General features: G+C 38.4%; 2 protein-coding genes and 1 pseudogene across 2 annotated transcripts; 1 reads left to right on the forward strand and 2 right to left on the reverse strand.

Moving 5' to 3' along the window:
* Nucleotides 1–8811: 8811 nt before the first annotated feature.
* Vegfc (vascular endothelial growth factor C) lies at nt 8812–112068 on the forward strand. Its single transcript, XM_036166422.1, has 7 exons — nt 8812–9463; nt 80171–80372; nt 82454–82644; nt 93701–93852; nt 106239–106345; nt 106622–106955; nt 111342–112068. Exons 1-7 carry the CDS (start codon nt 9317–9319, stop codon nt 111454–111456), a joined length of 1248 nt encoding a protein of 415 aa, XP_036022315.1. The 5' UTR covers nt 8812–9316; the 3' UTR covers nt 111457–112068.
* On the reverse strand, nt 46412–46525 carry LOC118569225 (annotated as a pseudogene).
* A 24366-nt stretch (nt 112069–136434) lies between the features above and the next one.
* On the reverse strand, nt 136435–136845 carry LOC118568947 (histone H3.1-like). Its single transcript, XM_036166526.1, has one exon. The coding sequence runs from the start codon at nt 136843–136845 to the stop codon at nt 136435–136437; it is 411 nt and encodes a 136-aa protein (XP_036022419.1).
* Between the last annotated feature and the right edge of the window lie 7334 nt (nt 136846–144179).

Here is a 144179-nt window from a genome sequence, read left to right on the forward strand (position 1 = left end):
GAATTCAAATTTACCACCAATGTTGGTTAAAGTAGGGAGATTATTTTGTTCTCCTTTGGTGGATTGTGTTGTCTAAAATGTTTTTGCAAGGTTAAAGCTGAGGGGCTCTCCTAGTAGGTAGAAAACAGCCCTTCTGTGAGCACCACAGATCATTTTTGTTGTTGTTACAGTTACTCTTCATCCTGAGAAACTTGAAGAGTGACACACACACACACACACACACACACACACACACACACACACACACTACTCCCTACTGGGCATCTGAAGAGGGCCGTCCCGGATCAAGGTGACAGCAGGTGGACTGCCGTGAGAAGTGTCCTTCTCTGGGAGGAGTGACAGGGGCGAGGATGTGGGCCAAGTTTACAGCGCCGGTATTGACAAAAATTTATCAGGCAATCTTTCAATATTCCAAGAGTCTCTATGGGAGTTCAAGGGGAAAGGGGGAATTGTTTCAACTCACCTGAAGCAGAGACACTGATCTCACTTAGCTGTTTTTGCACTAGTTCATTCACCAAGACTTTTCAGAGGTCTGCCATTAGGGCTGTTTCAGTTGGAGTTTTCAGGTGATTATTTCTCAGTTGATTAATTTTGTTCTTTAACAACATGTGTGTATTCATATTTTCTCTTTCTTCTCCTTCACTCTCCCTTGTCTCTTTCTTTTCCCTATCGTTCTCACCCTGCATCCCTACCAGTGGATTCTAGTTTTCCTTTGTATTTTAAATCTGCTGTTGCTCTGAATTATAGGCTATTGAGATAACACGAGGGGAGAGTCGAGTGATTTTTCCAAGTCAACAGCTGGATGCTTCTAGACATGCAAGAGAGCCTCTCCGGGTCTCCCCTGTCCTTTTGTTTGCTTTGGTTCACAAATTCCAAAATTTTTACCTTAAATTTCATACAATTTTTAATTCTTCTAGTTCTGCTATGAATGTTGGATGTCTTTTGTTGTTACCTTTAAAAAATTATCAACACACTTGAGACTAAAAAGAATTGCCAGTTTCATACCATTTTGTTGCAATTATTGGTAAAAAAAATTTTTTTGAGAACCTTATGCCCTGGGTTCTCCAACAAATGGCTACAGAATCCAAGGGCATATCCAGTGAACCCATAGCTCTAAGAAGCGGGAAAAGCCTGGTGAGAAACAGTGAAAAATCAGCATCTCATAGGCAAGACAATACTTCTAAAGGTCTTGTCAACTTTTGATAAAGTCTTTGACAAAGTCTGACCAATAAATGTCAGTCTGAGACAATGTCTGCACATCCGATCCCCAGGGCTGGTTCGGGGAATTGATTTAACAAGGTTGACACTTAATCTCTTTCTCATGAACTTCCTGTTATTCACTCCCAAAGGAAAACAACAAAGAGAGCAGCGTCAGAGACAATGTCGTGAAAAATGCAGCAGATTTCTACAAGGGCTAAGTGTGATAAGTACAAACAAATACTCAAAGCATCCTTGAAAGGGACTCTTAGGAGACAAACATCATTATGCACTTGGTAGCCTGGTAAAAAGTAATTGCTATTGAAATCTAGAGAGAGCTAGAAAAGTCTCCAAGCAAGAACATTCAAGGCCATCAGGGGGTTGATTTATTTCTGAATTAAGGGATTTGGGTTTGAGCAATGAAGGAGATATCATGAACTCAGTAGGCCCTTCTGGCTATTGAGTTCCCCAAATAATTGCAGGCGCTCTCGCAGTAAACAAAAATTGCATTTCTGTAGGATTTATTGTCATGATGGAGAACAGTTTTAAGGAAGGGCCTCAGAGTCAGAACTCAAGTTTTGAGATAGATCCTTATTGGCTGGCACGGGAAAAGCTTTAGGCGTATCAACTGTTATTGATAACCAGGCTGCCTGTCAGAGTGAGAATATTATTTCCTTTAATACATTAATTTGTTGGCAATGGTAAATTTGAAGCCAATGGCAAACTTAAATTGTTTGCTTGCAATCCTGCCTTTATTAGATCAGAGTTTTCTAGAAGAAATTAGTAAATCATGTTGACATGGTTACAATTTATTATTTCATGTTTATACCTGGTGTTAATTTCTCAGAGCCTATGACTTTAATGAGCAAAAATGGTATTTCAAACTGGAAATTATATAACAGTAAAAAATAATAAAATCTACAGTATGATATAGAAAAAAAAGACCAGTGTAATTGAAGAGTTCTAAAATTTGCCCCATATATGATTTTAATATTACTGAAGAAACTCAAAATTCATGTCTAACAAATACAGCACACATACAATTAGTTGCAATAATCAATCCTTGCCGGGCGGTGGTGGCACACGCCTTTAATCCCAGCACTTGGGAGGCAGAGTCAGGTGGATCTTCGTGAGTTCGAGGCCAGCCTGGTCTACAAAGCCAGATCCAGGAAAGGCGCAAAGCTACACAGAGAAACCCTGTCTCAAAAAACAAACAAACAAACAAACAAACAAAAACAATCCTTTAAGTACAAAGAAAATACTACTGTACTTCTAAAATATACATTTTTATAGTGTAACTACCAAGAGCAGAATTATAAAATACTAAAAATTCAACTTGCAAACTATAAAAACTATAAACAAATCAGTTTTTAGTTAAAGACAAATATCAAAAATAATTTAAGCTACTGTGATGGCTAATTTTGATTGTCAACTTGACTATATCTAGAGTCAACTAAAACAGAAACTGTTGGGCATTCCTGTGAGGGATTTTCTTGATCAGAGTGTAAAGCAAGAAGGTCCACCCTAAGTGTGGGCAGTACCTTCCTGTGGTGGCCAGATAAAAAAGACATGGAGGGGGAAAACTTCGCTCTTTTAATAATTAACCCTCACTTTCCCTGGCAAGTTCACCTCGTTTGCTGCTAGGAGTCCTGAGACACTCCTTCACAGATATTAGAACCAACTTCTTCATGATTCCAGCATAGACTGAAGACCAGCAACTCCCCAGGGCTCTTCCAGGCCTTCAGCATCAGTTTGAGCTAATGAGACATTGGGTTTTGTGAAGTGAGCAGCTTGTGGCCTCTCCAGTGTGGGACAGCTATTGTTGGACTCTTCAGACCACATCGTGTAAGCCAATCTAATAAATCCCAACAATACATACATGTGCATGTTAGTTCTGATCCTTTACAGAACCCTTACTAATACAGATTTGGAAACAAGAGTGAGGGTAACTACTGTGCTGGATTCGATCATGTTGTTCTTTTCTGGAACACTGTGAAATGATTTTGAAGCTTGGGCCTAGAGGAGGGCTATGAATGTGCAGAGCTTAATGAACTGTTATAGGATTTTGGAAGATGGGGACAGTAAGAAACATGTCAACGATGGAGGGCTGGCTTGCAAAGTTTTAGAGGGGTGGAAATTCTCTCTTAGGGCCGTTTGTCTGATATTTTGGATTTAGGATCTGTGGCTGCAAAACCTTTGCTTTACTGGACAACGGATGCTGGTTAGCTGGGGCTGAAGAATCCGCTGTGATGACTGAGCCCAGCATTATCGAGGTGAAATCTTTGGGGGAGTATTTCCTCAGGGTCAGCACACAGAAGCTGCGATCCAGAGGGAGCCAGGGCTTCATCTCAAGCTGGTAGCTGAAGCTGGTAGTGTTGTCCACATGGTGCTGGCATTAGGAGCATGAAGGATGTGTGAGGGAATGGGTCATGAATTCTTCCTCCTCCTTGGTTCTAGAGAGCCACTGAGGCCAGGCAGCACGGGACAGTGAGAGACTCCAGGTATGAAGGAGACCCTGAGAGGTCATTATGCAAAATAATGAAAATGAATCCTGGGTTTCGGACCCAAAGATGTTACAAATATCAGATCCTTGAGACATCTGCATACTGGAGTGGAACCAGACCAAGAGAGATGCTTGTTGCATGTAGTAAAGCTGGAGGGGTGGAGCCACTTAACCCTTGCTGACACTGGACACGGCATGGCAAGATTAGGAGTCTGCCCTGCTAGGGTTTAGTTTTTCTCTGATCCAGGTTTCTACCACTATTACTTTATTACTCCCTCGTGGAATGGCATTGGATACTCTATGCCTTTGTATGATGGAAGTATGTAATTTACAGGGTGGTACAGGAAAGAAACTGCACTGAGTCTCAGTAGGCACATAGAACTTTTAAATGGTGTCATAACTGTTTAGACTATGGGACTTCTGAGGTAAGATCAATGTAATTTGAATTATAAAGTGACCCTGAGCCTTTGTGGGTAGGCGGGGGTTGGGGGGGGGGGGGAGGGGGGGCTGAGGTGTTTTGAATGACATTGTTTTCCATAGACTCAGGTATGAAAGTTTGTTTCCCTGTTGGTGGTGCTGTTTGGGGACTTTCGGGTGGAGCAGCCTTTCTAGAAGAAATGTGTCACCATGGTGAGGGGGAGGCTTTGGGAGTTCAGTGCCTTTTTCTACTTCCAGCTTGCTCTCACTGCTTCAGGCTTTTGTGAAGGTGTGATCTCGCAGCTTCTGGCTGGTGCAGCCATGATAAGCTCTTATTCCTCTCAAGTCATAAACCAAAATCAGTTCTTCCTTCTGTGAGCGGCCTTGGCCATGACGTTTGACATCACAGCAACAGAAGGGTGTAACTACCACAACAGTACTTAAGCGAACTCAGAGATTCCCCCTGCCTCTGCTTTCCGAGTGCTGGGGTTAAAGGCGTGTGCCACCACCACCCAGGCAAAAGCTGTATTTAGAAGTTGTGTTCCTTAAAGACTAGAGCTATAAGAACCAAATGATTTGTCCATTCAATTAGAAGAGGTCGAATTACAACCACAACACAAAATGAAGGAAGCAAGAAAGTAAGTGAACTGAGATACAGGTTAAACTAAAGGAAATGGGCAGAGTCTGACATTTGTTAGCGCATGCACAGTGTATCTAAGACACATAAAGGCCGCATTTGCTGAAAGCACCGTTTGGGCCTGAAGTTGTCTCTTCTGCTTGGGTCATATTCCTGCTGAAGTACTGCACAGAAGAAGTGTTAAGTTCTTCAGATGTGCCAGTCTGAGCCGGGCAGCGGTGGTACACTCCTTTAATCTCAGCTCTCAGGAGGCAGAGCCAAGCCGATCTCTAAGAGTTCAAGGCCAGCCAGGTCTACAGAGTGAGTTCTGTGACAGGCACCAAAGCTACACAGAAGAAAATGTGCCAGTCTAAAAACTGGCAGTGATATTGATCAGTCTTAAATATAGCTAACCTCTCATTCCTTTTCAATCATCAAAATACCAATACTTTCAAGATCCCCAAACAGTGAATCCTACAGTCCAGTTTGCTCAATGCTCAGGGGTGGGAACAAACACTGACCCCACATGGGAACCATTACCCCACAGAAGAAATCAGGGGAGCCCTTAGCCTTAGGTAGGTGCAATCTGGACAGGAACCAGTGCAAACTGAAGTGACTTCTCAAGCAGTAATGATTTTCTCCTTGTCAGCAGACCCTCCAAGCAGAAATCAACCAAATAATAAGGAGCACACACCAGCTTGATTAAAATTGCTCCTTTGTACTTCTTGTCCCAGGCTTTGCTTTGCCTCCTGTGTAGGCTTGAAATTCTTGTCGGTTTCCCAGCATAGGGCCTACAGTCTTCCCAATGTAGCTACACCGACAATTCCTTTCTTTTTTGGTTTTTCGAGACAGGGTTTCTCTGTGTAGCTTTGCGCCTTTCTTGGATCTTGCTTGGTAGCCCAGGCTGGCCTCGAACTCACAGAGATCCGCCTGCCTCTGCCTCCCGAGTGCTGGGATTAAAGGCGTGCACCACCACCGCCTGGTTTACCTCTTGACTCTGATGGACTCTCAAGGTGGCAGGTGATAGAACCTGGCCCCGAGGAGGCTAGCAAACTCTGATAAGATGCAGACATAGACGTTATTTGCCATCAAACATGATCCTCAAAAAAAGATTAGAAACCCAATAGCTCCACCAAATTGGAAGTATTATCCAACTGTTAGCCAGTTCTCTCATCTCACTTTCTACTAACAGAGTAGTACTTTCTGGAAAACAAAACAAATAGTAAAATCCCCCCCTCCCCCCACTCCTCACACCTTCCTTTAGAAGCACATTTAAAATACCAGTAGCCTTGGATCTTAAAAGACCCTGGAGGAAGTCACTGATAGGAAAAAAATTCAAAACAACAAGAAAAGTAAAAAAAGATCTTTTAAACTTCAAAATATGTGAATGATTCATATAATTTTTTAAGTTGGGAAAATATCCTTAGAAACTCTTTTGTTTTACTTTCTAAAACTTGGTATTCTTTTAAAATGTATGCTGTTAAATAATGTTGCTGCTGCTACTGCTGCTTTTAATCCCTAGTCCTCACGCATGATGGGTAAGCATTCTAACACTGGGTTCTATTGCCAGCCTTACTTTATTGTTTTTAAGACCACTGATATTTCTTTTATTTAAACACTTTTTGCTAGAATTTCATTTACATCAAAGAGAAATAGCAGTAGGAAGATAGCTATATTTAAGTGGGAAAAGTATGTGCTAAGGATTTAAAAAAAAAATCTTGTCACTAATACATTTTGATACATGTTGAGTTTGTTGATGTTATGGTGTTCATACCATGCTACACCCTGAGGCTGTTGGAAATGTGTGAACTTCTCAATGTGGGTTGCCTCTAGGAGGCATTCTGACATCCAAGCCTTTTCCCAGAATTTGGTAAATTCTGGTAGTGTGCCAAGCATCTGTTTTTACAGCCACCCTTTGTGATTCCAGATGCAATAAAAATTGAGGATCACTGCTCTAGGACAAGATTACACGAACACTCTATTTCTTCTTGAGTCACAATCCAGCCTGTCCTTAGCTTTTCTTTTCCTATAATTTTAATAAGACGTGAAGATACATGCGACAGGTTCTTTAAATACACGTACACCAGGACCGCTGAAAGAGGGGAATATATGTCGACAATGTCAAGATCCCAAGTTATCTCAACACATTGTAATGGGCTGACTGTGGCAAGGTAGAACTTCCTCATGTTAAATAACAAAGCCCAAATTAGGGCACAGGAAGGCAACCCTGCCCCACATGCAGAACACTGCAGACATGACCAAATTGCAGTACACACACAGATTTCTCAAGAAATCTGGTCAACTTTAAGTGTCCATTGCATCAAGAGTTGGTTTTGGCTGCCAGAAAATAAACTTGGTCCAAGGCTATGTCAACAAATGCTTTCTCTCCGGACGAGGAAGACCCTTTTCTTGCACGCTGCACTGGAGTATGTTAAGTATGGAGCCATGTTCTGAACAGCATGCTTTCTGAACATAAACTTAGCATGAAGGATGAGGGTAACTGGAGCTGTCGGGTTTTAAAATCTTTCACTGGTAGGAAAAGTTAGTCCTGGGAGAATGTGACAGAAATTTCCAAAATATTCGAGGATCGTACATGTGGAACTTAGGTGAGATGAAGTGTGCAAAATGCCAAAGTCAAAAGCAATGGATAGATAGATGGGAGGAAATGACGACAGCGTTCAATAAAGGGGATGTGAAGAGCCATAATGTGCAGTGTTCCCTGTTTGCTATTTAAGTGTTTGTGTAAATGTTGGGTAAGGAGACCTCCATATCTTAGGATTCCAATCACAAGGACACGTCTTTCCTCAATCTATAATTTTATGAATTTTGTACATTATTAGTATACTTAATATAGTGTTTTTTTTTTTTTTAAATAAATAAGATCCTTTATGTTTTGCACACTGTTGAAACTGCTTAACTGGAACTTCCGCAATCTGCTCACCAGTCCCAAGGAGGAAAGCTGCTGATGTCTCTCAACACAACGAAGTCCTGGGTGTTTTCCCAAAGACAAAGTGCATCACAGCAGATTGCTCTTTCAGCATATAAATTGACCATCCTTACTGTCTTTCTCTTGTAAACTGGAGGTAGGTCTTGCGGAAACTTTTGGGGTGTGTCTCTTTCAGTGTCCTTGAAGACTCTGGGCTCATCCCTCCATCTGCTGGAAGTGCAGATCTTCCTGAGGAGCACTAACCTAGCATCTATCTCAACAGACTGCCCAGTATTCTGAGATGTCCTGCAGTCTTACTTCAAGGGACACAGAAAACAGTGGAGGTGGTGGCGGTGAGGAAACTTCTTATCCCATGGCTCCAAAGGTCTCTGCCATAATGATGACTTTTTCTGGGAGGATGTTTAGAACTCTCAGGCTGATTCCAAGCTTCACGGCGGGGGGGGGGGGGGGGGGGGGGGAGGGTCCGCTCTAAGGACAAAGAATGCATGGAGTTAAGACTTGACCTTAAGGGGCTGCCAGGGCCAAAAGCATGCATCTCCTCCTACCCACTGTACCTTCTTCCCCCCCCACCCCAACCCCCTTCCCCTCAAAAACAAAAACAAAAAAACTACTACCCCTGTCTTTTTATCAGTTGAGCTCAGTCATGTGGCCCCTAAAACTGGTCCTGAGGACAGAGCTGCAGTCCCCAGACTTAACTTGAGCCTCTGGTCGCTCCCCCCCCCCTCCCCCACCCCACGCCCCGCACGAGCCGAGTCCAGGGAGAAGGGGAGAGAAAGGGAAAGCAAAGGAGAGGATGGAGGTGGGGCTGGGGAGGAAAGCGTGGGGCTGGAGGGAGCGGGGAGCTTCCGAGGGAAAGAGAGGGGAGGGAGGGCAGACGGGGCTCGGCACGCTCCCTCCCTCGGCCGCTTTCTCTCACATAAGCGCAGGCAGAGGGCGCATCAGTCATGCCCTGCCCCTGCGCCCGCCGCCGCCGCCACCACCACCACCTCCACCACCACCACCACCACCGCTCGGCCCCGCGCGCGCAGGAGGCTCGAGCGCCCGGGAGCTCGCCGGCCTCGCCGCCGCCGGGCGCCCCGCCGCCCTCCTCCCGCCCCCCGGCTCCGCCGCCGCCGCCGCCACCGCCTCTCCCGCGGCTCCCGCGGCCCGGCTCCTTTCACTTCGGGCGAGGGGAGGGAGGAGGGGGACGTGGGACCCGCGGGCTCCTCGGGACGGAGTGGACCATCTCGGGGTGATTGGGCTCCACCAACCCTCCCAATCCACCAGCACCAGCACCACCAGCACCAGCACCCCTCCCTCCTCTTCTTTGCAAAACGCCAAAACAAAACCCGCGATCGGCGGAGCCGGCCCCCCGGCGCCCTCGCTTCACCTCGCGGGCCGCCACCGAGGGCAGCTCGGATGTCCGGTTTCCTGTGAGGCTCGTACCTGACACCCGGAGCCTCACCCCGGCTCGGGGCTGCCATATCCGCGGGCCAAAGTTGGGAGCTGCGGAGCCCCCGGGAATCGGCTCGCCCAAGGCGGGGGTCTCCCCGAAGGAAACCGCGGGACTGGGACGAGGACGGGAGCCCAGGCTCCGCGCGCCCTCCAGCCTGCGCCTGCCATCGGACCGGCCTCCCCCGCTCCCGGTCCTTCCACCATGCACTTGCTGGGCTTCTTGTCTCTGGCGTGTTCCCTGCTCGCCGCTGCGCTGATCCCGGGTCCCCGCGAGGCGCCCGCCACCGCCGCCGCCTTCCAGTCGGGACTGGGCTTCTCGGAAGCGGAGCCCGACGGGGGCGAGGTCAAGGTAGGTGCGCGGACCCTGGCGGGCTGGGTTGAGGATCCCCGCAGCGCCCAGCCCTGGACTGTGGGGCTTGCCTTTGCTGGGTGTACAGAGAACCTGCACTGGAGAGTGTGTGCATAATTATTTATTTAACCTTTGGATCCAAAGTTAGAGATTGGTGCACGCTTCCTTGGAGCAAAGTTTTTCTTCTTTTTTTTTTTTTTTCCACCCTAGTGGAAAGCTGTTACTAGAAAGGAAATCAACTTAGAGGAGGGAAGGGCCCAAAGGTGTCCGGCGCCGCAGATGGAGCATTCTCCTTCAGAGTGGTCTCCCAGAGCCAACAGGGGAGCTTGCACCCTGCCCTGGTGGCGTGGCTCCAGAGAGAATTTCATTGCTGTAGGGAAACGTTCTTCTCTTTCCCTGGCTGGCTCTTTGAACTCCAAAGAGCTTCTGGGGAGTGTGACTAGACAACTTAGGTTTCCGTTCTTGGAGTGGTTCGAGCAGGAGCCCCGGGCTCTGGGAACTAGTTTGGAAAAAGTGGAAGTGAATTTAGTGCCTGGGCTGGAGGGTTTTAGATTTTTAGGATTAACTTGAACTTGCTCAAATCTCAGATATAACAGAGACTGGAAGCTTTTAAATCGTAGTCACGAGAGTCTCTTTTCCAACTTTATCAACTGCGTTTCTAAACTCTGGCTATGAGATAGCAAAAACTGAAGAGTCAATGTGTTTGTTTTATTTTGTGTGTAAGTTAAAAAAACAAAACAAAACATGTTAAGGTGCTTTTGAAGACATTCGGATTCTCAAAAGAAGCCATCTATCTTGTTCTTGTGTACGTCTCACTGGAACCTTCTAAAGGATATTTATAAATCTTAAAAGTTTGGAACGCCTGAAAAAGTTTTGTAGTTAGCGCACTGAAGGCCCCCTGGCTGGAACCAGGCTGAAGTGGTTTACTGTATTTAGCCTGCTAGTGGGGGAAAAAGCAAGGGGTGTGTTCCTCTCAACTTTCAGTTGACTCCACTGGGGAACACAAACTGAATGTACAGAGATTAAATCACCTTCCCTGGGTTTCCTCTGAGATACACTTTCATACGGACAAGACTAGTTTCTAGAATACCAAACAACCACTGTGTTCACATTTGGGAAAAATAAAGACACCAGAATTTGTAGTTTGTAACTTTCGGCGTAAACATGTCACTGTAACTCTAGTGACGAGAAAAATCATTGTCCCTAAATGCCACAAAAATAAAGCTCTGAACCCAGTTATACTTTTTGTAATTGGAGCCCTTCAGGTTTGCCAGACCTGTTCCCTTTCTGACTCTTCAAATTCAAAGTGATGTAGGTATGACTTACTCAGACACCATTCCCATTGCCTATAACTGGCTCTGATTTACAGTAGGGAAGTGGGAAGCATTGGGTAAAACAAGAAACATTCTTTGATAAGCCAATAGCTTACACAATAGTCAGTTACCACAGAGTCAGTCCTGAATCATTGTACCGGAACATGAATGTGTGTGCGTGTGTGCATGCGTGCGTGTGCGTGTGCGTGTGTGTATCTGACCCCTCAGGTGTGTGTTGCAGCAAGCTAGATACTTGCAGGATAAAAAAAAAAAAAGTTTCTTCATTTTTAATTTCCAAGGCTATTGTCATTAAATTTCTCTTTTTCTGTAGAAATCTACATATTTTGTTCGGAAAAAGTCTCTTTACATAGTTAACCATCTTTTAAATTCTGTGTGTTGAACAAAAACTGATATTTGGTATGCGATACTTTTTTTTTTTATCAGTGGGAGGAAACTTTATTTGTATCTTTGAGTTTCATGGGCAGTTTACTTTGGCAGTACTCAACTGTTCTCTGGTGGGTGAAGAGGGCCGTGACAGCCTGTTTTACTGATGCCTCCAGTGAAACTGCTGTGTCCTTGCTGTGAAACTTGCTCATAGTGACCCAGACACTGGGGTGAAGACTCCATGTCTCTCCCTAGTGGCCTTTCAAAGCACCTCAGTTCACTTCAAGCAAAGGAGAAGCAGAGGGAAACTAGTTATAAGTTTCCTAAAACCTCAAGAAGGCATTTCACAAGATACAAACAAGATGTCCATTATGCATTATTAGTAACTCGTACAAAGTTTTGTTCATCAATAGACAGACACCCATGTTGCTTTTTTAAATTCACAAATATAGAAAAGCCAATAAGCTATGAGAAAGCTTGCACCCACGGTCATGCAGATAGTTGGAAGTGAATTTAGTAGGTTCCCTTTTCTGGTTTTTTTTTTTTTTTCATGGTTGTATGATTTAATGAAAAGTTCTAAAATATTTTTTGAACGGTGTTAATGCAAACAGGCCACTGTCAGAAAACTAAAGCAGCTGGATACTGTGGACATCAATAGAAACATTCCAAACTTGTTATCAAACTAATGAATATTGCTGAGCTCAGAAAAGCACCTGATTGCTGTAGCTAATAATTTGCAGTCTGACTCTGAGTAAAGCACACTCTGGTGAGTTGGAATTGAAGAACTTGGTTCTAAGAAAGACATTGGTTTATGACAAAAAGTAAATCAGAAGGAAGACTTACCTCATACAAATTACAGTTATCAAACTTTTTCCTTTTATTGAAAATATATTCTTTTCTCACCATAACATATGTGGATTACAACCCCCCTCCCCCCAATACCTGCCATTTCCATTTTCTGTCTTTCATTAAAAAACGAAAAGGCTTCTATGGGATGATAGTAAAATGAAATATAATGAGATGAAACAAAAGTGAACTCATCAGAATTGGAAAAAAAAAAAAAACCAGAAAGAGCCCAAGGAAAGGCACAAAAAAGAGATAAATTCAAAAAGAAAGAAAAAGAAAAAGAGAAAGGACATTATGAGACAAGGAGCCTCCAAAGATGCTGTTGAGTATGCTTTCTGTTAGCCATGTACTGCTGGGCATGCAGCAGCCTACCCTTAACAGTAGTTTGTTCCTTCTGGGTTAGGGATGGGGCCATGTGTCCATTTCTTCTTTCAGCTCTAGGACCCCATCTGTTGCAGGCCCAGCAGGCCCTGCCATACTGCCTCAGTCTTGGAGTTCATAAATGTTTTGATCATGTTGATTTGGAGGCCCTTCATTCATTGGTGTCCTCCATTCTCTCTGGCTCAGGCACTCTTTCTGCCTCTTCTGCAGGGTTCCCTGAACCCTGAGGGGAGGAATTTGATGGTGACTCCCATTTATGGCTGAGTGTTCCAAGACTTCTCATTCTCTGGATAAAGTCTGGCTGTAGGTCTTTGTATTTCTTCCAATCTGCTGCAGAAAGAAGGTTCTCTGATAGTAGCTGAGCAAGTCACTGATCATATTTTTAAATACATTTTAAACTCTTTAAATATAATATTTTAATTTTTTCTTTGACAATTTTATTTATGTATACAGTGTATTTTGCTCATATCCATCCTCTGCTCTGCCCTTCCAGAGCCCCCCATTCCCCAAATTTCGTGTTTTCTTAATTTTCTCTTGAAAAAAGGTATGCAAACATGTAAGTCTTCACATAGTTTGGTTTACCATAGGCCAGGTTTTCTTTATCCTTTTTTTAAATAAGTCTGTATACTTCTGTGTGTTTTAGTTTGCTATTTATGCTGTCAATTAAATGCATGGCAGTGTTCTTCAACGTGCCATATGTGTGCCTGCACCAGAAGTCCCTAGAGGTCATTGTTTTCTCTTTTAACCTGATAGCAAGCAAATCTCTGGGCTTTGGTTAGGTGTACACATTTGAAATAATATCCCAAGTCATTTCTATTCACAATAAAAGTATTAGGTGCTACATATGAATGACTAAGTTCATTAGTTTTTATCATAGTCATCGTGTAATTGTTCAGTTTGTGAAATAATATGTCAGGCAGAGATCATCTTGAAAGACATGGCAGTTTCTTTTAAGTTGTTTACAATAGAGTTGAAAAAGTCAAGATGCATTTTTATCTTTCATTATGAAATTGAAATTATAAAATTTTTATCTATTATGAAATTTATTTATTATTATGACATCAACGTTGTGTACATCCTGATATTTGGGAGAGACTCATCCATGTGACTATTTGATCTGGGAATCTTTGATTTCTGAGAGGCGCTGTGGTTGTAATTGGGATGTGCATTTTTAATAGATTAATTCATCAACACCAGAACTATACTTGCTGTCCAGGACGGCATGGGGACTTGAGAAGGCATATAGAACACTTTGGAGCTGGTGTGTTATATAGATAACAGTGAGCTGTCCTAAGTACCAGTATGTTTAGATAGATTTCCGCTGGTTGTTTCACCAGCCAGCTGTGGGCTATGGGGGAAGGATTAGTTATGATCTTAGCAAATAATAAGCAGAATATTGACATCAGTAATAATATTAGCTAAAAGTCATAAAGACTTTTACTTAGAGGTGGTCTTATTAAGACTCTTGTTTCTCACAAACACTCAGAAATCTTCTCCTATGACCCCATTCTTGGTCTGTGTTCCGATCATAAAATAGATACATATGGATTTGTATTCAAAAGGCCCAATTCACCTTTCTTTGGATTTCACTTTTTTGTATTTCTTCTCAACTATGATTTCCTGATTGATAACCATTTGTCATGTCACACCATGAAAGCTGATTTAGGAAGCAGTCACATACTGACTTGTAGTGCTTCTTCTTTGGGTCTATAGTCTTTTTCCCCGGTCCACTGATTTGAGAAGGCTTGGGATGGTAGATTTGGGGGCTATAGCTCTGGAGTGGGGCATACAGTCACCTTGTTTGCAGCCTGGGTGTGTAGTTCAGCTGTAACCAGGTACCTAAAGACATGGGGGCTGGCATGTGGGGAATGCCAGCTCCTTGCAGTGCCAGCGCTGGTCTTGTATTAGCTGTTCCAAAGCAGTTCCTTAAGCATTGTGAGTAAAAGGGAATAATAATGGTCCTTGCCACCCTGAGAAACTTGTATATCCTTTGCCTTGCTGTCCTCTCATAATCTGATGTCATTTTGATTTTCACTTCATCTCCATAGATGGCTGCCATGTTATATTAAGCATGATAAATATAAGACACAAAACACTGAACCAGCAGTAATAGCCACCTTCAGTCTTGGGGTATAGGGTGTTGTTGATGTGTACATGTGAGGGTGCTGGTGTATTTGCCTGTGTGTGCCCATACCTGTGGAGGCCAGAGGTCCACCTTAGCATCCTTTTGACTCAATCTCTACTGTTTTTTGAAACGGTGTTTCTCACTGAATTCGGAGCTGATCCGTTTGGCTCGGGTGTTTGTCTCAGTGTCCAGACTCCACTCACAACTCTGTTGTGCCTGGATTAGTATGTGGGTACTCTGGTTCAAAACCAGACCCTTATGCCTGTACCACTGGCACTTTTCCAAAGCCATCTCCTCTCTCAAGAATAGTCTTTTGTTGTTTTGTTTTTCCTTTTTCTTAAAAAAAAAAAAAAAAAAGTGAACCTTAGAAACACTGACCTAAAATCAGTGCTCACGCTCTTATCTCCTTTCAGAATCTCCAGCTCTTTTGCTCATTACATCAGTGTGCAAGAAGGCAGAGGAAAACGTTATAGCCTTTAGGGCCAACTAGCGACATTTACCTATGAATGAGCAGGAACTTTCGCTGGCCTTTACCATTGGCCACACTATTGACTAAAACTAGATCCTAGATGGCCAATATTCATCTGTCTGCCTGCCTTTCTGTCTGTCTGTCTGCTTGCCTGTCTGTCTGTCTGTCTATCTGGGTCAGGGTTTCATGTAGCCTAGGTTGTTCAGGAACTCTATGCATTCTGGGATGACAATGCACTCTCTTTTACCTCTTGAGTGATGGGATTACAGGATTTTGCTATAATGCCTGGTACAAAAATGCCCTGGTTTATGGAAATATTGAAAGAACAACTGCTTAGCCAGGGCCTTTGCAAGAGTTTCTAATAGATTTTTCTAAGTTTACAATGTGATTTTGTTGGGGAGGGGGAGGCTTTTCATGTCTAAGAAGCCTTCACGAATCAGAGGGTTCAGAAAGAACAAATGGTGCCAGACAAGAGGCACACCCCTTCTCCAACCACTGGGCATATGCTCTGTCAGCTTTCAAAGACTGCATTACTGTATTCCTGTTATTAGCTGAGCTGACCTTTTGCTACACAGCTGCAGGTTCATATTATGTAAATTGGGAGTTAAGGTGTCATTGATGCTTTTCAAGTGAGAAAAAATTGGATGTGACTTTGAATAACAAGGGATGCTAATGAGTTTGGTCTATATTTAAGTTTAGGCTTGTAATTGTTTCTTCTGCGATGTTAATGTTCAGTTCCTATGGCTCATCTAGGATTTGTTTCAGAGTTTGTAGTTTATGAAAATAAAGACTATGCTGAATTAGTTGGTTTTATTGAGCATTAATGGCAAAGTGTGTCTTAGAATATTTTTTTGTATGATGAAGTCTCACTGTTTCCTTGTACTGACACTGCCCTGGTAGCTTCGAAAGATGGGTTTGTGTCATCTACAGGTTTTAAGTAGACTTTGTATTTGGTATTTATTTTACCTTATATCTTGATTTCCAAGTGGCCTTTTTCCTTTCACATAAAGTACATGGTCTTACATGGTGAAGGCTGGATCCACACTTGCTTTTTTCTCTGCCTGCAGAACCCTTGTGCCTTGCTTTGAGCTTCTAAGAACAGTGCCTAGAAGTCATCATCATTGTTCACAGCTTGTTGCAGGCACATGACAGCCCAGAGCAGAACCGCTTGGACAGAGATTTAAGCAATGGAGAGGGATGTGGGCTCTGTGATACTTCCTGAATCCTTATCCTGTCTCTCCATGTTCACACCCGCCAGTGCCTTGTACCTCTAAAGGACAGCACAGGTTAGCTTCTTCACAAGAAAGGTGAAGCGAACAACATGATATCACACTCTATCACTGAGGCTTAAAAAGTAGATAGATAAGTAATGAATGATAGTAGGATTACACTATGACAGGCATGTTGTTAGCTTTCTATAGTGTAATGGTTTGCCTTCATGACTAAGGGGAAAAAGTCAAAGCAGAGATTATGTCGTGGGCATATGGAGTAACTCCGATTATCCAGGACATTAAAAATAAATTTATTGCATATAATGTATTATCAGTTATCCTAATTTCTAAGCGATTATGTATGTAGACTGTTAATTGTTCAGACTAAAGCCACACATGTAGTGCTCATAACATGTTTTCACCTGTGGCTGGGTGCCTAGGTTTTTGTCTGTCCTTGAAAGTGACATCCCTGGCCTTTTAGAAAAATAGTTAAACATTTTAATATACTTTATTATTTTTTTAACTACTCAATCCCCATGTATTTGTTTACTAGTTGTTTTGTCCATTCTTCTCTCCTATTTTACATCCTGACCACAGTTTCCCCTCCCCCCCCATCTCCTCCCCACCCCCTTCTCTCTCCCCCAGATCCCCTTGTCTTCCAGTTCCCTTCAGAAAAGAGCAGGCCTCCCAGGGATATCAACTAAACCTGGCATATCAAGTTACAATGAGACTAGGCACATCCCCACATATCAAGGCTGAATGAGGCAACTCAGTAGGAGGAAAAGGGTCCTCAAAAGAGACAAAAGTGTCAGAGACAGCTCCTGCTTTCACTGATAGGATTCCCACAAGAACACCGGGATACACAACCATAACGTATATGCAGTGGACGCAGGCTAGACCATGACCCTCAAGAACAAAACAAGCCTAAACAACAGTCTAACAGAATATGCTAAATTATAAATATGCTACTATGGCACTTCAATGTGTGAACCTCTAAAAGAAATCTCAACAAAATTATTGTGTATGTTGACAAATGTGTGAATCTAAAATTGTTAGTGTGTAATGCCTCAAATAGTAAAATGCATTTTCACTGAAGAAAGCATGAAGAAAACTCAATGAAAGTTGCATGCAGCAGTTGCATGCAGCAGTTGCATGCAGCAGTGAAACTTGTGTGCCTTTGCTCAGAAGAGTGAGTTCGCATTGCTCTTTTGGGATTGTCTTCGTGACTGGCAGCTGGAACAGGCTGTCCCTTGCTTGCTGTCCATTAGATGAGTCATGGAAGCTACACTTCTTAGAGGAGTCTGGTTCGCCTGGGTGCTTTAAATGTCCTTATTCTCCCAGAGCTGGTTTCCCTTGATCGTTCCATCAGGGCATCAGTCAATACTATGAACTGTATGATTCCCTTGTGTCCAATACGGTGTGTTCCTGGGCCTTGAGTGGTCAGAAGAAAAAGGAATTTAAAACAAAAGACATCAATTGGTTATCCCATGCCAAATGATTGGCCATGAAAGCATGCATACAAGTAACATACAGACTAAGCAGGTCATATTAATTTATTTAGAAATATATATGTAGATGTATACACATATGTATGTAACAGCAATTAAAGAAAAGGAGGCCAGAAAAATAAGGGGAATATACAATCCTATGCTCTAAATATCTTCTAGAACCTAGTCATTTTTTTAGGATCCCAGTATCGATGTTCATTGGAGTATTTTAGGGTTTTGAATCAGATATCAATACTTCTGAACAGAACACAGTAGTGACTTAGCATATAAATGAATACACACATAGACAATACATTGTGCATACATGCATCTACATACATACTGGTATCATCTTTTTAAAAATCTTATTTTGAATTTTGATTTAAAGATTAGAATTTCATCTAAGCACACAAATAAGCACTTATGTGGAAGTTTCACAGCATTCAGATTTAGATTTTGACATGAAATAATTTCTTGTGGTGACTTCTTTCATTTATATAGTGTTTTTCTTTCCTTAAACACAGCTGCACTTTTCTTTATTTGCTTTTATTTTGGTCTTTTGGTCAAAATCACGATTGAAATAACTACTGATTTAATATTCTGTTACATGCAGAGAACATTTTCACGCAACTGATAACATTTTTGAGTCTAGCTTGCTAAAATACTAGAAAAGGTAGAAAACAAAACAAAATAAAGGAGAGCGAAAGTGTGCATTTGTGTGTGCTGTGCAGGGACCAACAGCATATCTCCCTCCTGGGAATCAAGGCATACAGGAAGCTACTTCTTTGCTTCCTCAAACAAACAGGTGAAATGTTTACAACTTTTTCAGAAATGGTAAACATAGTTACCTTACTTTCAAAGGTGTGTTGGGGGCAGCCTGATCTGTAGCTTTTCACCAAGAAAATGGGTCCTTTTCCCATCTTTCTGTTGATGCGTCAGTCAGGTCCATCCCCACTATATGCTACCACCACCACCACCACCACCACCACCACCACCACCACCACCACCACCACCCTGTTCCCTGCCGCCTTTGGACCAAAACAAGAGTAGACACATTTGGCAAATTAAATCAGATTGGAATCTTAAATAAAATGTCTCGATTTTCTTCTGACTTGAGTGGCCACACAGCTGCCCTGTGTCCTATAATTGAATTCCTATGTAAAATGTGTTGATATTTCCGCTCACTCAAAAAGTTTCTTGCAAGTACCCTGTTACTATCAAGGACCAGATGTGGGTCTGTTTGAAACCACCATGGTTTACTTTACTACAGTATCATTGCCTAGATGGAATATTCTTAATTCTTTTTTCTTTGCTTGTGTCTGTTGTGTGTATTTAGTGACTTTATTCTTTTGGAAGCCCTCTTCCAAGTTTCTGTTTTGAAAATGGAATACTTACTTAGATTCATGTTTGCTTATGGGTCGTGACATTAATGACATCATAGGAAAACAAACTAATCCTTTTGTTTTGGAGCCAAATTTTAGTTTTCAGAGGAGAGTGTGATTCATTGTTTGTTATCCTTGAGTCTCCTGACTTTCTTTAATTTTTTTTTTTAATGTTTATCCATGCCAAATTCAAATATTGGGCTTAAATTATTTGTAAGTCATGACAATCACACTTGAGACTAGGGTGTCTGAAGCTGCTTTAGATACACACATTAAGTGAATAACCAAGTCATAGATTTTAATGTAAGATTTTTTTTCCCTCTCAACATTGCTACTAATGATACCTGATGTGGTGGAGATGAATTCTAATTTAGAAAAATACAGGTTTGTGATGTACCTTCATGAGTAGAGCAATCGTTACATCACTGATTTATGGTGAAACGTGACAGTGAACTAGTAACAAGAAATTTACTGATGTATGACTGCTCAGTTCCGAGCTCATATGACTGTTCAAGCTCTTTGTTACTCTTCTGTTGCTATGATAAGCTCCATGACCAAGGCAACTTATAAAAGAAGGCATTTAATTTGGCTTATCGTTTCAAAGATTAGAATCCATGATGACTGATAGAGTAAAGGAATGTTTGAGACCTCACATCTTGATCCACAACCACTAGGCAGAGAGAGACATGGGCAATGGCAGGAGTCTTTTGAATCCTGAAAGCCTACCCTACTAGCACACCACCTCCAACAAGGCCATACCTCATAATTCTTCCCAAAGAGTTCCACCAACTAGGGACCAAATATTCAAATATATGAGTCAATGGAGGCCATTCAAACCACCAAAACAGTCATAAAGAAGGGGTGATGTTTCTGTGGCTGCCAAATTTTATGCTGAAGTGACTCTGTTTTGATCTGTGTGCCCTTCTTTCTTCTTTCCTTCCATCGTTTCTACCTCTATACTTACAGGTTGGTTGCCAGCCTGTAGTGGATGCTGTTGGGAAGTGGTGAAACCTTCAGGATTTGGGAGGTCTAATGAAAGTGAATTAAGTTAGGTTAATAAGGCAATGTTAGCATCACCACCCCCACTCTGCCCCGTCTTCCAGCTCTCCATGAGGTTAGAACTCTATACCACCCACCATGATATTCTATTTTTACCACACACCAAAATGACATGGTCATGTGCTAAAACCTGAAAGCCATGAGTCCAAATAAATCTTTTATGTATGACGTGTTGAGTATTTTGTCATTGTGCAGAAGGCAGACTCACACAAGACATGCTTCAAAAGCTCCTCAGTTCTACTTTAGCTGACAACCTCTGAAATTCAAGTTTGGTTCTCTTGCGCCACTTTTATTATAATTGAAGCTACTCTTGATAGAGATTTTACTACAACACTGTGAAATGTTTGTACTCTGCTGAGTATATGCCTGATGTGCCTCAGGTAATAGCTATACTTCTTGTGGGGTTGGATAGCTTCCTCTTTATAGGATTGTCTCAGACCAATAAAAATTTAAATTAAGCAAATAAATAACTTAATTTCCAATGTGAGTTGAAATACCTTACCAACTAAAGTTTTTTATGCACGCAAGTTAAATTTTTGATATTGAGATGAACTATGCATTTTATTGTATCTGTTGTGTATTGTGTATAAAAAGTAGATTTTTGCTTAGTGAATGGAATAGGTGAGTTTTAATAGATAGCTCAGTAAAATGCCAAGTGCTTAGTTGTCATTAGTCTCAATTTTAATGAGTTCCACATAAACGAGTACATGGTCAAAAACATTTAATTCTTTAATAAAAGATCATCAAGATTTCTTAAGTGTGGATTTTAACATAGTGACTATGGATTTCATTCCAAATCAGTGGCTTACCTGTGACTAAATAGTCTTATCTTAGAACATTGAAGTTCTGTTTTCTGTAAAAGTTTAAGTTCAGTCTTTACAGAAGTGTTTGTCCGAGTCTGAGACACTATCACACACACACACACACACACACACACACACAAATATATATATTTGAGACCAGGTTTCTCTATGTAATAGCCTTGGTTGTTCTGGAACTCACCAGGCTAGCCTTGAACTCACAGAGATCCACCTACTTCTGCCTCTCAAAGTGCTGGGACTAAAGGCGTGTGACATCACACCCAAGATCTACTGTCATTTTAATTGATTTTTTTTTCCCATGAGGACTTTGTTACACTCTAGGTCCTGTGTTTTTCTGTTGATAGTAAGTTGTCCTTTTCTATGTGAAATAGGGAAAAAATATGTTATAATGCCAGGATAATTGTATGAAGGTTAAAATGAGTTTTGCTTTAGAGCCTATTGTTTGACCATAAAATAAAGTATTGCATTGGACAATATGCTCTTTGATATTCACCAATGATATAGTAACTGTTTTAAATTTAAATATTAGGCACACAGAAGGAAGTTTTCTTGTAGTACATTCCAACACTGCTTTTTCCATTACATTTAATTCTAGCATACTATTTTTCAGTTGAATATTTAAGTAGGTTTCAAATTACTTTAAGAAAGTCGAAAGAGGGAGGGGGATATTGCAGGTGTACACATACCACAGTTTATGTGTGGAGGTTAGGAGACAATTCTTGGGGGTCAGTTCTCGGCTCCCAACCTTGCTGAGGCAGGCTTTAGTCTTCTTTCTGCTGTTCAGTATACTACAGACTAGCAGGGTGGTGAGCTTCAAGCCAGTTCTCCCGTGTCTACTTTCCATATCACCAAACACTAGAGTTCTGGAGTTATAGATGCAAGTCACCCCATTACCCTATCAAGTGCTTTTGTTTGTTTGGTTTGTTTTTTAATGTGGCTTCTTGGGATTATACTCAGTCATGACATTTATTTACAGTGTGGTGGTTTAATGAGAATGGCCCCCACAGGCTCACATATTTGAATGCTTGGTCTTTAGTTTGGGGAACTGTTTGAGAAGGATTAGGAGGTGTGGCCTTGTTGAAGGAAATGTGTTACTATGCTTTGAGGTTTCAAAAGCCTGTGCCATTCCTAGTTAGTGTTTCTCCCTTTCTCTGCCTCTTGCTGTGGATCAGATGTAAGCCTTCTGCTCTAGCTCTACACTTGCCTGCCTGCTAACATGCTCCCTGCCATGATGGTTACAGACTCACCCTCTGAAACTGTAAGCAAACTGTGAGCTGTCTTCTATAAGTTGATTTGCTCATTACGTCTCTTTACAGCAAATGAAAAGTAACTAAAACACAGTGTAAGTGCTCTTACCTGCCAGCTGCTTTCCTGTCTTCAAATTGCCTTTTCTAATTACAGAATAACTGTGTCCATCACTGCCAGGAATTTTTTTTTATTGCTTATGCACCTTCATATTACAATACATGTGTATCTTCATAAAATACATGGAAGTATATAATGAGTTTTTTTTTTTAAATCAATTTGAGTTTGAACTTAAATTCTTTTAGAAGATGGGACTTTTTGTTGTATTTTCATCACTAATTATACACCTTCCTATTATTTTGGCTTGGAGTTGATACCTTTTTTGAGGGTGGATTTGATTTTATTGTAATGTTAGCTGGTCTCACGACTTGAAATGTTTATTACATGTATAATAACTATAAGTATAGGACTATGTCTTATAAAATATGCACAAATAGTATAAAGAAGTAGACATTTTCAACTCTGTGACACACTGTGGGGGAAGGCATCAGTCTATGATTGAATTTTGCCAATTTGGATTTCTGGCTGGTTATTGGAAAAATGGTTTATTTAAGACATATTAAGAATCACTTTGTTTCAAATAGCATTCTTTTCTAGAGGAGGGTTCTACTTCCTTATATGTTCTTTTCCTATGTATGTTTTTTTTTACATTTATTTTTATTTTATTTTAGTTTTTCTTTGTGTGTGTATCTCATATTTAATCTTGTTTCCTACTGAGGCCAAAAGAGTGTTCATATTCCCTGGGACTGGGATTTCAGACAATTGGGCCCACGTGCAATAGCAGCCAGTGCCTGAGCAAGCCCTAGAAATATGTTTTTCTTTCCCTTTGGCAAATAGCAATATAAATTCATTGAAACACAGTCGAGTCATAGAAGCTTCCAAACAATGCTACCTACAAGGATTCTGTATTTGTTACAGCTAGACCATCATCATGGCAAGTAATACTATCCTCTTGTTCTGTTTGTTACTATTTTATATTTATATTTGTTTTGATTAAGATACAACATATTTGTTACTGTAATTGTAAGTAAAATAAAGCTTTATTTAAAAGTTATCATAAGTCCTTAGATTTTAGTCCTTAAAAAAAAACCAAACAATTCAATATCAGTTCAAGTAAACAAAGGAACCAGATACTTAAGTACACAGGGCCTGTGAAGTAGATACCACCCATCTACACAAGAACAGCCTTGTATTTCTGTCAGTCACTTAATAACATTTGTCAGTGGATTCAGCATGTGGTTATTGCTCTTTCTGTTCTAGTGATTAAGAATTAAAATCTGGAGGAAGCCATGTGATAAGATCTAAGGAAGCAAATTATTTCATGTACTAAAGAGTTTTAAGAGTTGAAACTATTCCCATCTGGACATGTCAAAAAATAAGTATCAAAGTAACAAATACTAGACTAAGACTAGACTAACAAGGTTATCCATAACCTAAAACACTGATGAAGAACATACACTTATAAATATTAAGAATAGGATGATACTGTACTCTTGATACAGGTGAGTTGTTCATTCTGATAGAAACAAGACACTGAAAAAAAAAAAAACCTAGAACTTGTGTAATACATTTTCCATCTTTCCCAAATTCTTGGGCTACAACATCATCATAGAAAACTGCTCTTGAGCTTAGGTCTAGACTTGGAGTGGGGAGGGGCCAGGGAGTGATGAGTCCCAGTGGATAGGTACATCTACAAAACGTTCCCACACCTAAGATACAAGGAACATTGTGGAAGAAGGGATAGAAAGATGGCAAGAGCCAGGAGATCCTGGAATTTGTTGTGAAACTGTGTCTCTTAGTAATGCCGGAAGATATACCCATAAAGTATCACCAACATAACTACCCCCAAATGAGCTGAACAAGGACTATGCTAATAGACATGCAAAACTAGACAGGGACAAGCCAGAGGCTTCAACCCTATACAAAGAATTTCAGGCAACTAAGGAAAGCTGAGAGTAGAGAAATAATCTTCCCCAGGGAAGAGCATACCAATACCAATGGTCAGTTACCCAATACTAAGTGGTCAGTCCTGAAAACATACGTAAGTAACATTACACTGATTAAGCAGCTTATATTTAGGAATATACATGTGTACATGCAAATCATGCAATAACAATTAATGCAAAAAAAAAAAAAGCCCATGTATTTGAAAGAGAACAAGGAAGGATATATGGGAGGGTTTGGAGTGAGGAAAGCGAAGGGAGAAATGTAATTATATTATGTTTTCAAAATTAAAAATAATTGTAAAAGAAGCATTTTTAGCCTGAAGATGAACCTCTGGCTAGCTCTAATTGTTTGGAAAACTTGACAGGATAGAGGGAGAGATTCTTGAAGTTTTAAGAGAGAAAAAGTTGGATGAGAAGTCTTGAAACTGACAAGGAACAATGTTGAAGAAAATGTTTTCCGAAGTTTCCTTAGGATCAATGAATAATTAAAACACCTGGGCTATTCAGAACTCCTGATTGATTGTGGGCCTCACAAACCCTGGGTGTGTCGTCTCCGTCAACATCAGATGGGATCTTAGGAAAGAATGCTAAGTGAAATGTAAAACAGCTGGGAACAGAGTTTATGACTTACAAGCTTATCACGTCTGTCAACAACAGCATGCAGATGTCACGTGAACTGTTTTAACTACAGTTCTAAAACTCAAAGAATGTCTAGAGGTGATAAAAAAGCATGTCTGGGTGACTTGCAGAGTCCTTTTCTTTGGAACTGCTTTGTCCAACATATTTCTGAATGTTTACAAACTGTTCTACAGTGATTAAGTGTTTCAGGTTAACATTATTTTTATGTAGGAAAAAAAATCAAACAATAAGTAAAATATTATATATGTTAATATAATTTTTCTAATAGTTTACTTATACACTTGGCACATTTCTTTCAATTAAATTATTTTCTAAGTCATAAACTGGAGCTGGAGAATACAGGCTAGGCAGCAATACATCTAAAATGATTCAAGATTTGAATCTTGATAAACCCCCTTTCTCCAATTTATTCATTTCTCTTTTGGGCTAAGGATTTGTTCATTTGAACTCCTAGACATGTTTCTTTCTTTTCTTTTCTTTTTCTTTTTTCCTGAGACAGGGTTTCTCTGTGTAGTTTTGGTGCCTGTCCTGGATCTCACTCTGTAGACCAGGTTTTTCTTGAAGTCACAGAGATCTGCCTGGCTCTGCTTCTCGAGTGCTGGGATTAAAGGCATGTGCCACCACCACCCGGCCTCCTGGACATGTTTCCAAAAACACTTCTGCCAGAACATTTCCCATTGGTTGCCCGTTAGACTTCCTCTGAGTCGGCAGTGTTTGTGCAGCATATTTCCTATGTTCATGCACTTTGACTGTATCAGTTATTTAAATCAGATCAGTTATCCCATTGCTTATCCTGGTCTGAAGCAGGAGCAATTGATTTTGAGGACATTCTTACTTGGCAGTCTACAGGGTACAAATCAAGTCAGATATAGGAAGCAATGTTAATTAAAACCTATTCTGGTGTTTCCCTTTAAGACATAATCTAGATCACTGAATGACATCTCTACTGAGCTTATATAGGGAAAGCAATCTTTTTTTAAAAAAAAAAAAAATTTGAGACAGCATCTTCCTATGTATCCCTGGCTCTCCTGGAACTTGCTCTGTAGAACAGGCTAGCCTCAAATCCAGAGATCTACCTTCCTCTGCCTCTACCTCACAACTGCTGGGATTCAAGGTGTGTGCCACCATGCTTGGCAAAATCTATCATCTTATTCCGATTCTTGATTGTTTGGTAAAGTTTTAGTTTCATGTTCTTTTATTTTACATGGTGTCTACACTTTGTTTACTGTGAACATTCGACAAACTCCATTAATATGGACTAATTGCCCTAACTGTACACAGTTGCAGAAGGGCTGACAGAATGTCTTTTTCTCCTTTGGTGTCTAGGCTTCTGTAGTTATTAGCTACACCACACATTCCTTTCGATGTTACTTAAAAAAACTAATGTATAAAGTTAAATTTTAAAACTATCCTTGAGTTTCATAAGTTAAAACATCCACCAGAAACTTTGATTTTGTATTCACTCTATTGAAATCATTTGCAAGGATGTAAATTAGGTGGTCCTAGAGTGTCCATTATTTAAGAAGTACATAATATGTGTAGCATAAATCTACTTTACAATATGTATCATTGATGATTATGGTTTCTACTTTTTCTCCCCTAGACATTTGCTGAGGACACGTAAGCTTGGAATATTGAATTGCCATTTATTTTTATCTGAAATGAAGTTGTCTTTATAAGTGTATGTCTGAGTTTCTGAAAATTAGCATTTTAAATGAATATTTATTGAGCATAACCCCATCTGAATGAATCAGCTGAAATCACAATGAATCGTTGCTGCTGTTCATTGATCAAGTGCTATCCTTCTAATGTTCCTCCTTCCCTTTGTACAGTCGAACAGTTTGCTTTTAGTTTTCTTACTTAATTCTTCTTTCCCAAGCTTCCTTCTATATGCCTGTTCTTTGATACTAGAAATAACTCTTAATAGTTACAGCAAAACCATGAAATAATTTTAGTTCGGTCTCAAATGATTTAACCAAAGATTTGAGATGATCAGTTAAATTGAGATTTGGGTGTACATAACAAAAGTTGCATTTCAATCGTTAAAGAAAATGGGAGTTTGTTTCTAGATGATAACCAAACAACCTCAGTGAGTAGCACAGATGGTCTCTCTGTCATATCTCATCAATGCTCTAGAGTTCAGTCTCCTTTCCCTCGTTCATTTTAGCATGAGTGTGGTTTTCTTTACTGGGTTTCCCTTTCATGGTTGTAGGGAGTCTTATGCCTCCATAACCAGATAGCTGATTGCAAGGAAGGATTAATGGAGCTGTGAGATAGGGTGAGTGTGGGGGGCGGTACCCCAACAAAAAGACAAAAGCTTCTCAGTTGTGATCACAATTGTCTTTTTTGCCACCTTAACTTCAAGATAGGCTGAGAAGCCAAGGATGAGTGATTTTAAAGCTGTTCAAATTTTCCAGTCAGAACATTGTCCTACTTCACTTCCTTTCTAGGATTTGACTAGTTTACATTATTTGAATTTTCATCTGCAATTGGATTACGTGCCCTTAATGTTCTGAAATGTTTTTTATAGTATGGCTGTCAAAATGGCCTGATGGTGTCCACATTAGAATTTACATTTACCACTGATTCCTGTTTTAAAAAGATGTTTAAATGATTGCTATAAGAGAGGCAATGCTTGCATAGTTATCAGTTATTACTACCTTTCATGTAGTATGAAGTGAGAGGATGTTGGATGATTCTCATGAGAACTTGTGAAGTCCAGTGAGGATGGCCACTTTGTGCACATATAGGTGCTCATCACACACACATGACGGACCTCACTGTTCACCTGCCACAGTGCAGTTCCACGATTTTTATTAAACTTTAACTGTAATCGTTTAGAACCACTGAACAGTGTGTTGGTTTCTAAAATTGTTCAGTTATTCTTTTGAGAGACAGGGCCTCAGAAGTAGATAATATCAAAGTTGAAACATGTTATGTGCTATTTTTATTTCCTGTCTGAGATGTCTACCTCGGGGCTTTATTTTGCTCTGTTGTCTTGGGGTAGTGCCCTTTGTGGTCACTGGAAATACCAGGTCACATTGTAAAAGAGACTTTATAGGCAGCCAAACAAACCTGCTAAATATATTTTAAATAATCATTTTGATGACTAATATCTTAAACTGGTTCCATAACAACAGTTTTAGTAATACTAGAATTTATTGTTTTTCATCCAAAATGACTTGCCAAGTTCAAAATGAAAGTCTCTAAGTAGCCAAATATAATTGCCAGATATATTGTAAAATACTTTTTTTAATAACAAAAGGTCTTTTCTAAAATCACAGATTCCTATTTTTAAGCAATATTTACCGAGGCCACTCAGTTGCTTCAGAGAGAAGTTGACCTGGTTTTTGCTGGTGTATCTCTTCTAGGTATTTTGAAGTCATTGGAATAAAAGGTATAGGAGCCAACTAACATCCAGGAGACTGAACATTTCCTCTATTTTAATTTCCATAATTGCTGTTTTATAGTCTTATATAATTGCCTGATATCTTGAAAATTGCCTGAAGACTTATTTTAAATGAATAAGGATTTCTTCCCAAGGACTGTAAGAACATGCTTTACTGAATTTATTTACTATGGGTTAGTAGGTCAATAATATTTTTATTAAGTACAGGGACCTTGATTTGACTCCCAGATAATTCAAGTATATTATCTTTAGTCATTATATTTTGAACTATTAGTAGAGAACATAAGGTAGTTGAAATCACATGGACTTTGGAGTCAGATCTAGGTTTGAATTGAGCACCTTAGGACGTTTAGGTTTTTTCTGCCCATGAAGTCTGGGCTTCCTTGACTGTAACCTGTAGAAACAAGACATTCTTTTGTTTGTTGGAAAGCAAGACAGTGCATGCTTTTCTCATTGTTGTCACAAAGTAGCTGATGCAAACAATGTAAGGGAGGAAAGACCCACTTTTAGCTCAATATTTAATAGAGACCCCGTGTTTCTGGACCCTTGGTGAAGAAGAGCATCCCGGCAGTGGAAACATGTGGCAGATTCTATTATACTTACCTCATGGCAAAGAGGAAGCAGACACAAAGAGGACAGCAGAAAGTCTAGGCTCAAGATATTCCAATGACATTCCCTCAGTGACCAGCTCCCTCCACACAAAGTTTGCAAAACCTCCCAAAATAGTTCTACCAGCTGAGGTCCATGTGGGGACCCCACAACTATTAAAACTCAATCTATTGCTCCTTAGCACTTTACAAGGAAGTCCACTTAAAACAGTGATTTAGGTTTGTGTTCAGTTCCAATGAAGCATTGGTTCATTCTCCAGTGCCTGCCAAAATTGTTAAGTCCATAAATATGAGTTACACTCCTGTCATGGCTCACAGGGAAAAATGAAGCGCATCCCAGCACCTGTTTATTAATGCTATCTGTGCTTGTTAACTTCATACTTAGGACATATAGATAAAAATAACTCTTCTAAAGATTCCAATTGACCTTCGTGGTGTGAAGTCCAAAAAAGGCATCAGACTCTGTTTTTGTTATGTCACTGTCAGTGATATAAGGACACAGAAAAGTAACAAATCAAATGTTCTCTGCTAATAGTTCTCAGACAGTGGTTCTCAAACTATGGGTAGAAACCCCATTGGGGTAGAAAAAGCCTTTCACAAGGGTCCAATATGAGATATCCTGCATCTCAGATACTTATATTACGTACGATTCATAACAGTAGCAAAATCACAGTTATGAAGTAGCAACGAAAATAATTTTATGGTTAAGGGTCATCACCATACGAGGAACTATATTAAAGGGTTGCAGCATTAGGAAAGTTCAGAACCACTCGTCTAAGAGACAGGATGGAGTGTATTCTATCCATACATGGTATCAGGATGTCTTACTCTGTCCAAGCCCCTGTAACAAAATACCTTAGGACTGAGACCTGGGTACAGCAGAAAGTTATTATTTACAGTTCTAGTGGTCCAGGTTGGTCTAAGAAAGCAGTGTGAACAAGTCAGGAAGAGCAAACCAGTAAGCAGTACTCTTCCATGGGCCCTTGTGGCTGGTGCCACCCCAGGCAGGTGGTTCAGGGGGTCTAAGAAAGGAGATTGAGCAAGACATGAGAGCAGAGCCATTGTCTCCAGTAAGAAGCATTTTAATCAGTTCCTGCCTGGTTCATGCCCTGACTTCTCCTCATAATGGACTGTAATCTCAAAGCTGGGGGAAAAACAAACAAACAAACAAACAAATCAAAGCCACAACCAAAACAAAACAAAAAACAACCTTCCTTCCCAAGATACTTTTGGTCATGAAGTTTTATGACAACCATAGAAACCTTGATCAAGACATGTATTATCTCATTCATGAGACTTCACCTTCAAGATCTAGTTAACTTCCAAAGTTCCTGAACACCACTACACTGAGGATTAGATTTCAATGTGAGTTTTATTTAAAAAACAAAAACAACAACAACAAAACCAACTAGTTTTGTTAATTCCTAGACTGGAGAAAATGCTAAGTTTTATTCAGGTGGCTGAGATCAGGAGGGGAGAGGGTAGTACACAGTCTTTATTGGCATTTCTATGGAAGAGGCAAGAGTAGGAGATTTAAATTGTTCAGGATTGACTAGTTTGAATAGTTTCAGTATACCCTAGAGTTTAAGGTTGACCATTGTTGATTGGCAGCCTTCAAAAGGAAGGTAGAGAAATACTGCTTCCTAGACAATCAGAGCAGGATAGAGGAGGTATGACTCCAGGGAGAGAGGAATTAAGACTCTGTAACAACCCTCCCACTTTGTTTAACAACATCTGCAGATAGTTGATTCTTCTTGTGTAGCTTTTGTTTCTAGTGATACTGTTTTATCTCACTAATTACCTTTGCCCATTTACCCTCCTGGCTCTCCCTGCATACACTCAAGCATTTTTTAGTTTTATTTTGTCGTTTGTTTTATTTGCTGGTTTTCTTTCTTTTAGCATGTATCAGTGGTGAGTGTGTGTGTGTGTGTGTGTGTGTGTGTGTGTGTGTGTGTGTGTGTGTGTGTGACTACACACTATTGTGAATGCCAGAGATTAGTGTCCATGCCTTCTTCAATCATTTTCACCTGTCTTTAGAGACAATGTCTTTCACTGAACTTGAAGTTGGACAGTTTTCTGAGATAGATGACTAGCAAGTCCTAGGTATCCTTTTGTGTCCTCCTTCCTGGCACTGTTAGGTACATATACTACCATGCCACATCTATATCTGGGTACTGGGGATTGAACTCATGTCTTCACACTCGTGGGTCAAGTACCTCACTGGCTAGGTCATCTACCCACCCCCTTCACCTTATTAATATGGAAATATCTGTGTTATATATCCATTTTGATTATTAATTTGATTAGTTTATTTAAATCTCTATTTGTTGCCAGTGATTTCTCTTGTTCTCACTTTATACATTTTCCCAAATTCTCCATCTTTGTCTGAATCTACCTTCTTAACTTTATAATATAATGAATTCTTTATTATATATTATCACTCTAACATGTTTAACACCTTCAGAACCAAGTTAATGGATTCCTCACTTCTTGGTCACATTTGCTCTACACATAGCTTTCTCTAGCTCATTCAACTGCAGCAAATTAAATTTTAAGTAGAACTTTATGTAGTTTTTCTTTATTTATTTCGTTTTATTCTATGTTCAAATCATCAGGCAATCATTTAGTCCTCTTGACTCAGTCTTGAAGGTATTTCTAAGGTGTTGCCACTTTCTCCCAAGTACAGGAGTCTCTGATCTGAGCCTCAAGGTTCTGTTCAATGTCTAAAGGAGTTTATGCTTCCTATCTGTAGAGAGTATTCATCTCAAAACAGGAATAAAGATCATTTTATAATATAAACAGAAACACTTGTTTTTTTCTTTTTTTTTTTTTTTTGAGCTGAGGATGGAACCCAGGGCCTTGCGCTTGGCCCTGGGTTTGCAAGCGCAAGGCCCTGGGTTCCATCCTCAGCTCAAAAAAAAACCCAAAAAACAAAACAAAAAACAAAAACAAAAAAAACCAAAAAATAAAAAACAAAAAAAAAAATCAAAAAAATAGAAACACAATAAATCATATTGTATTTCTATTGTATTCTATGTGAGGCATTAAGATGGCTCCCTGACTAAAACAAGATGTTTAAGGAATGTTGGCAATGAAGTTAAGAGCCTGAGTTTCTTAATTTTAATACTGAGTAGTTTTTTTCATATTTCCTTTGACTTTATGCCTTGCTTTAAAAAAATCTGTGTATGCCCAATGTCGTGAAAACAGTTTTCTAGATGCCTGATTACTTTTACTCTCACATTTATATTTATAGCTCCCCTATAGTATTTGTGCAGGGCATAGGGAAGGGCCTGAGATTCGTTTTCCATTTGCATATTCGGTGACATCAGCATCCCTTCACCCCGCTGTCCACACTGTCACTCAAGTCATAAATGACACCTCCTTATAGCTTCCATTTGGGCTGTGCTTTGTTACTGTACCAATTTGAATCAAGATGTGTTGCTTCCTTAAATTCCCTAATTTATATTTAATCTTAATGTATTATGGGGATACATCCAGTTGTTTAACATGAACTTGAATGCATGCCATTTTGGTTAAGCATTTAGAATAGCCTTCTTTTGAATGGGTGAAGTTCATAGCAGTTCTTGAATCAAAAAGCCTAATGAGTTTTCCTGTTCTGGAAAATTCTAGACAGTTATTCTTCAAGTTATTCTAGACAGTTACTCCTTCTGTGTGGTAGCTCGCTTTTCTGTCTAACATTGATGTGGTGGTTTGAATAAAAATGGTTCCCGTGGGCCTCTAGGGAGTGGCAGTACCAGTATCAGGAGGTGTGGCTTTGTTGGGGGAGGTGTGTCACTAGGGTCACACAAGGCCTTGGAGGTCTCAGAAGCTCAAGTTTGACAGTGTCACTGTCACTTCCTGCTGCCTGAGGACACAAGTGCAGAACTCTCAGCCTTTCTTTCTTTCTTTTTTTTTCTTTCCATTTCTGTGTAAATTTATTCAACACATATCTGAAGTGTTCTTTAAATACAAATACTGTTTTTAAAAGTTTCTTTGTGGGTGTATATGTGTATATTTGTCTGTGTATGTCTCTTTGTATGAAGTGTGTGTATTTGTGTATGTGTTTGTGTGGTGTGTGTGGTTTATGTGATCTTTGTCTCTGTTTATGTTTGTGTGTCTTTATGTTTGTGCATGTATTTGTGTGTATGTGTGTTTTTGTGTTTGTGTATATAGTTTGTGTTTGAGTGCAGTGTGTGTATTTTTGTGTGGTGTGCATGTTTATATGTATATTGTGCATGTATTTGTATATGTGTGTGCATGTGAAAGAGAGAGGTGTGTGTGACGTGGGTATCTGTGTAGTGCACATACATGATAGACCTTATATACTGTGGCCAATTAACAACCTGGAGGACTTGGTTCTCTCTATCATGAGTTATCAGGAACAAGTTTATTGCACTTGGACAGCAATGTGCTTTGATTTGATGAGTCATCTCAAGATCTCACTAATACATATAAATAAACTTTATGAAATAATTGCTGGCCCCTAGTGTCAAGGCAAATATACTGTCTTGTGTGATGGCTTTTTGAACAAACAAGAACTAACTCGGGTTTACTACTGAACCATCTTAGGTGAATTTCATGATTGGGGAGATTTATTATTATTATTATTATTATTATTATTATTATTATGTGTTTTAATTTTATACATCAGCCATGGGTTCCCCTGTCCTCCCCCCTCCAGCCCCCACCCCCACCTTCCCCCCAGCCCCTCCCCTCCATTCCCATGTCCTCCAGGACCAAGACACCCCTGGGGGTTCATTTAAACCTGGTGGATTCAGTACAGGCAGGTCCAGTCCCCTCCTTCCAGGCTGAGCATGTGTCCCTGTGTAAGCCCAAGGTTCCAAACAGCCAGCTCATGTACTAAGGACAGGTCCAGGTCCCACAGCCTGGGAGCCTCCCAAACAGATCAAGCTATTCAATTGTCTCACTTATCCAGAGGGCCTGATCCAGCGGGGGGCTCCACAGCCGCTGGTTCATAATTCATGTGCTTCCAGCACCATGTCTGCCATGCATGCTGCCATGTCCCAACCATGACCATAATGGACCAAACCTCTAAACCGTAAGCCAGTCCCCAAGCAAATGCTTTCTTTTATAAGAGTTGCTGTGATCCTGGTGTCTCTTCACAGCAATAGAACATTGAATAAAACAGATAGTTCTGTATAACCTCTGAGAGTCAGTTAAGATGAAAACAGGTCACTTCAGCTACAACAGAAAATGCTATGGAGTATTGGTGTCTGGAGCCCTTGCTAGTTCTGGCTAGTTTGATCCACATTTGTTGACCTAGAGTTGTCATTTAGTAAGTACACTTCAGAGACAGAGGTTTAAGGTACCATACCTTTATGGTTTTAAAAGTCCAGTTTGGGTGTTCTTAAACTCTGGGACTGCTGAAAACATATGTATGTTTGTTAAAAAGATTTTTTTTTTTTTACTTCTTTTCATCTAATCTTACGTACATGTATTTAGACGCACTTGCTTTTTCTGATTTTTGAGTTCAAATAATAATCATTTTATATGTTCTTTATTTTGATTCATGTTAGTGTCAATCAAACTTACTCCCTCATCATACTTACTCTCCCTGCCCCTTTTATCTGATTATTGGTAACATCCCAAACACCAGTGATTTTCATTCTAGTCTTTTTAAAAATGCTACAAGTCTCAATTCAATACACAAACTACCATCTATTTATATTAATAGTGTTTAATCTCTTATAGTTTTTGTTGAAGTACGTAGTAGAAGCAATTAAGGGAAGAATGATTCAATTAAGCTTCTGGTCAACCATGGAAAGGAGCTAAATGACATCTTCGAAATGAGTGTTTCATGATTATGTGAACTAATGGATTAAATCCAAAAATTTCTACACAGGTGAAAATTTCTAGTCTCTTCTATTCATCTAATAAATAAGGACTATTTATTCTGACAGTGCCTCACTCTAATTCAATGTATATCTTTGAGATTTTTGTTCCAGGAAATTATCTTAGTTTCATGTGTATTTATAACTTTGTGATTCAGTTTTGCCTTTTGGTCTTTTCACTAGCTTTCTTCTTTAAGGCAGATAATTGGGATGTAGTTTCTTAGCAGTAAGTCCTATTCTTTTCAATAGGAAATTCTCCCGAGGCATTTAAATGTAATTCAAGAATTGTTGATTTATAGATGAATGATTGCAACTCTGATGTGTGTGTGTGTGTGTGTGTGTGTGTGTGTGTGTGTGTGCGTGTGTGTGCATGTGCAGGTGTCCATAAGGTTACCCATACCTTTGGAAGCCAGAAGCCAAAGGTTGGTACTGGGTATCTTCCTCAAAATGCTATCCACATTGTTTCTTGAGACTGGATATCTCAATGAACCAGGAGCTCACTGATTGGATAGACTGGCTGGCCAGTAAGCCCCAGCAATCTTCCTGTCTCTGTTTTCACACTGGAATTACAGTGATGTGCTATGCCCAGCTTTTCATGTGGGTACTGGAGATCTGAACTCAGGTCCTCTGCTTGTGCCCCTAGTGCCTCCCTGACTGAGCCATTGTCCCATCCCCTTAGCTCTGTTACGATTGGCCTTGTTCAGGATGACATAAGCTCAAGAGTTGAGCAAAGAGCTGAGCAAGTCTTAATTGAGGATGAATGCTTTGAAGAAGCCTGGTTCAGTTCTTTTTTTTTTTTTTATTATTATTAAGACATTTATTTATTCATTTTATGTACCAACCCTAGATCCCCTTCCCTTCCCTCCTCCCACTCCTTTCCCAGCCTCCCCCCCCCCAAGCCACCCCTCATTCCCCCCTCTCCCTTGAGGAGTCAGCAAAGCCTGGTCCATTCAGCTGAGGTAGGTCCTACACTCCGTCCCCCACAGTGCGCCAAGGCTGGTTCAGTTCTAAGAATGATCACTTGATGGTGGCAATGTAGAAAAGGAATTGTACATGAGCATTCCAAGAAAAAAACATTTGACAACACAGGTAGCAATGAGCAATTTAAATTCTACACAGGCCAAAAAGTGGCCCTTATGGAAAGAGTTCAGTCTTTGCATATAAGTTCCAAACTGTATTCAGTAACAGTTAGATTTGGGAGAGAAATTCATTTCCTGGAAACAAGTTGCCCTGCCAAGCAAAGCACCAAGTTCGGAATGATGTTGATTTGACAGATGCACCTTGTATCCTTCCTGACATGGATCAAGATGGATAATCACAGTTAATTTAGTCTCTGTCAGTATGGACGTTTTCTAGTGCCAGCTGCCAAGACTGAAAGTGTGCATGCTCTGATGCTCAGGACTGTCTTCTGTGATTGATGCTTGGTACTTGTCCATCTAAATACAAGTTTAGTGCTGGGAAGCATGCTAAAACTCTTATGTTCAATTGGTATAGCATCAAGGCAATATGGTGGTGCATCAGAATTCAGGATGATTAGAAAATAAAACCTATGAAGAAAATCAGAGAGAGTTAAAAGATTTCTTCACCAAAATGACCCTTCCGCTATGTAATCATGTGTTACTCATTTCTGTCCATTAATCACACACTTGTCCATTTGCTACATTCCATGCAAGTGAACGCTTTTTGTTTACATTGTTGTAATAAACAAGTGTATGTTATTGAGTGGATGTTTACCGTAAGAAAATGTTGAGATGTTGACTACATCATTTCAGATTGTGAAACACAGAAAACTTCCAGTGAGGCTGTGCATTCACCTCTATGGAAACAAAGGGAAAAAAAGAGAGTGTTTTCCTAAATGACATTGACTCTATAGACTTTCTAAATGTAAATTGTCCTAACAAAGACTATTGAGGTGCCAAATCATTAGGTTAGTGATAGTTTCGTGTTGTTTACAAAGGCCTGCTGCCCATCAAAATTAGGAATAATCATATAGTAAGGAAATGTGAAAAAATTTAGACTCTGAGGAAGCTATGAAGAAAGGTAGCAAAAGATATATTTAGAAGAAGAGAGATCATTTAAAAATTCATCATCACAAGATGATAAGGAACATGTACTATATGTGTATGTGTGTGTGTTGAGGATAGCATTTTGGGTTCATTAATCTCTCTAATGTGTATTTTAGAATTTACATTAGAATTCAGTTGCTAATGGTTGAACCAATATTTTATTTTATTGAGAGTGTAAGCATTGCTTTTGATTGTGCCTACTTGTCATAGCTGTTAACAGATCAAACTCTTGGTCTTAATGGAATGCTTTGTAATATAAATAGTGTCTATGCTCATACCACCACAGATTCAGGGATCTCACATCTTCTAACTATTCAGTTCACAATTAACATGTACTACATTGAGGACTAGTGTCATATGTGTGACTTTTTATAGATTTTGTTTTGTTTTTCAAGACAGGGTTTCTCTGTGCAGCCCTGGCTGTCCTGGAATTTTTCTGGTAGACCATGCTGGCCTCACTCAGACTCAGAGATCTGCCTGGCATCACCACCCTGCTTTTTGTAGATTTAACATTAACAACCTACTTAGGCCAGTGGTGGTGGAGCACGCTTTTAATCCCAGCACTGGGGAGGCAGAGGCAGGTGTATCTCAGTGAGTTCAAGCCAGCCTGGTCTACAAAGTGAGTTCCAGGACAGCTAAGACTGTTACATAGAGAAACTCTGTCTCAAACAAACAAACAAACAAACAAACAAAAACAACCTAGTTAGATGGACCTAGATTATGGATATCTTCATGGAGAAAAAAATTATGTTAAGAAATAATTGTTTTATCCACTACCTTATTTTGTTGCCTATTAGTGTGCACTCACCCTGTTTTCTCAGTTAACTGGTCTATATTTTAATTCTCTTTCTGTCCATACCTGGTTACCATTTCATTTACTGGGTGCTTCCTAAGTGCCAGAAATTGAATGTGTGTGTATAATTAAAATGAATTTATGAAAACCATTAATTTTTTTGTTTAATATTATTGCCTGAAACCCTTGAGTAATCTATCAGTTAGTCAGCTTTTCTCTTTCTCTAAAATGCGTCTTAAATCCATGTATTTCATATAGTTCAATGGTTGTTGTTCTTAGACTGGAATAGTATTATGCCCTACCCTGCTCTTATGATTGCTGAAAAATTTAAGTGGTCTCTCCTCCCCCCTTCATTCCTTTCCATATTCAAGTCGAATCTGTCCACAGAAGACAGAATTTTTCTTTGATTGTGAAGTAACACCAAACCTAGACATATGCTACCACCATGGATAATACAACTCATCCTGCTTTGAGCACTAAGAACTTCTGGGGCTTTTATTCCCACCACAATGCCACATACACCATTTTCAGAAGAATGCTGCTTTTTCTCTGTCTGTTTTGTAATCACATTCTTTTCTGAGAGCTTGGAATGTTCTTCCTTAGATGAGCATGGCTGGATCTGTCTTTTGTTGAGGTTCCAGCTTCAATGCCAATTCCTCGGGGAGAGGAGGGCTATACTTTCTTTTTCTCTTCCAAAGTAACCACCAAGTTCTTATTACAGTCCTCTGTTTGTTTCCAGAATCATTTTGATTATTTCTTTATTTATTTGCACATTTCCTAATTGATTTTCTGTCTCTCTATTTATAAAAAAAAAAAAACAAAACTTCAAAGCTTTGAAAGATCTTATTCATAGCTGTGTATAATTGAATGCTCACAACATAGACTGAAATATATTTTTCTTCCTTCCCTTCTTCATATCATTTTCTCTTCTATTCTGAGTCAGGGTCTTACTTTATAATTGACCTTGACCTAAAACTTCTTCTTATGTAACCTTAAAACCCTCCTGATTCTGTTAGGTTTACTGACACATGCCACTCACAGATTAAAGTGATTTCTGACATTAACAGATCTCTAAACATTTAGTTATCTTTATTCAAAAGCAAACTTTTATAAGACCTTGGGATACCATTATAATTTTAATGTCATTTCCATAATTTTATAGATTGTAAAAATCAACAATTTGCCTAGGGTTATATAATAAGTGTCATGTGACAGTCAGAATTTGATCTCAGCACTGTTACACACTAAGGGATGATTAGCTCAGGTGAGTATTACTCCTGGAAGAGACTAGTATGGTTCTCCAAGGATGGCTAAGTTTCCACAGGATCAGGCTGCACTTTAGCAGTGAGCCTGGTTCTGTTCCTCACACTTCCCATTCTTGTCTCTCCATTTGAACTCTTTGCCATGTAGATGCCATCTGCCACATTGGGTGGCTTAGCCAGAAGGCCTTCACAAGACACCCCTTGGGACTATCTAATCTTTGTCTTTTAACCTTTAAAACTACATGCCAAATAAATGTCTGTTCTTTGTAAATTAGCCACAGTCAAGTAGATTTCAATAAAATCAAAAATAGACTAAGGCAAAATGAATATCTGAGCAACATACTGGCCAGGCACATTCAAGGCCTTAGGTTCATGCTGAGCTCCACAAAAGAGCAGCTGCACATGCTAGTAATCTCAGCAGTGGGGAGGTAGAGGCAAAAGAGGGCCCCCAGACCAAGGCCGACCTGGGTTTAAATAGTCAGATTGTGTCTCAAAACAACCCAGGCAAGCAAAGAACAATGGAAGAAAATGAGAAAATCTGATCACATGTGCATGTATTATCGTTTAGAAATTGCATAGCGTATCAGTCAGTCATGGAGTTATCTATAAATATTTTTGATCATCTTAGTTTAACTTTTTCCTGGAAGAAAACTTTGAGCCATATTTGAAGGAAGAGTTTTTTGGGGGAGAGATTCCAGGGTAGCTGGGAAGGAAACGACAAAGTAGGACAGAGTAGGAGAGGATTGCCACTAAGAGAAACTGAGGATTAGTTCTCTGGTAGATCTCTGGAAGATGGTGTGGAGCCATTCATATGCCTAGATGAAATCCTGACTGAAAGTTCTGGGACCGAAGTGTGTAAATTTACTTACCAGTTCTTGTTAGCCACTGGTTAAACAGCCGAGGGCTGTTTTAGGGTCTTTAATCCCCCAAATGTTCATCCTGTCTGAAATGGGCATCAATAGCTTTGGCAGTAAGAGAGACACTCAAGCAACAAAATGCAGATGCTGGTGCTGGAAGTTGGAGCTTGCTCAAATTGGAAGGACATGAACGTATTATGGGAGGCAGCTTCTTAACTTTTTAACATCCCATCTTTGTGGTAATCTGTATGTGTCTGTGAGTGTTTATATCTGCATGGATTAGGAGTAGCAGGTGAAAGTAGCTAATCATCAAATATAGGAGGTATTTAAATTCAACAGTAGCAATAGAATATAGACAGTCTGCTAAGTAAACTGGCTTCTATGTGAGTGCATACACTGGTGTAGATGATAAGGCAATCTGTATTAAGAATTGTAGGTATACTATAAAAGGTTACACACACACAGACACACACACACACACACACACACACACACACACACACACACACACTTGTGCACACATGGTTTCACTGTGTAACCTAAGCTGTTGTGGTACTCATAGTCTTCCAGGTTACTAAGTGCTTATATCATTGGCATGTACCCCATACTTAGAGAAAGTCCTAACATTCCTCTTCAGAATGTATCAGTAACACTAAAATTTTCTATATTTCCCTACTTATTCACCCTCATCCCACACTGATAGATTTTGTTTGTTTGTTTTGAGACAGGGTGTCTCTACATAGCCCTGGTTGTCCTGGAACTCACCATGACCTGCCTGCCTCTGTCTCTCCAGTGTTAGAATTAAAGGTGTGTACCACCACACCTGGCTCACTTAGAGATTTCTGGTAATGTAAACCTACTTGTATGACCCATAATGACCCATGAAGATGAGCATGTCCTATGTCCTAGATAATGCACAATTTCCTACATGACAGTACTTCTGTGCATTAGCAGAGGGTGCTCAGCAAAGATTCTTGAGATGAGAAGACTGTGATGATCTGTGCCCTAGGTGTGCAATGGGATCTAATGAGTACTTTCTGGTATTTCCACATTTCTTTTGTTCTGGAACAAGAATGTGGATATATGGATAGTGGCGAAGAAAGACAAGTTATTAGGAAAGAGAGCATTCCTAAGAAAGGAAATAGGTCAGAACAGGGAGAAAGATCAGAGGCTCAGTGGCTCCAAGCAGAGAGGGTTGTAATATTTTATGGCTCATTTGCTTAGTGCTGGCTTTTCTCTCACATGCTCTGTCCCGTGCATGTTGGCTTGGTCAGAGAAGCTTCTAGTCTTTCTCCTTGACTAATGGATTCGTTTATCTGATAATTTTGACCTTATTCTCTACCCTATTATTCTGCTACCTTTGGGTGGGCCTCATATAATAATGTGGGTCCTTCTAAGTTCAACACAGAAGGTAGAGAGTGCTTTGGAGTGATGCAATGGAGCAGACTTCCCTGATCATGGCTGGCCTTGGAGGCAGCAAGGCCACAAGCCAAGTGATGTGGACAGCTTCTTGATGTTGGAAAGGGAAAATGTGATCCTTCTGTAGACCCTCATCAGAGGCTCCATTGACACCTTGGCCCCAACAGAATCATTTTTAACTTCTTACCTCTACATTGTAACATAATGCATCTGTGTTGTTTTAAACAACTCTCCTTGTGTGATTTATTCTAGCAACACCAGGAAACCATTATTTTTCCTAATCAAACGCAGAGATACAAAGTCTTCTCTCCTCAGTGAAAACAGCATAAAGAATTGTAGTTTTAAAATTAAAGAAACACTTCAATTTTCTGTATATCTTCATGTAGTGATAAATGCTAAGCTACATGAAGGGATTTGAAATGTAAGTTAGCAACAGTGGGTTGGAAGTCTTCCTAGTTGCTCTCGATTAGATCTTAGTTTCACATTTCTCTTGGTTTTAAGTTCATCATCAGGAATATGATGACAGCGATGCTTCTTTTAGAAGTTTGTTGTATGAATTTGCATAATTCATATAAAAATACATTGCAGATGGCAAAGTCGTGCATGCTATCTTGTTTGCAACGGTGGTTGCAGAAGTCGTCCCCAAAGTCAGACATTCAAAAGATAGACACCAAGCTATATAATTCTAATTTGGGTATTTGTAAACCAGACTAGCGGCATGGATTTACAGTGTGTAAACCATCACAGTTTTAGTTATAATGAATGTAGTAACCTCAGATACAGAACCCTTTTCAACTTTGGGAGAATTAGAAGACTGAATTTTAACTTTGCTTAAAAATGTTGGTGAAATTGTGGTGTGTGTTTTCTTCCCTTCTTCATATCTATCTTAAAATGAGCAAAGACTCCTTTGGGTCACACACAAACAAAGAAGAGCCAATGGTCTCTGATGAAAGGGTCACCCTAGATTCCAGTGACCAAAAGAGTTGCCTGCTGACAACTTTGTAGCAATCCTCCAGGCTGCCACAGAGTCATGGCTGAGGAATCCACACAGCTAATGAATTCCATAAGGTGTTTCTCTCTTCTGAAGCCCAAGGCATGCGGCATTGCTGCTCATTGTTTTATAGCGCAGACTCTAGCTCATTCTTGACACCCACTGCCATTTCCTGTCCCTCCCCAAAGCACGCCCCAAACAGAACAGCAACACACAGCTTTTCTATTTAATTTCAAACAGCATCACCAGCACTCAGCTGGTAGCAATAGTACTGCTGCAATCCAGAAGTATCTCACTGGGGTCAAGCTAGAAATAGGAGCAACAGGGATGGATAAGGCAAAGCTTCACCTTCTGAAGGACTCAGTTCATTGTGTGCAGTTCTAACAAACTATCTTGGTCCCATTTTCATGTATTTATTTCCATCAGTAAATTATAACTAAGCACCACTGAACAAAGAAAGTGCCTTACATAGTACTTTTGTCCTTAAAATAGTATCAGGACATGGACATTGTTATCATTTTACAAACGAGGAAACATTTCTAACAGTGACCAACCTTGCAAGCAAATGGCATGGCTGATGAATTTGGAAGTTAAGTCTCTGTGGTGTCCTTCTTCTCTTTTGTTTCAATTCTGTGGGGGAAATGATTGCTTCTGAGTTAAGTGTGAGAAGAACCCTTGCTAGTCAGAGAAAATGTGCACATTTATATCTTAAGTTTGACATTTTTATTAGAGGAAGGGTTTTATTAGATAGAGGTTTATTTCCAGTATCGAGAATAATAAAGTAACCATTTCAAGGAAACTAGAGGTCAAGAATTTAAACACAATTTAATATCAAGTTTTAATCTCATTACTAATATTTGAGTAGTGATTTTATATTATACTTCACATGTTTTGTCAAAATATATGAAGTGTGATATTTACCCGTTTTTCTTTTTTAAAATTTTTAAATATTTATTTATTTACTGAGGATCCACCTATTTTTTTTGACACTTTTTTATTTTATAATTTAATTTAATTTTACATATCAGCCATGGAGTCCCCTGTCCTCCCCTCAACCCCACCCCCCACCGCCCATTCCCATCTCCTCCAGGGCCAAGACTCCCCTGGGGATTCAGCTCAACCTGGTAGATTCAGTACAGGCTGGTCCAGTCCCCTCCTTCCAGGCTGAGCAAAGTGTCCCTGTGTAAGCCCCAGGTTCCAAAACAGCCAGCTGATGCACTAAGGACTGTTTTTCTTTTGTGACATATTCCAAATACAGAAGAGGGCAAAGACCTCAAATCTTCATGGTCACTAAAATTCCTTACATATTGCCTTATGTTACTATATGTGTATGTGTGTGTAAGTGTCTGTGTACCACATATATGTCATGTATATATGATAACATAAGGCCTACACATACACACATGCACTCATTTACATGCACACACATGTAAATATGCATATATACATGCATACACACCACACATACAAAAATAATTGTGTATTTACAACACAGACTTGTAAAGAATACTCAGAACAGTATTGTTTATATACATATATATATATATATATATATATATATATATATATGTGTGTGTGTGTGTGTGTGTGTGTGTGTGTGTGTGTGTATGTACTTTTTAAAGAAAGCCACATGGCAGATATAAATGTAGACTGCTGAACAGCTCTGTATAGATTTCGTCCTCTTCCTTCACTCACCATAGCCAGGGTTCCAGATCTGGAGCTTTTACTCAAATTATATAATTTTAGTTTACCACATATGTTCAGGTCCTTCATCTTTCTGGATTTTTCTCATATCACACATACATTCCTCAATATGGTGTGTGTGTGTGTGTGTGTTAGTTAGGGGGGATGGTTAATGATTTGCTTTAGAAACCAAACACTGCTGATACCCAGAAGTTTTCTGAATGGCTAGAAATCAGTTGTAAAATCCACAACTGAATGTTCTCTGGTAGACAAATATTCAGGTTGATTCAAATATTTTACCTATTTAATTATGGCTATAGTGACCATTTTTTTTTATGTTTCCATATGAAACAGAATGCTTGTTTTTAAGGAATTCATTAATTGGTTTATGTATTAATAATTTGTAAATTATCTATTAAAATACCTTCTTTTCCTCTTTTTGTGGTTTTTTTTTTTTGTTTGTTTGTTTTTTGTTTTTTTTGTTTTTGATTTTCCGAGACAGGGTTTCTCTGTGTAGCTTTGTGCCTTTTCCTGGAACTCACTTGGTAGCCCAGGCTGGCCTAGAACTCACAGAGATCCGCCTGCCTCTGCCTCCCGAGTGCTGGGATTAAAGGCGTGCGCCACCACCGCCTGGCTTTTTTTTTTTTGTGTGTGTGTGTGTGTGGTTTTTTTGTTTGTTTGTTTGTTTGTTTTAATTTGAGACAGAGTTTCTCTATATAACAGTCCTGACTGTCCTGGAACTTGCTGTGTGGACCAGGCTGGCCTTCCACTCATAAAGATTCACCTGCCTCTGCCTCCGGAGTGCTGGGATTAAAGATGTGAGCCACCATGCCCAGCTGAATTTTTTTAAAATTTTACTTAAATTTTCTTTAAAAAAATCATTGACTGTATATGTTTCCAAACATGCATAGTTTGATACCCATATGATTTTTTATTATCCCCTCTATATATAATTACTTATTTTCAATCCAAAAATTCTTTCTTATGAATTCTAATTCTGAGTTAATCTCCTTAGAAAACTGCCTACTTTGCATTCTATTAAAAAAATGGGTTGTTTTGACCCTACATTATGTTTTTACCATTTTATGTTATTGTCCCATTTAGTAGCCTTTCTGTTTAAATGCATTTTCATCATTTTTTCTAACTTGAGTTCAACTAAACTTTGATTTGTTTCCTGTCTCCTAGCTTTTAATAAATATCTTACGTTTTTCCATCTTAAACTTATTCTTAGACAATTTGAAACTCTGGTTTTTATTCCCCTTCCTTGTTTTCTCTTCTTCATTTGGATGAAGATTTTCCCCTATGATCCATGGTTACTTTTATAAGCATTTATAGAGGTTTTTTTTCTTTTCTTTTTTTTCCTTTGTAGTAGATTTTACTTAGATATTTCTGCCATAATTGCACTGTGGTCAGATTTCTTGTTCCGTAAATTATTGAATATTTAAAATAGTTTGAGACTTCATGAGTGTTTCTGACAGGACATACTGTTTGGCTTGTATGCACAATCCTATACATAACACACATCTGTGAGAAAAACTTGTTTAATCAGTGGTGAACTTTCTCTATTCTAGAATCTTACTAGAGGCTTGCTTCCTACAAAGTTTATATGCATACAGCTCCTTTCCTATTTTGAGACATTAAGGTAGGTTTGTAATTAAAATGACTTACTATATAGTGTACCGATGAATACAATGTGCATTTACATTATGTACTGAATTTTTTGATGATATTAATAGTGTTATAATAACTTCCTAAATAGTTATTTTATCTTTATTAACTTGCATTTCAAAGTGAATGTAATTTTGTCTTATGCATCATTCTTTATAATGTCATTTATTTTGGAACAAATCCTGAATACCTCCATCTCAATGTGTGATAAATCCATTTCATTACTGATATGCTGGAGTAGTATGTGAACATTCCCCTTCAGGCTTTATTTCAGTATGTAGGCTTAAATATGTACCTGCTTTATCATCATGGCTTTTAATAAGGACTAATTTGTTTAATATTATTTCTTTGTGTTCATTTAGTTGTTTATTTTTTTCTTCTGGAAAATACATTTATTACATTTCACTTTTTTCTCAAAACAGAAAATTCAATTTTAGAAATAAAGAACACCCAGTTCTGAGGTTGGTGAGATGGGTTAGTAGGTTTTCAAATGCTTGCTGTCCAAGCTTGGAGACATGAGTAAGTTCAGGTCCCCAGTACCTAGGTGAAAAATGGGCATGGTGGATGGGTCTGTAACTCTATCATTTATGCTGGGGGGTTGATAGGGCCTAGTAGATCTCCAGAGCTTATTGGTCAGCTAGTCTACCCAATCAGTGAGATTGTTCTGTAAGAAACAACCTTATCTCAGAAAGTAAGGTGGAGAACCTCTGAGGAAGATCAGAGAGTTAACCTCTGGCCTTGCCATGAACATTCATCCATGAGCATGCACTCTTTCCCACACACATGCATGCATATAAGCATGTCAATATATGTACACATCACACACACACACACACACACACACACACTTGGTGCTTTTAATTTCTCAGCAATTGTCCATTGTCTACTGATCCATTGTTGTTTTCCATAAGCTCTCATAAAACATACTATTCAAATTTTTTGAAAAGAACTATTCAGGTTTTTTTGAAAGCAAAGAAGTATGTCTTGTCATGGAATATTTTTTGATTAGTTAAGAGTTCTAAATTTATGTTAAACTGATAAGAACAGATACTACACTTGATCTTAGCCAAAAGGCCGAGAAGCTAACTGCTACTATATGTAAAAATCATTTAAAAAAACTGATCCAAATCTAGTTTTACAGAGTGTATGTCTCTGTTGGTCTTTCCTTTGCGTTTATTTTCCAAGATCTTCCATCTTTTAATGATCTTACAGGGAGAGAAGCTGTTCCAGGATTTCTCTGCTAGTGTGTACCACCTGTAATTTTCTTTATTGACCAGGTGTTTGGTTACATCCAAGGACATTCATTCTTCACTCTTTGATATCTCGAATATCTCCCCTCACTTCTTTATACTCCTAGTCTTTAATGGGATCACAGAATTTAGATTATCACATGATGGCTTTGCATGATAGATGCTCTTTTTAAGAATAAAATGACCTAGCTGGGCAGTGGTGGCACACGCCTATAATCCCAGCACTCGGGAGGCAGAGGCAGGTGGATCTCTGTGAATTCGACGCCAGCCTGGTCTACAAAGTGAGTTCCAGGACAGCCTCCAAAGCTACAGAGAAACCCTGTCTTGAAAACCACACACAAAAAAGACCATTCATATTCTTAGTTTCTTATTAATAATCAATTTATTAGTAATTTTACTCAGCCTGACCAGTTTCCTCTCCCTCCCTCCTCTCTTCCTAGTTCCTCTCTTTAGCCTCCCTCCCATCTACTCTGCTCATCTTTTTATAAGATGGGCTTTCCCAGGTGCTTAGATCAGTATCTATTTTATATGTCTTCATTAATTACAGCCCATTTTCTCCAACATGTATTGCTTTCTCTCTTGAAAAGTACCTTTAGCTCCTACCCATTTGTCTTTTATTTTGGAGTTGTACCCTATACCCCTTCAAGATTTGCTCATTTGCCCTTCTGGGTTGGTTTACTTTGCTATTCATTATGGTGATTATCCTTTACCTCCACAGTTGTTACTCATGACCTATTTATAAAGTACAGAAAAATTTTCTCTCGCCTTAAATGAAATGTTATAGATGCCATCACATGATAATGACATCTAAGGTGTGGGGTCAATACAGAGCTAGTTTAACACAGCCTTGATAAAGTGTAAAATTTTTAGGAATACTGATATGCACACTGAATGACCCTGTACATATCTTAAATGGCTTTGCCAATCTCAGTTTATTTAATATATTGATTTTTATTTTTGTTGAAGGCTTTAAAAATATTAGTGTAGCACTTACAGCTGTTGCAGAAGACCTGAGGTCAGTTCCCAGGACTGACACAGGACAGCTCGCAAGTGCCTACAATCTTAGTTCTGCAAGATCTGATATGCTGTTCTGGCCTCAGCAGACACCTGCACACATGTGGTGTACATAAATCCACATAGCCTAGAAATACAAACAAAAATCTTTAAAATATTAGTCTAAATTCAAGATTTATCAAAGCACATAATTATTGCTAGGCCCAAACGACTTCCTTCTAATGTGTGTTTAATGAAGCACACCTTGATTATTACATATATTACATATATACTTACATACTTAAGGCATCCACTCTTTGCTTCTGACACTGGGCTTGTAATTACATTCTTTATAATTTTGAATGAAGGCTGATTGTGGTATTTCTTTTAAAATAGTGTATTCATTTTTATCTAATTTACTTTTGCCTTTATCATACTGTTATTAATTATTCAAAAAACACTGACATCAACAAGTAATTCTAATTAATTCATTTTCTACACATAGCCCTATCAGAGGAGAACATTTTCAGCTTGTAACTTCAGTTTGCATCTATTTTGATTTGTCTATAAGTACTTCTCATCTGTTTTCAATGCTTATATAAACCACATTGCTAAACCTTATGCATGATGTAACAGGATATGATCCCATGGTATATTTCCATGATGTCAAAGCGTTGTATTATGTAAATGGAAACATGAAGCAGAAATCCGCCCCTTGTTCAGTGTGCACTGTCATGTGGCATCATGCATAGTCAAGTGAGGCTACTTAGCTCCCCATCTGCATTTTTGTAAAGTGCATATCTCTGTGGTATCTAAGCACTCAGGCAGTAAGTAAATTTCTGCATCTAGTTCATAAACTCGGCAAACAAGAGTTTATCAACATCTGGCATCTGGTTTCCTTTTATGAGTTTCCATGAATAAGTAATGCATGGGGTGACCTTTGATAATTTCTGGGACTGTTTAGAATTTCAGTGATGGTTCATGTTATTTCTCTGATATTGGGAATTTTAATATGACAACCAACTTCCTCATGGTTACCTACTGTACACTGGAATTCATGGGATTGACCACCCACATGTTATATAGCTCTTGGGTTTTACACATATGCCATAACTAACTGGTGCAACTTTCCAAAATATAACAAATTCAAAAGAGATAATGGAAGAATTTTGAAGAGGAGGGTTACATTTTGGAAAGTATTTGGTAAGGATTATTTTTTTATCATGTACGTTACAGTACAGGAAGCTAATAAAAACGACAGAGACACTCTTCTGGGAGGCTGCTGGTGTTCTAGACCTAAGGCACAATACCTTGTTTCTCTTTACCCCTTTTTGTCCTTCCTCAGCCTCTTCCTTCTCTTTTTCCCTCCCTCCTTCCCTCCCTCCTTTGCTTCTTACATCCCGGTATTAGTGTATCCTGTGTTTTTCTTAGTAAATAGTTTCCCAAAGATGGACATTATTATCCTGGCACGGATTAATGTTCCCTCTTCCTAGATGGAGTATAGGCAGAGAATGGGCAGCACAGGTTTATCTAAAGCAGGCAGAAGATATTTTTGTGCACCCTGCTTGTCACAATTAAATGGTGAAAAAAAACCAAGGCACCTATAAATAAAAACTCAACGGCCAGATACCTTCCTTACTGTCTCTCACTAGTTACTTATCTTTTTCTATGTTGTTCTCACCCCTCTACATTACATTCCTGAAAAAAACCTAGATTAGAAAGTACTGCATCTCAGGAAACCATTTCTTACATTGAGCCAACCTTTTGTCTTTGTACACTGTCCCGGATTGTATCAACTGAGTAATTGAAAACATGTCTTCTGCAGGTCAACACAATAAGTGCATACAAAATGATGTTACATCTTCTGTTTATGTTTTCTATGCTGCGTATGTACCCCCACAGTGCCATTAATAATACATTAGACAGCCAGACTTGCTGCAGTTGTTTTTCATGTGTCTTGAAACACAGCAATTGCAATTGAACACCGTATTGTGTTTGTCAAGGGCCTAGGTCATACCCAGGTGGGCCACTGTTGGAAGATTCTGCTCCTTTTTTGGGAGGGCCCGCCACCCAGCTCGCAGATAAATCACACATGGATGCTTATTCAATTTTTTTTGTTTGTTTGTTTTTTTGTTTTTTGAGACAGGGTTTCTCTGTGTAGCTTTGCACCTTTCCTGGATCTCACTCTGTAGCCCAGGCTGGCCTCGAACTCACAGAGAACCGCCTGCCTCTGCCTCCCAAGTGCTGGGATTAAAGGCATGTGGGCTTATTCTTAATTATGAGTGCCTGGCCTTAGCTTGGCTTAGTTTCTTGCCAGCTTTCCTTAATTTATCCCATCTATCTTTTGCCTCTGAGCTTTTCCAGTTCTCTTACTTCTGTAAATCTTACTCCATTGCTGGTTGTGTAGCTGGGTGACTAGCCTCTGATGTCTTCCTCCTTCTTTGGCTCCTCCTCCCTCATTCCACATTTCTTCTTCCATATATTCTCTCTACCTGCTAGCCCCACCTATCCTTTCTCCTGCCTTGCTATTGGCCAACTCTTTATTAGACCACCAGTTGTTTTAGACAGGGATAGTCACACAGCTTCACAGAGTTAAACAGATGCAACATAAACAAAAGTAACACACCGTAAAATGATATTCTATTACAGCACATGACAGAGCTTCAGCAGAACCTCATATGTATGGCTTGTGATAAATTTGTAAGTCCTCCGGCTCTATTTCCTACGAATCCCTGATAAACAAGGTCATTTAGGTTGTGTGCACATTTATTGAGACTAGTTAAGACGATTGCCCCTGGAACTAGATCTGACATTTCCCTAGGCTGGCAGCAGAGCCTACAAATAACCTGTAGTTCTTGGCAGGTTTCAGTACAGTGCACAATGTAGTGAATGTTGTAAAGAGTCATGTCACATGGGACGCTTGCCCACCAAACTGTCCAGGACTCATAAGTCAGAGTTAAAAGAGAGGGGCCCGAACTTATATTTTAGACAGTATGTGTTTGTGATTGTGTGAGCTCACGTTCATCAAAGGTTTTAGAGTAACTGTCAGAGTGAATGAAGGTGGTAGCAGTGGTTGTGTAGGCAAGTAGTTGGGCAACTGGATGACTCATAATAGAAATGATAAAATGTCTTCAGCACTCAAGGAAGCAGTGACATTCAGACACAAGTAAGGATCAGTGGCTAGTGCATGACCCAGGGCCTTCTGTCACTGTCTTAATCAGTACTTTGTTTCATCATCAGGTGGGTGGAGGAAGCTTGTCAGAAAACTGTCCACTCAGACAGAAGTTCTCCAGGGGCACACTACAGGTTGAGATAAAAGGCCATTTCGCAATTGCACCAATAACATCAGATAGTGTGGATAGTGCAGGCTCCAGAGGAAAATCATCACGGAAGACAGTTTGTGTTTTTCCCTACAGCTTAGTCACCAACTCAGAACTTCTCCTTAAACCTCAGCTTCGTCTTATATATTCTGAATATTTTTTAACTCAAAGTGCATAAAATAATCATGCATTAATAAGCAGCCCTGACTCTGGTCAAGAAAAACAACAAAAATATTTATATCTCTAAAGATGCTATGTTTGCAGTGTTACGCTATGCCTGCTGACAGTTCAGATGCTGAACACTATAGCATGTCGTGAAGCCCTGAGGGCATTTTTACCGAACTTTGCACTTGGAATTGATTCTATTACCTCTCATTTGCACCTAGAGTTTCCAAAAGAACGAAGTCTTTTTTTTTTTTTTTTTAATTTAAGAGAAGAGTATTCTCATGTCATAATCAAATTTTAGTCATGAGCATTGTAGGATTTATAAGAAAATAGGGTGTTTTCCTTTTTAAAATGTGTGATAGCTGTCCAGGCTTCTCCAGATGCTCGAATCAGTCTGTACCTTCTAATACAAACTTCATTTGTCAAAGGCCCCATTAACAATGAACTATGTTTATGAAGTGGCAGCTGACAAACAAACAATGCAATTGGCTTTATTTTTCTGTTTTGCTTTTTGGCACTGGTGATTGAGCCCAGATCACTGCACATGATAATAAGCCACAATCGCCTTCATAAAAATAATTTCATGGCCGGTGACTTCATAGTCAGCCAGCGGATTTTCAGGAATGAGTGTGCAAGATTAACTGCAGTCAAGCATTGTCAACACAAGGAAACATTTCATTCTCAGAATGGGATTTTTCCTACATTCAAGTTTTATCAGTGTTGTAAACATGAAAAGTTTTGAGTCAGGTGGAGCATTTGGGAATATATAACTATGGCCTTTGAAGTACAGTAACAGACTGCAGATATAGTTTAGAATTAGCATGTGCTTAGCATGAAACAAAACCACGAGTAGCTAGCACCAAAACCAAATCAACCCTGACGTAGTTGAACCAAACAAACAGGACAGCACAGCTTCTATCAGTTACAGTTCCATACCTGTGGCTAATTTCCTTTTTTAGAATGAAGATTAGAGCTTTTGGAAATTAGAACTTTGGGACGTTTGTGTGGACTTAATTATAAACAAAATTAAGTGTAGGATGGAGATTTGAGACTGTAGGTTAAATGGTATTTATTCCACGTTTACTTTATTGGGGGATAAGGTGAAGAATTTGGAAAGGTTATATTTCTTTACCTTGTAGAATAAATGTTTTAAAACTCAATAAATAGCATACATCATCAGGTGCCTTAATACAGTCATCATTCTTTGTGCAAAATAGGTATACTAGCTTCGATTTTCACTGGGGAGATTTAAGCCAGTTATTTATAAGCAGTATCATCAGACATATTTTTAGGTATCTATCTATAAAAGCATTATTATATATACTATTATATACACAGCATGTATATGTGTCATTAAAATGGGTGTTCTTAATGTATATTATAAAACAGTTTCTACATTTTGCATATAATTTATATATAACAACCACATAATTGTACATGAAGAATCATATCTTTAATCTGTTGTCATTACAAGAGTTTTAGTTACTTAACCATATTTTGTGATTCTGTTGTACAATTTTTATTGGATATCGATTCTTATTAATGAGCAAAACACCCAATCTGAAGCCACATACTTGATTAGGGATTTTCTTGTCCCAAATATGTTGACTGCTGTGTATTATCAACATAAAAATTGATATTTTGAAAATAAACTGCTCTGCCTTCATTCATTTTAAGGAATACCCACGTTGAAATGTACAGGGAGAATCACCCAAGGTGCTCAGCAGAATTGCTCTGTCCACTTTTGCTGTTTCCTTCTAACCTGTTCCTCTCCTGGCTTCCCTGGGTTACTCTTCTTTTGTTGAGTATATCTGGCTTTCAGTGTCCAATTCCTCCCATGCCATTGAGCAAGCACTCACTGATTCCCCCTCAGAGCTTGACTCATCTTGGTTGCTATCATGGTAATTCAGTATTGTTCCTGTCTCAAATTAGGGGATGCTATGCACCTGTTGTCTCCAGAAACTGGTTCAGTTCTAGCTAAGTAATTATTTCATGACATAAGATTAATATTTGGCCTTTTGCATCATTGTGGGTAAATGTTATATTGCAAATCTCAGAGATATTTGAACAGAACTGACTGGGAAGAGGGTTGCTTATTCATACTTTTACAACTTAAAAATTATTCCTAAGGGAATGGATGGCAGTAGTTATTCACCATTATGAGTACCATGCGTTTCAGTCCTCAGCATGGCCCAAAAGATTATTGTAGTGAGGCACATAAAAACACGATAAAGCAAAGCTTTAAAATGTTTGTTTTTATTATTTATGCATAGATTTAAGAATGGTGTAAAACTTGGGGTCTGAATTAAGATGGATGCAATTCCACATCCTTGATATTCCTCCTAGGTCATACACAGGTACCATGTAGAAGGACATGGAAGAGAAAGAAGTAAATAGAGGTAATTATTTTAATGGTGTACCATTCAGTGTTTCTTTCTAAACATGGCAAATGCCAAGGTACTGCATAGTATGGATAGATATAATTTGCTTTTGCTTCTTTTGTGTAAATCTTGGTTTCAGTCCAGAGTGTTTTCTTTCTAATGAACAATCTGTTCAGCAATACTCAAAACAAACATTTTAATTTATGACATGCATTAAATGGCTTTCCAAGTAGAGGTTATACATTATCTTTTTTTTTATTAGCCACAGCATAATATATTGTAGATTGTATAGAACACTATGTACTCTATTAGCTTTAAATTAGGAACTAAGAATCTGAGGTACCACATACACGGCATATTTCAGTAGCTTCTGGCAGTTTCCCAATGGCTGTGATAGGAAAGATAACCATAGCAGATAAATCAAGGCCCAAAGTGGACACTCCAGCCTAGATTTCTCCAGCTTTAATGTGCCTGTGCAATCTCCCAATACAATCTTCATCACTGCCGATTACACAGCTGCCATTGCCTGGGGCACAGAAGTGATTTACATAAGCCAAGTCATTATTCTAACAATTAAATCATTTGGAATTAGTGCAAGCACTTTTTTTCCTGCTCCACTATGAGGCCTTAAAGTCAATTGAACGCAACTCTCCATATGTTACATAATGTTACTAGAAAACAATGGTTTAATAGAAAGGCAAACAAACAAGCCAGAGATAGCTCATAGTCTGAAAATAAGTGCGTGGCTATTTGAGACGATAGACTATGTCGGAAATATTGGATGATGACATTGCAAATTTAGAATGTAAAGCATCCTTTAGCTTGATTTCCCTTTTTTCATTTCTTTTCCGTTTTTCTTTCTTTAATCAGATTTGAACAATTTTCAACCTCATCAATTGATAGGTTAATCACTAAATACAAGCAATCGTTTGTTGAGTACTTGCTATTCACCTTGATTGCCAAGACACTTGTTTCAATCCATGAGTGTTAATTCAGTTCCAGTCTCACAAAAGAACTGCTTAATACAACGCAGTGAAAACTAAATGCCTGAGCTCATGGTGAAGATAATCTACCGTTGCTTAGGTAATTTGTCTATTTAATTTCTATTCTGCAGCAGTTATTTTTGTTAGTCTGAGATGCCTAAATGATGCCATCTATACAGATAACCAGAATCATCTATAAGTCTAATAAATATTTGTTTATTCAGCAAGGCAGAGTTTTATTCAAGTGCCTATGTGAGAATAAATTGAAGGTTTTTTTCTTCCATGTTCTGGAACAATCTTGAGCTCGTCTTTCGGCATGCGGCATGCTCTTAAACTGACTAACTTTACAGCCTCTGCAACAAAACTCCCAAAAAACCAAGTGGAGCATCAAGAGGGCCTTCTTGGTTGTCCCACTGTGCATGAAATGAGCTAGAGACTGATTTCTTGGGAAACTAGCCTTCCTGTGTCAAGCTATAAATAAAGGATCGAGTGCCAAAAATAGGTGGAACCTGAAAAGACACCACTTAAATGTTGTATGATGTGTTTCAGAAGGTGATATTATGATCGACATTCTACTTTATTTTTATTTTTCTGTTTTTGTGGTTCTGGAGAGGAGATCCAGAGTCTTGTGCTCACTGGATGAGTACTCAGCCTCCACATCTAATATTAAACTGTCAATACTTGGTTTAGTTTAGTTGAGTCTGAATTTTGACCCAGAGAAGGCTCCATATAGACTTCACTGTGGCCTACTTGTTCGTTGCATGTTTCCAGAATTTGGAAGTATAACTTCCCATTAGATAGGCATGTAGAAAGCATTGACTGAGTAATTATTTTATTTCTTAAAAGATTTCAAAACATTTCTGATGATAAGTTGTAGTTTATTGCTATCTTTTGAGGGACTTATATTAGCGCTTATGGTTGTTTTGGTTTGTTTGTTTGTTTTGAAATTTTATCATTTAAAGCCTGGTGTTTGATTCTTTATATAGAAGTAATAATTTTATGAATTCTTTGAGAAGTTTATACATTGTACTTTGGTTGTATTTACTTCCATCTTCCAACACCTCAGAGATCCACCTTCTTTTCCATACCTACCCAGTCTTCCATCTTCACTCTAAAAACCTATCCGGTTCAATTAGTCCTGGCTGTGTACTCAGGGGTGTGGTCATGTGTTAGAGTCTCTTTTCCATACCAGGGTCCGTGCCCTTAATGAAACCTGACTCTGTCTCCCAACAACTATCCATGGCCTAATGACTCATCAGCTGCAGGTCCTAATGACCTTCTCCTCTTTCTGTTCTGGGATTTTATTTGGCTTGAGCTTGCACAGGTCTTGTGCATGCCATCACAGCTTCAAGTGTGCCCCTACCCTGTTGTTTCAGGAGAACAGTATTTCCTTGCAGTCAGTTACCACCTCTGGCTTTTTTTTTTTATTTGTTTTGTTTTGTTTAAATCTACTCTTCTATGACGATTTCTGAGTCTTGGGTGCAGGAGATATGATACAGATGTCCCATTTAGGGCTTAACCCTTCATAGTCAGTTATTGTACACACTTTGATGAGTTGTGCGTCTCTGTGTTAAATGCCGTCTGCTGAAAAAAGAAGCTTCTTTGATGAGATATGAGGGATATACTAATCTATGGGTATAAAGAGAAGTCACTAGGAGTGGGTTTAATATTGTGTCCTGTTAACAGAGTAACAGTAATAGGTTCTTTCCTAGTGGCTATGACTTGTCTAGCCCCAGGTTCTTAGCCCCAATAATGGTGCCAGGTATGAATTTTGTTTTGTGAAGTAGACCTTAAGTATTATCAGGAAGTAGTTTAGTACCCTCCCTCACATTCATGTCCCTATTGTGCCATTGGGCATATCGTACCAAGCCTGCCATTATTGCAGCTCCCAGAGTTCATAGCTGGAGACTATTGGTTGCTTTTCTCCTCTGGTAGTGTGCATACCATCTCCCAGCACTTTGAAAGCTAGCCAGTAGGATGAAGTTCCCATTTCAACATCATTTTGATGTATCCATGTTCTATGATGCAAGTCAAGTCTGGAGCATAAAGAAGAGCAGTAACAAGAGGCTGTACTATCTGGGGGTTGTTAGAACCTCATTGGCCTATAACTCTAGTAGAGGTAGCCCATCTCCAGCATTGTGCATTTTATTTCTTAGTCTGTGGTGTCTAGTAGGGCACTGTTATCTACTATAGGGTAAGTGAATTGAAATACACTCTTTTATATGTGTGTATGTTTATGTTTTAGGAAACTTCTGTGGTAGTAGTTTTTCATATAAGTTTTTTCAGAAACTCTTTAGTGTTATTCATCATTCCAGTGTTCATCCCTCGTCTACCAGGCCCTCTACCCATTACACTATTTAACCCTTCCCTTTCCATTATTCCCCTTTAATCCTTTATATCACTGTGTTCCATCTTCTCCACCTTGCCACCGTTCCACAGTGACTCCGCCGAGTTTCTTGACTACTGTGAGTCTTCACAAGTGTTTCGTTTTTGAGACAGTCCCAGGCAGAAGTCACTATGTAGAGCAGGCTAGCCTCAAAGGTGTCAGGCTTCTCTTTTCACCTCTGAAGTGCTGAGTGTGCCCCACTGGGCTTTGGCTGTATCCTAGCATTTAGAGCAGACAACACATAGCATTGACTTTTTACTTGATACATTATTGACATGGTTGTAACCAAACAACCATTATTCACCCATGCAAGAAAGTGGCACAATGCCTCTTAAAGTCAGTAACATGCAATTCTACTCACTTATTGCATTCTTCATTTGCAACTTACAAAGAAACAGAAATATATGTCGAAGCAAAGTTAACAGCCATATAAATGGAAGTTGAAACCATCTCTAATTCTGAAGTAGCACTAGGGTTGAAACATGATAAAATTGAAAGCAGGGATGTGGTTTTCTAATGCAGGTTTTACTTGACAAAATAAAACCCATAAAGTCAGGCCACTAGACTCTTCTTACAATGGGTCTGTTCAAAACATTAACTTATATTGAAATATGTATCCTTCATTTTAATCAAGTAAAGAAAGATTTTTTTTTCAAATCTCTATGAACCCCCAAATAACGTTTTTTAAAGAAAAAAATTGAATAGATTCCTGGTTAAATCTAAAGTTGCATTTCAAATATAATTCTTTATGTGAAAACTTTTATTATATAGTCTCTGTTGTTTCAGTTAACTAATTTTCATAGTGGTTTACATTTCTTTTTCAGTGTTGGTTTACAATTAATTGCCTTTACAATGTTTACTACTTAAAGAGCCAAAGTGGGTGTTCTCTTAAATTATTGTTACCATTCATTTTGTGAAGAGTTCCAGTTTTGCATAACCACTTAAAATACATACACACTAATACATTAGATATTTTGTTTAAGTATTCTTAAAATTGTGTAACCAGAAGATCATTATTTTAAATGGCATCCTTAAGCATTAATATCAGACATGCTTTTCTGTGTAAGTAGCTCTTTCTTTAATAAATATTTATTTTGTAGTTTTGTTTGTCTCTCTGTATTTGTTATTTGGTGAGCATATTTAGGAATATGAAAAGAATCTAAATGGTTATAAACAGTAATTTTACAAAAGAAATATTTATAATAAATATTTCCATTGAAATGAATGATTATATGCAAGTCTTTCATTCCTTGTATGTGTATACATTTAAATTTTAAAATTCTTGGCAGGCATCGGAGAGAAAATTATTTAATATTTACTTAATGTTTATTATGTGTCCCAAGCATTATACTGAATTCTACCAAGACACCCCTTTTTCATCAAAGCAATTCATGAGGCAGTATTACAGCATCTTTAGAACAGAAGTAATTGAAGCACAAAGAAACTAAATAACTTACTCAATTTCCACAGCTGTCAGCAAAAGATAAATTATGTGCTCAGGCCAGTTCAACACTTGATGTTATCCAAATGGCCAAGAAACAATGGGTATATCTAAAGACTTCTCTTTGCTTCTATTTTTGGTGCACAGAACAAATGTGATTTTTTTTTAATTGTAAGCCAAAGAAAACTGTTAAACCAATCTGTAGATATTTGTGTAAAGTATGGTGACATCATTATGTAAGTATGTGTCATTTGTGGGTAAACTCTATAGTTTCAAAACAGGGTAATTCAAAGTTGTCTGAACCATTCAATCATTTAATTTTGTATTCTTGTATTAGGTATAGTTTTTGTTTTCTCTAAAATTATTCTCATTGTTCAATAAAAACTTACACTTGGAGCCCTTAAAGAATTTTTTGCTAATAAAAATTAATGTGTATATCTCCACAGACAAAAGATGTTTCCTCTCCTGTAGTAAGAAGTGACTATAAAACCATTTTTTTTTTTTTTTTTTGGTTTATTGGTATCTCCATTTTAGTTAAGGTGGATTGGTTTCTAAAACCTTTGGTGTTGTAGGTTTTATAAAATGTTATGTATGCATTTTAATGAGACCCACTTTAAATGTTTTTCCACACCATACTAAAACAATTTCATGGTCTTTCCAAATGGTGAATTTGAAAATGCTCAGAGGGTAGGCATCTCTTTACAGTGGTATTTATTGGCTGTTGGTCCAATCTCTCCTCACACTGGGAAGTCAATACTAAGTCCTCTTGAACCCAATGTAAACTTTGCAGTTCCTGTAAAAAGAGGCCATGTTCAGAGGCCTGTTTTTAAACTATTGAACTCGGGGCTTCATAATTTCCTTTCTACGCTGAACTCTTCCTATAGTTCCAAATAAAGAAAAAAAAAATAGGAATTTTATTTCTGGACAAATTTCTTCCAAAAGCCTCTGTCCAAAATACCAAGTGCTGAAATTTTTTAAAAAAGTTCAGTGTAGCATATGCTAATGTACACTATTTTTCTCTTTTCTTCTTCTGCTCTTCCTTTTTTTTTTAAAAAAAATCATAAATGATAGAATGGTTAAATGACCCACATTCAAGATGTTGCACATTTCTTTTCCTGTTCCAAATATAAATTACTCAATACTGTTGTCATTTTACTAATTGTGTTCTGTGGGTGTCTAAAATGAGACACATTTTAACCGTGAAACACGTGAAATAACTAAACCTGGTGAAGTAACCAGCAGGGATCCCATTTGTGCTGCTAAAGGTGTTGATAAAAATGATGAAAGAGGAATGATGTTTAAAAGTCCATAGCCATGTGATTGACTGAATTCAAGTTTTTATTTATGCTTAAATCCTGGTTTAGATAAATAATAGTAAGAGGTAAGTGTTAGAAGAAAATGTTTGGCTAGCTCTAAGGCTACAGAAAAGGCTCCATGAGAAGAGAGAACAGTATACAGGAAGGGGGCAAAAGTTGTCAACAGATTGGGAATAAGCAGATTCCAAGAATCAGCAAGGTAAATTCAAAATACATTCTTACTTAAAAATGACAGGAAGAAGAGCATGAAGGAAGAGAGGAGAAATGCTGCCTGGGAGAGAACCAATAAAAAATGGGTAAAATGCAATGGGTTCTTTAAGATGCAAGATGGTTAAAACCAGATTTGCAAGGCTAGCCAAGTAAATAAGCAGTCAAGAAAATAAATGAATAGTTTAGAAGTAAAAGAAAAGCCTTGAAAGGTACCTTTTCTCTTTCAAAGAAAGAACTGATTCCAGCCATAGATGACTTTTTATTGTTTGATTTCCTAATCATTAAAATCAGTAAAAAAAAAAAAAAAATGCATGGTTGAATATTTCAAAGTATATTTATTAAAATTTTGCTTAATTGAAAAGTCATTTGTTATGCTATTTAATTCTTTATTAAAATTATGAATAAATTGTTATGAAATTATATGGCTAGATATTAGGTGACCATTTCTAAATAGACATTTTATAAGTGATAATGAGTAGGTAATACATACTTGAAAACACACATACATGTTCCAGATACTCTTTTCAGATACTTTTATATTTATTTAGATTGTTCCCATTGAATTTTTCCTCTTTTATCACTTTTTAAATCAAGTATTTGAATATAGTTTTGTTTAAACATCTGTTCAAGTATTCTATTTTTTAAACAAAGTTATTTGGAAAAATTCATATATTCTCTAGAAATTCTTTATCAGATATATGATACATAATTATTTTATTCATTATTTTAGTTTGTCTTTAATTGTCTTTAAATTTTTAGTATGTTTATTTATCTATCTGTGTGTGTGTGTGTGTGTATATGCAAGCTCATGTGTGTGCGTGTATATGCATTTGGGTGAGAGAGAGAGGCAGGGGCTCAGTTGTGCAAGTCAGGGAGAATTGTGGACCAGCTCTCTTCTTCTGTCATGTGCATTTCCATTATTGGACTTAAATCCTCTGGCTTGGAGGCAAGTGCCTATACTAGCTGAACTGTTTTGTTTTGTTTTCTTAATGTTTTCCTTGAGGAACAGAACTGTAATTTTGGTTAATCCAACTTATTCTTATTTTCAAAAGTTCTGCTTTTGATGTCATGTCAGAGTTTCAATGAGCCCAAAGTCACAAAGATGAAATTGCATTTGGTGCTGTAAGTGTTGTAGTTTCATCTCATGGATTTAAGCAGGATCTGAGTTTTGGTGTCCCCACAGAATGAATCTCTAGGTTCCAGGTAGGGTTTGAAAACTGGGTTGGCTTGATGGGATAGCTCAGAAATATGAAAGAAACTTTTGTTAAACTTCAATCAGTTCTCCAATTATTCTCTTATCTCATCACTTCCAGTTTTGCATAGTAGCTAATGTATTAATAGATCTGTATATGTGGAGTTTTAATCCCATGCTTCATATATTCATTCTTATCAATAAGCACATCCGTTCAGCTTTCTCTCTTTGAGTAAGCCTTTGGGTAAGCCATCTTAAAAAAGTTGTACTCTCTTACATATGTCATGACTTCATTTCTTTTTATCTCTGTGATTATAACATACTACTCTTATTTATTAAATATTTATTTATTTATTATGTATGCAAAAGAGGGCACCAGATCTCATTACAGATGGTTGTGAGCCACCATGTGGTTGCTGGGAATTGAACTCAAGACCTCTGGAAGAATAGTTAGTGCTCTTAACCTCTGAGCCATCTCTCCAGCCAATTTTTTTTTTGGTTGTTTTGTTTTGTTTTGTTTTGTTTTTTCAGAGCTGAGGCCCAAGCACTCTACCACTGAGCTAAATCCCCAACCCCCCTATTCTTATTTTAGTAGATTTAGAACACATCCAAGCTGTAAGCCTGCATTCAGCCTGCCATGTTTTATTAGATGCTGAAAGATTAATTTTCCACTTTCACTTATTTATTCATACATTTTATTATTAGTGTAGGTATGATCCTATGTGCTTTTGGTGCATGTGCGTGTGTGTGCAGTCATTTGTGTGGCAGAAGTGACTTTCTGAACTGTTCCCTGTCTTACTGCCTTGACTCAGATCTCATGCGGAACCTATTTTCATCCAGAATTTGAAGCAATATCTCCTACAGGGCCTGGTGCTCATCAATTTGCCTAGGTTGGCTGGCCAGAATTCCACACCACCTACCCCCTCCATCCCCCCACCCCCCCCCCCGCCACTACACACACACATAAACAAAGACACACACACACACACACACACACACACACACACACACACACACAGAGAGAGAGAGAAGAGAAGAGAGAGAGAGAGAGAGAGAGAGAGAGAGAGAGAGAGAGAGAGAATCTTCCTGTTTCCATTCACTGACCATACCCTAGCCCTCAAATTACAAGCACATGCCACTGCACCTATCATTTTACATGGGTTCTGGAAGTGTAAACTTGACCTGTATAATTGCACGGCAAGCTCCTAATTTCTCACTTATACTTCACCTGCTCCTAGCTCTTATCTTAGCTCTTAGTGCAGCTAATGTGTTAAGACAAGGGCTAAGTGGTAGCGAATGATTACAAGGGTTTGAAGACACTGCATGGCATTGCTTCGTCTTTGTCAAGGCCTATATGGCTGTCACTGCTTATGTAAGACTTGCAGAAGAGTCAACACATCAGACCAGTTCTGTCATTGATATTTTATCTTCACAAGGCAAATGCTATACAAATTACTCTTCATCAACACTGAGTTCAAAACCCCCACTCCCAATTTTACCTAATGGTTTATGTTGTAAATTTGGTACCACTGTATTGGGGGATGTACTTGGATGTGGTACATGGTATAACTGTACTGATCTGTGCAGCTTGGATATGCACGTGCAGAGAACAAAATGTTAGGTGCCTTTCTCTATACTGCTTCGTTCCTTGACACAAAGTCTTATGCCGAACCTGCTCACAGTTTGAGCTTAGTTGTCTAGTTGAGAGAACTTTAAAGATCTGCCTGCTTTTTCCCTCCCAGTGCTGAGGTTACAAGCACACACAAATTTGCCATGCTTTTTATGTGGCTTTTGGGCACCAGAACTCAGGACCTCATGCTCTCATGTCTGAAGAGCAAGCGTTCCTGCCTTGGAGCCCTTTCCACAGCACTGTTTGGTAGATTTCCACACTGGGACTTTTGTAACCATGTTTATCCTGACATGCTTGTCATCTTCATTTTGTTATACTAGGACTGTGATTCGGGTGAAATGGGGTTAGTTATATATGAGTAGCAGCAGTCAGTTAGCCAGTAAGAGTCTTGGGCCAGGCACAAAATGACATTCCAGTAGGACCCTCTGTCTCTGACTTGAGATTTCAAGCCTTTTGGAAAGACATGTAATCAATATTTCTTACATTATATTAAATGGCCTTATAGAACCTCTTCTAACACTCAACTGTTCATATTACATTTTAGTTGATTTAAAAATAAAAAATCATACTTAAAAAAACATAAAACTTCTGTATTTATTATCCTTCATTTTGCTTTGCCTAGTTGGAGAGTTACAATGCTAACTTGGTGAAAAACTTGGCTGAAATACATATATTCCTTCAATCTTCATTCTAAGAAGGAAATTGTGTTTATTTTCTTTATCCATGATTCAGACTAAAAAAGGAAAGCCTCCTAAATACCATTAGGGAAGCAGTCACTTTTGGAGCACCTTTAATGAAATTTGAAATAAATTACCTTTAGCTGCGCTTATAAGGTTTCGTGGAAGTCATCAGCAATGTAGTTTAATGACATGAAAAATGAAGAGAGACTGCTTACCTGCACCCTGTTGCATTGTGGGAGTGCTGCAAAGAAGAGGCACTCAATAGCAACAAATCAGGTGTGGAGGGGAGTAAATGAGAACAAATAAGGCAAAGAATGAGTGAGGATGTTTTCACGGTGCCAAGGGATGGTTTGAAAGAAATAACAGGAGCTAAAATAGAATTTGTGGCTTGGGATACAGAGTTACATCAGATAGAAGTCTGTCATGATAATTTGACATTTAAGTTGGCCTTTGGCGAAGAGAAGGTACCAGTCATGTGTAGTGCCAGGAGAACCTAGTTCTAGGAAAGAAAAGAGATCTTTGCCAAGGTTATTTGCTTAAAATAAGCCTAAAGATTGTAAGACACTAAAGTTCTAAAGCAGTGGTTCTCAGCCTTTCTAAAGCTATGAACCTTTAATACAGTTCTTCTATGTTGTGGTGACCACCTGCCATGAAGTTATCTTTGTTGCTACTTTGTAACTGTAATTTTGCTACTGTTAATGAATCATATAAATATTATTTTTGGAGATAGAGGTTTGCCGAAGGGGTCCTGATACACAGATTGAGAGCCACTGTTCTAAAGTGAGGTTTATAGGGAGGTATATGCAGTTGAGAAAAACTGAGGCATCAATAGAAGCTAGACAATCCAAGGAATTAGTATTGGCAGGTGGGTTATATTTAAATATCATGGTGAGCTTCTTAAGCAGATGAGCTGGGCAAGTGGCTTCATTAGGTGAGCCTTGGTAAGGACCCCTCTAATCTGTGGAGAGAGTCAGTTGCATGGATTTAGAAAGCAAGTGGGAAGACCAGTTTTGAGGATGATGCTGTGAATCAGGCAGAGGTGATGGTTGTGTTGACCAAGAATTTCACAGCACATAGGCACAAGGTTGAAGGCACACATCTCCATCTTCAGACAAAGATAATTTGGAGGAAAGTCAAAAATAGGTAAAGTTACTCAGAAAAGGAAGTAAGATGTTGGGAGGCAAAATAGTTCTGAACCTTTAGTACTTAAATTGGAGAGATTATAGGAGAAGTAAGCAAAGGTTCTGGCTAATAATGGACACTGATGGAGAGGAAATATCTGAAAAATATGGTCTCCAGGAGGCATAGACACACACATGGCTTTAATTGAAAAACAGAGCAATGACCTATGGGGTAGTTCCAGTGGACCACTGGGGAGAAGAGTCCAAATGGGATCCTGGCTGTAGGCTGACAAGGAAGAACCCAGTAGATGAGTCCTTTCAAACTGTTAAGTTCTGAGAGAAGAGAAGAAGGATATGGACTTAAAGATATTTTTATCTGCTTGATGTTTTCATTATATGCTTATATTTATTATGTTTATTTATTTTTTAATTCATCAGAACAGCAGGTTTGTATGCTGGGGAGAGGGAGAGGAAGAGGGGGAGAGAGAGAGAGAGAGAGAGAGAGAGAGAGAGAGAGAGAGAGAGAGAGAGAGAGAGAGAGAAACTCTCAATAACAAGAACAGTTAAGTGTTGCTTCAGCAAGATAAAAGTGATGTACACATCTGTGGAGTTAATGGCTCTAGGGAGAATGAAAAGCATTTGATTAGTTTTCTTGAAAGGAGGAAGAAAGATTGGGAAATGGGATTCTTGCTCAAGGTCAGTTGAGGTGATCAGATATGATCCAGGCGATGCTGGGAAATGTGAGATTTGATCAAATACCCAAGGTGATCACCTATGACAGGAGATAAGGTTCTCTCGAAACTTACTTAGTAGGGAAAAAAAAGTTTTAGTCATGTTTTCATTACAGCATCAAATAAGTGGGGTAATTATAACAAAAAAAAGGTTTATTTTGATCTTACAGTCATGATGATTCCAGTCTATGGACAGGAGCTTATAGGCTTGTGTTTAGGGAGCACACCAAGACGGAGTGGTTTAGTGAAGTCGAATTCTATATCATCATGAGCCTGGAGGGAAAGAGAGCCAGGAGAGGTCAAGGTCACACAATCTCCTTCAGCTGCATGTCCTCCATAATGCAAAGAACCTCTCGCTGAACCCCACCATATAAATGTTCTAATACCCCCTATGGTTATCCTCCTGGGGCCTAATACCTTCACAGGGCCATGTGAGGGACAGTCAGCAGCTGAAGTATGACATTTAGGTTTCTGAAGGAAATGTTGAGAAGACTCAGTGATGAGGCCAGTTAGGGGCTCAGTGGCTTGTTTACAGTTCTCTCTAGGAAGAGTCATTGTCAGCAAGAGCTAGTTATAGTAGCGATTATTAAAGTACTTGATTCACTCAAACTGAAAAAAAAAAAAAACATTTTCAGAACAATTAAAAATAGATGAGAGTAGTGCCATATTAGTTTTGTGAACGCGGCTTTGGTGCACATGTTCTAGTTTCTCCCCTATATTAGAGTTTTCTGTTGGGAAATGTAGGCCCTCCAGAGACATGAGGAGCCCCCTTCACCTAAATATCCAATATTATAAATTGTATTAATGAACATATATAACAAAGATGATTGACGTGCTTTTCTGCTAGATAGATAAGCTTGTTTCCTTCTCCCTTTTCACCCTCCCTTCACCCCTTCAATTCTCCCTCCTCCCCCGCTCCTCTCCCTCCTTCTCCTTCTCCTGACTCCCAAGTCAAATAATATCTTGGGAATATATTCTTGTGGACAAGAAGAATAAATAAAGAATATTCACTTCAATTATCTTAAAATCAAACCCAGTTCAGTAAATATACTGGTCATATAGAACTGTACCTGGCAAATATTAGCAAATATGCAATTTGGAATTTTACCAGCCAAATCAAGTGAACTGAGCTCCATAATGCTTTGGTTGTATTTTAGGGTCGGGAAGCTAAATGTGGACAGGAGTAGAGAGTCCAATGTTTGAAATTTCCTGGTTCAATTAAATGGATAGTTTCCTCTGGTGAAACGTTAAAAATCAATTCTACTTATTGGCACAGAGCATTGTAGAATGTAAATATTTAATTCTAAACTTGAGCTTCACAGGTCAGATTTTTAAAGCTGCAAATAAAATGTGGCCTATGATTATTCTTAAGCTAATACCTCGGCTTTAAATTATGAATACTGGTTGCAAATTTCATTCACATAATAGTTCTCTTCTCTTATTTAATGGAGACTTTGACTCATCTACTTACCTTATCCTATAGAAAGGTAGAAATGTCTGTGTTAAAGTTCAACTGAGTTTTTAACACCATACTCATATGTCTAAATTCTAGTTTGTTAGAACTCGGAAAGTTACAGCAAATATTTATTACTACAGGGAATCTGTTTTTAAATCTTCATCTTCTGTTAGTAAGGAGTGCTTCATTCCTTAATATCCCTGTGCAAATAGTCGGATTTGCAATGACACACCTGCTGACAGTCTTGTGAAATTCCAACTGCACAATGCATGACATGAAGAAATGTACTTGTGGGAAGACATTGCCTAAAGCATCCTTGACACTGAGTAATGGAACCGGCTTTAGTGATGTTCCTAAAGTAAGCGGTTAGGGATCTAGGGAATCCTGGGGTGATAAGGAAGTGTGTGTGGCTTGCCAAAGTAAGTGCTTCCCAGAGCTCACTAAGTGGACTGACCTCAGGCAAACTTAATGATGAATTAGGTATAGTGGTAATAGTTCCTTTTCCAGCTTCCTTAAACTTTCTCTCTTTCTCTCTCAGTCTCTCTCTCTCTCTCTCTCTCTCTCTCTCTCTCTCTCTCTCTCTCCCTCTCTTTCCCTCTTCTTTCTTTCCCCACTCCTTCCTTTCACACACACACACACACACACACACACACACACACACACACACACACACACACACTTCCTAAAAGCAAAATACAATTGTGGACTAAACAGTGTTATCATATAAGATGATGAGTTAATGGATTTTATTTGTTCATTCTTTCATTGATTCATTCATTCAATTCATTCATGTGTGTGTGTGTGTGTGTGTGTGTGTGTGTGTGTGTGTGTGCCATATGTGTGTAGAGGTTATCAGGGTTAGAAGTGAGTATAGGAACCCTTTGAGCTATAGTTACTGGCAATAGTTTGCTACCCTATGTGGAGAGTTGGGAACTGAACTTAGGTCCTCTGGGAAGGCAGAAATCTCTTGCAACCACTGAGCCATCTCCTCAGAGCTAACAAAGAGATTTTTAAAAAGGCAATTAAAAATTGATAGTCTGCCTCTCTGAAATAAGTTCTGAAGTAGGTTTTAGTTATAGAAAGTAATTGAACAACTCATGAGTTGGTGAGAGTGCAAAATGGAAGTTTCATGTTTTTAGATGCAGTACTTCTGGTTAAATAATTCAACTTTGTTTTCCTCAACATTGTTTCATAGCAACAAATTCCTCTCCCTGACACTTCAGTAACTAATCTGGAATCCTTTAGACACAAGCGCATAAACTACAGAGAAATTGTCTGGAATTAATTGCCTTATACAAAACAGGTATGTTTTAAGATTTGCAAGTTCCTCAAAAAGCAGAAACTTTTGGAAGCTGCTATTTAGGATTCTTAGCTCTCAAAATAAACATATGTAATTTCTAGCTTAAACACTGCACTAAAGGAGAGACTTTGTTCCAGAATAACATGCCTAGAACATTCCTTGGCACACTGTAGTCATTCAGTAGAAAATGGTAACTTCATGATCTTTTCTCTTTTGCTGTTTATTTAAAATACTTGATTCAAAGTAGGGGCTGCCTATTTAACGTGTCTCAATCCTCTGCTCTTTACAAAGATAATGGTTAAGTACTAGAAATAGAAGATTATCAAGGTACATCTCATGATATAGTTTTTGTTTGTGGACAGACATAATTATTTTTGTTGTTATTTACATCTTAAAATGTATTAGGATTTCTAAATATCAGCTGAAGAGGCATTGGAATTATATATATTTAAGAAATTAAGTAACAGACCACAGTTCTGCTTTAGGATCTTTAAGATGCCCACACAAATAAGTAAATCATGGACCTCAAGAATAGCCACAGTAGAGCCGGAAAAAAAGTGCAGGCATCTCCCTGTGCCCTACCATTGTCATTCACTTTAATTCTGGACATTTCTTATGTGGATTTTCCCTGCCTTTGAAGACAAACGTTCTTTTTGTGTCAGATGCGTTATGTTTCCATGTAAGCCCTCGTGTGTTTTAAAGTTGTTTTGAGAAACGGGCATGCAAATCCTTGAATCCTCTGGATTATATGATGTTTAAGAATGTCTCAGCCCTTTTCAGCTGACTCTGTTAAAATGGAACAGTTGATGTGCTCAAGGAAGCTGTTAAGAGTCGGTATCACCTCCACACCTTGCTTAAAGTGTGAGCATCAAAGAACCATTTAAAAACCCACTAAAGATCCCAAGCTCCAGGCCAGCTTCTCATTCCTGAGACTTTTAAGCTGTCCTTAATTCCTGTGAGCAGTTGCAATATGTTCTTCTGGTCTGAGATAATCATCCCCTTTTCTTCTCCCCACTTTTCATCCTCATGGGATTAAATGAGCCCTGATTACCAATGAAGAAATCCCTTTGTGGGGTAATGATGCACCTTAGAACTTCTTCAGGGATTTCATCATTTTGAGCACATTTCACCTTTTGTGGAAGGGCTAAGCATGACTTGCCACAGGGAGAAATAGGTGTTCCCAGCTCCCCTACATACAGGATCATAAAGTGAAAAGAATAAAAATTAATTAATTAATTAATATTGCTTTGTGAATGGAAGCCTTGGAGAAAGAAAATCAATCATCTATATGAAATAGATTGGTATAATAAATTCAGTTCAAGCCTAACCATAAAAGGAAACTAATAAAACATGATTAATATGGAAAGAAATTTTAAATAAATTAGGAAACCATAAATAAGTGTCTGTCTATTTACATACCTTATTTCACAGGATCACATTATATTTTAACAGCTGTCCTCATATTTCACCTGAGGAAATGAACCCTAAAGATCATGCACACAGTAAATATGGTGGCTAAGATTACAAATCAAGTTCATCTATCTGAACACATGTTCTTACTGTTGTGTTATGCTGTGCACATAGGCTTTCTCAAAATATGATCTAGAAAACCCAGATCCTAATCAGATACTGTATTAAGTATGTGTCTTGAGGTAGGTGATGTGTGTTTTTAAGTAACATGTGCATATAACTGGGAAAAAACGAGATTTCACAGACTGCAGGTTATAGGAAAGACTCGAGAATGAAGAGTGCTTTGAAGTTGAACTTGCTATATAAGAATGGATACTCCGAATATAGTGAGTGCTTAGATGTTTAGTGTTGTTACCAATGCTCTTAGCTAATCATCCTTAGCACATACCATATATGAATCACTGGGTGTTTCATTTGACCTGCTGATTCATGCAATAAAGAAGACAAAAATCTTACTTTTTTAAAAAAAAAAATGTAGCTGAAATCTGTGATAGAAGAAAAGGGAAATAAAGTTTCAATTCTTTGGGATATCAATGCTATTGTTGGAAATTAGGAAATCCCATGTACAGCCTAAATAGTGTGCTTAATAAATATCAAACTGTATTCTAGAGCTATTGTAGGTGCTGGTGATGTAGCATGCAGTGGAGGACTTGTTTACCTGCACATAGCTGCAAGATCCTGGCTTCAGTGTCTAGCACCACAACACTTAATGAATTAATTAAACAATTAGAGTTTTGAACTAGCATAGAGGTAGATAATTAAATAGATAGAGAGGAAGGGCATCAGTTTTATCCTATGCCAAAGTGATGGAGCTTTGAATAAATGACCCAGGGTCAATTAGATACGAAAAAATAGGATTCTGGCACTTACCTCATGCTATACTGAAGAAACATTTCCAGGTTCATGGTTGTCCTAAACGTGAATAAATTTTTTAGAAAGTAATGTAGAATGACATTTTCATGACCCTAAGTTAAACGCCTTTTTAAAGAATATACCAGTAACATTAACCTTGAAAAAGAATCCTCAAATATCATTAGTATAAAAAGAACTTTGTTCACCAGAAATCACTATTGAATGGGTGATTTCTCACTTACTAGGTGGTGTACAGTCTAAGAGAATGGCATCAACTACCTGGTAGTAACAACCTGGAAACTCAAGCACTTTTATTAAGTACAGAACAGAGGAAGGTGTAGGCGGAAGATTCTCTCCTGCCTCCCTATCCCCAAATACCCAGCAGCCACTTCCCAAATAATTGACTTGGAGGCTTACTATTAATTCCACTATATGTGTGTGATTTACATATCCAAAGGAACATAATGAAAAGAACACTTATCCAGAATACTTTTATAATTCTCACAAATAACAGCACCAAAGATGGCTAACAGGAATGAATAAAGAGCTTTTAGTAGCTGCCTCTATAAACAGCTAAAGACATTAAACTATAATGAAATATTATTACATACATATTAGAATGGCTGAATATTTAAAATAACTAATATTTGTTGGCAAAGACACAGAGCAAGGGAACTCACATGCAACCTTCAGAAGTGTAAATTGATACATCTATTTTGGCCTTCACTGGGCAGCTAATTATATGATTAATTCATGAGCCGCAATTCTTTTTCTTATTATGTACCTCCTCAAATGCATACTGCATACACACAGACTAGAGAGATTGCAGTAGTTTGTAGAATGGAAAACTAGCACCTTTTATATATGGTTCAACTTCACAAACCCAAGGTTGAGAAAAGAAACCCAATACTATGGATACATACTGCAGCATACTACCCCTGTAAACTCAAAGCAAAGTAAATGTCAAATTAAATAACACGAAATAATGGAATAATGTTAGTGGCATTTAGCAGAGACTTGTAATTAAAAAGCAGGATAAAGAAAGCTTCTAGCGTGTACTTAGTGTTCTCTGTGCTCATCTGTTTGGGATTACAGAAGTTCAGTTTACAAAAGCCCACTCAAACTGTGTGGTCATGATCTAATCTCCTTCTAATGGAATATTATATGTTTATTAAAAATTTATAATCATGCTATTGATATTACAATTGGTAGTAAATAATGTCAGCATCAGTTGTTCCTTAGACTATCAAAGAGATGTTACTAAAAATCAGTGTTTTAAAGCCTATTACAAGCTTTAATTTCAAGAGAAACTTCTGAATATCCATTTGTGTGTGTGTGTGTGTGTGTGTGTGTGTGTGTGTGTGTGTTTACATGTGTGTGTGTAGACACATGCACCATGTGCTCGTGAGCGTGGAGACAGGAATTGACACTGCTGCTCTGTGCTCTGTCTATTAAGACAGGGTCTCTTACTTGAACCCAGAGCTTGTCGATTCCCATCTCTGTCTCTGAAGCACGAGGGCTACAGGCAGTCGCCATACCTGGGCTGCATTCATGTGTGTCCTGTGGGTTCAAACTGGGCTTCATGCTCGTGTTACCAGTGCTTACCCATGAAGCCAGCTCCCAAGCAGTTGGGTGCACATTTTTCAAAGATGTGAAGCTTGTTTTTGAAATTATAACCAATACAAGGGAAATAATTCATAAACATTCGTTATTTACTTAGGAATGCTATATATAAATGAATACACTTTGCTGTTTGTTACGAGCCGAGGGAACACAATTAAGAAATACTTAATGTGAAAACAGAAGGCATGCTCTCGTCACTGAGTGATACACATTAATCCAAGCACATAGTCGCATTTTAAACCCGCTCACTCATTCATGCCAAATTCCAAGGGATTTTATAGAGTTAAATTCATAAAAATTTCCACCTTCTGGAATGTTCTTGAGAGCAGTACATGACGTTTGCACTACGTCATCTGATGAAGTTAAATTATCCCACCTAATGAAGCCCTCTACTGCCCTCTGCAGTGTTTTACAAATGCAGCAGTGTTAAAACATCACCCTAAGACAATTTTGTAGGAGACTGAGCTGTGAGTATATGATGGTGTCTTGGCCACTTTCCCTACTATTAGTAGGAACATTCACATTGTTCTGAAAAAAGCAAAGATATTTCTAGACCTGAGTTAGATGTTTCCAAATGTCTCTAGATGAATAAGATTCAAAGCTGCCATAAACGCTTTTTCTTTATCTGTTTAATGCTGTTTGCAGTCATACCTGAGGGGAAAAACACAGAATAATTAGTATTTACGAGGTCATTTTGCATTGGTTCAAGAAAGTAGAATCAATGGGAGTTGAGTTCTTGAGGAAAAGGTCTCGCCAGTAGTTTCCAATGTCCTGTGGCTTTCATGTGTCCTGTTTTCCATTGTGTTGACGGCGCAGAGCTGACCGGTGAAACAGAAAGTTGCCTTTGAAACAGCACAATTGGAAATGAATAAAGTGTTCTCCACCATATCACTCTCATTTTGATAGGGAAATAATCTGATTTTTAAATTTACATTTCTATACGCAGCCAATGAAAATGTGGCCTATTTAAAAACAACTCACAGTTTCAATGATAGGAATAAATGGCATCTATTCTTTATTAGAGAATCATTTTCAACGTTTACAATAAAACATTCCAGACAAAACTGAGAGATTTAAACTTATTAAAGAAAGCTCTGAACACTAAACTAAAATTGAAATAACCCTTTCCAACTTCGGCCTCTGCAGCTTCAGATTTGTATAGACGTGGTTGGCGAGAGGCCTGAGGTAAAAGGACTTGATAACGTTTTGTAAAACATTTACAAAATTCCTTTCCTTAGGATAGCATTTGAATTGCCTTGTATGGTTATGAGTTATCTCAGAGAATGACTTAAAAGGTAAAGTTTATAACTGCATGTTAAAGTCTTCCTCAGATCTAAAAGCCTCATTTTCCTGTGGTGTGTGTATGTGTGTGTGTGTGTGTGTGTGTGTGTGTGTGTGTGTGCTTTAAATAATGTGGATGTGATTTTAAGTTTTTATACATTTACCCAAGGGAAAACTCCATATGATATGTAAATGCCATTGTGAAGTTGGACAAAACAACAAAAATAAAACACATTTCAGTTCATTTATTTATTTGTTTGTTCGTTTGTTTGTTTATTTATGCTATCTTAGTGGATGAGTAATTGTAATAGTCATTTACTTTAGTGATTTGATCTGACCCCATTTCAAAGCAATTTCTGTCAGATCCTGACCATGGTAACTGTGGTCGGTGACATCTACTCTGGAAACTGTGGTCAGTTGATGTCTAGTAATAATTTTCTTTCTTAAGCTAGAGAGGTGATCTGTATGACAAATGATAAGAAAAATATTTTTTGTTTGGTAGCTTAGCCACATTATTTTCCTACTAAGCCAATACTTTGACCATAGAATGTAAGATAAAATTATAAGATAGAATCTGCTATCTTATAAATTATGTACAGTAATATAAATTATTACTAATAATACACCATTAAAGATAATATATGGCAAACTTAAAAATACAAACATCTAATATTTAAGCTTATATATTGCTTTCTTATTTTTTACTCACTTCTAAAATACAGATATATTGGGTAAGCAATCAGATTTATATATTAACCTTTTCGGCTCTCATAAAAATATAATAGAGTGATAAACTCCTTTTCATTGACTCTTACCCATTATATCAATTCTGATTATTATCATTTGGTAACAATATATAAATTTAAGAAAAAGAAAGTTTTCATAATTGCAGTATATGGATTTCCCCATAAGTTTCAACTCCATCCAGTTATTAATAAAGATCCAGTTTATACATGCATACCATAATACTTGATAGTAGTTTGAAAAATGCTTAACATTTGTTTATAGACTTTTAAAAACAAATTTTTGTTCCCAGAAAATTCAGCATGTCTTTCATGATTCCTATTTATTATGGATCCTCTGGGATTTTTCAAGTAGAAATACTTACATGCAATCGTGTCTTCTCCCTACCAGGCATCTGAACAAACTTTAATCAAACCAAGGCACCTGAAGGAACACTAACGTATGACATAAAGTTATCAGTTACCCCTGAGAGCCCTCTTTCTTTAGGACTTTCTCGGCTTTTCTTGTGGCTTTTTATAGTGGAGAAGAAACAGAATGGAGGTGAAAAAGCTCTTTCTCATTGTGTGATTCCAAGAAGTAGAGATTGGTGTAACACAAGTCTTCAAAGGTCTTATTAATAGAAAACCCAGAGCCAGCTATTGGGGTGAAAGTTGAAAGATCAGAGAAGCAGAACAGCCAGCCATTATTTTACCTCTACAAAATTCTCAGCCTCAAGAGAGTGAGTTCCTGTTTCCTCATGCCATGTATAACTTTCTATGTCCTGCCATATTACTTCTTGGGATTAAAGGCATGTGTCACTGGCTGGTTCTGTTTCTCTCCTGTAGCCTAGTGTAGCCTTGAACTCACAGACATCCAGACGGATCTCTGCCTCCTGATTAGTAGGATTAAAGGTGTGTGCCAACACTGTCTGACCTCTAGGTCTAATTTGTGGCTGGCTCTGTCCTCTGATCCTCTTTAAGCTTTATTGGGGTACACTATATATCACCACAGATTGGCGTCATTGTTCTGCTAATGTTGACACTCAGGTGATTGTTCTGTTGTCATGCTCTGCTAATTGGTTGCTGACTTCTCTTTGACTTTTGTTTCCCCTGAAAATGTTTCACTGGGTATCTTTTAGGTCATTCTTTGCTAATACAGCGATGCTAAAAAGACATCCAAGGACAGCAACTAATATCTCCTAGTTTATCAACCTGGTTTTTAACATGCAAAATTATATTCAGTTGTAGATTGCATTGACGCCTTATTTCAAATTATGTATCCATTTGTAAGATACTCTCTCTCTTTTTATCATGACAAAAGTTTAATATATATGTCTCATGAATTTTAATATAAAATACATACCTTAAGAAAAGTTTTAAAGACTAAAAAACAAAAACCCAAAGAATTATGAGATTAATGGCAATACAGTAATCCCATAATCCCCCCCTTTTTTTTCTTCTGTCCCATATCAGGTGGCTCTTCTGACATGAAACAGAGATTTTGGATTTTCCTTTCAACAAGCATGCTTGGATTTAAAGAAGGAGAGAGCCACACTCCAACTCCAAAGCCAGCTTTAATTTATTATTATTATTATTATTACTATTACTATGTTTTAATTTTATACATCAGCCATGGGTTCTCCTGTCCTCCCCCCTCCCGCCCACACCCCCACCTTCCCCCCAGCCCCTCCCCTCCATTCTCATGTCCTCCAGGACCAAGACAACCCTGGGGATTAATTTAAACCTGGTGGATTCAGTACAGGCAGGTCCTGTCCCCCCCTTCCAGGCTGAGCATGTGTCCTTGTGTAAGCCCAAGGTTCCAAACAGCCAGCTCATGCACTAAGGAAAGGTCCTGGTCCCACAGCCTGGGTGTCTCCCAAACAGATCAAGCTATTCAATTGTCTCACTTATCCAGAGGGCCTGATCTAGCTGGGGAATCCATAGCCTTTGGTTCATAATTCATGTGCTTCCATTCGTTTGGCTATTTGTCCCTGTAATTTTTGCTATCTTGGATTCAACAATTCACGCTCTTGCAGTCCCTCCTCTTTCTCGACAGTTGGACACCTGGAGCTCCACCTGGGGCCTGGCTGAGGATCTCTGCATCCACTTCCATCAGTTATTGGATGAGAGTTCCAAGACGACTGTTAGGGTGTTTAGTCATCTGATCACCAGAATAGGTCAGATCAGGCATTCTCTTGACCATTGCCAGCAGACTACAGAGGATATATCATTGTGGATTTCTGGGGACCTCTTGAGCACTCTGCCTATTCCTGTTCTCATGTGGTCTTCATTTATCATGGTCTGTTATTCCTCATTCTCCTTTTCTGTTCTTCATCCAGCTGGTATCTCCTGCTCCCCTAAGCTTTCTTTCCCTCAAATCTTGCCCTTCATTAGTCCCACTGTAGTCCAGGTTGTTCATGTAGATCTCATCCATTTCTCTGTCATTTGGTGATCCCTGTGTCTTTTCTAGGGTCCTATTTTCTAGGTAGCCTCCCTGGAGTTGTGTAGCAGTCTAGTCATATTTGTTTTACATCTAGTATACTCCTATGAGTGAGTACATACCATGTTTGTCCTTCTGAGTCTGGGTTACCTCACTCAGGATGATTTTTTCTAGATCCATCCATTTGCCTGCAAACCTCATGATGTCATTGTTTTTCTCTGCTGAGTAGTACTCCATTGTGTATGTGTATCATATTTGCTTTATCCATTCTTCAGTTGAAGGGCATCTAGGTTGTTTCCAGGTTCTGGCTATTACAAACAATGCTGATATGAACATAGCTGAGCAAATGCCCTTGTGGTATGATTGAGCATTCCTTGGGTACATACCCAAGAGTGCTACAGCTGGGTCTTGGGGGAGATGGATTCCCAATTTTCTAAGGAAGCACCATATTGATTTCCAAAGTGGCTGTATTCCCACCAGCAGAGGAGGAGAGTTCCCCTTGCTCCACATCCTCTCCAGCATAAGCTGTCTTCTGTGTTTTTGATCTTAGTCACTCTGACAGGTGTAAGGTGGTATCTCAGAGTCATTTTGATTTGCATTTCCCGGGTAATTGGGGATGTTGAGCATTCCTTAAATGTCTTTCAGCCATTTGAACTTCCTCTGCTGAGAATACTCTGTTTAGTTCTACAGCCCATTTCTTAATTGGACTGTTGGGTATTTTGATGTCTAATTTCTTGAGTTCTTTATATATTCTGTATATCAGCCCTCTGTCAGATGTGGGGTTGGTGAAGACTTTTTCCCATTCTGTAGGCTGTTGCTTTGTCTTGTTGACCATGTCCTTTGCTCTATAAAAGCTTCTCAGTTTCAACAGGTCCCATTGATTGATTGTTTCTCTCAGTGTCTGTGCTACTGGTGTTATATTTAGAAAGTGATCTCCAGTGCCAATGCGTTCAAGACTACTTCCTACTTTCTCTTCTATCAGGTTCAGAGTAATTGGATTTATGTTGAGGTCTTTGATCCACTTGGACTTAAGTTTTGTGCACAGTGACAGATATGGATCTATTTGCAGCCTTCTACACATTGACATCCAGTTATGCCAGCACCATTTGTTGAAGATGCTTTCTTTTTTCCATTGTACATTTTTGGCTTCTTTGTCAAAAATTATATGTTCATAGGTGTGCGGGTTAATGTCAGGTTCTTCAATTCGATTCCATTGGTCCACATGTTGGTTTTTATGCCAGTACCAAGCTGTTTTTATTACAGTAGTCCTATAGTAGAGCTTGAGGTTGGGGATCGGAATGCCTCCAGAGGTTGTTGTATTGTACAGGATTCTTTTGGCTATCCTGGGTTTTTTGTTTTTCCATATGAAGTTGAGTATTATTTCCAGATCTATGAAGAATGTAGGTCTTCCATATACTTTATCACTATTCCTTGGAATACTAACTGAACACCTACCACTCCATCGCCACCAGTACTCAATTCCTAGCTTGCTAGTCACTTAGTGTGAAAATGCAGGGGTCTGATCAGAAGAAATTCTGCATCACACCTTGTGATCACAACATTGTAAAAACTTCACTTTAACTAAGGACAATCCAATGACAGTTCCTCTTCTGTCTGCAGTAAGTACATTATACCTTTAAGTTGTTTCCTTTGAATCATCATAAAAACTCCATGAAAAGATGTTATTGCTGTTTCACAAAGTAAGACGATGCTCAAAGAGTTTAAGTTTAATATTAGCCAATATAATAGGAGCTTTCAATCCAAGATGGAGATCATCTGGGTTTTTCCATGTTAAAAGCTATCTTTCATACAAATGTAATACTGTAATGACTGTCTAGTGGGGGAAAGGAAATGGATAGCCCAGCCTGTAACCCACTTTTATTCCATTTATTTGTAATAACCTCTGCTCTTTTCAGTGATTAGTATAATTTAAATACTATATCAAAGGCACATTCTATGAAATTATAAGAGCTAATAAGATAGCCTTCAGTGTATTTACAGATGATTATTTTTATTCTGATTATTAGGAGTTATGTATGTATATTACTTACAAGTTAAAATACAAAGTATATTAAAAACATAACTCACCCTACAATATAATTAATTTTTGCTGTATCTCTTTTACTCAAAACAGTATACATTTACTCAGTATGTAAATTTTGCTCAAAAAGCATATATTTTGTTCTTGTGTGTATTAATGTACATATTGTGTGCTTTTTCCGTGTTTAAGTCATACAGCTCTGTCACCATTTTGTAATGTGGTTCAATTACTTTCTGTGATTTCTGTTGTTTTTTGCAACTTGTCTGACCAATTCTTTATTTTCTGTGTGACACTTGTTCACATTCATATATAGACAGACTTACAATGAGTATGAATGTATACCTTGATAGAACAGCATCACTTGTGCAAAATATAATTCCAAAGTGAGTTTGCTGTCTTCACAGAAAGTGTAAGGCCTCATCAGCTTGCAATACTGTATTTTCTTGAGCAATTACAAATATCCACTCCAAGTGGTACTCAAAAGAATTATTTTTTTCCCTCCTTGTGGTTATCATCCATTGTATATACTCATGGTCCATCTAATGTTCTGTGCATGTCCCCCATGTGGTAGAAGTGTCTTGTTGGTGCTGCTCTTCTTTGTTTACACATGACATATTCTGCATTTCTATGGGAACTTTGATAAGGTCAGAAGTTGACTGTAGTCTTAGCAGAGTTGTAGGGGAAGAACTCTAGCAACCTTGCTGTCACACACAGGCCCTCACTGTTGCTTATTTTCTGAAGGCTACTCAACAATTAGATGCTAATAGAAGCATTATGACATTTTATCATACTTGGCAGTTACCAAAACTATATCTGATCACTGTTTTATTCTCTGGTTTTATTAAGGATTGATTGGCAAACTATATATATATATAGTATTAAATAAGCCTTGATACACATGCACATGGTATTTTGAAATGCTCAGAAGCTGTTATCACATATATCATCTCATAGAACAAGCTTCCTTCAGTTACTTTGCCTTCATAACTGTTCTCTCCATCAGTAAACATTTTAGATCTGCAAACTTTTGATTCTTGAGCTTTGTGTCACATGTGAGAGTATTCCCAAGCAAATATACCATGTATATAAATTGGGAAGATATGACATTGTATCAATTTTCAGTGATGTTAAGATCTCCTCTAAAGTTCAACATCAAGTATGGATTTCATGCTGCCATAACTGGTCCAGCTTTTGCTCCTTTCTCTTAGTGCTAGTAATTAAACCCAGGGCTTTGAGCATTCTAATCAAGTGCTCTGTCACTAATACAGCCTTCAATCCAACATTAAAAGTCTGTTATGTATTGTATTTTAATTAAAATTAATATGTATGTATTTTAAATACTATGTTTAAAGGCTTGTATAAATGCTGGTACATAACTTTAGAGGAAATTTGTGTCATTTTGCTTATGTATGGTAGGAGGAAAATACATATGTGAATAAATTTTTAAGCCAACGTATTTGTCAATATGCAAAAAAGCTGTGACTACAGCAAAGAATTTTAAAATCATTTTAAAAATTATATCTCATTTTTGTCTTAAAAACAAATGCAGTTTAACTGTGCTAATTCAGAGACATTAAGTATTCATAGGAATTTAATTCTACCATAAGATTTTAAGCAAGTCGGTGTTTGTTAGCAAGACTTGTATTAGCAGATTCAGTGTCTGTCACGTTAAACTGGAAGGGTTTTGAGTTTGTTTTCCTAAACTCTCAGTGTGGTGAAGAGCTGATCTTGTACTTTTGTCCGACAGGCTTTCGCAGGCAAAGACCTGGAGGAGCAGTTGCGGTCAGTGTCCAGTGTGGATGAGCTCATGTCTGTCCTGTACCCAGACTACTGGAAAATGTACAAGTGCCAGCTAAGGAAAGGTGGCTGGCAGCAGCCCACCCTCAACACCAGGACAGGGGATACTGTAAAATTTGCTGCTGCACATTATAACACAGAGATCCTGAAAAGTAAGTACAGGCAATGAAATGTGTGAAGAGCCTCCAGCGTTCCACAATGATGATGATGGTGTGGGCCTTTGCTTCCAGCTCAATATACCTTAAGTCCTCCCACCATAAAGGAAATATAAGTGAGCAGAAGTACTTTGAATATAACACTTGGGAATTCTTTTTACCTAGTTAGATGATTTCTTGAAATTTATTGCTAGGAGATACATGCATGTGAACCCACATTTATTTTGGGATTTGAGACAACAGGCCACTGTAAACATTTGAAAATACTTAAATAGTTTCCATACGGTGTTAATTTATTTCAGTTGCTTAGGTTAGTTTAATTGTTTGTATCTCAAGAAAATGGATATTTTAAGAAAAACAGCATTGCAAGAATTTTCTTTTTTTATTTCAATTTAGACAAGCTTAATTTCACTTGTGTGCTGGAAGATTTATTCATTGTGCGTAAGATGCATAAAAGTCCGGGCACTATTTTTATAGACAGGCAGACAGACAGACACACACACACTTGAAAGTAATGAAAGAACAATGGTTGTTAACCCATACTACCTTCCAAAAGGTACTTATTGTCTTGTTACCTCAGAGATAACAGACTCAGAATTGCCTTTTTTGAAGTAGATGAATAGCTACTATAACATTTCACAAAAACATTATGATGTTGTGTAAAATGGTATAATATGAGTGGACAGGCCAATTAAGAAAAGGCTTTCTTTAGTTTTGAATATTACTGTGTTTTAAAGTTTGATATTGGGGCCAGGTAGATGACTCAATAGGTAAGACAGCTTGCTATGCAAGCACAAAGACCTGCGTTTGTATACCCAGCACCCATGTAAAGGTATGCATTGCTACGGGTGCCTGTAACCCCAGCATTGCAGAGAACAGACAACGGAAAGTCCTGTGAACTAGATCGTCAGCCAGCTTTTGCCTCCAGCTCACTGAGAAAACCTATCTCAAGACAATAAGATAGAGAATGATAGAGAAATCAAGTCTTCTTCTAGCTCTGTGGCACACCCCCCCCACCCCACCCCCCACAATATGATAGTGCAAAGTATGTTTAAAGCAAAACCAGATAAATTAACTGCAATCATGGTGGAATAACCCATAATTAATTGTTCTTAAAAAGTGTTACTTTAGAGGAAACGATGTGAACTACAATACTTAGAAACTGCATCATTTTTAATATAGTAGAGTCAATAGTGTCACAGGTAAGCCAACAACATATGGAAGCAGAAGTCCAGGAGAAAGCATATGAAGGAGATAGGAAATTTGATTTTGCCTGAAAAGAGTCAGTTTAGGTTACAAGTTGTAATAGGTGGAAAATAACCTTGCTTTGCACATAGCTACTGTCATGACATAATTCAAAATTGTAGGATAGCTTGCCTGAAAATGAGTTTTGAATCAACACTGAAACCATACTTTTCTTTTCATTTACTTTGTCAGTTTAAAAAGAAAAGCAAAAACACCCTGTTTACATTTGCTTCATTAACACAAAAATTGTACATGCCAGGCAAAGGGCATGGCTTTGCTTTTGCACATCTTGTAAACATCCATATATTAAATTTTCATTTTTTAAGCAAGGAGAGCCAAACATTTGTGTTAGGGTAGTGGTGTAACTTTTTAAATCCTTAACTTAATTCTAATTTTTTTGTTACCTCTTTGTAGAAACCATTTTAACAGGACATTTCCTCAGCTATCTTGTTAAATCTTATTTTACATTCCCATACATAGGGACACTTAGGATCCAGTCAGTGGTTTCCTTAATTTTTTACACTAAAGTCTCAAGTCAAATATGATTAACTCTTATATTTTTGGTTGTGAGCCTAGCCTTTAATGTCTGAGCCATCTCCCCAGGCAACAGGAAGTCAATGACTGTCCCACTGAGGGAAGCTTCAGAAAGAAAAAGCCTTTGTGGACTCATTTGGGAGCTGAGTGGCGGGCCTCTCAATGACTCAAAGAGCAAAGAATAAAAAACAACCAACAACAGCAACAAAAATATATATGATAAACTTCCCAACGCTATAGGCTTTGTCTCTCCCTTGGTGGCTTCTGTGTAACTTACGGACTTCCCTGTGACTCAACAGGTATTGATCACGAGTGGAGAAAGACTCAATGCATGCCACGTGAGGTGTGTATAGATGTGGGGAAGGAGTTTGGAGCAGCCACAAACACCTTCTTTAAACCTCCATGTGTGTCCGTCTACAGATGTGGGGGCTGCTGTAACAGCGAGGGACTCCAGTGCATGAACTCCAGCACAGGTTACCTCAGCAAGACGGTAGGTGTCTCAGAGCTCGGTCCTGTGTGAGAACCCTCTGTCATCCGGGGAATGGGGACCTAGACTTCCGATGCCATCACAGCAACTTCCCTCAAGTGGGAGGGTCTTATGTTTTATTGGGGGAATGAAGTTAAGGTTTCAGTTAGCTTGTGTTTTGGAGGCTCTAGTTTCACAAAGAAAGAAATGAATGCATTATAAACTCTGCTCCTACAGGAGAGTCCAAGTCTAGTCAAGAAAACAATAAATATGCATGATGTAATACAATTTACATGTGTGTATGCAAGAGTTATACTATATGTCATCCACAGCATATATAGAATATAGAATATATATGTCTACCTGCACTATGTATACACTCATTTATAGCTGTGGTTTTGTGTTGAATGTTAACAATAACCATCATCAGGGACTAGAGGGAGAACTCAGTTGTTAACATTGCTTAATTTGGAAGCACAGGGTTCTGAGCTCAGTATCTAGTACCAATGGACTGCACAGTCATATGGGTTTGTAATTCCTATGCTAAGGAGTCAAAGATAGGTTCACTAGCCAGCCAGGCTAACTCAATAAACAAGCCCAGGTCTCAGTGAGAGACACTGTCTCTAGTACTCTAGTAACATAGTAGATGGCTTCTGAGGTTGACCTCTGGCTGTCACATGTACATGAACTTGTACTCTCTCACACATGGACACCACACCCACACACCCACCCACCCACCCACCCACCCACCCACCCACACACACACACATACACACACACACACACACACCATTTTTCATTTAGCAACAAAGTGCTTATTTAAACATTTGAGTTTAAATCCTCTGTCTTTAGAAATGTAGCAGAAATACATACTCAAAATATTAAGTTAAATAACCACATTCTGTGGTGCAATGAAAAAAGAAAAAAAAAATGAAACTGTGATTTAATTTGCACAGTGTACAATTTTGTCAAATTGATTGTTTACTGCATACACACTTTAGCTGATCAACAATTGTTTATCAGCTAAACATTGTCTTATTTTATTATAATGTCAATGACTGTGGAAATTAAGTCTGTTCCCTTAATTATCACTGGTCTACATAGTTAGAAATTAATCTTTAAGCCTAACTAAGAGGTATGTGTGATGGTGCTAGGGCAGAGGGGAGTAGGTGATCCCTAAGAATTGAAGAGAGCCAAGAAAACTGGATGTACAAGAAGGATCAGACAATAGTATATTAGGAAATACTGAAGGGTAAGTTACAGGACAGTCATCCATCAGGCCTCGGTGAATACTATAATCTTATTCTAAAGGCAATGGGGCTCAGTAAACAGCTTTTAAGATGGAGAATGACAATATTAGACATACGTTGTTTACAATAACATGCTGGTGTTAACATGAGAATGGGACAGATGTGGAAGACAGGAGACTGAGGTGTGGAAAGCAGAAAGGATACCATCTCACTAACTGGGAAGAGCAGCAAAGGCACCTAGGGGCACTATGACAGTGGAAACATGAGGATTTGAGAAACTTGGAGGACAGCTAACATTTGTCTAAAGACCCCTCTTATCCAGTTGCACACTCATGGTCTTTCATCTGCTTTTCACAGTGATCCACTCCAAGTCTCCTGGTTTCCATAATCCATACTTAAAGTTGTGACTCAGCTTGCTCCTGGAAAGTTGGGCCATGTGCCTGTGACTGCCTGAGAAGCAACCAAGTCAACCTCCTTCTCTCCCATTTCCCTCTGCTTTATTGTTACACTGTCATCAGTTTGCTCAAGCCAAGTATTCTTTTAAGTAAAAGTTCACTCAACAGTTCCACTAACTAAACATAACTTCCAAGTATCTCTGGAACCCAGATAACATCTTCATTCTGATGTTCTCCACATTTATCTCTGACTAGGACCCTAAAACAAGAATCTAACAGCTACTGTCCCACATCCATACTGAGTTCCTTCCAGCAACACACTTGCAACATTTTGTAGTGACGTAAACTCCTTCCAGTCGTACTGTATTCTCGAGTCTGGGCCGGCATTTATCCATCCAGTGTACTGATAAGCTTGTGTTGGCCTGTGGGAATACCCAGAAAAGCATGTCCCCTCATCCACAGAGACCGAAAGTTGAATGCGTTTTGTCGTTCCCTTCTTTAAGATGTGATTTCTTGGGCCCGCCATAATCCCTTGCTCTCAGCTCCCATCTCTCATTGCTTTGACCCTCAAAAGCTGCCTTTCACTGCTCCTTAGATTCCCTTAACTCTTGGATCACAGAGCTGTTCACCTGCCCATCATTTCAGTGTTGTGCGGCCTATCAGAAACACCACCTGATGTCTTCCTACTCGGTCCCCCAGTCCCCATTTACCCGGTGAGGCTCTGCTCACCCTCAGGGTTACTTACACAAGACAATCTCTGCGTTTCCACGCCATCGTGCTGTATTGTTCCATAGCTGCTTTTGTTACCCGTCGTTCGCCATCATCACCTCATCTGTCATGTTTTTATTTGTGTTCTTTATTCTTTTCCCTTAACTCCAAGGAAACAAAACGTGTTCATTAACCTAGAGAATACAGTGCCACACTTGGCACGTGGTAAACACTTGGCCTGAGTAGAATGAACACTTGAGTAGAAGGATGTTACTTCAAGATCCGAGGTCGAGTTGAGGGTATGCTGGCTTTTGAGTTTGAAAATACTAAAGGGTGCAGGTATTAGAGTGATGTTGAACATCGAATTCTGGTGATGTGGCTGGGTCTATTAATTTTTGATTTGGGAGAAAGCATCATGTTGCTTTAATCATTATTTGAAGTGAAGTTTAATGTGCTTATTAATAGCAAATTTATTTATCAGAAGAGAAAAAGAACAAATGCCAAGGTAAAATCAGCATTCATTATTTATTGTTATTCATGATTCGTTACTTACCTCAGCCACTACTTCATTTCGTTTTGTAAAACCATGCTTTCCTCCTACCCACAGGATCCTCCTGCATGGTTTTGGTTAGATTAAAAGAATGCACTTAACTTAAATTCAGTTAAATGAGTGGTATCTTATAGTGTTTTACAGTAAGTTGTAACATATACATCTTATCCAAATAGGATTTAATGTATGGCCAAGATAATTGTATTTGGGGCTGGAGAGATCACTCAGAGGTTAGGAATGCTGATCTTATACAGGACCAGAGTTCAATTCCCAGCACCAAGATCTGGTAGTTCACAAAGGCCTTTAACTTCAGCTTCAGGGGATCCACCTTCTCTACTGTATATATCCTCTACTTCTGCACATACATACACAAAATTAAAACTCAACTTATACAATAAAATTAATATTCATCATCATTAAAAGTCATGTAGGTGTTATGAATGAGGACTCCACCGGTTTATGGAAGTCTATTCAATGAGCTGTCTATCCCAAGTGGCTAAAGCAGGAAACTCCCAAAGGCAGGATGGAATGGTCAGTTATGTTTTCTCTTTTTAATACAGTTTGTTACATCTACTTGATAACTTTCTCATATATATATATATGCATATATATACATATATATACATATATATACATATATATATATATATATATATATATATATATATATATATATATATACCTTACCAATTTACATGTGAGAATGTGTGACGATTTCTCTCCAATTTAAAAAAAAAAAAACTTTCTTACTGCTAAATTTCTTTAAGGTAAAAGGAAAAACAAAAACAAAACAAAACAAAAAACCCAAACAAATATTAAAAAACAAAACACGAAGCTTTGTTTTGTTGAAGTTTCAGACACATATTTGAGCAATCAAAGTTATCAGTCTGAGTCATATAAACTTTAAGAACACCAGGACTTAGAATGTTGTGTCTGGATTGTTGATTTCTTTTTTTAATGGAAACTTCATAGAAATGTTTTCTTATGGGTCTCTGTGAAAGGCAGGTTATCAGAATGCATGAGGAAGCCAGTTTCTAGTTGCAAAGTAAAACCACATGGGCTGAGCATTCCAAACTGGAGTAATCAATAACAACTGCTCAGAGGCATCCCCCTTGAACATCCAGAAACATCCAGACTGGATGCCATCTTCCTCTCTTGCGTAAACATGCCCTGAGTGTGTTTTCTCCTGTGAAGTTGTATCTGTCGGAGACAAAAACCGAAAGCTAAAGTAAGTCTTGCAGACAGTAAATTATTTGGTGGTGAAAGTGGAGGCAGAGGAAGATGTCTTTGAAGCCTCATGCCTGGTGTAAGAAGCTCTCGAATATTCCTTTCTACCCTACATGCCATCCTAAAGATGGGAATAAGTTACTAGGGCCATGGATCTCACTGGGAGGCCTGAAGAAACTGGGCTCTTTTTGCATAATTGTTAGCACCAGGCCAGAGCCTAGCTTTCATGAGCTAATTCTGAGCATTGTTTAAAATGCTGTGTTTCCATCACGAAAAGAATTCTCAATTTATGTTTCATTATTTTTATAAAACATCATATAAACATAGGTATTCCTCAAATCATTCCTGTCTATATTTAAATAAAATGTGTCATAATCTCTTTGTATCATAATATATTGGTGCCTCAGTATAGACTGGAATCTTGTAGTAAAAATGGGCACTATTGCTTTGTTCTGTAGCTGGAAACCCTTTTTCCAGAAGGCTGCAGTAGTGTGAAAGATTCATTTATTCCACTCATATATATTCATATATTGGATAAATAGAATGTGATTTGTGCTGTATCTCTAGCAAGTTAATATTTGGCAAGTAAAGTCTAGAAGATAGATTTCATCTTGATGGGGAGAAAGAGCCCAGGAAGAGTTAGCAGAAAGTTTTGCAATAGTCATATTTTCCTGAAGAGAGTAATGAAGGCATCTGTAGAACATGCTAAATTGGTTCAATAAAGATATTGATATGTTAAAATTCTATCGAGTACTCTGAAAACTCCTGATTTGGGGTTTTAACCTATTTGTAACACAGTGTATGAATCCTGCATGACAGTATGTTAAAATTTAGTTCAGAGCTGGATGTCAAAACTGTCTTCTATCTATGTTCCACAGGTTTTGAACAGCTGCATGTGCAGCTGGAACACTAAGTTTGACAGCTAGGCTGAACTTTGAACTTTCGTCTTTTCCCATTTTTAGAAATTATTAGTTTAAATGTTTGGTAGTTTTAAGTCTGATTTTACTATTGCTATCATACCCTCTAGCCACAGCCTTTTATTTTTGTGTTAAATGTGCTCAAAGTTAGGATAGTTAGAGGAAATGCAAATTGTATTTTAGACATGAAGATGTTTGAAAAGCCTCAGTTTTGATCATATTAGTATCCAAAAATACTCCCTTTGAATTTAGCAATAAACTGTAGCCCAGTATATTCCTGACCAAGAAGTTCTGCACTTTTTCTTGAACAGCCTGTGAGGTGTACGGAAATGGGAAGTGTTGATCTACAGCAGTTGCTATGCTGAGTAAACACTATTGTCTCAAAGTGTGCTTTATTTGAAATCCATTCTTGTTGGTGAGAATTGATCATTATATATTCTTATTAAAGAATGCCAGTAGATAACAATAGAGAACCTAAAGTCAGAAATATTTCCCATTTCTCTTTACTTGGCACACACAGACAGAATATAAAATCAGATGTTTTTCAATTTTTTGACTTTAAAGAATGCCTTATTTATATGCATGCCTTTTTAAAATTTATCCCCAAACCAAAACAAAGCATATAAACATATATGACACCTGTTCATAAAGAATATTTTTACCACTTAAATATTAGATCAAATATGAATTAATATTATGTGTTGTTCTGGAAGTACTTTCTTCATAGCATAAAACTATTTTAATAAATATCAGGCTGTAACTGAATACATTTTTACACAGATTGTGCTATCTTTTAGTACCTACTGAATAGACACATTGGATATGGAACATTATTTAATTCTGTAAACCATGCCTGAATTTTATACTTTAGACTTAAAGTGAATAAAAAAAGTGCTGCTATGTACAGATTAAAACAGAAATTAGTCTGAAAACAGTGTGAGATAGTTTTGAAGCATGGTAGAATGCACTTGCTGTTTCAAACATCAATATGTTTATATAGAATCTACTGACAGAAGATTGTTGTTAAGTTTTTAGATGTAACATAATGGACAGAGAAGACATCACATGAAGGTTCACCACAGTTTTCTCTTTACTAAGAGCATCATTAGAAACTATATGGTCCCTTAAAACTTTTCCCCAGTATCTGTCACTGTGGTGTGTTCATGTGTGTGCAACCACATGTACGTGTGTGTGATCAGTACATACACACATGTGTGTTGCCATTCACTCTTACTGATTATACTACTAACCATGAGCTGCTTACGGATAAACATCATTAATGACAGCTATCATGCTGGAGCAAGGAACAGTATGGACCTTTGCTGTTTATAGATACTCAATAAATAAATTATTGATGATATGAACAAGGGAAAAAGTTTAAACAGTAACAAAAAGATAAACATCAGATTCTATTTAACAAATATTTACATTAATCTTGGCAGCTGTTGTTGTGGTTTTTTTTTTTTTTTAAAAAAAGGAGTGGGGAGAAGGCAGAATCCAAACTCATCAGTAGACATCACCATTATCATCATTATTTTATAGATAATGGATTGGAGATTTAGGATTATGATAACTGTTCCTAAGCTACAATTATAAATGGCAATTCCAAGACTCTACCCATTACCTGTTATTCTTTAAGACCTCCAACTCACCGGGTGGTGGTGGCCCACGCTTTTAATCCCAGCCCTCAGGAGGCAGAGCCAGGCGGATCTTTGTGAGTTTGAGGCCAGCCTGGTCTACAGAGCAAGATCCAGGAAAGGTGCAAAGCTACACAGAGAAACCCTGTCTCAAAAAAACCAAAAACAAAAAACCTCCAACATTTGGTTCTTGTTTCATACTAGGGAATGACTAAAGACAAAAGCAACCAAATGTTTGAAGAATATGTATATTTTGTTTAAAGTGGCACATCCATTTTTAAAATGTACTTGCAGTGATTGATTATCGACTTGTGTTTTAAAGTTTATGCTTTCTAAGCATATATCATCTGATTAGGAAAAGAGGCCTATGCATTCATTCTAAGTAATATTGAATTTAGCATAGTTATTGAAAAATCACAAATTAACATGCAAATTAGGACATTTACAAAATTTAAAATGTTAGACATATTTCCGTCGACATACACATACAGGGCAATACAAAAGGAAGTTGGAAAGGAGAGAAGTCCCTTGAGTATGCAGCAAAAGCTGGCATAGGTGCATTTAGCCTCACTACACACACATAATTGTCAGTGTTTTCCAAGTTGATAGATGGATACAACCTAAGTATAAAGAATTCTACTTTTCGCATTAATCAAAACTTTCTCTGGATCCCTAACCTTTCCTCACTGACATCATCAACTACAGAATGAAGAAAACTCCCTGAAAAACTTGTCAAACGCTTTGCAAGGAAAGTCTCTTGCTTTCAGCCGGTTTGTCCCTGTAGGTCACAGTAACTCAGTGCAGCTTCCCTAGTGCCAACTTAGCCACAGTGAAATGGGACATTAGTTGTGATTTTGTTTTCCTTGCGTTTGGTTAATGCCAAAGCACCACGGTAGCTGGCATGCTTATTAAAGCTGTAAGCTTATGACAGAGGCAGCTATACACAGTGTTCTGACTTTAAGCCTCTTTACCTCCTAGATCATCCCTTTCCATATTTATACATGCACACACCTCTTCCTACCTTCAGATGCTCACAGCTATGTTGATTTTTCTAAGAATGTGCTTTATTAATACACAGTTTAACTGTCCTGCATCTGACAAGAACATTCTTCAAAGCTCTTGCTATTAAATACAACCTATACGTGGGTGAATATTATCTACATGCTTATAAGAATGGTTCCATGATCACTTAGGCTGCCCATAGTGGCCTTCTGGTCCTCTTCCCCCCTTAGATAACTGGGTGGATGGAACTTGGAGTGCCAGCAGCATTGTGGGTAGAGATGCTGCTGCCAAGGCTTGGGGTGGGGTACTTCAACCCTTTGGCATAGGTATTATCTCCAAAACTGTCTTCTCTGTCACTGTTGGATTCTGTGCTGCCTCGTCATGTAAGGTAATACCAATGGTGCAATAGAAACCTTTAACAGCAGATGCCCCCAATGGTCTGCCATCTCTGAGTCCTTTTCCAGTCATACTGGTCTCTCTTTCTGTCCCCCTAGTTCACTTTGCTGCTCCTCTCCTAGAGATTTTGCCCACCCACTGCCTGCATAGCTACTTGTAGTGTTTCTAGTCTCCACCCAGTCCCAACCATTTGGGGGGTGGGGATACTTGCCTAACACTGAATCAAAGGCGCCATTTTCAAGTTCTTTTCTCTTTCTTTGGCTCAGCTTCCATTGCGCATTCCCTCTGGGCTTCCCCCTGAGTAATTTAGCTTCTCACAAGATATTTGTTTTCTCTGCCTCCTCTATGTTCCTGTTCCCCAGCATTCTATTATTACATGCGTTCTCTTTCCGTTCTCAATGATCTCACAGCACATCACAGCTGTGCTCATGATTTTATTCACAACTTTGATACTGACAGCTCTTACAAAGCTCTCCTGCAGCTCTAGACACAAATATTTACCTGTTTATTATATAATCATTATTACACCTTTATTTACTGACCTATATGCCTTGCTATCATTGCTTATATAATGGAAGATATGTTAAAATATGCAAGTGAAATCATATAGAACTATAAAAATATTAAGAACTGAAGCACAGCTCAGCATTACATCATATGAGAGAGCTCAAGTTCTGTCCCCAGTGCCACAAAAATTAAAGAATAATTGATAAATATATTAAAATTCCTCTTTTTATGCACAACCTATGTATCCTCTATACCACTTATTGGTATTATAGGCTTAGTGCAAGTCCTAAAACAAAAGAAAAGTTGTAGCTTATGTAGACCTACAAGGTTTTTCATAAAAGAGCTATCTATACATAAGGAATGTTGGCCATCAAATGAGAAGTTTCATGTCAGCAGCATAAACAAATTCATGCTCAGAAAAGAACTGCTCAAAATCATAATTCTGGCATGTTGAGATCATATATTATCTATAAAATGTATAGTATTCTGGAAAATACATAGCCTTGAGAATTTATGCAAATAATATCATCTCTATAAAAAACTATATACATAATCATATTCATGTACACTGTTATATAATTTTCATAACAATCCAAAGAAATAATACATTAGTTATTATCTTTAGTTAACTGATTATTAAAGAAAAAATATACCGTGGAAAAGCTTAACCACTTTTCCAAACCCACATAGTTCTCAAATGTGGAAACTAAGAAAAATATCCTTAGTTGGAAATTTAGCTCAGTGGTAGAGTGCGCGCCTAGCAAGCGCAAGGCCCTGGGTTCGATCCTCAGCTAAAAAAGAAAAAGAAAAATATCCTTTCTGGGTATATATAATTTTATATCCGTCTTTCATGAACATGTGATGTTTTGCTAGAAAGTAGTTGAATTGTTGAATGTTATCTAAATACCCTTCAAATAAAGAAAATGTGCATCGTATAATTTAAATGGTCCTATTTCCTCAATGTAAGTTGATTTTGATACACTAAAAACACAGAATTACATATTGATGGTGTACTACATATTGTTTAAATATGTATACATTGTGTAATCAGGTTAAAAGCCCATCTCCTCAAATATTTATAAGTTATTTCTGCAAAAATACTGAATATACATCTGGTTTTTTGAGATGTACAATACACAATCCCTGTAAGTGGTCCCCTCACTGTGAAATGGTACCCCAGAGCTACTATTACCTCCTAACTGCAGCATGGCCCATCATTCCTCCCCAGTTTCTGGAAACCAACATTTCTACTCTCAATTTTAATGACATCTGTTACTTTATTTTGCACATACATATGAGACCATATAGTACCTGTATTCCTGGCTTATTTTACTTTACATGGTCTTCAAATTCACTCACAATGTCATAAATAATAGTATTTCTTTCTTTAAAATTCAGCAAAAAGGTCTTCCTGGTGTGTGACCAAAACTGTCAAATGTATTTTAACCCCTCACCATTGTCAGCAATTGTTAAGTGATGGCATGAAATTACAGCCAGGAAGCAGGGAGCAGTTCCACAGCTCTGAGGCATTTCTCCCTTTGGAGCACTTCTCAGATTGCTATGGCAATACAGAGTAACACAGGCTTCAACTGTCAATTTTTTAAAACTATAAATAGATCTTACAAACAAGCAGTTAATGGGTAAGGTTACCATTCTTTCTAGTAATAAGTTGGCTTGTGATCTTTAGAAATTGAAATCCACTGAGTCTATAGGTTGCTCCTCCTGCCCTTTCTGAGACCTGTGGTTCTCTGCAAACTAGAAATGCAGAAAACACCTTAGTCACATCTCATCTTTAGACTCGAGTCCAACAGCATGTAAAATGCCCCCACTTTATTTTCAGCTCCTTTTTATAAGGTCTGTCAAGAGTGCAATAACACAGCTTTGTTTGTTAAAATAATAGATCACTTGTTTTTATTTTAAATGTTGTAAATTCTTGAGATCTGAGATGTGTAAAACATTCAAGAAGAAATTCCACTTGGAATGAAAATGAGTTTTATAACTGTAATTTATGTCTACGGATTTGGTTTACATAAAATAGGACTTAACTAAGCATTTCTAGGCTGTGTCCAGTAGCTTTGCTCATAAGTCAGGAAGATATTTACTACAGATAATCTGTGTTGCATTTTAAATCCCTAGGCTTTTAAGACCCTGGTACTGAGTAATCCAGGACTCGGAAATAATTCTTTTTCCTTGAACACACTGGTCTGTCACTGCTCTGTTCTATGTCATTAGTTGCTCATCATACTTATAATCCATAGCTAGTGATATGATATAAGCATCTGAAATATTTATTATTTTGATGGAAGGTAGTATTTAGGAGCAAACCACTTTTTATTTTGTTACCATTTGAAAAGCACTAATGCTCTGCCTATGTTATGCAAAACCAAGTCATAACAAGCTAATCTCATGCACTCTTTTGGACTCCAACATTTAGCATAGAAGTCCTTGGTAGCATCTATATAATATTTTTCTTCTTTTTGTCCCTTTGTAGTTGTTTGAAATTACAGTGCCTCTCTCTCAAGGCCCCAAACCAGTCACAATCAGTTTTGCCAATCATACTTCCTGCCGATGCATGTCTAAACTGGACGTTTACAGACAAGTTCATTCAATTATTAGACGTTCTCTACCAGCAACATTATCACAGTGAGTATGAATTAAGTCTGTTCTTTTCTACATCTTCTCCTAACTTAAAACTATCTTCAAATAAACACAAGTTTATTAAAGTAAATTTTATAAAGATGGTTATATTTCTCATCGAATACAAAACATAAAATATTATACAATAATAGTAGAATTATATTGACTACCCATTGAATAAGCAGGGTAGTTCACCATATAAAAGGGCATTCTGTAGAATGGTGCACATCCCACCACTGTTCATACAACTAATGAAGTAGTCACATTGATTTAACATCTGTGAAATTGAGTAGCCACTTAGAAATTATGCTAAAGCTTAAAAATTTAAGCCTTAATGATTTAAGTTTAAAACAAATATCAACCATACATATTATGATGATACAGTAACATATAGTTGAAATATAGCTTCCTATTTCTTGTTTCAGCAAAGACTATTGAAATCATACTTAATTACTTGACTTTTCCCTTCATATTACTTGAAATAACATTCATACTGTCATTTAACATTCAAGTTGTTTTCCTATCGCTCTTTTAGGATAGCAAAGAGTAGCAATTTTTAAAGGGAAGGGCAGAGCATCAATTTGGACACAGTGAATAAGTTATATTGGAATAATTTTTGTTGTCATTTGGTTCCTAGGAACTTTGAAGCCCCAGACAGAGATGGAGCTCAGTGTTCTTTTTTATTCCTATGTAGTAGGATCATACATAATTCCAGCATTTATTATAACAGCATAAGCAGATGGACAAAAGTAGCACAAAATATTAAAAACACACTCACCTTTGAGGCCTCAACAGAAAGTGCACCGCACTAAGAGTGGTCTTCCCATGGGATCTCTTCAAGATGCTCAACTTAAGTTGACAGATAATTGACTCTCTTCAGGACATTTTAGGGAACTCAGTTATAGCCAGACATTAGCACGAATCTGTCCTCCTTGGCTTGAGGAAGAAAAAATCTCACAGATATCTCTGAAGAAAACCAGGGTAATATAAGAAGGAAAAACAACCATTTTAACTGAAGAGTGGGTCCTCCCTGTCATCTCATTCATGCAGCCCTTGGAGAGCTGGTCAATTTTCTCGACCTTATTTCCTTGGGCAAAGCATCCATTCTGAGAATTTCAGGTATCATCTTTGTGTTCATGGTTCCCAAAATTTCATTTGAAGATCTGATCATATTCTTGCTTGTCAGTAATTTTCGACACATATTTTTTATTTCCATACAATTATCTTAGCTATGTGTTAAACCAAAAGATTAGTTCAATCCATTCTATTTCTCTGTTTTTTGAAGCACAAAGTTCTCATATTCTTTTGAGACTTTGAAATTTCAGTTATCCCTAATTAATGCATCTTTTATCCCACACAAGAATTAGTCATCATTTGAGAGGAAAAGGAGATACCTCTTCCAACTTACACTTAATTCTCCTCACTTATAGTCATCCACTTTATTCTGTGTGGACGTCGGATTTAGCATATCATTGTCAAGTCAGTCTCTTGGTACCAAGTCTTTTCCCCCATTCCTGTCTACTATTGTAAGTAAGCTTTAAAAGTCTTTTAAAGCTTACTTACACAAGAATGGTGCCATCTGTTGCTTAAAGAATTGGGCACAAATTTCTCACCACCATTTTTCTTTGTCATCTTACGTGTCAATATTCTCTGTGTTTTACAAAATCTGATTTCCTGGTCACAAAGTCATTTCCTGCTCTGTATCTTGTTTCTATTATGATTTTAGCTTAGAGTAAGTTCTCTTTCTTTTCTTCCTTTCTAAGGCCGCATCCATTTCTTAGTGCTCAGATGAAGGTTTTCCATTGCATTTGTCTGATTGAAATTCCACAGTCAGCACGGCTTCTGTGTTAAGATGGCAGCACTGCTTTTTGCTCTGCATATTATGCTTTAGAGATATAACCGTGTTATTACATATACATTGAGTTGGCTTATTTCACAGGTACTATATTCTATTAAATTGATAAGTGATTATGTTTCCATGGCAAATACGACAGACAAATCAATGTACTACAAAATAGAAATAGAAGGGTGTAATCATAGAAGGGTAGAAGAACACACACACACACACACACACACACACACACACAGAGAGAGAGAGAGAGAGAGAGAGAGAGAGAGAGAGAGAGAGAGAGAGAATGAGAACAATTATATTATGTAAAGACACAAGTATCTTGTTTCAAGATATGATTTCTCTCTGTAGCTTTGTCCTGGAACTTACTGTGTAGACCAGGCTAGCTTTGAACTCACAGAGATCTGCCTACCTCTGCCTTCTAAGTGCTGGGATTAAAGGTGTGAGCCACCACTGCCTGGCAGGTATCTTAAAACTACTAGTGGTGAATTTATTGATTAGTTGGTTGATACCTATAATGTCCAGTGAAGACGTAAGGAAATTGAACAGTCTAGTGGCAATGATTAGGATGATTTAATTAGATTTTAGTCCATTAAATCAATATAGTATTAAATAATGAGAAGACTAAGGCTGTGATTTTGAAGAAATGAACATCAGCCTAGGTATCCTTGTATTTTTGTAAAAATATAAGGTGAGAATAGGAAGTTTTATAGATAGTTAAATGGCATGAAAAGGTTCAATGTAGTAAAAGCATCTTGAACTGTACTTAATGCATCATAAAATGGCTGCAAATTATTATTTGAAACCAACTGTGATACAATGTCAGTCTTTGAAGCAGTGTCAACTTGAAAAGAAAGATAAAGGGGGTTGGAAAATAGAAAATTCTAGCTCAGATTATAATTCATCTTTTATTTGCTTACTGAATTGTTATAAAATGTTGGTACTAAAATACTAAATATAAAGTGCTTGATAGTAAGAAGTTACATTTATTGGGATTTAAGGGGAGGGTTTCATTATTGTAAGGACTCTTACCTTTGCTGAAGAGGACAGAAGATACAAAGCCCAGGCACCTTCTTATTTAAGACTTGAGAACTCAATATCTTTAGTCCATTAATCTGTAATAGATCCCCAGTCCCATTGCTTAAAAGTTCAAAAGTCATGACATTTTCTTTTTCCAGCTTTAGTTGGCCAGTTTTCCTTTTAAATTTGAAGATCATACATTAGTCATATTCTTTAAATATAAATAAACAGATGAGCATAAAAATAATTTACTAACATTTGTAAAAGAGTAGGGATAGGATACTCCCATTACATTAAGACATAAATTGAGGCATAATCATAAACTCTCTGATCAGAAAGAATTTTTCCTCAGCATTCAAAAGAACGCATTTTAGGATGTTCTATACATCATTATTTTTTGAAATCTTAAAGTATGTGTCTGCTCATCATTTTCTACAGTATTCTCTCTATATAGATACTATATATACGTGTGTGTGTGTTTATATAGAGAGATACAGAATATATACATATGTTTATGTATAAATATATGGGTATAGATTATATATGAATATATGCATTTGTTTATTGATACAGATAGAATATATGTTTATATATTCTAAGATGCTCATTTAGGAGTTCTTGGCATGAATGAATTTACCAGTAAAACTCAGTCAAAAGAAGCATTGTTTGAACCCTACAGCATTAATTTTTTTCTAACGAGATATTACATAGTAGCCAAATGGTCTGGTTTATCAAAGATTGTCTTTGACATCACATCATTTCTGTGGCTGGCTGGTTCACTAGGAGAAGAACCAACAAAGTGTAATTCTACCAGTACTTCTTCATTGACATTGTGCCTGTGATTTATCCCAGCAGATAGGAAAATTAGAGTGATAAATTCAAAATACTAAGCTATGCTTTTAAACCATTGAACATCAGCTTAAGGAATTTTATTTATTTATTTCTTTTTTTGAAGGTATTGAGGTAGAGTAGAAAGTTTTGTGTACTGAAAAATAGTGAGACAAATTTCAGTATAACCAAAACGTTTTATGTGTTTTAATGCTCATAAAATAGAAAATAATTATTATTTTAACCTGGTTGATATACTATGTCAGTTCTTGTGAAGGGAAAGATATAAAGAAGACGAGGTATATTTTTTTTTATTGATGAGCTAGTATTATAATTAATAAAATTCCACAGGCTACATGAGAGTTCTCCTTGTAGTACATTCTATAATTGGGCCAATGACTAATGTCATGTATCCACCATGATATTATTACACAGAAGAATTCCATGGCCCTTGAAATCCCATGTTACACCTATTCATATCTCCTTCCCTTGTACTCCTGACATCAGGGAGTTATTTTGAGGTCATGTAATTGTCATTTGGTTTGGTTTTAGTTTCCTGCTAGTGAAGTATGGTTGTGACAAGGTACTAAGTCCAGAGACATTGACATAATTTTTACTGCATTTCTGGTTACATAACTTTATGCATTCTCTGGCTTAATTTAATTCATTTAAATTCAATGAGGAAATAAAATCTGACAAACTGATGTAGTAATTTTTATTGCTCCGTACTACTAAAACCTCTGTAAAAACAAATAAAGCAGAGGTTTTGATACCTGCTCCACATACCTTGTTCACCCGGATCCCTCCTCTCCTAAATCATACAGTTTTTTTTTAATTTTATAATTTAATTTAATTTTACATATCAGCCCTGGATTCCCCTCTCCTCCCCCCCCCCACTCCCACCTTCCCCCCCAGCCCCTCCTCCACATTCCCATCTCCTCCAGGGCCAAGACTCCCCTGGGGATTAAGCTCAGCCTGGTAGATTCAGTCCAGGCAGGTCCAGTCCCCTCCTTCCAGGCTGAGCAAAGTGTCCCTGCATAAACTCCAGGTTCCAAACAGCCAGCTCATGCACTAAGGACAGGTCCCGGTCCCACTGCCTGGGTGCCTCCCAAACAGTTCAAGCTATTCAAGTATCTCACTTATCCAGAGGGCCTGATCAAGTTGGGTGGTCCTCAGCTATTGGTTCATAGTTCATGTGTTTCCATTAGCTATTTGTCCCTGTGCTTTTTCCAATCTTGGTCTCAACAATTCTCACTCATACAATCCCTTCTCCTTCTCTCCTGGAGCTCCACCTGGGGCCTGGCCGTGGATCTTTGCATCTGCTTCTCTCCGTCATTGGATGAGATTTCTAGCACAACAGTTAGGGTGTTTGGCCATCCGATCACCAGACTAGGTCAGTTCTGGCTTTCTCTAGACCATTGCCAGTAGTCTACAGTGGTGGTATGTTTGTGGATTTCTGGGGACCTCTCTAGCACTTTGCTTCTTCCTATTCTCATGTGTTCCCAGCTGAATCAAGAACAGAGAGGGAGAACAAGTGATAAGAGACCATGATAAATGAAGACCTAATCATACAGTTTAAAACGCCAGTACTCTGCTCAGTTAATCAGTCAGTGACCATACAGCATGACTGCTTCATATCCAGTGGTGGGCAGCCTTTTGTGACACAGTAATGCTTTAGAACAGTTGTTTGGAACTATATAAGAAGAAAAGGTATTTGATATTTTCAATTTGCTTTCTAAACTAATGAAATACTTTCTTATGCTTTCAATTAATGCTTGTCAAATTTATGAAATGCATCCATTAGACTTATGCACCATCTTTTTCATTGAGAACTGGACAAAACCTGCCTCTGTCCACTCTTCTTCCAGTCAGTCAGCAGACTAACAGAACACAGGCAAGCCACATCACAGACAAGGCAACAGCTCACAGGGATCAACAAAATCCTACTCAAGACAAATAAGCATATGCGCATTGTTTAGATGTAGGAATACTGACTATTGGCCTTTATATTTTAAACTTCAGAATCTTAAGATGTGTTTCTTGCTTTATTGGATGGCAACTTTGAATACAAGGCCACTTTGTGCATCAAGTCTTTCTCTATCCTGCCAGCCAGATCCCAGATAATGACATGTAGACTGATTGTTAGTTATGAAAGCTTGGCCTTAGCTTAGGCTTATCCCACAAGTTCCTATAACTTTAAATAATTCATTTATATTAATCTATGTTTTGGCTTGTGGCCTTTTACCATTATTTCCCATTCTGTGTGTCTGACTCATTCTGCATCTCTCTGGTGCCTCATTTATATCCTCCTACTTCCTCTCTCTGTGCTTGGAAGTCCCGCCCTCTACCTCCTGCCTGGCCATTGGCTGTTCAGCTTTTTATTACACCAATCACAGCAATACACCTTCACGCAGTGTACAGATATCCCACAACGTTGTATACATGTGGCTTGAGTGTGTTTGTATGTATGTGTGTATAGAACTGAACTATAGTAACAAAAATATAATAGCAGACACACATATAGAAACAAACACACCACCTTTCAGCTATGCCCCCGAAGCTTTACTACATTTTATTCATTGTTAAGCACTATAGAAGAGCTGTAACTGAGTAAATGTCTATATAAAAATTAAAGTGTATTCATGAGACTTGAATAATGAAGTTAAGCTAAAAAAAAAAAAAAATGGAACGAAGCTAATGGAGGATTTTATCCAGAATTCTGTAGCCTTTACATCACCAGAATCCAGCTATCCTTCCTTCTGCTACTAAGACAACTATCTTTGAAAAGGTTTCTGGATCTGTAGAATTGAAGTTCCTCAATTACAGTGACCTCGACAGTTGACATTTAAGAAAGCAAATCTCTAGCTTGATATTTACCCAAATTGTTGATGTAGCTAGGATTCCCTTTAATTACTTTCTTGGCATATGCAGGGTTATGGTTATACTCATATCAAAAAATCATTTTGCAGCTAAAGAATATAAAATTTTGTCAATTGTGCTATAAAACTACAAATAAATTAAGGTGATTAATTTATAAAGTAAATATATTATAAAGATTATAGTTCTTTGAAAGAATCATAACATCTCAGTTCATTTCTATCAAATGCCAAATAGAAGTAGTAGTGTGTTTTAGTTCATTTCATACTGATTTGGGGAGTCAAGGATCTCTAAGTATATAAAACCCCACTGTCAAAATGTAGAACAAATGAGTCACAAATATAGCATGCATGAAGTAGCATACAAAAACATTCAAAGTGTAGGAGCTACTAATTATTACCCAACATTTAGAATTAGTCTACACATAATGCATACATCTTTCTAAATTTTCAGAGATGAAAATGGACTAATAAAATTGACTTTATCATGGAACACATCATTTTTCCCATTGAGAATTGTATAGAGCCTTAAATTCATTACCACTTATTTCAGACAGCAAAATCAATTGCTAGCAAATCTGTCAAGTGAAGTTTTCAAATAATGAAATAATTCTTTTAAAAGCAACTTTATCCTTCATAAAAGTTACAAATTCTGTTTAAAGGGGAAAGCCAGGCAGTGGTGGCGCAAGCTTTTAATCCCAGCACTTGGGAGGCAGAGGCAGGCGGATCTCTGTGAGTCTGAGGCCAGCCTGGTCTCCAACGTGAGTTCCAGGAAAGGCACAAAGCTACACAGAGAAACCCTGTCTTGAAAAACAAAAAACAAAAAACAACAAAAAAGAAACTTTTATTTGCTTACATGGTTCCCAACATAAATCTACATGAAAAATTATTCTATGCCTTGCAGAAAGTGTATGCTTCAAGTAATATGCTTTGCAAATGTAGCACATGAAATATCTTATTTATAAAAATGTATATATACATGCATGTTAATCATTCATTACTTTTGAATATCACTTTCAATGGCATGAAAATGCCTTGACGATTGAAAAATAAAGCCTATAAGCACATTGTGCTAATTCTTCTATCTATTCTGACACTACTTCCTTTCATTACAATATAGTAACATTTAAAAATTTTGTTTCCACCTCATTTTTAGAATAATATGTTATAATTCCTAAGATTTTGCTTCTTGCATATGGAAAGAGGGAGTGTCATTTAGGAGTTATATAAATATATTTATCCAAATACTGGCTTCTTTAATTCAATAATATTCAGCATAATTTCATATTTCAACATTAGTATGTTTATGATTAGAAATATTTTCTTATTTGTGTGAAACTTCTCATATATTTAAGAAATTTAAATTGTGTTTCAAGACAATTAGAATCCAAAATAGCTAGTTCCCTTTAAGCAAACCATTACTAACTGCTCTGAAGTGTGTGTTGTCAAGCATGTTGCAGGTATAACATAATGGAAAGTGTTGGCCAAAACTTCTATTTTTCTTTGACATGAGCTTGAAAAAGAAAAAGAGGTGGTACAGCAAGATCATGTGAACTTTGCATTTACTACATAGGAAAATACATATCTGGATGTTTGTATAATGTTCCCAAAGTAAATTTCTGCAATTGTGTCTACACATAAAGTTCATATATTTAAATTTATAGTTTTGAGAATGCTGTAAAAAAAAAAAAAACCCTCTGTGTAAAAAAAAGAAAAGAAAGAAAATTGTTTTCTTTTCCTGCTTAATAAGGGTGGATAATGGTGGAGACCTGCCTGGGTGGACAGAACACAGTCATAAACCTTCCTAAGCTCCCCTGTAAGAGAAAATCCCCAATGCTCCAATAACTGAGAGCTAGAAGCTGAGAGGACTCCTGTAATTCTGCCATTTAAATAGCTTAGATCTTTGTTTTGTCAAAAATTTAGACTAAAAAAAAAAAAGATTGCAGCAACCAAATATACACATGCCACAGGTGGGGAAGGGGACCTGTGTCTGAGACTTTATATGAGCATATTAATGCATGTTTGTATCTGTGTGTAATTTAAAAAAAAAAAAAACAAACTGTTGAAATCCATCTTTACTATATCACTCTGTCATTCCATTGGGGACTATATGGTCTTGCCTTTATTTGGATTTTTTTTTTTTTTTGAGAAGCTTTTTTACATAGGACAGACTAGCCTCAAATTTATTATATAGCCCAAGAGGATGGCCTGGGACTCCTGATGCATCTTCCTTAGAATCTTGGGTGCTGGAATTAGTGCCATATGTCACCTCATTGGGCTTAAAATGTAAATGTCGACTCTTCAATTAATTTTGTGTTCCATATTTCAGCTATAACCAACAGCTAGAAACACTACATCAGACAAATGTAGGATAAATTACATACTGTCAAAATGAAAAAGAAGTGATTTCTACGGCCATCGTAGCAATATGTGTCCACCTATAACCACATATAGAAGGATAATAAAGATTATTTCCGCTGGGCAGTGGTGGCGCACACCTTTAATCCCAGCACTCAGAGGCGGAACTAGGCGGATCTGTGTGAGTTCGAGGCCAGCCTGGGCTACCAAGTGAGTTCCAGGAAAGGCGCAAAGCTATACAGAGAAACCCTGTCTCAAAAAACAAAAACAAAAACAAAAAACAAAAAGCAAAACAACAACAACAACAAAAAAGATTATTTCATGGTAGGATACTAAAGTTTGGCTAGAACTTACATACAAAATTATTGCTAGTAGTTTGGAAAATTGATAAATACTGTTTAAAATTATCATGGACAATACACATTCATGACCAAACTATAAAATAAAACAATGACTGTATTAGTTACTTTCTATTGCTGTGGTAACATAACCAAGAAAACAGTTTGAATAAAGAATTTATTTGTGGGTTTATGGAACCAAAGGGATAAGAGTCCATTACCATCTTCATGGGGGATCATGTAAGCATGGTTCTGGAGCAGTAGCTAAGATCTTGACCCACATGCATGAATCACAAAGCTAACTCAAAATGGCGTCAGTCTTTTGAAACTTCAGTATCTGTCCCCAATGACACTTCCTCCAGCAAGCCAAAAACATCTTCCCCAAACATCTATCAAATGAAGACTGGGTATCTAGATATCTAGGACTTATGGGGAACCCCTCCTTCAAACCACCACAATGACAAAATAATGTAGTGGACAGAGATTTTCCCTTAGGATTAACTGAATTTTTTAGGATAGTATGACATGTTCCAGCAAATACCGAGTGCACAAACAAAGTTTAAACATGTTGCCTTGTTGTTGACTTTAGCTTTTGGTTGTCTTCCAAGAGGAAAGACTGAAAGATATAAACAAAAATAGCAAGAAAAGTAATAGCACACTGGAGATATGGACCAGAATGAACGTACATTTCTCGTAGTCTTAATTCATCATCACACAAGTAAATAAAGATGTTACATCTCTAAGATTAAAAACAAAAGGCATATAGCATACCCAGGATAAAACATGCAAGTATTTGTATAAGTATTGTTGGAGATGAAATGTTTCACTGGAATTTGTTAGTATGAAGTAAAATATGTGTACTGAAAGTCCTAGCTATCCTATGTTGTTTTTGGAAATAGCTGATATTCCCTTTGCCTAAAAATATATACATGCTTATCTTGCATAAGTTCACTTGCTTATTCCCCAAAATATATGTGGCAAGCATGTTAAATTTTATTTTAAATGAAAAAAAAAATACAGTGAATTGTAGTTAACTTTCAGGCATACCTTATTTCTAATGAATTACCATAAATTATAGTGTTTGTATAAAACAACCTATTTTGATAGCATCTATTATTGCTGCCCATCAACATATACTTGCTTCTAGGTCATCACCTGGACTGTTTTCATGCTCTACAAGAGGCTGTAGTTGCCATGACGTAGCAAATAACACAGCAAGAAAAAAATCAAACTTAATCTAAATCAAGTAAAGCCCTGTAATAGACTCTCTCATGAACCTAAAGGAGCCATGACCCTTGGGAGAAGTAAAGAAAGGAAGAGTGAACCAAATTAAATTAGTCAGTGCCATTTGCCAAAGGGGATGGTGTGGGTGAAACATATGGGGTGTTTTAGATAAGCTGCCATATTGAAAATAATGAATAGACCATTCCTTAGAATTCTTACAGACTGCTGGAAAGGAAAACGTTGATAAACCGTCAGAGGTGATGTTCGGAATGACAGTAGACACGGTTGTAAAGTGCAGATTTAGAAGACAGACCTAGAGATATATGTCTGTAGTCCCAGCACTGGCAAAGCCAAGGATCCCAAGTCCAAAGTCAGCTGACACTACATAGTGAGGGCCTGCTTCCAAACAAACACAATTCAGAGTTGCTTTTTCTGCCAAATAAAACACAAAACCAAACAGTTGTATGGTTTCACAGTAGTTCTTAGGCTGTCATTGAAAGAGAGTGTTTTGTCACATTGAGTAGTCTATGAAACTTTTCTTAGCAATGTCCAAAGCACATGGCCTATTTGTTTGCATTCAATGTACTTTTTAGGATTTCCACAGATTATTTCTGTGTTGTAACATTTTGGAATTCATTCTGCCTTCTTCCATCACATATTGTTGTTTATAATATTGCTTTAAAATGAATGATGTATGATATCCAAGTAAATATTTGCCTTTGTTGTCCACACCAATGTCTGTTGACAAGTCAAGTATTAAAGATCAATGCATGCTATCTAAGTTAGAATATGAAAATCCAAGGAGCCTCCTGGATAGACATTAACTCGGAGAACAGTCTGCAGAATATATCTGCATTTGACTCAGAAGATCTAGAAGAAATTCAATCTAATGGCACAGAACACAATTAATCCCAAATGATAGCTTCTAAATGTCATTTTCCAAAGTAGTATTAGTAGTGATGATGATGATGATGATGATGATGATATACAATACTGTGGCTCTGTGAAGAATGGTTCCCTCTAGGTAGAGGCAGTGAATAGCTGAGGTCTGTCACACTAAAGTGCCCAATGTTGTGGCCATTAATATGAATGAGCTCTTGTTAGCCAAGGGCAAGATAATTAGAACATCCAAGGAGTAATTTAAATCTTTGACTGAAGACTATTTGTTCAATTTTTTTTTCTAAAAGAAATCATGATTATTGAAAGGAGGTAGGGAGGAAGGGAGGAAAAGGGTGTAAGAAGAAAGAAAAGAAGGAAGGAGATGGCCATGAAAACAAAAATACAAGAAAACATGCTCTTGGATATTTTTGGTGGAATGGAAAGTGGAAATTATGCTTGATCGAGAGATATTAGAGCTATGGGTTCTATGCTTCAGAAATAAGACAGTAAAGGTGTTTGTATGTGAATGTCATCATAATTGAATTAGGATTTGCAAGGCAAAAGCTAAAAGCCACTTAAATTGTTATTAAAAGAAATAAACCATATTACAAATTTTCATGAAAAGTTATGTAGAGAAAAACTATCAAATGACCTCTGTAGTTGCCTGAAATTTATATTTTGTTTGGTAAAGGAAATTACAGGGTAATATAGAAGGCATTATTGCATTTCTCAGTAAGTTAAAACAATGTATCATTATGCAAAGAAACCTGCTTGCTTTTAAAAAGGGTAAATCAGGAGTCCTTTTTGACCTTAACTTATAAGGGTAACCTCAGATTAAAAGCTGGCAGCAGGTGAGGTGGGGATAGTTTGAGAGGAGACATTAATGTTTCATCTCCTCTGTTCTTAGGTATTTTCAAGCTTTCCTGTAAGCATGTTTTGTAACATGCACAGGCAAAGAATGATACTTCTATATGCCAGTCTATATATTGTTTAGCTCCTGTTTAATTTGTTCCCCCAAAGGTGTCAAGCAGCCAACAAAACTTGTCCAGCCAACTATGTATGGAATCATCACATGTGCCGATGTCTGGCTCAGCAGGATTTTATCTATTATTCAAATGCTGAGGATGGTAAGTGAAAAAACACTTCTGTCTATATCTTATCTGGATTTTGATTAACATATTTTCATACTAAATTATCACAATATTCTGCTCATCACTCATTGAAATGAGTATAAAGTAGAATATCAGCTGCTTCCTTTGCTCTTAATTTTAACTTCTATATAAAGACATGTTTACATACATTCTTTTACTGAAAAACTGAAGGGAGGATGTTATGAATGCATGTATGTTATGCCACATCCTCAACCAAGTAAGGCCCAGTGAATATGTATTGTGTTTTCCTAGACTCAACCAATGGATTCCATGATGTCTGTGGACCCAACAAGGAGCTGGATGAAGATACCTGTCAATGTGTCTGCAAAGGGGGGCTTCGGCCTTCCAGCTGTGGACCCCACAAAGAACTAGACAGAAACTCATGCCAATGTGTCTGTAAAAACAAACTTTTGCCCACTTCATGTGGAGCCAACAGAGAATTTGATGAAAACACATGCCAGTGTGTATGTAAAAGAACCTGTCCTAGAAACCAACCCCTGAATCCTGGAAAATGTGCCTGTGAATGTACAGAAAACACACAGAAGTGCTTCCTTAAAGGGAAGAAATTCCACCATCAAACATGCAGGTAAGAAGTCTGCAAAAAACAGCGATAATTCCCTTCTAAAAAATGCAATATTCTCAACCAGGAGCCGTTTTCTCAACCCACACTAGCAGCTGCTTGTTAGAACGAAGCCAATAAATTATCTGAGAAAGAAATGCAGTTATGTAAATCAATGCTATTCTTTCTTGACACTAGACTTTTGTGAGATTTTTAGCTTTTTTTTTTTTTTGCTATATAGCTAGGCTAACTTAGAACATGGCATATTCCTGCCTTGGTATCATGAACTGGAGAGATTTCAGGATTACATGAGCACATTTGGTCTTTGAGACTTGATTAACCCCCAAAGCAACCTGGGAACATCAAAATTAAATCTTTTTCCTAGATGCTAATGTAGCAGGGTGACATATGAGTTCTCTTAGAGAATGGATATATTATTTTAGAAATGCATTCAGCAGTCCATGTCTGATGCCTCCAAAAATTATACATCCAGGTATAATTTAGGACCAAATTTTCCAGTGCATCATTTTAATGCTCAAAAATAAAGCACAGCACCATTCCTGCAGAAGTTTTATCAGAAAATGACATATTTGTATTAAATGCTTAATGAGAACTAGATAGGTGTTCTAGCTTGCTTTCTGTTGCAAAAAGCAACTAGGGGAAAAGGGGCTTATTTGACTTCCAGGTAACAGTCTATCATCAAGGGAAGTCAAGGCAGAAGCTGGAAGAATTGAAGAAAACCTGGAGGAATACTTTATATTGTCTTGCTCTCAGACTTCCTTGCAGGGCCAAAGCCTACCTGTCTAGGGATTGTACCATCCACAGTGGGCTGATCCTACATCAGTTACCATTTAAGAAAATGTCTCACAGAGACGGGCATAGGCTAGTCAGTTCCTTAGTTGAGGTTCACTCTTCTCAGATGCCTCCAGATTTGTGTTAGGTCGATTGATGAAGCTATGACAATAAATTAAAATGCTGTTAAAAGTCACTGGAACAACCTTTAACTCCAGCTCCAGAGGATCCAACACCTTCTTCTGGCATCTATGGTCACCTGTGCTCACAGGCACATAATCAAGACAAACACGGACATAAATACATAGTTAAAAATTTAAAATGAAATCATTGAAAGTTAGTCAAGACGCATTTTTTTGAAATGTTATTTTATTTTACCTGTATGGGTGTTTTGCCTCTATGAATATGTCTGTGTTCCTGGTGCCCACAGAAGACAGAAGAAGACACTGAATCCCTAGAACTGGAGTTAAGCAGTTGCAAGTCAATGTCTGGGTTCTTGGTGCTGATCCTGGGTCCTCTGAAGGAGTAGCAAGTACTTTACCACTGAGACATCTCTCCTGCACCATCAGTAGTGTTTTACAGCATGGTTTTGCTTTCTTTTTCATCAGGAAAAATAAATGAGGTTCATGGACTCACTTTCCATTTTTATGTCTGAATGTATATCTCTTTCATCTCAGAAAAAAAAGACAACTACTCTTTAATCTAGATCTTTGTTGATGGTTTTGCCGTATTCCTTCAATGTTGGTCTAGCAGCCACGCCTCTGCTTAAGTTATCTCAGTTGATGAAGATTGCAGATTTCTTTTTGTTTTGTTACCCTCTTACTTTGATGCTGTTTGTCAGAGTTGCTCCACTTCATATGGATTTCTCCACTCTTCCATCTCCAATCTCAACAGGGACTCAAGCCTGGCAGAGGCCTTTCTGTTTAGCTGTTTTTAAGCCTCTGAGTTGCTAGATCCAGAAAAGACCATCATATTTATCTAGACCAGTGGTTCTCAACCTTCCTAATGCTGCAACCCTTTAATTCAGTTCCTCCTGTTGAGTGACTCCCAACCATGAAATTATTTTCATTGCTATATTGTAACTGTAGTTTTGCTACTGTTATGAATTATAATGTAAATATCTGATATGTGACCCCTGTGAAAGGGTCATTCGATTCCCCCATGGGGGTCGAGAACCATAGGTTGAGACCTACTGATTTAGAATGTCCTTAATGTTTTCATTTTTCTAGTTCTCTCCTCATACGTGAGATTCTAGTGTCCTGCTGTTCATTAACTTTTCTCTTTCATTGAGTTTCTTCTTCCATCTACCATTTAAGTATGGGCAGATAGTACCCTTTCAGAGTCTAAAAAAGCCATTGCCTTTTGATTTTTAATGTTGTATCCTCATGACTGTTTATCATTTATCTTGTACCTCAGTAAGTAGAGCTGATCTTTTGAGTCTCAAGAGTTTGTGCTCTCATTTTAACTTATAATTCTGAAGATCTGTCATTTATAGTTACTGCATAATGGGGCGCCACTAAATTCAGGTATTTCATTGACTGTATTTTTTCCTCCTGCGTTGTTGCAGACTTATTTACAGGAAAATTAATACTTACTTTAAAAAACATTTTGAATAATACACATTTTCCAATTTTACTTGCATATTCATACTCAACTTAGCAAGAGATATTTCTAAAATACAATATTATATCCAAAAGAACACAGCTGTTACATTTCAGCAGACCTGACTAAACCATGTTCCACATTGAATCTTTTTTTCAGTGAATCTAGTACATATTGCCAAATTTGAACTTTTTCTTACTGCATATAAACTAGCCGGACATCATAATTTTCTACAGGGAATTGTCACTTTAGCTGAGTAGATTATATTTACATCGTTATATTTTTGCTTAACAAGTCTTTCATAAGATTCTTTCCTGCATTTCTGGTATCAAAAGTTGAAGCTGATGTGTTCTGGGCTCATGGCCATAGAACAATCAATACTCCCATCCCTAAACTTTATCACTGGGCTAAGTCTTTACATTTATTGCAGGTTGTTGTGTGATCATTTTTCTAAGTGTATAACTCCAGAGGTTATGGTGTCAAATGGTTGGAACAAAATAGAAAATTGTAATATATATACATATATATGTATATATTTCTCTTAATATTTATTCCAATGAAGAAAGGCAGAGTGTATTTTCTTTTTCCTGCCTTAATCATCAGCTACCATTGACCACCAAGATCCATATGCTTTTCTAATGAAGAAATTATATTTATTATGTAGTTATGAATATTTTTTAAGTTCTTAACAAGACTTTTATACCATTGTCCTCTAAAGCTTATAGAACGTTCCAGAAATGAGGACTGAATAAATGTAAGAGCTAGGAAGACAGAGCAAAGACTGCCTTCTTGGAAAGACATAGCTCTCACAATTATAAGCTCGTTGTAATTATAGATGCTTTACTGGGTTACAGAGGAATGGGCCTATGTGGGGCAAGGATGAAAGAGAGGCTAAGCACAGCCCCTCATGGCTGAATTATTTGTTCCTGGTAATTCAGGGAGAGAGGGCTCATTGCCATCAGTTGTATACCTACTCATGACTCCCTCCCCAGGCTCTAGTGAATCCTCCCAATCCAGGGATCACTCAGCTGGCCATGATTAAAACGAACGGTTCATAAGCCAAAATAAAAGCCATGAATGTGTGAATGGGGCTGGTAGGGAAGAGAAGGAGTTGCTAGGGGCAGCAGGAAGATAAGAGAGAGTACAAGGTGAGAGTAATTGGAGGCACATGAAATTGTAAATGATAAAATGAATAAAATTAACAATTTTAAATATATTTTAAAAAAGTATTGGCTGTGCTTTCCTTTCTACATCAACTGAGGTGAAATTTGAATTGTTGAAGTTCACCCTCACTTTTCCTTTCTGGTCCATTACACAGCGAAGCATACTCCTCTTCCATGACATTCATCAAAGCTAGAGTCAATTTACCATAGTAAACAGAACTCCCAAGAGTCAAATGATGAGTAATTTGTCCTTTCACCCACTCCCAGCAATTGGAAGTCTAGTGTGGATGGAGAAGGGCCCCTAACGGTTCATGTTTCCCCCTACCATCCAGAGTACAGGTGGAGAAGGACGAGTTATCCACCATCATCCAGCCAGCTACAGAGTAAAAACACAAGAGTAAGGATGGGGTTGCTCGCCAAAGACTATGGTCCTGCCAAGATGGCTGGGTTTAATTGCCTGGAAGTCTGGTTCCCAGGCACATCTCAGACTTGTGTGAGCACTGCCAGGCTTATGTGATCACAGGAAATCAGCAGACCTTAAATACTCACTTTCAAAATTTCTGTTTTATGTTACTTTCATCCACAAAGCAGAAAGCACTTCAAAAGAATTAATGCTTACAATAGCCCAGCTTTCCATTGCTATGTCAGCAAGAGAGACATGTTTTTAAAGGCATTTCCACTCCTCTATCGTTCCATAAACCTCAACACACACTCAAACATTTATAGGCCTAGAAACACATTTATAATGAAATTAGTAATCTTTCCCGGTTTAAACTTAAGAAAACATAAAAGCTGATTTTTAGCACCGTGACTCTCTACTTTGGTCTTCACCATGTGTTTCTCTCTGTTTTTCTAGTTGTTACAGACGACCATGTCCAAATCGACTGAAGCATTGTGATCCGGGACTGTCATTTAGTGAAGAAGTATGTCGCTGTGTCCCATCATATTGGAAAAGACCACATATGAACTAAGATGTACCAGTTTTCAGTTCATTTTACCGTCTTGAAAAAACTGTTGCCACGTTAGAACTGTTTATGCACAGAAAGACTCTGTGGGACCATGGTGACAGAGGCCCAAATCTGTGTTTCCTGAACCATGTGGTTAGCTGCAGGAATGGACTGGCACTCATCTGAAAAGACCTCTTCAAAGACTGGTTTCCTATGGGTGACCAGACAGCTGAGGTTTTTCTCTTGTGATTTAAAAAAAAAAAGAAAAAGAAAAAGAAAAAAAGAATGACTATATAATTTATTTCCACTAAAAATATTGTTCCTGCATTCATTTTTATAGCAATAACAATTGGCAAAGCTCACTGTGATCAATATTTTTATAACATGCAAACTATGTTTAAAATAAAGTGAAAATTGTATTATTAGCTGTGAAGTTCAGTCCATTGCCATCTTACATTATATTGCAGGTTTTAGGAAATGAAATGTCAACTTCCTAAATCCTCTGCTTACAGATGTGTGAGTTGTTTTCCTTTTTTAAGTGATGAGTACTCTGCAGACTCAAAGCAGATATCATGGGCACTGTGCATTCATTTGCATTCTGGATACACTAGGTAAGGCCTACATTTTTCAATTTTGATGAAAAAAGGAAGAGAGGGGGAGAAAAAATCAATTTGACAACAGCATGATGTTTTTATTTTTTTAAAGCAAGTTCAATGGTGTTTAAAGAGAAAAATCATGAAAATCATAGTCAACATCTTTGAAGGATAGCATGGTACATGCTCGTCCAATGTTCTCCATCTTTGAAGGATAGCATGGTACATGCTCGTCCAATGTTCTCCATCTTTGAAACTCATCTGAAATCCAAATCATTTTTCAACTCATTTCTTCTAAAAATGAAACAAAACATACTATGTGTAAGTTACTATTCATTTGGTAAATCATTGCTAGATTATGTACATTGGGAATGTATTAATTATTTTAGCTATTTTAGCAAATAAAATTTTAGCTTCATTTGGTGAGCCTCCTGAGGCTTTTTAAAGGTTTGAACCCAAGGCAAGGACTGTTATGTATTAGCTTGAATATCAATCTAAATCTTGTGTTTCTTAAAATATATTGGCAAAACAAAACAATAAAAAAAACCCACTAAACTAAAAATTAAAGCCAGAAGTATCCCAGAGACAAAAAAGTTTATTTGTCCCTGGAGATGTAATAATTCTGATGGAAAAGCAAGAGTAGCATAGACAAAGATAATACATTACCGGAGAAGCTTGCAATTTTATGTGGACCACAAAAATCTCACTTCAACACATTGTAATGAATGTTTGGTTTTTTTGTTTTTTTTTTTTTTTAACCATCAGTATAGATGGACTGGGGCTAAAGCTGAGCAGTTGTTTAGAATATCCACACATGTGATTTAACAAAAAGCTGAAAATTAGAGTGAGAATGCTCTTAAACTCTGCAAAGAATCCCAAGATACCATGAAGCTGATCCAAAAGATAAAGCTGAGAAAACACTAGAAGCTCACAGCAACAGCTAATAGATTCAAAACTTGGAAAGTTTATAAACAACATTTCATGTCCAGAAATCTAATATTGTATACTCAGTCTAAAAGGCTGAAGGCAAAAAAAAAAAAAAAAGAAAAATGTTTTGCTAAGCAGTTGTGTAAGATTTAGCTTCCAGATTGCTTTTGAAGGAGGTTTTAATATTTACAAACTGTTTGAGTGAAACTGATTCCATTATTAGAATGTCTAAAAATACCTCCTTTCCTACATATGTGCACCACTTAGAGCAGAGTTTAATGGTGTGAGTATAAGATTAAATTCCTCAGTGTGTGATATACAAGATGTGGAAAGGGCCATGAGCTTACTGGGACTCAAGTTTTTGTTTGTGTACACCTTGCTCCTGAAGGAATGTCACTGAGTGGTGGAGAGGAGAGTTAGATGCTCCATGTGAGAGGGTGCACATAGAATATTTTTACCACAGTGCTACTCTGAACTATGGTCTAAGTTTCAACCTAGTACATGCAGACAGGGCTGAAGGGAAATCTTCAGATTCACACTTTTCTGTGTGATTCTTCTGTCTGTACAGCATGAGCCTTAATTAGAAGATATTCCGAAAGATACTTTTTGAGTTTATGAGTTCTAGAGTGCTCTCAATTAATACACCATTTAGTCCTTAAAAAATATGATACTCAAATAACTATTTAATAAAATCAGTGACACACTTTAAAACACTACTTATAATTACTAGCTGATCTGTCAGTGTGCTTGAATTTCTGTTCTCTTGATTGTCTTTTAACTGGGAGGAGACTGTGGCTCATTTATAGGACCCAGGATCTTTTCATTCCAGAGATGACAATTTACTGCTTTAAAGAGGCATGCTGTGGTAGGAGAATCCAGTCTACTTGGGTACTGAATTGCAAATCATGAACCATGTTAAATTCTGACATACCTGTGTCCCTAAGATTATCACCAAGTTCCCTGAGTCTCTGCATATTAGGCTTTGAAGGGAAAGAGCTGGATTAAAGCTGTGTGTAAACCCTGGCTCTAACGCTACAATTTGTCTTAACTATAGAGGGAAATCAAAACCACAACTACCGAGAACTTCGTGGAAGCATCATTTAAATGCTTCACATATGAAACTATAAATAAAACTCTGCCTCCCTCCTGTAGTCCTCCTAATTTGCTCTCTAATACTGAGTAGTGTAGATAGCTAAGAAGCACCGTTTGTCCCAATCTCTTAATGACAAAGGTTGCCACATACAGACGCAGAAATTTTTCTTTGTAAATATCTTAAAAATCAAAACCATGCAACTTTTGTAGAAAGACATCAAGATTTCTTGTATTCTTCTTCCAAACCTCAATCAAATGTACATAACTCGCACTTAATCCAGAAAGGGTCTTTGAAACAGAAACTGACTTTGACCTATGGCTGTTGTCCACCATTCTGACCATAGCATTTGTTTAGGCATTAAGCAGGATTGGGCGTGTACAAATTTATGAGTAGAGGGGCCAAAATGCTCAGAATGTTCCTTTGGTTGACTCATCAATATTGATTATATAACAGGCCCAAGACAGGGCTGTTCACAACAGATAATGATAAACGTTTCATTTCATAAGACAAAATTAAAAGCTTGTTTTCAAAAGTCTGAGTTTTGGCTGATTGCCTGAGAAACACTCCATTGTTATGTAGCTGCATACCGAATTTCATACTTAATTTCAACGATGAGACAAGAAATCAGGCCCATCATTTCACCCCACTTAGGAGGATGAGACAGGAGGTTTGCTGTTAGTTTGTAGTCAATGGGCATTATTAGGTAGCCAGTACCAGGACAGCCTGAGATACATTGTGAAAACCTCTTTAGGAAACAAAAGACAAGCCAGGCGGTGGTGATGCATGCCTTTAATCCTAGCACTCTGGAGCCAGAGGCAGAGTGAGTTCCAGGAAAGGAGAAAAGCTACACAGCGAAACCCTACACAGAGAAACCATTATCTCAATAAAGAAAGGAAGGAAGGAAGGAAGGAAGGAAAGAAGGAAGGAAGGAAGGAAGGAAAGAAGGAAGGAAGGAAGGAAGGCAAACGAAACATCACTTTATTTACTTGTTCATTCGTTTTTGAGACGGGATCTCATGTAGTTGAGGCTGACATCAGACTTCTGGTCCTCCTGCTCCCATGCTCTGGGTCACCAGGTTCAGCTTTGTCACAACTGACAGGAGAAAATGGTTCCTGTAGGATTTCACACACGCTGTGTCTTGTAGCAATGCTTTTGGTGGGCTGCTGTGGCCGCTTTTGTATTTTCAAATGCCTTTTTGGTGTGTAATACATATGCATAGTTTCAATGGAATTTTATTGAGTGATTACTGTACCTACAATCTATAATGATATTACCGAGGGCGTCTATCTCAACCCAGTGGCATCAATGTAAACAGCACTGGGATGGCGAAAGGACTAAGGGCCTGGGTTCACTTTCTAGTTCATGCTTTATATTTCTTTTAAATTAAAATCTTTTAAGATGTGTGTGTGTGTGTGTGTGTGTGTGTGTGTGTGTGTGTGTGTGTACCACATACATGCAGAGGCCTGAAGGTGGTACTGGATTGAGGTACTAGGGGTTAGTCAGCGTCCCTGCAGGCACACAGATATGGAAAGGGGACACAGGCAAGTAATACAGATGTCAAACATCCAGCTTCTTCCTCACCTCCCAGACCGAATGACTGAGGCCTGGCAACTGAGCAACTGAAGACACAGTCTGGGCAGCTCTTGTTCCCATCAGTAGACCTGCCAGCTGCTCCTGCTTGTGCTCTGGACCAACAAGTCAGATAAGTTTAAAGGCAGATCTGGACATGTTTACCCCAAGTAGCCTTTCTTTGTTTAAGCTGGCCAACCTGGATTGGAAGAAGACCATGAAAGATCACTAAAGCCCTCCGCCCTCCAGGAGAGGCCAGCCTAGTCTGCTTCTCCTTGAGAAGGCCAGGCAAATACGCTGACAGGCTCCTGATAACTCAGTTAAGAACCAGGCCTCAGTTCCTGCCTCTTGAAACTGGATAGGTAGTTTCTGAGGAAGCCAAGAACAAAGAACAATCAATCTTCCATGCCCCTGACATCAGGGATGAGGGAAACAGCATGTACCAAGCCTGGGCCACTGGACAAGTTCCCACATTCAGCATCCTAAGGTAATCACCAATAAGGACAGAGCCTGGGACTTGTCCAGGCCTGCCCCCAAATGGAAAAGCTATAGCCTGGCAGTCCTTGTTAGCCCTAGCCAATTAGGAATCTACTAATATGATTGTCTGTCACATGTAACCCAGTCATTTCTGAGATGATGTAGTTGTCCCTGAAACTTCCCTTTGGCTGTGCTTAAAAGGAGCCTGCAAGCCTCTCTCGTGGTCGCCATTTTGCCTTTACGTGGAATGTGCAGCCCCAGCATGCTGGTACTGTTAGTCTCCAGAAAATATTATGCTCTTGCTGATTGCATACGTGGATGGTGGTCTTTTGTGGGATTTCTCCAAGACCCTAACATTCCTCCTCCTCTTCTTCCTCCTTTCTTCTGCCTTCTACCCTTTTCTTGTCCCACTCAGCTGTTCTTCACCTTTCAAAGGTGTCTTTCATCTGTCAGTTCTGTGGCTAGGTCTGAAATGTTTTTCCCTTGCTGCTCCTTATTGTTTCTAAATTTCTTTTTCCTGCCTCGTATTCGTCTAACAGGCAGAGAAAGCCGACTTATTCTCGACACCTTACATGGTGACGGGATCCCTTGAGACTAGAATTACTGGCAGTTGTGGGCCACCCAAAAGAGGTTCTGGGAATTGCACTCCAGGGTCCTCTGCAAGATAAGCAAATGCTCTGACAGCTGAGCCTTCCAGCCCCCTATTACAGTTTTAAAGGAACTGTTTTATTTCTCTCTGTCGTCAGTCATTCTTAAGCAGTAACCCTTTAGCCCTGCTTTTTGTTTGTTAGTTGGTTTGTTTTTCTTTTTCCTTTTGTCCATGCTCTGGTGTGTTGGCAAACACTGCTCAAAGGAAGGAGATGGTACACTCAGAATCAGATGGAATTTTAATATTTAAAATCAAACACTCCCAGGCTTTCCTGATTCTTTTCTAGACATTGTACTGAAAGACTGGGATTCATTTTAAAACGCTGTTGCTTATTAGATTTTTTTAATTAACATACAAAATAAGAGTCATTATGGCATTTTCATATCTGCCTTGCTGTCCCGTTCCTCCCATTCTGTCCTTGATCCCTGCCTCCCTCCAACCCTCAGGATCTCCCACCATTTCTTCATGTTGGTGTGTTGGAAGTTCATACTCCCCTCAGGACACACACAACTAAGGATCAGACCCAGCCTTGGACTTGTAACCACAATGAAGGGGATATGAAGAGAGAGAGGAAATGAGGGAAAGAAGAAAGCAGGTGTAAAGAAGAAGAGAAATCAGATGGGATAAGAAAGGCAAACAAGAAGTAAAAGCAAACTCATTAGATTTTAAAGTGAAAATTAATGATGTCTACCATGTTAGACAGGTACCAGGAAGATGTGAAAACTCTTGAGATGCATAGAAATATTTCAGCAATTTGTGAACGAGAATGACAAAAGAAAATGTACATTTTCTATTGCAACAATTTTGAATGAGACCATAAATGAGTAATACTATCATGGTTTTATCAAATTTTTGTTTCAGAAAACATTGAAATATAGCACAGAAAGATCTTTGTGGTGAAAAAACTTCAGCTCTATTTTCCATGTGGATGTGTTGGATGTTACTTCCCTCCCCAGTCATCCCTAGTGGTGCATTGCAGTTAAGAAGGTCAATGAGAAACCTAAACTGTCTTTTCCTACACAAATTAAGGACAGATGTGGCTACATGAAAATTCATATCATGTGAGAATCTCATTCACTATCTCACTATGGGTTTTCTCTAACACATTATATGACTTATTTCCTATTGCATACAGTGACAAACTCTTTGTTCCTGTGACATCAAGGTAGGCAATCATGATTGACAATTTGCTTGACAGAGCACGTAGAGAGAAAGCTTACTTTAGACATAGTGTGTTTTTGTAGTCTGTGCTTTATGAATCTAGGGTTTCAATATGCTGAATAGGTTTTACACATTGTAGTTTATTTGAAAACACTCAGTCCAGTCTCTTTCTGCTCTTGAAATATCTCAGAAATGTATGTTAGACCTAGAAGGGTTTTTAGTAGTTATAGAGGATTGTCTCTCATTTTTAGGATAAAACAACTATGCCTTGGAACTGGTAAAAAAAAAAACAAAAACAAAACAAAACAAAACCTTTCACTGTACCACACAAGTAGTGATAGAACAGCAGCATAAAAACAAGGAAAGATGGTCTTTCCTCATGTTCTCTCTCCTCCTACAGTAACACATATGTGTGCCACACTAAATTACAAGCTAGAGAATCAGACTGTTAGTCCTGATTTGATCAATGTAGCCTTGTAGTAGTAGTTGTTGTTATTGTTGTTATTAATCTGTCTTATGTCAAAATATTGGGGGATTTTTACAAGCCCTTTGTCAATTATTTTTTCTAGACATTACTATAAAACATGACATTTTCTTTATTAAATTAGTTTAGCAGCATGTAATATTCTAAATACAACATCACATAAATATATACATTTCTACAACTGTGCCAAAATTTTGGAATACTAACATTCTTCCCATCAAAGGATGCATACTTTGGTGACCCCAGGGAAGGACACACTGCCAAGAAAGAGAATGTGCTCTTAGTTCCCAATGCCCCAGCCATTCTATATAGAGAAAAGAATGTATGGCAACATCTCTACAGGTGTTAAATCAAGTTTAAAGAAAAAAAAACTTCTTTTATACTCTTGACCTAAGGACAAACATAACTCAAGATGAACTGGGCTGGAATGTTCTCCAAGCTACTGCCTTTAAATTCATACCCTTACCTTCATCTACTCACATTCATTTTAAAATTATTTTTATTTAAATAAAATATAATTATATGATTTCTCCCTTGCCCCTTCTCCTCCCTTCCACCCTTCCTATGAATCCCCCTCCTTTAACCATTATTGTAGGCACAAGTGTTATTCCTACACCAGATTCAGATTTCTTAATTCTCTCTTCCTTTGTGAAAAGCTGTTATACCAAGTTCTTTGATTTTTCAAGTCAATAGATTTCCTCTATCTAGCTGTATCTCAGAAGGCTACTATATACTCAACTCCCCTTTTATGCATTTCTCTCCTATTTTAGTCTTAGTGGCCATAAGACAATATCCAAGGTTTGGGCTTAAAGAACATAAATGCATTTCCCCACACAGTTTTAGAAGCCAGAAATCAAAAATGAACTTGGAGTTGGGCTCTTGTGGGACCTTCCAGCTTTCCACTAGCCACCTTCTCATAGCACCCACACATGGACATGCTTTGGTCAAGTAATAGAGATCTCTGCTGTTCCATTGTGAGTGAATCACATTGAAACTTTTCTTCTCTGTTCTGACTGACTCCTTCATTTCAGAAGGCAAAAGGCTGGGCCCTCCACCAGTTTTTACTAAATATGACTATAGAATTTTATAAATTCCTCCAGATGCTACCTACCATCTGTCTCCAGTCTGTTTTTAGTGTTTTGTTATTAAATTCTCAGACCTACGAGATTTCTAATGAGTCAGGTGTGGTTTCTGTCCCCATACCTTACCCTTTTAGAAAGTCACAAATTATGCTGTATTTGGGCAGCATGGAGAGAGGAAAGTTGGTGTCCTCTGTAGCTCATACTCTCTTGCGAAGATCCCCACAAGGATTACAGAATTTATACCAGTATCCATGACCACTGACATGACAGGAAATTTAAGAAACCCTAGTGATGATACATTTGACCAAAGAAAATATGTAATTACTTCCTTCTCATCTCATGTCATTTTTTATTGTTGGTAATCAAGTAAAAGATATAAGATCTCTGTCAAAGTCAAAAGTCATTTTGAGTGGAAAGACTCTTGGAAAGAGAGCAGAATATCAGTTTCTGAAAGGAAGTGTTATTTGCAACTCAACTAAGATTTTGAGTCAAACCACAAATGCCCCTTCAGCATTAATTTGGTAATTGGCAATAGAATGTATGGACTGCTGAATTATTTTCCAATTTAAATACATTAAAATAAATGTTTTTGGACTCTGCCAATGGTGTGTGACTTAAATGAAAAAGTATTAAGATAGAAGAGTTTTACATTCAAAATATTTGTCCTTATACCCACAGATAAGTGTAGTTCTCATTCTCGATCATGCAAACTTCTTTTGCAACAGTTGAGGTCCATTACAGAAAACCACCATATCAAAGTACAGAGTTGTAGAGCCCAATCCAAACAGATATACCTACCAAACAATTCCCATGCCTAAGGCTCAGGGTCATTGCAGAATGGTGGGCAGAAAGAGTGTAAGAAGCGCGCGCAGGGGCGGGGGGGGGATCAGGGACTTGGCTTTGAGACTGTGTCAGAAGGTGCACACATAAAACCTCACCAACATGGCTTTCTAAAGCATGAGCTGAACCAGAAAAAGAACAATAGACACGCTAATGTGGATGGGCCTTGGAGCAAGAGGCCCCAACTCTACACAAAGAACTACAGGAAACTAAGCTATGGAGTGCTGAGAGCAGGAGAGAAGAAGTAGTCTTCCCTAGAGAGGATAATGCCAATTGTTTATCCAATAATTATTTGTCCAGTATCAAGTGGTCATCCCTGAAAACATGCATAAAAGTAATATTATACAGACTGAGTAGACTGAATTTATGTATTTAGAAATATGTATTTACACACACTTGTGTATAAAACAAGTATATGTATATATATGTATATATACATATATATATATATATATTCATATAAACAGTAAAAAAGAGGCTGTGAATTTGAACAAAAGGGGGTATATGGAAGCAGGAAGTAGAAGGGGTAATGAAGTAATTATATTATAATCACAAAATAATAAAATTAATTATGGCAACCTTAAAAATACAGAGGAGTTTTAATATAAGTAATCTGAGCTCACTGTGGCAGATTACAAGTTAATAAAGTGAGTATCATTAGATGTGATACAATCATGCTTTAACTATAATTCTATTTTAGTACATATGCACCCATATACTGCTTACCTGGACTTTCTTAGTAGAATAACGTCTGATCAAAATGGAATTGGTTATTGGCTTTTTTGTAGGTTATAATGCCTTTTATGTTTTCCAAACAAAAGTAAAGTAAGTTGCCAATGACAAAGGAAATTTAAAATATTATACTTGACTGCTTTCTATATAATGCAAATAATAGTCATATTTTAAAGGACAATAGAAGATATAATCTCAAATTTAATTTTCCTCTCTTACTCTGTTGCCTGCCTTTGTATGTTAATCATATCAACCAGTATTTGTCTGCTTTATGCCACTATTATAAAATACTCAGCTAAGAAGCATGATGGGGCCTATCTTTCATCACAGCACTTGGGAGGCAGAAACAGACAAATCTCTGTGAGTTCCTGGTCAGTCTGGTCTACATAAGTTTCATGACAGCCAGAATTACCTAGCCAGACCATTTTAATAAATAAGTAAGTAAGTAAGTAAATAAGTAAATAGATAGATAGATAGATAGATAGATAGATAGATAGATAGATAGATAAGCCACCATGCAGTAGAATATTATTTTAAGGTGTGTTACTTTTGTTTATATAGTCTTTGTTTAACTCTGTAAAGCTGTGTTACTGTGCCTGTATAAAACACCTGATGGTTTAATAAAGAACTGGCCAATAGCAAGGCAGGAGAAAGGATAGGCGGGGCTGGCAGGCAGAGATTATGTATAGAAGGAGAAAACTTGGAGGAGGGATCTAAGTTCTAGGAGCCAGAGAAGGAGGAGGACTCCAGAGGCCAGCCACCCAGCTATACATACACACACACACACACACACACACACACACACACACACACACACGCACGCACAGCAAGTCACAGAGTAAAAGTATAATACAGAAGTCAGAGAAAGAGAAAAGCCCAGAGCAAAAGGTAGATGTGATAAGTTAAGTTAAGGAAAGCTGGCTAGAAACTAAGCCAAGCTAAGGCCAGGTATTCATAAGTAATAATAAGCCTCTGTGTGTGAATTTATTTGGAAGCTGGGCAGTGGGTCCCCCCAAAAGAGTAAAAATCAACAGCACAAGCAAACAAATGAGGCTTTAAGATTTATTTTATGTGTGAAGGGGGCAGGCACACACATGTGCAATTGTGTGCAAATGCTCACAGGGTTCAGAAGATCTTTTGGAGTTGCATTTACAGAGAGTTGTGAGCCTGGATGCTTAGACCATACTCTGGTCTTCTGCAAGAATACCAAGTGCCCAGGTCTGCCAGGGATCACTGAAGAGGTCTCCTCAACATTCAGGTCCTGAAGCACGAGAGTGATCCCTCCCTAATAAATGGCTCTTTTGTGGCCACCCATGACTACCAGAGGTTATTCCTGAGCTCCTTGTCCAGCAACAGCTCCTGTGGAGGTGCTAAGTACCCCACCACCCAGTTCTCCCCAGGACCAAGCATGGCCTCTGGTGGGCCAGCTGCCATTTTGAGAAGTCCACCCTCCAATTCATGTCCACAGTGTTGGAGTCTCCTGAGCACTCAACATAAATCCACGCCCAACACACCTCTACCAGCCTCCAGAAGCGAAATGATCACTGATAGCCTCACTTCTAAAACCATGAAGAAACAACTAGTCATTCATCCTGGCCAGGCCACCACTAGGGCCCCATCCTGACCCAGCAGAAACAATGGCTGCCCCAAGCTTCACTGTTGATAGGCTGGAGCCCCATCCACCCAACCACCCCACTGTGAAAACTAGGCAGGCTGCCACAAGCAGCAGTGACCAGCAAGAGTTGGATAGAGCCTGATGGATGGTGGTGGCACACACCTTTAATCCCAGCACTCAGGAGGCAGAGGCAGGCAGACCTTTGTGAGTTTGAGGCCAGCCTGGTCTACACAGCAAGTTTCAGGACAGCCAAGGCTACACAGAGAAGCCCTGTCTGGAAAAACAAAACAAAACAAAATACAAATAAAAAAGGAATTGGATAGAGCCCCCCTCTTCTCTCACTGCTCTGAGCTTTCCTGACCCATAACTGTTCCTTGCACGAAGCAGAAAATAAATACCCATCAGCCACTCCCCAACAAAAAGAAAAGAATGTCAAGTGCTCCTAACTGCTGAGCAATCTCTTCAGCCCCTTTGCAAATGAAAAATCAACCAATCGGTAAAATATTCGTTACGATAGCTATTCAATTTTAAAATGTTTGATGCTATCAACTAATTCTTTTCTTATCACCAAAGAAATCTAATTATGATTTGCTGAGAAGTTTATTACAAATGAAATAGAATTAGGAACGTTAGACAGGAGCTTTCTTATCAGAGTTGTGTCAAGCCCTGCAAAGACAGTAAGTACATGGTTTTGATCCCTCTCCGACTTTGCTTTCTCTGATGTGCAGCCTGCTGACCTCATCTATTTTCAGAATAAGATGATTTTCAATCTCTCAGAGCCTCCTGCATTTCTATGACAGCTAGTTATATTCATATGAAGCCAGACAATTTCAAGTTCCCTGAAATATTTTCTCCATAGCTACATATATTTAACTAGTCAACTGTTGAGATATATCTAAAAAGAAAATCTTAGCTGTCTCAAACCAAAGGAATGAGTTTCATTGAAATGTTTCTTGCCTTCGGTGCTTTGCCAGATAGAACTATTAAGTGTTATACAAAGTTTAACTCAAATTGAAATTAAATAGACACAATTGAAGGCCAGCCTAACTTGTAGAAAAAGAGGAAAAAACTTAATTAGAAAAGTTTCATTTTGCCAGGCGGCAGTGGCACAGGCCTTTAATCCCAGCACTGAGGAGGCAGAGCCAGATGGATCTCTGTGATTCAAGGCCAGCCTGATCTACAGAGTGAGATCCAAAACTACGCAGAGAAACCCTGTCTCAGAAAAAAAAAAGTTTCATTTTGCAAGATTTATGGACCTTTGTCCTTGGGCTGATGAGTGAGTATAAGGCTCATATAAACAATAGAAAAACTAACAAGTCTGTTGGAGTTATAATTTTCTTCATTGAGAAATTTGTTATATTTATCATTTTCATCATTATATCAATTTAAATTTTTATTGTAGATGATGATCTATTCTCCATTGGAAATATTGCACCAAGGACCATCTCCCAAGATGAAAGACATTTTGCAGGACTAGTTAGTGCTCAGAATCAGAGCGTCTCCTAAGAGACAGAGTCCCAACATTATTTTGTACCTACAATCAGCATACATGCTAATGAAGGACTTTGGTAAGTTGATTAATGCTTCAATCAATTGGGGTAATGCATTGGAAGTCAACCCAGAAAGGAAATGCTTTACATGATTTCTCCTTTGCTGGATTCTGTTTTCAATATAAAAGACCTACATTCTATCAATTGAAGTTCTTGCACTTAGTTAGACTCTGTAAATGGAAGTCCTGTGGGTGATTTCCAGGCTGAAGCAGTAAAAAGCTTGTGTGCAGTGATACAGCCTTTCTCTTCATTTCTTTTTTAAAATTTCTTTTCTTTTTTTCTTTTTTTTTCTTTTGTTTTTTGGTTTTGGGTTTTTTTGTAGCTTTCGCCTTTCCTGGAAATTGCTTTGTAGACCAGGCTTGCCTCGAACTCACAGAGATCTGCCTGCCTCTGCCTCCTGAGTGCTGGGATTGAAGTCGTGTGCCACCACTGCCCGGCTCTTTCTCTTCATTTTTAAGAGGCTACTCCAAAAAGATATTGTCTTAAAATGGAAGAGTCACAAATTTAACTAACTTAAAGTTTAAGAGGATTGGGCCCGCTGCATGATTGAGACAGTTGTATAGCTTGATCTGCTTAAGGGGCCCCCTGGCAGTAGGATCAGGATCCATCCCTGGTGCATGAGCTTTATAGAGCCCACTACCTATGGTGGGACACCTTGCACAGTGTTGATGCAGGGGGAGGGGCTTGGACCTGCCCCTAGTGAATGTACCAAGCTCTGCTCCCCATGGGAGACCTTACATTGTTGGAGGAAGGAATGGGGCCTGGGTTGGAGGGGGAAGACTGGAGGTGCAGGAGGAGGGAAGAAAGGGGGATCTGTGATTGGTATGTAAAATGAATAAAATGTTCCTAAAAAAAAAAAAAAAAGAGGATTGGGGAAGGCCATCTATATGGGAGATTTGCCAAAGGTAAAGAAGATTACTATGAACAGTGAGAAGGAAGTTTTTATTACAGAGAATAACTGATACATTGGCTTGGGACTGTTTGTTACAAAAATCGAGCCCCATCGTTTCCTTTCTGGAGTATCCTTCCATTTTAAAGAAAAATTATTATCATTTGCATTATGTATTCTCATAAATATACATAGTACAATGCTACCGGTGTCCACTTCTTGTATTTCCCAAGTACCTGAGTAACAGTTTACATAATGGGCTAATATTTTTTCTCAAGTATTTCTATAGAGAAAAAATGAATGACATATTCCAAGATCTTGTGTGTATTGTTGAGGTTTATGCTATCAGCTTGATATAGAATTCTTGGCATACTTTCCTTTAGTTTCATTAGCTTTTAGACACCATTCTTCTAAACAATAATTTTATTACTTCCTTTATTTTTTGAGATTATATAATATAATTGCATCACTTCCCTACTTTCCTCACTCCAAACACTCCCATATACCCAGCTGTGCTGTCTTGCAAATTCATGGCCTCTTTCATTGTTATTACATACATATATGTACATGTATATACAGATATATTTCAAAGCTAAGTCTTGCTCTAGTTTGGTCTTTGATTATTTGTAGTATCAATAAGTTTAAGCTTACAGCTTCTGTGATTTGTCATTAGATACTTAGTGTTTAAGTTTTTATTCCCATTTCATGTCCAGGAGAGAACCCAGAACCTAGTGCATAGTATCCAAGTGTTTAAGCACTGAATTACACTCCCAGTACCAATCACAACTTTTACACAGAATGTATGTACATGTTTTCTTAATCACCTCACCTAGAATTGGTTGAACCCTTTGAAAATGCATATTATGGCTATTTTTCAACTCTAGAGTTATGTCTCTTATAATATGTCTTGCACAGAACCTACAGTTAGACTCCCAACAGTTCTCACTTTCCAGTAGCCACTTCCTTGTGTCATCTCACTGAAGTTTGCACCACGTTGGTCTACTAACACATACAGAGGAGTGAGTGAATGTCCCTGCTGGTGTTGGATTGTGTGTCGCTGGGTTCTGTCCTGAGAATGCCTGTGCACAATTTCATTTTTTTTTAAATTCATTTTACATACCAATCACAGATCGTTCTTTCATCCCTCCTTCCACTCCCCCCTATACACCCTCTCCCATCCTGTATCCCTTCTTCCAACAGGGTAAATTCTCCCATGGGGGGACAACTAAGCCTGGTCCACTCAACTGAGGCAGAACCAAGTCCATCCCTGCATTACTAGGGGTGAGCAAGGTGTCTGACTATAGGTACTGGGATCCAGAAAGCTAGCTCATTCACCAGAGATGCATGATTGCTTTTATCTTTTGTAGAGCCCTTGCTCAGGGGAAGGCTGTTCTGTGAGTAGTTCAGTGGAGAACATCTCTGTGGTAAGAAACTGGAGCTTTTTGCCAGAAGTCACAAGGAGTTGTCTTGAATTTGGGTACTTCACCAACAGTTGGGTTGAAAAAGCATAGGCCCTGCCAGCAACTCTTTTTGGCTGCAAGCTCGTGAAACAACTTGTGAGAATCAGGCTTTCTGGCCCATGGCAACCATAAGATAACAAAAATGCGGTGTTTAAATTACCCTGGGTTTTAGGGTAATTTGTAATAGAAAAAATAGTTATCTAACATAATGCCACTTTGCATTTATTATCTCTGTCAGTTCTTTCTTCTTCTAAAATTCCTATTTGTGATGTCCACCTTCTTAAATATATTATACTAATTTGTTGTCTTTCTCTTATCTTTTTTTTATTTTGAGACAGTGTTTCTCTATTTTAGCTCTGGCTGTCATGGAAATCGCTCTGTAGACAGACTGGCCTTTAACTCAGAGATCTGATATCTGCTCCTGCAGAAATACCTATAGTAATTGAATCTTTTCAAGACAGAGGAAATTCATTCTGTACATGGAAATTTCTGCCATTTTGAGAGTCAGATCAATAGTGCAACATGGACATGGGCATTCTTACAGGTGCCTTCAGATTTGAGAAAGTTCTCTTGATAGGATAGAAATTATGCTATGTATTTACAACAAATTTTTTGACTCTTCAAAATTATGCCAAATTCATTATCATTTTCTGCATTTGTAAATTTGAAAAATGCTAATTATTTAATCTGGAGTCTAAGTTTTATCATAACTAAGGTGGAAGCATTAATTTTGTCTATCACTGGGATTTTAATAATATTTCAAAGTGAAAAGCTAAAGCTACATGAAGTGATGAGGGATGATAAAGTAGTGAGCAATATATTTTCTAATTTTTAGTTTAAAAAAAATTAGTGAAGTCCCTCTCATGTGTCATCTACCTAGCCAGATTTCCCACATCCTTCTCCAGTGTCCTGTTAGTCTGCTTGATCTAGTCTGGGTCCCACATCTTTTGCCCATGTCTAATCTGGACACCCCTGCCTAATCTCCACCAATTTCTAGGCTTATTCCTAGGCCCAACATGGTTACCTCCCAACCCACAGCCTCTCCAATCCCACACCCAACTTTGCCACCCATCCAGATCTGCCCCCACACTCCAAGTTTCAGCCAGGCTATGAACTACAAAAAAGACCAGGTGGATTGATAATCCTAAAGGTGCACTATTGGCATACCTATGTTGGTGGTGCACTATTGGCACACACATGTTGGTGATAACCAACAGCTCTCTATTTGGACTTAAGTCCTGCTCAACCACAGTGCAATCCTGCCTCGTGCTGATATCCCAGCTAACTACCCAGGACTAGTGAAGCAATGGATCTTGGATAAGAATCTAAAATCACAACTTTACTAAACCAGCATAATTCTTAACTACATTCTAAATACTTGTCCTCAGCCCCACAGATAAGTTTAGTTCTTACTCCTCATCAAAGAACCTTCTCTTTTCAACAAATGAGACCACTAAAAAACAAAACAAAACAAATAAATAAAAAACTAAGACAAAGCAAAAAAAAAAAATCACCCTTAGTCAAAATGCAAAGTTGTGAGCACAGTCCCAGTGGATACATCTACAAAAAACAAAACAAAAACAAACAAACAAACAAAAAACAATTACTGCATATAAGGCTCAGGGAACATTTCATAAGAGGGTGCAGAAAAATTTTAAGAGCCAAAGCACCAGGGAGTGTGCTGTGAGATTGTGTCTCCTAATGCTAAAATGTATACCCACCAAGTTTCACCAACATTACAGACTGAACACATCCTAAACAAGATGAACAGTAGACAAGACAAAGAGGACAGGAAAAAGACTAAGAGACCTTAACACTACACAAAGAACAAGGCAACTAAGGAATGTTGAGAGCAGGAGAAATCGACTTCCCCAAGGAAGAGCTCACCAATCAGTCTTCCAATACCAAAAGGTCAGCCAGCCCTAAAAACATACAGACAAGTAACGTGCAGACTGAGCAGGTTATATTTATAAGTGTGTGTGTGTATACATATATGTATACAACAACAATTTTTTTTAAAGTCCATGAATTTAAAAGAGAGCAAAGAAGGGTATGTAAGAGGGATTAGAGGGAGAAAGGAGGAGGAGGAAAGGAAGTAATATTATCTCTAAAGTGAAATAAATATTTTTTCAATGTTTGGTATTCAGAGTAGTAAGTTGAATTATAACTTTGTATATGTATAATGCTATTATACTTCTAAAACTATATTTACCCTTAACTACTATCCCCCATCACCATCCGTCCCTTTTGTTGGTTCCCCTTCTCCTCTCAAAATGTTCATCTGTCTCTTTTCATGTCATATAAATTCTCTTAGCTGTAATCGGAAGTTTTCCCGAGTCTTACCTGGTCCTGCAGCTGCTCAGTCCCAAGTACCTATGGCTCACACATCTTATAACGTAACCTAGCACATTCCTATTAATCTATGTGTTCCTACATAGCCGTAGCATTTCCAGTCTGCTGGCATCTTGTTGCTCCTTGGGCAGCAGGCTGGCGTCTCTCTACTCCATCTCTCTCCTCCCTGTGTCTCTGCTTGGATTTCCTGTCTGTCTCTAAGCTGCCTTGGTATAGGCCAAAGCAGTTTATTTATTAGCCAATGGGGGCAACACATATTCACAGCCTGCAGAAAGACCATCTCACAGCACTTAGCTGCTTTTGCCCAATCTTTAGATTTCTTTATCCCTATCCCATAGGTCCCTTTCTATATTCATTTACTTCATATTTATCTATGTGTATATGCATATGCTTTTATATAAACTTAAATTCAGATTCATCAACTGACAATGTTACTCCTTCCAAGTTTGTCTTATTTTAATATGATGATATCCTTTTTTTTTCCTTTTTCAAATTTGACATAATTTCATCTTCTTTTCCATGGCTTTGTAAAATTCCAGTCTCTCTCTCTCTCTCTCTCTCTCTCTCTCTCTCTCTCTCTCTCTCTCTCGTGTGTGTGTGTGTGTGTGTGTGTGTGTGTGTTTTCTTTCTCTGTATCCTTACTAGCATTTGTTACCATATATTCTCTCAATAATAGGCATTCTGACTGGGATAAGACAGAATCTTAAAGTAATTTTAACTTGATTTCCCCCAGTGGCTATGTTTGTCAAACTCTCTTTCAAATATTTATTGATGATTTGTATTTCTTCTTTTGAGAATTGTGTGTTCAATTCTTAATACACTTATGGACCAAATCTATCTTAATTAAAAGGGAGGGTGTTATTGGAGAGCATATATTTTTAATTGCCTTCCAGTAACATAAATTAAGGCACAAAGAATATGAATGAACATAGAAAAATATTGCTGGGGGAGGTAAGGGCTGTGTTTAGAATTAGAGTTAAGGTTAGGGTTGTGTCATGCCACACATCAAACACCTGGAACACTGATCTTTAAAAGTTTAAGAGAAATAAAGGGAGAGTCTGAGCACCTCAGAAATAGAGACCACGTTGTTATATTCATGTGCATATTTTAGCTGCCTTGAATGCAAAAGTTCTTTGAAATCAGTATGATGAAGCAGTATTTGCTCAAAAGGCCCTTTTTTCTTCCAGTCGCTTAAAATCCAGCTCAAGAATCTGCCAAGCCCTGAATAATTATGTGAAAGATCTAATCATCTTCCCACGTCATTATAAATCACAGGAAACAATGTTCCATTTCGGCCCCACAGAGTTTGCGCTGCAAAATGCACAAAGAACACTTCAAAGGTCACGTACCATCAAATAAAATTATAACTGTAATGGTGCTCACACATGTCAACAAAGGAAAATAGAACTAAGATGTTTATCGGGAGATGTCTTACAAATCAAGAACACGCACAGGTGCCTGCCTGCAGACAGCCCACGAGGAAAGCCAGTGCAGCCACAGCCAAGGTTCAGGGCTTTCTTTTGCTGCAAATTCGGTCAGTCATCACTAGACAGGAACACTAACATCTCAAGATCACCCCAGGCTACAGATTTCAGCTATTTCACTCTGTGGGTGTCAGCCATACTTTTATCAGGTGAGAAGCTGACCAATGGGTGTCTGGGGGATGTTGGGAGACTTCCAAAGGGGGAAATGTTCCCATTATTAAAGTCAGTGACGGAGAAAAGATGAGGAGAGGAGAATTACTCATCCATGAAAGGGTCTAGATGACACTAATGCGCAACTGTGGAGGTGCCAGAGTCTCAGAAAAGGTAGGCTGCTACAAGTCAAAAGTCATGAGAAAACCAAAACCAAAACCAAAAATAAACCCCAATAATTATTTATCCAGCCCCAGCAGTTCCCAAACTACACTCATAAAAGTTTGTCTAACCTCTGAAAAAATAAGGAGAGGGGATCTAATTTCTTAAAGTTTTATTTATTATTATTATTGTATAAGAATATGCATGGTATGTGTGAGGTGTGTACATGCCCACAGCATGTATGTGGAGGTCAGAGTACAGTCATGGAGTTTTTTCTCTCCTTCTTCCTTTGCATGGGTTCCATGGACCAAATCAGGCTGCCAGGTCTACACAGTGGCTGCATTTACCCGCTGAAGCATCTCATCAGCTTCATAGACTAATTTTTCAGAGTTGGTTCTTGCGTTTAGATATTCTGTAACTTATCACTCCAATATTCCTCACTCTCCATGTTTTCTCTTCATTTTGCTAATACTGTATCATCATTTTCAGAATGGTTATAAAGTTCTTAAGGTAGTTGTCCCTTGAGTACCTAAAAACCTATGTCGCTAAAACAAGTCAGATCAGAAAATAATTGTCATCTATTTATGAAAAAAAATCCACTCTTCTCTTTCTTAACATATTTTCTATAGTTACAAACTGAGAAAATATTTAGTACAGTATAAATGCATCTTTAATATCATCGTAAAATGAACGTGCTGCTAAGATTAATTCTATGGATCAATGTGAAAATACAAAACAAAAGTTTAAGAATAAATGATACAGGAAAACCTTTTCCAAACTTCTTGAGAAATTATTTATAACTTCCAAAGCACCCAACTTTTGTGAATTGTTAAGACAAAAATATGGGATGTGAATATTAAAAATGTTAATTTTCCTCAATGATGCTTACATTTTGTATCAAGTAACTCTTTAAGCATCTGTTAGCCCTCAAATGCTCATGATAATACCAAAGCCTGATGCTTCATATATTGGGGTGGTGTGAGGGCAGGAAAGTACAGCTGGATGTGTGCACATGTATGCACTCAAGTGTGTGTGTTAACTATTTAGTCAAAAGTGGGCTGAAAAGCATCCTTGTTGTGTGAATTACGTATTGATTACTTGATATTTCTTATAATGTCTTATGTTATTTATATATAGCTTTTGATTTGGTCTTTATTATACCATAGAAGGTGGATAATATTTTTACCACTTTACAAGTAAGGAATTTAAAGCTCAAAAAAGCTATAAAAATTTCCCTAAACTACATAGCTACAATTCTTTGTGGGACAATGGAACACAGTGCCACTTCTGAATACACGGGGTAAACACTACACATTAAGTCAGTTGTGCTGTTTAAATAGAAGTTTACTATAGAAAAGATAGGTTTTCTGTAGAAATTCTCTTGCTGTGAATATGGGTCTGATCAGTTTCCTTGCCTGTTATCCTAGAGAAAGAAGGATGTACTTCAGAGTAAAGGCTTAGAATCATAAGTAAAGAAATAAGTAAACCACATATTTAGTGTATATACATACAACTAAATTGAGGTTGTGGTTTGTGGCATGTTCATCCTCTGATAGTGACTGAAGTAGTATTGCTTATCTAACCTGCTGCACTGCAGGGATGCTTTACTATTCTCTTTTCAAAAGACCCATCCTTGGGGTTGGTGAGATAGCTTAGTGAGAAAAGGCACTTGCTAATAAGACTGATGATGTGAGTTCCATCTCCAGGACCCACAAGTTCGAAGGAGAGAACCAAGTCCTGCAAGTTATCCTCTGCAAACACACACACACACACACACACACACACACACACACACACACAAACACACAGATTCAGAGGAATATAATACAAAATTTGAATATAGGTCTCATCTTTTGACACCTGAGCTCTCCAAATAATCCTGAAAGATCCTTCCTTCCTAACTCTACTTCCATGCCCTGAGAAATGCAGGCACCCAGAAGAATATACTTGTTAGGCTGTGGGGCTATACTCTCAATCCTGTAAGAAAGAGCATCTTAACTCTTCTTCTACAGACTAGTTCCCTTAGAACATTGCAAACACTTCCACTGAAATGATACAGGTGATTTAAAAAAAAAAAAATCAGTCAGCAACTGTTCTAATTGGCTATATGTTACAGTGCCAATCACTGACAATAAGCAACTTGCTGAAGAAGAGGGTTTATTTGGCTTCCACTTCCGGGTCACAGTTGCTCAGAAGTGAAATTAGGGCAGGAAGTCAAACAGAAACTGGAGTGAAATTAGGGCAGGAAGTCAAACAGAAACTTGAAGCAGATTCCGTGGAGAATTATCATCTGCTGGCTTGCTGTCTGGCTTGCTAAGGTTCATCCTCGGCTAGTTCCCTTATACATCCTAGGACCACCTCAAAGGGAATGCTGTCTTCCACAGTGGGGGAGGGTCTACTTATACCAATTAATAATCGAGACAGTTTCCTAAAGTTGTACTCACACGCTCATCTGATCTAGGCAACTCAGTTGAAGCTTTCCTTTGGAATGCCCCTAGCCTGTGTTATTTTGACAATTATAGCTAACTAGGACAGTGATCTATCCAAGATACACAAATGCAAAATCTTAATGCATAAAAGCAAGAAGCATGAAGAAAATCGAGGCAGCATGACTCCTTAAAAAATTAATAGTATCACAATAAGGGATGCTAATGGAAATTAATTTCATGAAGTTTCAGGAAAAGAATGATTATGAGAATTTTTATCAAACTCAAATAAGACACAAATAAAGTCCTAAATGCATACAAAGCCAACCCAAAGTAGATGAATGAAATATAGAGATAAATACAAAATATGAAATAGTCCAAAAAAGAGATAAAAATATTTTTAAAAAATGAGTGGAAAGTTTGGACATGGAAAGTTCAATAAGGTAAATTAAAAAAAAATCAGTGGAAAACCTCACCAATAGAATAGATCATGAAGACAATATATCAGTGCTTGAAGACTCGACATTTAGACTATGACAAATATAAAATAATGACATATGGACAGAACACACACCATCTATGGGGCACTATTAAAAGGTCAAATTTATGAATCATGGGTATAAAAGGGTAAAAGAAAATGAATCCATAGAAAATATGTGCAATAAAATCACAGATTTGATAAAATACACGTCAACACTAACCTTCTTCACAGAAATGAAAAGGAGAGTCAATCTTAAAATTCACATGAAAACACAAAATCCCTGCTCAGCCAAAGCAACTCTAGGGAAAAAAAAAATACTTGAAGAATCACAGTCCTGATTTCAAACTATACTATAGAGCCATGGTAGTAAAAGCAGTATGGCACCAGTACAGAAAGACATCTATAAATGAAATAGACTAGAAAACCTAAAATTCAAGGTGCATAGCTACAGTCACATGATCTTTGACAAAGGTTTCAAAAACATACACTAGAGAAAAGATGATCTCTTTAAAAACAGGTGCTATATAACTAGATTACATATGTACAAGATGGAAAGTAATGAAAGACCCCCACTGGAGATCTTCCCTCAGGAGAGACCCCGAACCCAAGGAACACGCCGAAACCATGGATCAGATGCAAACAGCAAGAGGGTTTATTTAAATGCACAGGTACCTGGGGCGACAAAGTCTCTCAGAGGACTTGCACGCCTTCCTAGGGAAAGGGGGACTTTTTATAGGATCCCAGGGGCAGAGGCGCGGTTACAGAAGCGAGAAGCATAGTTACAGGGTTCCCATTGGTTGATTCAAATAAGGCCAGGGTGAACTTGGGGACATCTCGGAAATTTGATGTGTGTGGCTGACCTGGCCTTGTCTAGGGCACAGTGGGTGTTTTCCTAGCCCCTAGCCCAACTGTTTATTCCCCAAGGCCAGGTGGCCAACCACAGATATCCTGTTTTGACTCAACGGTTTCTCTCTCAAGGCCGGGTGGCCGACCACAGTTATGAACTCCTGTTTTTCTGGTACTTGCCTTGCAGAATGGTGTTTCTCAGGCTAAGTTATTGGGACGGGGGGGGGCTTTCATTCCCCCATTTTCTTTTGTTCTAAATGGAATCTTTCATTTTAGGATGGAGAACAAGGGGTCAGCTCCATCTCTGACTGTCTGAGCCTCTGATATTGCTGGGTTAGGACCAAAGCTTGGACAACAGAAACCCTATCCTTGACGAATTGTACCAATCTGTTGAAGATGCATGGCCCAAACAATAAAATGAGCAGGAGGATGATTAGGGGGCCTATAATGGTGGAGACAAGGGTGGTAAACCAGGGTGACCTTTGGAACCATCCTTTAAACCATCCCTGTTGAGACTCGAATAGTTGTTGTCTCTGTTTTAATCTTTCTCTCAATTTAGCCATGTTATCCCTGACTACTCCAGTATGATCTGCATAGAAGCAACATTCTTTTATATACCTTAAGTCAATTTTTTTTATCATCATTACTTAAGCCTTTTTATCCTCAGATCTTCATAACTTGCTTTTACACATTCCAGTAACTTACATTTCATAAACTCTCCTTCTTTCCAAAATATTCCTTTTATATTCTCATACCTAAAACCTTTACATCTTAGACTCCATATAAACTCTACTTATATTTAAACCTCATAACTTACTGAAACTTTTTTTTATATCTCAAACTACTTCCTCAGACCCAAAATATCACATACTCAAACCCTCATGACATGCCTAGGCCATCAAATTTCTATATTTTAAACTGTTTCCTCAAACCAAAAGTCATTCATGATGTAAGCTTGTCGCTCGGGGCTCCATTCCGCCCCCATTTTCTTTGCTAGTTCCTGGTCCTCCGGGCTGTAGGGCATGGGATCCCTATTTGGCTGTTGTCCCTGCAAGACCAGCAGCTGGTCGCCCCTGGGGGGTTGTAAGGTGACTGTCTAGGCCGTCAGATCGGCCAGCCGATTTCCCCGCGCTACAACAGAGTCATCCTTTTGGTGCCCGGGACAATGTATAATGCTGAGCTGATGTGGGAGGAACAAAGCCCTTAAGAGGTTTACCTTCCACCATCCGGAGGGTCTGGGTCAGCGCGACCAGCTCTGCCTTTTGGGCAGATGTTCCGGGCGGCAGCGGCGAGGCCCAAACTACCTCTTATTCAGTGGTGACGGCTGCTCCGGCCCTCTGTTCTCCTTCTTGGAGGAAGCTGCTCCCATCCATGAACCAGATGAAATCTGGGTTCGGCAGCAGTTGATCTGTTAGGTCGGAGCGGGTGCCATGGGCCTCCGCCAGAATCTGGAGGCAATTGTGCTCCTCGGATGGGTCTGGCAAGGGCAGCAGGGTTGCGGGGTTGAGGGAGACAACTGGTCCAAACACCATTCGGTCTGTGTCTCAAGGCAACAGGGTCCTTAGAGAAAGGAGGATTATGCTGCTTCCAGTTGTAAAGATCAGAGGCTGAAAATGGCCAGTATTGGAGCTGGTGATTGGGGCCCTCCTGGAGGGGGAAGGCCCTGGATTCTTTGGCTGGTTCGTCGCGCTTTCCTCGTAGGCGACCGGCAATTGGGGAGGGAGCTGGAGCCTCCTCCTCCTGCTGTCTCTGCAGAGGATGTTCGGGGGCCGCCGGTCCCTCTGGCGCCGCCGCGGGGGCCGCCGGTTCCTCTGGTCCCCGATTCCCCAGGTATGGCGGTGGGTCCTCTGTCAGGAGGTCAATAAGAGGTGAATTGGGGTCTGGGGGAAGGACAGGGGTCTTAGGGGGATCCTTTCGAGGGAGAACAGGGTAAAGGGAGGAGGTAGGAGGGGCGAGAGGGGGTTACACACACTAGACTTTTTACGCCCTCTCCCTGCGGATGCGGCGGGCCAGCTGGATGTCCTTGGGCATGATGGTGACCCGCTTGGCGTGGATGGCGCACAGGTTGGTGTCCTCGAACAGACCCACCAGGTAGGCCTCGCAGGCCTCCTGCAGCGCCATCACGGCCGAGCTCTTGAAGCGCAGGTCGGTCTTGAAGTCCTGCGCAATCTCGTGCACCAGGCGCTGGAACAGCAGCTTGCAGATCAGCAGCTCGGTGGACTTCTGGTAGCGCCGGATCTCGCACAGCGCCACGGTGCCGGGCTGGTAGCGGTGTGGCTTCTTCACGCCGCCGGTGGCCAGGGCGCTCTTGCGGGCGGCCTTGGTGGCCAGCTGCTTGCGTGGGGCCTTGCCGCCGGTGGACTTGCGGGCCGTCTGTTTGGTGCGAGCCATCGTGGAAAGAGAGTAACAGAAATCTCAGGCCGAGAGGAGAATGGTTAAACAGAAAATGAAGAACGACAGACAAACGCAAATAAGACTGACACGCGCTGCGAGGCTTCGGTTCCAAACCGAAAGCAAAAACTCAGACGGAGACTGCGAGGGTCCGGATCCCTCATCTCCAACCAACACCATGTATCCCTCGGATACGTGAGTGGCCCCGAAAAACCGTGCCCCTGAGGGGACTTCAGACACCCGTGGAATGTCTTCCAGGGTTACGGTGGGCGAAGTCCGAGCTCATCAGCTCCTTTTGGCCCCCACCGCCACAGACAGATTATCAGATGCGCGCAGACAGACAGACAACACTCAGACAGGACAGGGATGACATATATCGAGGCCGGCCGGCTTACCTCCTGAGGGTGGGTCAGTGGTCCCAGGGAGGGGTCTCTATCTTGGTGGGACCTCCAAATGAAAGACCCCCACTGGAGATCTTCCCTCAGGAGAGACCCCGAACCCAAGGAACACGCCGAAACCACGGATCAGATGCAAACAGCAAGAGGGTTTATTTAAATGCACAGGTACCTGGGGCGACAAAGTCTCTCGGAGGACTTGCGCGCCTTCCTAGGGAAAGGGGGACTTTTTATAGGATCCCAGGGGCAGAGGCGCGGTTACAGAAGTGAGAAGCATAGTTACAGGGTTCCCATTGGTTGATTCAAATAAGGCCAGGGTGAACTTGGGGACATCTCGGAAATTTGTTGTGTGTGGCTGACCTGGCCTTGTCTAGGGCACAGTGGGTGTTTTCCTAGCCCCTAGCCCAACTGTTTATTCCCCAAGGCCAGGTGGCCAACCACAGATATCCTGTTTTGACTCAACGGTTTCTCTCCCAAGGCCAGGTGGCCGACCACAGTTATGAACTCCTGTTTTTCTGGTACTTGCCTTGCAGAATGGCGTTTCTTAGGCTAAGTTATTGGGACCGGGGGGGGGGGCTTTCATTAAGAGCCGATCTCCTAACGCTACAGAAAAGCAGTTCCAAATGTAGAAAAGATTCCAATGTGAGTCATGAGATTGAAAGTGCCAGAGGAAAACATAAGCAAAATATTACAAAATCAGGGTTGGGGATTTAGCTCAGTGGTAGAGTGCTTGCCTAGCAAGCACAAGGCCCTGGTTTCGATTCCCAGCTTAAAAAAAAAAAATTATGTGGAGCGGTGGTGGTGCACACCTTTAATCCCAGCACTCAGGAGGCAGAGGCAGGTGGATCTCTGTGAGTTCAAGACCAGCCTGGGCTACCAAGTAAGTTCCAGGAGAGGCTCAAGCTACACAGGGAAACCCTGTCTCGAAAAACAAAACAAACAAACAAATAAAAAATTCCAAAATCTAGGCATAGGCTTTTGGAAGAGTACCCTACTAGCTCAAAGAATAACCCAAACCCAAAGAACTAGCATGTGAGAATGTATAAAATTATAGAATTTCTGCACAGCAAAGGAAAGAGTCAGTGAGGAAAATCTGTACAGGATAAGAAAAATCTTTGTAGTCAAATATTTGTCAGAGGATTACTATTTAGAATTTATAAATAAATTAAAAATACCTAACTACCACCTAACTACCACAAACTCTAAACAACTTGTTCAATAATAGGTTAATGAAATTAACATACCGTTCTCCAAACAGGAAGTGAAAATGGTCAATAAACATGAAAAAATATTATCAAACAAAGAAATGTAAATTAAAACTATGCTGAGATTCTAGCCACCCCAGTCAGAATGGCTGTCATAAATAAAATAAAATAATAATAATAAACATGCCGGTGGGAAACTAATGGTAGATTGTAAAGTGTGACCAATGTGAAATTAATGTGGAGGGTCTTCAAAAACTGAACAATAGAATTTCGGTATTATCCAGCTATAACCCACATAAGTATATCCTCAGAAGATTCTAAGTCATATTACTTAGATACCTGCACATGACTATTTGTAGATACCTGTGTATGCATATTTATTCCAACACTATTCAAATAGCCTTGCTGTGGAAACAGCCTAGGTGTCTATCAAAGATGACAGAGTAAAGAAAATGGCATGCGCATACATGTGTGTGCATACACTAGCATGTGTGTATGTGCACACATGTACACACGCACATGCATGCTTGCAATGAAATTTTATCCAACCCCAGAGAAAAATCAGATTATGTCATTTGCTGGAAAATAGACAAGTCTTGTGATCATCATATTAAGCAGAATAAGCCAGACTCAGAAACATGTAATTGCTCTTCTTTGAGGATATAGATTATACATGAATGACAGGGAAGGATGAATATGGCCAATGTACATGATTTATCTGAAAGAGTTTTATAAAACCCAACATCATGTACAATGAGAATATTAAAGTTGTTAAGAGAAACAAACAGCTGTGAATTTTGGTTCAGTTGTAGACTAAGCAGTTGTGTATGTAGAGAAAGAGTATGGCAAGAACAGCGCAGGGAATCCATGATGACCCTAACAGTCACACAGTTCATCTCTTAGGTTGCAGATGTGGCTCAATCAAGGAAATAAATACATGTTCTCTGCTGGATTTCTCAATTATTATGAAACCATGATGCTGTTTTTTAATTAGAATTTTAGTTTAATCTTGGATTTGTGTTGCTGTTGTGCAACTAATGTTTGAGGAACAAATAGATTTGTATCATTCCCAAGTCATACTGAGGGAAATCATACTAGAGGTACGATTTCGGGGAGTCTCACTAACACTTCAGCTCATTTGGACAAAAATTTGGATTTTGAGCCTGAAATTCACAATGCAGTGAGACTTTGAGGGGAGTTGGGTGTTATTATTTAAAGTGCAGGTGTGTTGTGAACTGTGGGCAGAGGGCAAATAAGACTATTTAAAGTATTTTTCTAAAGTGTGTCTTGCTACTCTCCCACCAATAACAGCTACTGATTCACCTTTCCCTAGTGGACTTATGGCTGTGCAGTGCACAGCAGATGTACTGCTGTGCACATTTCATTTTATTTTTTCTAGGTCATAAGCACCTCAGTGATTTTTGGTCTGGTCATTTGAAATTCCCCTTTGGATATTCTTTTGGTATGCTCTCTTAGAAGACATGGGGATTATGTGGGGAATATCCTAAGACTCAGGGGCAGATCATGGTTAGATTCTCCAGGAAATAGTCCTAGCCACACCCAGCCTTTGAGTCATGCCAACTCACCAGTTTTTAGAAACTTGCAAATGATTCAGGCCTCAGATGTTTGAGTCACCCTCACTTGAGGTCCCAGGCCTTATGGGACAGACACAAACCATCCCTGACCCACAGAGTGACATGTGACACAGTTGTTGCAGCTCTATAGCACTGAGTATAGGTGGCTTTGTTATACAGCACCAGTAGCCAATGAGAATGGATGAAAGAGTGCCACAATGATGGAGGAACTGACTAAGGAAATACTGAAGAAGTGGAGGCATGATGCTTCAGGTGCTGTTGCTGACTTGCTTAGAGCATCTCAGCAGTTAGAGTCTTCATGAGACATAAAGCTCCAGGAAAGGGATAATGAAACCAGTTAGAGCAACATGCAATATAAGCAGGTCTTGAGGAATAAAGGTGGATAAAATCCACGCACAACAGCAGCAAGAAGAGAGCATGCCCATCGACACATTCTGTGTTATTGTTAGACAGATGCTTGAAGAAATTTCGGCAAGGACTTTGTTTTTAATCTTGCCTCATTTGCCAAAATACCAGTGATGTTTTAAGCATGGTGGCTGGAGGCAGGAAGAAGGAGGGAGAGTGGAAAGGAATTTTAAAGTAACTAAGAAAGGTTCAGCCGAAGCCATTTTAATGAAAACAAGACTTTCAAACAAAGTTGCCAGACACTCTAGTACATTGAAAGCACTTCTAATTCCTAACAATGAACAAGATACTCTTGTGTGATGACTTACTTCTATCACAAATGACATTTTGTAGATGGCATTTTACTATCAGGTGTCTATGTCTCTTATTAACAACACACTCTAAGACAGTGGTTCTCAACCCTCCAGATACTGTGACCCTTTAATACAGTTCCTCATGTTGTGGTGACCCCCAACCACAAAATTATTTTCATTGCTACCTTGTAACTGTTATTTTGCTATTGTTACAAATTGTAATGCAAATATCTGATAGGGTATCTGATATGCAGCCCCAGTGGGGGTTGCAACCCATTGGTTGAGAACCAAAGGTCTGGGGGTTGGGCGATGGTCCATTGGACAATAGAACTAAATGTGCCAACAGGAGATTTGGTATTCAGATTTCCAGCACCCATGTTTTTAAAAAATGCTGTGTGTGTTATATGTGTCTGTAATTCCAGCAATGTGAGAAGCAGAGACAGGAGAATTAATCGTTGGAACTTGCTGACCACAAGTCTAGATAAATTCAGTGAGAAACCATGTCTCAAGAGAATTAAAACTGGAGTGACAGGGTGGGACCCACTACTCTGGTGTCCATGTGCATACACAGGTATGTGTAATCACTCACAACAATCACATATGCATAAAACACACACATACACACACAGCACATGACTTAATGTTTCTGTGTATAGGAAACATAGTTTAGATGACCTTTGATTCTCTTTCAAGAGAAATAATGCTGTAGACACTAAAAGGTGACAGAATTAATTCTCTATTCTGATTTGACATAGATCAGTATGCTTAAGCAAAGACAAGCCTTCCAGGTGAAGGCAAAGCCTCAGGATAAAAACAATAAGAAAATGATCCAGGTATCTGAGTCAGCAATCAATTTCAGGAGTAAAGTGTTTCATTTGTACCTATGAGCAAGGTTCATTTGACCATTAACTCAATGTGTTAGCTCTTGAGTGCTGTCCAACAAATTGCAGAAATTTAACAGATTAAAATGCACTTGTTTACTAGCTGATGCTCCTGTTGGTTCCTCTGTGTCCTGTGTCATAGCCAGGCTGGAAGTTCCCAGGAGAATCTGCTTCCAAAGTTCATTCACACACTTGGCAGGCTTACTATTCCTGTCAGAAGTAAAGCAGATTGCCTGCTCTCTTGCTGCTTCTTGGACACGGGTCACTTACAGCAACCAGAGGCCACTCTCAGGTCTTACCCAAGGGACCTACTTCTGACCAGTCATCAATTTTCCTCATCTAGAATTCTTTGCAGGCTCAGAATGTCTGAATTTCTCTTCTGCAACAAGCTAAAGACAATTTTGAAAGGCTCCTGTGACAGGCCCACAGAGATAATCTTCCTATTTTGACACAAACTGATTATTGATCCTAACAATGGCAGACTCCTTGTTATCTTGTAACATAATAAACATTACTGGTAGAAGGTTATGAAACCGTCTTACAATGCCACATGCATTGCTCATTTTTATCAATCGGCCTACATTACTAACAGTTTTTAAAATCCCCTAATTTTCTTTCAGTTTTCAGTTTTCAGCCCCTGAAAGCAGTCTATCAGCTCTGTCTGAGGTTGAGAGTCAAAAAAGAACTTTGAATCTGGTGACAGCAGGGCATACCTGTGATCCAAGCATTTGAGAGACTGAGGGAGAAGGATTCTTGAGTTTGAGATTAATCTGAACTACCTACTGAGTATCAGGTCAAACTAGTCAAATATCAAGATCGTGTTTGAGAGAGGGTGTGGGAGGAGAGAGAGGGAGGGGGAGGAGACTGACTTGACTTCTATTTCTAACTGCCTCTATGGTTACAGAGGTATCATCAAAACAAAACCCCAGGATTTTTATTAAAAAAAAAAAAAACAGTACAGAGAAATGAATGTATATTCCTCTTGGTTCTATAAGAAGCATATAAGTAACTAAATCTAAAAGCATCTAGTGTTATTCTTTGTATATAGTGGACTCTCAACAGGAATCCCTTGTCTCTGATGGCCTATCTATAAGCAAAGCATGAGGTTTTAACTTCAACCCCATCTACTCAGGTACTGGTGCATTTTGTTTCATCAATATCTTTTAAAATATATGTTCACCATATGTCTACTTTTGAATCTGAAACACTAAATAAAGGCACAGACATAAACTATGAGTAGATGCATGTTTAAAATGAATCATCAGTGCACCAACAGTTGCAAAACTGTGCTATGCATTAGTATCAAAATGGTCATGAAAAAAGAAATAAATGGAAAATTTGATTTAAATGTAATGCTAGTCTGTTCTGAACTGTCCATTTAATTACAACATTATTTTGGATTTTGAGTCTAGTGTTCATCATATTTCCTTCCATTAATTTGTGAAGTAAATGGCTCATATCACTACTTATAGAAATTCAGAAAAGTTCAATGAGTTATGAACTTATTTTGCCTCATTTTACTGAAAAAAAAAATGAAACCAATTCAAGGATCTCTTCCATAAGTTAATGTGAAGACTATGGGGATTTTATTATACTAGCTTTCTACTGCAGACATGTTGAAGTTTTACACAAATTCACGGGCCATAATGCCACCTTGAGGGTCATTTCCATGTGTTCAAACATTTCTACTCTCAAATGCATGGGGAAAGCAGGATGGAAGGAGACAAACAAAAAGCAGATTCCAAGAGCAAGTTAACCCAGGTCACAATTGTATTGGGTAAACACTGAGAACGGCTTGCTTACCCGAAGGGCTTATCTAATGGTTTCAGAAAATCATTTTCCCAAGTGTATTTATTCCGATTCCTCTTTAAGAACAACCTAGAAAAAAAATCACCTACTGGTGGTAATAACTGAGGAATGGACATGGAAAGTCTCAGAAACTTGAAGAAAAACAGATGTTTCTGGGTTTGGGTTTTTATTTTCTTTTTTCTCTGATAGAAGAGGAAAAAAACAATCCTGGAAAAACATGTCTTGCTTGAGCACATTGTCTCCATAAAAACAAAAGAGAAAATAAAAACTACATTTCTCTCATAAAAGGATTGAAAAGCCACAAGTATCAAAAACTACTACAAAGACAATAGATTGAATAAAAGTAGAGAGCTGGCTTGACTTCAGTTCAGCTGCAGACTTTTGGAAGCCTGGAGCTTCATTCTATCATTAAACTTTAGAAAAGGGGAAAAAAAAAAAAAAACCAAAAACTGAAAAGCTTTTAGAAATGCGTGGCAGAAGGGAGCTCTGAGATGTCATTCTATAATTAGGAAAGAGCTTCCTGTGGTGATATTGTGTCTCCCAATATATTGTGCTCCTTAATAAACTTATCTGGGGTCAGAGAACAGAACAGCTGCTATATAGACATAGAAGCCAGAAATGGTGACACACACACACCTTTAATTATAGCATTCTGGAGGCAGAGATCTGTCTGGATTTCTGAGTTCAAAGCCACTCTGGAAATAGCCAGGCATGGTGACACACACCTTTAATCCGAGGAAGTGATGGCAGA

This window comes from Onychomys torridus, chromosome 17 (assembly GCF_903995425.1).
Source record: "Onychomys torridus chromosome 17, mOncTor1.1, whole genome shotgun sequence".
Classification (NCBI taxonomy): domain Eukaryota; kingdom Metazoa; phylum Chordata; class Mammalia; order Rodentia; family Cricetidae; genus Onychomys; species Onychomys torridus.

What these genes read in the sequence shown, in the direction of transcription:
- Vegfc (XM_036166422.1), top strand. Translation starts at nt 9,317, where the DNA reads ATGCACTTGCTGGGCTTCTTGTCTCTGGCGTGTTCCCTGCTCGCCGCT. An exon ending in CAGGTTACCTCAGCAAGACG is followed by an intron (nt 82,645 to 93,700) that starts GTAGGTGTCTCA and finishes GTCCCTTTGTAG; the next exon opens with TTGTTTGAAATTACAGTGCC. An exon ending in TTATTCAAATGCTGAGGATG is followed by an intron (nt 106,346 to 106,621) that starts GTAAGTGAAAAA and finishes GTGTTTTCCTAG; the next exon opens with ACTCAACCAATGGATTCCAT.
- LOC118568947 (XM_036166526.1), bottom strand. Translation starts at nt 136,845, where the DNA reads ATGGCTCGCACCAAACAGACGGCCCGCAAGTCCACCGGCGGCAAGGCC.